Below are 144,179 nucleotides of genomic sequence, written 5' to 3'. Positions count from 1 at the left end.
AGCCTGACGTGTAGAGGAGAGCCTCTCGTACCACACCGGCTTGTGGGTCGCTGGAGGTGAGACAGCAACCACAGATTGACAGTGACGTAGGAGTGCCTGAGATCAGTCCAGTAGGTAGTATAGCTGGTTTTCCGTGGCCGGATGTGCAGCAGGCTGGCAGGTGGTGGTTAGGCAAACCAGAGTCGTGGCAGGCTGGAATCGCAGCAGGAGCAGGAAGCTATGCGATTGGCAGAGCTGAGCCATAGCAGGCTGGATGAGCAGGTGCAGGGTCAGGCAGGCCAGGTCGGTATTGTTCAGGCAGATAAGCAGAGCAGCAGGCAGAAGAGAAGTCCAAAACAAGCCAGGGTCAGGGTATCAAGCAGACAGCGTTATGCCCTGTACACATGATCGGACATTGATCGGACATTCCGACAACAAAATCCTAGGATTTTTTCCGACGGATGTTGGCTCAAACTTGTCTTGCATACACACGGTCGCACAAAGTTGTCGGAATTTCCGATCGCCAAGAACGCAGTGACGTACACCACGTACGACGAGACTAGAAAAGGGCAGTTCTGAACCAAGCGCGGCACCCTTTGGGCTCCTTTTACTAATCTCGTGTTAGTAAAAGTTTGGTGAGAGACGATTTGCGCTTTTTCAGACTCATGGTTTTCAGATCGCTTTCTGCTGTTCAGTTTGTGCTTGTGGGTTTGTATCTATTCTTCAATGCGTGCAGTCAGTTTGTATTGGATTATTCAGTGCGTTCTTGTCTGCTCGTTGCTGTTTTTCAAGTCGCTCTTCACAGGCCTTGCTGTTCTTCAGTGCGTTCTGTTACTTCGTTCTGAGCAGCCGACCGTTTTCTAGCCATGTTGCCTATACGTACTCCTCGTAGAGTTCATGCTGCGTGGGGGCTTGGTGTTGGGGTCCTTACCTTGACACAAGTCCAGTCCATGAACAGGGTGGGGAGGAGTTCATGGACCAAGAATTGGTTGCTCCAGCTTGACCAGTTCTGTCATATGCCTTTGCTCTGTGAGATCCATGAGAATAATCCTGATGATTTCAGGAACTTTCTCCAGATGACGGACCCCGTATTTCACCGTTTGTTGGCTTTGCTAACCCCTTATATTAGCAGGCAGGCCATCACTCCGGAGCAGAGGCTGGTCGCCACCCTGCGGTACTTGGCGACGGGGAGAAGCCTGCAGTACTTCAAGTTCTCGACAGGCATCTCCCCCCAGGCTCTGGGGATCATTATCCCAGAGACCTGTTCTGCCATCATTCAGGTCCTGCAGAAGGACTATATTAAGGTAAGATTTTTATCCTTTTATATCACATTTTATTGTATTTAATGTTTGATAAGACATTTTATTTCTTTCCTCATTCCCTAATTACCATGATTGTAATATGCTGTGAATGTTCCCTTTGTCCTCATGCATGCTGGATTTTTATGTACTTTTTTTTTTTTTGTCCTTCATGCATATTTACCTTCACTTACCTCCCCAGCATGCTCTCCTGGGTCTATATTCACCTCATGTAGTCACTTAACAATGTATTTTGTCAGCTCCATAGTAGTGCTTTACCCTAAAACCCCCCTAAAATGTTAAAAAATGTGATTTGTGCTTTAAATTCAGGCAGAGTGCCAGAGGCTTTTTTTTGGGTCCCCAAATCATTTGGAACCCTCCCTTCCCCCAACTGCTAAGTCAGCTGATACCAATTTTCTATCTATCCTCAATCATCCCTCTGCTGACTTTGCCAAACTCATACACACTATACCCATCTCTTTTGTGGTCATATTTATGGATGAATTCCCCAAAGCATGTAGTGCAAGGGCCTGCCCGTATACTTTCAAATGGTACTGTTTAAAGTTTTTGTATACTATTATTATCTTGATAGGTAATAGCAGAATGTCCAAATGTGCTAACATGTGTACAATGTGTATTTATATCTTTGTATTATGACACTTCTTACCTGTCCAGTGGGCTGTCAATAGTGTAAGTAAGGAGAGGCTGGCCAAAGTAATACACATTATTTAGGCATTCATCTCTCAATGAAGTGGAGAGGGTTACCTGTCCAAAAGATCTCCCCCCCCTAAAATGTTAGAAATGGCCCATGAGGGGGGAATCTGATAGGTGGACCTTATACCTTGGTCTTGGTCTTTCAAAACTCCCTAAAATAAATGTTATACTGATGTTGGCCAAGAATGTTTGTGTCTAATCTGCTTTCCCTGTTTAGGTGCAAAATGATTTTTTTTTTTTTCTTGTTTGACTCCACAATTTCCTTCCAACCCACAGGAATGGCAGACTGTGGCCTCCCACTTTGCCCAGCGGTGGGACTTTCCTAACTACGGAGGGTCATACTATTACAACTACAAGGGGTTCAATAGTATTGTGATGTTGGCGGTGGTGTCGGCTACTTATGAGTTCCTGTATGTGGACGTGGGGAAGAATGGCCGGATGTCCGATGGTGGAGTCATCGCCCAGACGGAGTTCTACAGGCGTCGCCAGAATGACAGCTTGGACTTGTCACCTCCAGAAGACAATGTGGAAGGACTCCCATTTGTCTTCGTTGTGGATGAAGTGTTTGCGCTGGGGGACCATCTTGTGCGGCCATTCCCTATGAGGACCCTCACCCCGGACCAGAGGGTTTTTAATTACCGGCTGGCCAGAGCCAGAAGAGTGGTGGAGAACACATTTGGAATCATGGCCAGCTGGTTACGCCTATTTCTTACACCCATACACATGGCGAAGTACAAACTGAATCATATCATCCTGGCGTGCTGTGATCTACACAACTTTTTAAAGCAAAATTCTGCCAACTATGCTGCCTCAGTTGGGCCTGAGGCCGGAATTCATAATGAACCAACCCTTACGGCGCTTGAAAGTGGCCGCCCTGGCTTGCCCCCCCTGAGTGCCCGTGAGGTCCGTCTTAGATACCTTGATTACTTTGCGGGTAGGGGGGCCATCAATATGCCAGACAATGTCTGAAACATTTTTAAAATAAAAAAATCATTTTAACTACTAAAATCTTTGGTGCCATTTACTGCTTGCGTTTCTTTTAACTGACCCTGACAGAAATGTGGTGAGTCCTGAAAATGGCGTGATTGTGTAACATTACAAAGCACTGTTGGGAGTTATTTACTAAAGGCAAAGACACTTTGCACTACAAGTGCACTTGAAACTGCACTGAAACTGCACTTGTAGTGCAAAGTGGATTTTCCCTTAGGAAATAACCCCCATTGTCACAGAAAACACCAATTTGAGCACAACAAAAGTTTGGGAGTGTTGAAACAATAATCCACACATTCTTGATTATCAATCTTTTTAATACCAGCAAAATCACATGTGCATTTATCAAAGATTTTTTAAAACAAACCAACATGTTTGTTGTATAACAATTTTTTGGGTCACATTACTAAAAGTAGAAATGTCCATTTAAGGTAAAACAGGCATGTTTAAAACCAACAAGAAAGACACAAATCTGGAACTTATAAAGTTCAACTTTTAACGAAATTGAAGGCAATATCAGACCTGAGTATTTATAAACTGTGTTTGATATTGCGTTCAGATGGGGTGAAGTCACCCCTGGAAAAGCCAAATTTTGAAGATGCAAACAAATTGCCGAATGTCAACATATGCTAGCTGCCATCACGGGGGATCAAGGAACGTGTTTTGGGGGTGCAACCCCTTCCTCACAGCTACTTTATTATTGAGGAAGGGGTTGCACCCCCAAAACGCATACATTGATCTCCCGTGATGGCAGATAGCACATGTTGATACACTGTGTGCATCTTCAAAATTTGGCTTTTCGAGAATATGTAAAAAAATGTGAGAAATTTTTAGTACAAAAAAGGGAAGGGATTTGGAGGTGTTTCAAACTCGCCCTTAAACATCAGTGATGTTCTTCATTTTTTTTGGAACATCATTGAAGTTTTTCTGGATGTTTTCCAAGTCCCTATTACACCCCATGATCTCCCCAATCAGGATCTGTGCACTTTCAGAGGTGAAATGACCTGGATCCATAACATCACGATCACCTAAAAAGATAGAAACAAAAACACACCATGTATTATAAATATGTCGGCATCTCTTACCTGAGCCTGTGGTCGCAGACACTCACATGTTGTGATGATAATTTCCACCACATCTACTTCCTCCTCCTCCTCCTGTTGTCTTTGGTGGGTCTCCTCTTCTTCCTGAGGTGGGGGGTCTGTGGTCACCTCGGATGAGGGGTGTCCTCCGAGTCTTTTCTCCCCTATGTAAAAAAAAAATAGGTATACTTAGCACACAGATATTTCATGGCAGAAATAGGAATATGAAACATTGCTTGGAAGTGGGGTACAATTGTCTATTTGGGCAGAGTTCCAAGATGAAGAAATATTTTTTCCCTTTGTCAAGCTTGAATACTTACCTGTTTTGTACAAGCTTCTCAGATGGAGACACCCCTATAGTATACACTGGAGCACCTGTGTGGGACCCCCTAATAAAAAGGGTGTTCTTGTGTCCCACACTAGTGCTCCAGTGTCCAGATGTAAAAATTGCTGCTGAGTGTCCTCTCCTTACACAGAATCTAGTTTGCATTACATTCTACTTACAAACCCATCTAGACAACAAAATGATTTGAATAGAAGTAGGGCTGAAAAAATGTATTCAAATGCATATGGCCAAAACAATGGTGTTTTCTAGGCCGAACAAACAATGTTTCATACGAATGAACAATGTGCCCATGAACATGAAATTTGCCATTTTAAACTGTACAACAGTAAAGAAAAGCACATGGAGCAGCATGAACGTAATAAAAATAATGAATAGGAACACAGGACATCTACTTACTTTTTTGCAGCACTCTCCTGATCCTTCTGTACTGCTCGTGCTCCCTTAATTTCAGGTCCGACCACTGCTTCCTGAGCTGATCCTTGGATTGTCGTACCCCAAAATTCCGGTGCAGACTCTTGACTACTTTCGCCATGATCTTGGCCTTTCTGACATTGGGGTTGGTGTAAGGTCCATACTTCCCGTCATAGTCGGCCTTCTTCAGGATGTCCACCACCTCCAACATCTCCCCAAAGGACATATTTGATGCCTTAAATCGTCTCTTTCTGGATCCAGACATTTCAGGCTCCGAGCTTTCCTCCTCCTCCTCCGGGGAATAGACTAGAAAGAACATCAGGGGCAGGCGGAGTTTCACGCATGCGCAGTGTATATAAAGCGTAACACGCGTGTGAGGAAGGAGTGTCAGAGGCGCCGATCGTGATAACGAAGGTAAGATTTAAAATTGGGCCTATACTGCTTCTAGATTGAGGCCTGTATTTGGACAAGTTTAGAAGACTTTAGGCTGACATTAGGGTTTGTCTCTTGTTGTGTCTTGCAGTTAAAATGGATATCTTGAAGGATCATGACTTTATGCCAATCTTCATAGATATGTTCAGGGAGCTGCCCTGTCTGTGGCAGATAAACCACCCTGATTATAAGAACCAAACAAAGAGGAAGGCAGCGCTGGATAATTTGCTGCAATTTGTGAAGTCGGTGATCCCCACAGCAGACATCACCTATTTGAAAATCCTAACTGGTGGCCTGAGGAGCACTTATCCCAGAGATCAGGAGCTGAAGATGACATTTATCTCCCCAGGCTGAGGTACTATGACAGGCTGCATTTTCTGTCAGACCAGAGTGAACCCAGGCCAGCACTCTCCACTCTTCCTTCCCCCTCAGCTGAGGCTTCTGATGCCCAACCTGGGCCTTCCAGGCAGCAACATGTGGAGGAGCCCAGCTTGAGTCAGCTATAGCATTCTTCGAAATATTTCTGGTTGTCCAATCAATGATGTTAAATATATGTTAGTTTGGAGTACTAATTTATGATTGTGATTGGTGAAGCAAAAACTAAAACGATGTTCCTTTTTCATACACAGGAAAGTCTCAACCAGGAGGTGGCCGGGCCAAGCAGGCTGCCCGATACCCAGGTCCCTCCCCTCCGCCTTCCAAGAAAAAGTGGCAGGAAGAGGAGTAACCTGGAGGAGGCTGCCATAGGCCTATTTTGGAAGGTTACTGAGGCCCTCAGAACACCCCACAGTGTGGAGGAGGACTTTGCTGCCATAACTGCATGCAAAATGATGCAGCTGGAGGAGCTCCAACGACGCTTATGTGAGTTTTTAATTTTGGAAGCTCTAAATAAGGGGTTGAGGGGCCAAATCACATGTGCAACCCACATTTGTCAGCTCACCCATAGTCCTCCTCCTCCTCCAGGTCCTCTTCCTCCTACTCCTCCTCCAGGTCCTACTCCTCCTCCTGCCACACCTCCAACACCAGAGCCACAGCCGGGAAGGAAGCGTGGAAGGAAGACCAGAGAGTGATGGCCCTGGGTTCAGTGTGGTCTGGCAAAAGATGCAGGCTCTTGTATGACCACAGCCTGGGAACATAGATGTCATCTGCTGCTTTCATGATCTCTTGGACTTCTGGACCAGACTGCACTCCCTTAGATAAGGACTCCTCAGACCACCAATTTTGTTGTAAAATAATTGATGTGTGCCCTGGGGGTCAAAGGCTTCGCCAACTTATGATGTTTATCCAGCATTGCCTCCCTCTTTGTTTGGTTCTGAGCCCTTAATAAAGGAATTTTTGTTTCAATTATACTCGCCTATGTGTGTTTTCCTTCAAAAAGGACAGTTTGTTTGTGAGGAGGCAGGTACATTTCAAAAATACAATGTGAAATTAACAAGAGACACCAACACCAAGCAACCACCTTGAGATTAAATAATACAAGATAATAATGGTGTTGTGGTAACTTGACACACAAAACACACACAAAAATATTCTGGAGTAAAAAAAAAAATTAAAAACCAAAAAAAATCCGCCTTGAAAAAAAGACAAACCAAAAAAATAATAATATATATATTTTTTGTCAGATGTGACAAATCAAAATATATTGAGGGAATCAGGATAAATAATAAAGAAAGAAGTTTGTGAGAAGTCTGTGTGAATATGAGAAGCAAAACTACTTCATTCTTCTCACATTATAACGAAGAAGAGAGTGCGCTGTATTAAACTATTTTAAACATTGCAGCCTGATGAAAGTGCTCTATCCATTCCGAATGCTAATTTTACCAGACCGTGCTGTTCCGTCTCGGAATTTTTTCTGAGCATGCGTGGCACTTTGTGCGTCGGAACTGGCCACACGCGGTCGGAATTGACGCGATCGGATTTTGTTGTCGGAAAATTTTATAGCCTGCTCTCAAACTTTGTGTGTCGGAAATGTCCGATGGAGCTCACACACGGCGGAATTTCCGTCAACAAGCTCCAATCGCACATTTTCCATTGGAAAGTCTGACCGTGTGTACAGGGCATTAGAGGGAACAAGCCAGATCAAAATCAGAGGTCAGCACAGGTAACAGGTCAGAACAAACAGAAGCTGCAGACCAAACAGCAAAGAGTCCTTGGTGTACTCAGCTTAAATAGCCCCTTTGGCACCAGTGTTAGTGACAGGTGCATGTGCATGCGCATCGGTGCGCAAGGGTGTCTGTCGTGCAATTCCTGCTGCACGGACATGCCTTTCCTGACAGCTGCATTCATGGCAATGATATAACACGCCCACGCTCATCTCTTCACCACACACAGCCACAAAGGCAAGAGAATTCTTGTTGGGCAGTGTATTAGTGTTTGTACACACGATCGGACATTCCAACAACAAAACCGTGGATTTTTTTTCCGACGGATGTTGGCTCAAACTTATCTTGTATACACACAGTCGCACAAATGTTGTTGGAAATGATGACCGTCAAGAACGCGGTGACGTACAAAACGTGCAACGAGCCCAGAAAAATGAAGTCCAATTGCCAGTGCGGCTCTTCTGCTTGATTCCGAGCATGCGTGGCACTTTTGTGCGTCGGAATTGTGCACACATGCTTGGAATTTCCAACAACAAGTTTTGTTGTCGGAAAATTTGAGAACCAGCTCTCAAACATTTGTTGTCAGAAATTCCAGCAGCAAATGTCCGATGGAGCATACACGTGGTCGGACTTTCTGACAACAGGCTCACATTGAATATTTGTTGTCGGAATAGCCTATCGTGTGTACAGGGCATTAGACCGAATTTTAATGGTTCAAAGAATGTCAGGCAAAATGGTTGGCCCTCACACATGTTCACCTCATCAAATCTGGCCCTCTTTGAAAAAAGTTTGGACACCCCTGGGCTAGAGCTTTTCAAATTCAATGAATTTTGTCCAGGTCCAGGATCTAAAACTGTAAAATATTTCCTTTTACCATTCACATCCCTTTAACTAGCTCCATCCCTGTTTTAAATCCTTTAAACAAACCTGCATTTATTGTTGTTTGAAGAGCCTTTCAACAACACAGCATATATCATGCTCCTCGCTGGGACGAGAAAACCCTTTCTTCTTTCATAAATAACAAAGGCGCTGGGATCCGTCACTCTGTAACAAATGGCGATCATTTGTAGCGGATTAGCAGGGAGAAGGCCCATTACAGAAGTGTTGCCGACTTGTAAAAACGTTGGGCTGAATTGATGCCGCCTGTCAGCTCGCCATTGATTGTTCAGCAGCGTTAGATAAATACGGATTGGTATTCGCTGCTGAATGTGTTTATGATTGCCCAGCGTTCTTATCCTCTGGGGTAACGGAAAAGTGATACTGTGTACATTAACATCATTAAATTAGTCCTCGTCTCCGTATAATTCTGCGAGAAACAAAAATTCCATGGAATGTAAAACAATTTTGCAATACTAAGCAGGAATCCACTATTTTTTTAATATTTGCCTTTCAATACACATAGCACTCTATTTATGTTTAAAGGAGCACTGTACTAAAATAAAGCTTGCATGGAATGGGAAAATCAGGGGCTCTGATGAATATATATATATATTTTTAATTGCCTTAAAATGTTACTAAACCCACAACAGTAAAATCAGCGTGTATATGCAGTAAAGCATGCTTGTTAAGCTCACCGTGGAACCTAAGGAGTTAATCTTCTGCATTGTGTAAAAAGGCTGTTTGATCCTGTCTTTTCTGATCCTCCCCTTCTTCCACTCTCCCCAATCCATCTCCTGAAAGAGCAAAGCCTTGGGGACACTCTGCACATGCTCAGTTTGGTGTGTATTGCTAGACATACCTCCCAACATTTTAAGATGAAAATGAGGGACACCTACTAGCAAACGCACAGGACACGCCCCCCTGCCACACCCACTTAAAGGAGAATTAGCAAAAAAGAAAGGTTAATTACATCCACAAAGGCTTTTTTTTTTTTTTACCACTACTATTCCTTTATATTGGCTTTTAAAATTTACAAATGCCGCAATTTAGAATTTGGATGAAAGGTTTAGCACTGGGAAACACTTTTTGAAAGATAAAAAGTGCATTCCATGTACAACTATAGAGATCAGACCAAAATAAGGGGAAAAATGAAGGGGAAAGAGGGACAGAGGGACATTGCTCCATATCAGGGACAGTCCCTTGAAATCAGGGACAGTTGGGAGCTATGTTGCTAGAGAGTTTTTTTTTTTTTCTTAGAAGGGTGCATGTGATCAGCACAGGGCCAATCAGCACTGTCCAGACAGAGGGTCAGGGGTCCTGCAGCCTCATAGGACAATCAGGGGAGAATGAAAACTCCTCCTACAAGCTTTAAGCAATGTTCGGCCAGAAACTGATAGAAGTCAAAAGACTGGCATATACCGCTGATGAGAAAAGGTATTTAGCAGTTTATATTTAATAAAATTATTCCATTTCCATGCTCTGTGTACTGTGGGAGACCAGATATAGTGAGTGCAGGTTCTGGGTTTAGTAACACTTTAAAGCTCATAAAATACATATACTTAAGTTGTTTACCTGCAAATGATTTGTATTTCCGTTCATCCGGCCCTATAATCTACACAGCAAGACCCTGTCTGGTGGAGCACGAGATCAGATTTTTCTCTTCTGCAGTTCAGGAACACTTACAGGTCTTAAACCTCCCCCAGACTGACTGTACAGTGATGGAGAAGCAGCAGATGAGTTCTTCTCTCTTTCACTCTTCTCTCTTCTATCGTATTCATTGTTATCACATGCACGTAACTGATTGGCTCCTTGTGATGTTTCTCCCTTTATCAGTCTGAGCTCTGCTGTACAAGGACAGCATGAGGCTGATGTATGAATGCATACAAATCTGTATAAAGCCGTGTCATTAACCTACCTAAAATTCAGTTTTAGCAATTACAGCAATAAATGCAATGGGGACACCTGCTTGTTCTGGTGACAACTGTCTATGGGTCACCACATTACAATCTGACCAGAAATCTTTGCACAATTAAAGGGGTTGTAAAGGTTTGCAGTTTTTCACCTTAATGCATCCTATGCATTAAGATGAAAAAACATCCGACAATACCAGCCCCCCCCCCGTTTTACTTACCTGAGCCCCTAAACCTGCTGCACTCGCCCCGGATTTCCTCTTCATCGCTCAGCCTGGCCATTGATTGGCTAGAGTGGATGGATTGAAGGCACCGCAGCCATTGGCTTGCACTGCTGTCAATCACATCCAATGACGCGGCGCGCCGGGGGGCTGGGCTGAGTGATACAGTGAGAAGCTATAGCCGCTGGCTGTATCACGGGAGCGCGCCCGCAAGAACTAACCACCAGAGCTCGCATGAAGGTGTTTAGTTCTTGCGGGGAGGAGCTAAGACAGTCGCCGCGGGACCCCAGAAGAGCAGGTTCGGGGCCACTCTGTGCAAAACGAGCTGCACAGTGGAGGTAAGTATAACAATATTTGTTATTTAAAAAAAAAAACATTCCTTTACAACCCCTTTAAGATTAGATTTACTGAAACTGTGTAACATGAGGGCCTCTGATCTATCCAATCAGGCAGGCCCGTGCAGTACAAAGTTGGTAGATCTAAAGGAGATGGTACAGTCAGGATATAATGTACAGTATATAATGACCTTTAGGCCCCTTTCATACTTGTGCAACTTGTCCTGCGACTTGGGACTGCAAAGTCGCATGACAAGTCATACCCCATGATTTCCAATGAGTACTATTCATATCTGTGCGACTTCCCTGTACTACTTTGGTCTGACTTTGATGTGATTAGTTTACACAGGCATTCCCTGAAATCGCTGCAAAATTGCGTTGATTTCAGGGAATGTCTGAGGTTTATGGACCTCAACTCGCATCAAAGTCGGACCAAAGTAGTACGGAAACTACTGTGAAGTCGGTTCGACTTGAAGTCGCACAGATATGAATGATACTCACTGGAAAACATGGGGAACGAATCGTCATGTGACTTTAGTCCCAAGTCCCTACAGTCCCAAGTTGCAGGATAAGTCACACTCTGTTCACACCTAGGCATTTCGTTTTCAGGTAGAAAGTCACACGATTTTTGCCACAATTGTGTCGCGATTTTGTACAGGTCAATAGGTCACCAATGTAAAAAGCAGAAAACGCCTGTTATCTGCCAAAATAGAAGCTCCTGTACTTTATTGAGCTTTAGGCGTTTTGCTTCAGATGACAAAACGCTCAGATGTGAACAGGGGCCATTGAAATGAATGGGTTTGGTCTTGTTGGGCGTTTTTAGAGCTGAGGCTTACAGTAGAAATAGGTGTCCCTCGTTCCAACCCTAAAAAGTTGGGAGGTATGCATAAAAAGCACCCTTGCAGTGGGCCCTCCTCACACTGCAAGGTTTGAACGCTAAGCCGTTGCCATATTACCTACCTTCTCCTCGCTCCAGCAGGTTCTCTTGATCCATGTGACTGCATAGCTCCCAACTTTCTCTGATTTTGAGGGACTGTCCCTGATGTGGAGCAATGTCCCTCTGTCCCTCTGTCCCTCTTTCCTCCTCATTTGTCCCTCATTTTGGTTTGAGCAACATAATTGTATATAAAATGCACTTATTTATCTTTTAACCGCTTGCCGACCGGCTCATGCCGATATACGTCGGCAGAAGGGCACGTACAGGCAGATTAACGTACCTGTACGTTGCCCTTTGAGAAGCGGTTTGCGAGCACCCATCGCGACCTCCGTGAGTGTGATCGCGGGTCCCGCGGACCCAATGTCTGCGAGGATACCCGTGATTATCTCACGGAGAGGAAGGTGGAAAGTCTAAACAATGTAAACAAGCATTTCCCCGTTCTGCCTAGTGACAGGACACTGATCACCGCTCCCTGTAATTGGGAGCGGTGATCAGTGTCGTGTCAAACATAGCCCCTCCGCCGCACAGTTAGAATCACTCCCTAGGACACACTTAACCCCTTCACTGGCCCCTAGTGGTTAACCCCTTCACTGCCAGTCACATTTACACAGTAATCAATGCATTTTTAATTGCACTGATCGCTGTATAAATGTGAATGGTCCCAAAATCGCGCCAAAAGTGTCCGATCTGTCTGCCATAATGTCGCAGTCATGATAAAAATCATTGATCGCCACCATTACTAATAAAAAAAAAATTATTAATAAAAATGCCATAAAACTATCCACTATTTTGTGGACGCTATAACTTTTGCAAAAACCAATCAATAAACGCTTATTGCAATTTTTTTTTACCAAAAATATGTAGAAGAATACGTATCGGCCTGAACTGTGGGAAAAAAATGTTTTTTTATATATTTTTTGGGGATATTTATTATAGCAAAAAGTTAAAAATAATGTGTTTTTTTTCAAAATTGTTGCTATTTTTTTGTTTATAGCGCAAAAAATAAAAACCGCAGAGGTGATCAAATACCACCAATAGAAAGCTCTATTAGTGGGGAAAAAAAGGATGTCAATTTTTTTTGGGAGCCACGTCGCACGACCGCACAATTGTCAGTTAAAACGACGCAGTGCCGAATCGCAAAAAGTGCTCTGGTCTTTGGGTAGCCAAATGGTCCGGGGCTTAATTGGTTAAAAAGTGTTTTTCAGTACTAAACCTTTCATCCAATTTTTAAATTGCTGCAATTGTAAATTTCAACAGCCAGTATAAAGGAATAGTAGCGGTAAAAAAAAAGCAAACCAATCCTTTTTTTTGTATAATGCTCCTTTAACCACTTCAGCCCAGGAAGGATTTACCCCCTGATGACCATTTTTTGCGATACGGCACTGCGTCGTTTTAACGGAAAAGTGCGCGATCGCGCGATGCTGTACTCAAACAAAATTGATGTCCTTTTTTTTCCACAAATAGAGCTTTCTTTTGGTGGCCTTTGATCACCTCTGTGGTTTTTATTTTTTGCGCTATAAACAAAAAAAGAGCGACAATTTAAAAAAAAATGCTATAATATATATCCAAAAAATATATATATAAAAAACTAATTTATTCATCAGTTTAGGCCAATATGTGTTCTGCTACAAATTTCTAGTAAAAAAAAATTGCAATAAGCGTATATTGATTTGCGCAAAAGTTATAGTATCTACAAAATAGGGGATATATTATGGACTTTTATTTATTTTTTTATGTTTTTACTGGTAAGGGTGGTAATCTGCGATTTTTAGCGAGACTGTGAGATTAGGGCGGACAAATCTGACCCCTAGTGACACTTATCAGTGACATTATTACAGTGATCAGTGCTAAAAAAAATGCCTATTCCACTGGCTCCTTGTCCACAGTCACTCCTTCCATAGCCCAACCATCATGCAAGGAGGAGTCCCCCGAACTACTCGACCACAGTGTCGGGTACATGCTGCTGGAGGATGCGTAGCGTTTTGAAGGATCCGATGTTGGTTCCCAGGTTGAGGAAGGGTGTAACGTCAGCCTAGAGAGAGGGAATGCCCAAGAAGGACAAGAAACTGGCAGTCATGTTCCCCCAGCTGCAGCATAGTGCCAAGTTTGCTCCAGTGATGAGGAGGGAGTGGATGATGAGGTCACTGACTCTACTTGGGTGCCTGATAGAATAGAGGAGGAGGAGGAGGCACAACAAGGCAGGATGTCCTCTAGGGGGCAGCTTAAGGGCAGCCACCCTACTGCATCACACCTCAGAGCTCCGCAGGTGCAGGGCACTGCTGACTCCCCGTGACTTGCTGTGGGCCTTTTTGGACACGTGTGCAGCAGATCACACCATTGCTGTTTGCAACCTATGTCTGAAGCGGATCAAGCATGGCCACAACAGCAGCCACTTGGGAACCACATGCTTGACCAGACATATGACGACCTCCCATGCAGTCTTTTTCCCATATACTATATTCATGGCTTTTTTTCTCAGAAAATAGGTGCAGGAACTCACCCTCCCATCCCAAATCCCCGCCCACAACCACGCCCAAACCCTACCCCAATTCACGCCCAAACTCCACCCCCAGACACACCTTCCTTTGAGGAGAGAAGTACAGTGGCATCAAATAACTGTAATAAGTGAGGCCTTAGAGCTGCGTATCACACATGGTTCAGGAATGTGTAACACACAAAGTACACAACTCAGGACTTTATAACCCATAGGGCTCAGGAGTGTGTATTGTGCAATTGTAAGCAGTGCATATCACACAGGGTGCAGAAAAAAAAATACAGCAAACAGGATAGTACTTACATTCAACATGAAGCGTCCCTTGTTCTCAGAAATATGGAGCATATAGCCCTGTGTACAGAGTGCAGGGGTCAGGAATATGTAAAATAGAGCCCAGCACACAGAGAACAGTGGTAAAGTATATAATATGCAGTCCAGCATACAGAGTGCAGGGCTCGGGGGTATGTAATGCAAAACCCATTGTACAGAGTACAGCATTCAGGAGTACCATACCTAGGCCTTAGATATGTAACATACAGCACGCATATCAGAGAGTATATCGGTTCTTCTGAGTATGCAATGTACAAGGTGTTACAAAATTCACACCACTGGACCCTGCACGCTGTGCCATATATTACATACTCTTGTTCACTAATTCTGTATGCTTTAGACCCCTTTCACATTGAGGCACTTTACATGCGTTGTTGCTCTAAAAATAGCACCTGTAAACTGCCTCTTCTGCAGCCCCAGTGTGAAAGCCTGAGTGCTCTCACACTGGGGCGGTGTGCTTCCAGGACAGGAAAAAAAAAGTCCTGCAAGCAGCATCTTAGGGGCGGTGGGGGAGGGGTGTATACACCCCTCCCCCACCGCCCCTGCCATTGAAATGAATGGGCACCACTTTCAAAGTGCCTTAAAAGCGTTTTGAAAGCAGTGCTAAGTGGTTAATTTTAACTCCTTTTTAACCCCTTCTTGGGGGTTAAAAGCGCCCCGCTAGTGGTGCCAAAGCGCTGCTATAACAGCAGTAAAGCGCCGCTAGTTTTAGCATTTTACATCTAACACCCGCACCGCCCCAGTGTGAAAGGGGTCTTAATGTTCCCCAGCAAATTTCCCTGGTCTTCCCCCTCAAGTATCCCCCCAAAAGTAACCATCAAATTCTCACTTCTGCTTATCTCTTTGCTTACCTCTGTGTCCCCCATCCTCTGCAACCCTCATCCACAGCTCACCTCTTCTTTCCCAGTCCACAGCTCCACTCTGCACCCCTACCCGCTACTCACCCCCCCCCCCATCACACGTCTGCACCCCTCTAACTACAGCTTACACCCCCGGTCCACAACTCACCTCTGCACCTCCATCCATATTATCTCTTCTTCCCTTCCGCACCCCCATCTAAATCTCACCCCAATCCACAGCTCTCACCTTTGCCACCCAACTCTGCACCCCCAGCTTCCCCTACAGCTCTCACCTCTACACAACCTCCCCCACCCTCTACAGCTCTGCCCTGCAGCTCTTACCTTTGTGCAAAACTCCCTTCCCAGTTCTCCTCTCTGGACAAATCCCCCCCCCCCCCCTCCTCACTGCACAATCACCCCCCCCTTCCCTTCTTTCACAGTTATCCTCTCACTGTGAATTCAGTCTCTGGAGGGCTCTCTCCCTCCCCCCTCCCCTCCCCTCCATTTTTCATCTCACCTTTTCAACTGCTGTTCCAGTGCTCCAGTCCATGTTTTATATGCAGGCTTTTCAGACGATTGAGAACTGTAGTTGGGGCGGAGTTTCCGGGCTTCTCTGCTCCCTGCTCCAGTGTGAGAAGAGGCGGGGACAGAAGCTGCTGCTTGAATCAACACAGGCAGCTGTATGTTGCCGTGCTGGGACCCGAAAATCTCAAAAGGCAGCAGCCCCGTGTGCGCAGCGCTAGTGTGAGAGATAGGTCAGAGCAGTTCCGGCCTGTCAGAGGTGCCGGAACTGAGTTCCGCCGAGTTCTGGCAGAAAAAAAGCCCTGACTATATTTGAGATTTAATATCTCTCAGATATGATTTGGGTTAAATGAGAGTTCTTTGACCATGAGTGAAAGCTTTAACACAATAACAACATTTATTGGTGAGTAGTTGAAAGTCTATCTAATACACAACCATCTATCTATAGTCTACACCAAGGAAGAAAATATTAGGTTAAAATAAGAGAATTACATGAAGGAATGCAGAGTATATTCCTGAAAACATTAATCTGCAAACATATTTAGTTACAATTAAAATGCAGACCTTTCCCATAATTACCTTTTGCACCAAGGTTCCATTCTGATGGTTACTCTCCCATAAAAGTGTGTGTTTCCCTCCTATATAGTCTGTGTATATCATTACATGCTGATGCCTCATTGGTTGGCATAGCGTGGCTCTGATTGGTGAGCTTCCCTGTTCCTGGTTAAGGTCTGGCTACATCTCCTATCACTATACTTTGCATAAGTCAGCCCCCTTTCATGCAAATCCTTGTGACTATTCTGAGCAGGAGCTTAAATTGAATTTTCCCGGGACGTTGAGTATTAATTACGGGTTGGCCTCCCTTCATTGCATATCCCAGCATGGGATCCTTTGAAGTGAGTATGTGTAAAACAATGAGGTTTGGATCCCATTGTTTGTTTACACAAGCCTAGGCACCGACTTGTCTGGTCTACCAGAGATTTCTGTGAAGATAATATGTTCCGCCCTACATAGATAAAAGCTAAATTAAATATATCAATTAAATATAAATAAATTAAATATAAATTAAATATATTCATATTTCCAATATTTTACATCTATTAATGGAGATTTCACATAAACTCATAAGGCAACAAGTCCGTAGACCCACATCAACGAAAAAGGCGGACTTCTCCTTGCTCCTCATCTGGGATCTCCAACCCTACTCCATTCCTCTCGAAAACCTGCACTGAGAGGAATAAAGGTATAGCAATAGGTGTCCCAAGTACTTGCAGCCAATCTGCTAGCAGTACACCACCATCTGATTTTAGCAGGCAAATTTCCCTACCCTAGTTACTAAACCTTTAAAAGAAATTTGGTCCCAGCCATCCACATGCTCACAGTCTTAATGCTAGCTTGAATGTCAGCTTGGCCAAATTGCTAGAACTGCAACTACTGCCTTTTCAGCTGGTAGCCTCTGCCCCCTTTCGTGAATTTGTGGAATGTGCTGTACCTCAGTTGCAGGTTCCAAAACGCCATTTTTGTCTTGTTGGACAGGGCAGTCAGCAGTAAGGTGTATATTACCGCAGACTCACGGTCTAGCAGGCATGGGCAGGGATGTTATCTTTCCTTCACGGCGCACTGGGTAACTGCTGGCAGCTGGGAAGGATGCAGGACAGGGTTCAGTATTGTTGGAGCTTGTTCCGCCACCACGCCTCCAAAATGCTAGCGGTGATTCTGCCACAGCTCTCTCCTCCACCCCCTCCTCTTCTTCTTCCTCTATGGCCTCTTCTGCAGATTTGTTCTTTGAACCAGTGGTGCTCTGTAAGCGTTCAAGGGGCTACGCAAGCACTCAGGCAAAAATAGGCCATGCGGTGCATGAGTTACATAGTTACAACCTATGTGTGTGATTATATGTCAGTATTACATTGTATATATGTTGCGGTCATTCAGGTGCTTATCTAATAGTCTCTTGAAACTATCGACCGCCTGTGGAAGGGAATTCCACATCCTTGCTGCTCTTACAATAAAGAACTCTCTACGTAGTTTAAGGTTAAACCACTGCTTAGGGGACAGGAGCCACACTGGGGCAGAGATTCTGTCAGCTCTGCAGGGGCAGGCTCAGAGGTGGTTGACGCCATGCTAGCTTCAGCCAGGAATGGTTGTATGTGACAATGGCACTAACCTTCTCTCCGCCCTCCGACAGGGACACTTGACCCGTGTTTCATGTTTGGCACACATCCTGAATTTGGTGGTGCAGCGGTTATTGAGCAGGTACCCAGGCTTACAAGATCTCCTCTGGCAGGCCAGAAAAGTCTGTGGTCATTTCCAATGGTCATACAATGCCAGTACTTGGCTGGCTGACATTCAAAGGAAATGCAACCTGCCCACCAACCGCCTCATTTGTGACATGTCCACCAGCTAGAAGTCAACATTGGCAATGCTGCAGCTGTACACGCAGCAGAGGGCCATCAATGAGTACCTGTGTGAGTATAGCACCAGGACAGGGTCAGGGGAGCTTAGCTTCTTTTCGCCACGCCAGTGGTTACTGATCAAGGATGCATGCACTGTCCTGTCACCATATGATGAGGCCATGAGGATGGTGAGCAGCGACAATGCATGCATTAGTGATAATGTCCCTCTTGTCTTCCTGTCAGAGCACACGCTTCATGGAATAATGGACAGGGCACTTGAGGCAGAACAGTGTGAGGAAGAGGAGGACTTCCTTACCTCTCAAGGCCCCCTTTATCCAGATATTATTCCTGCAGGCCCGCCAAACACACAGGAAGAAGAGGAGGAAGAGGAAGAGGAGGATTGTGTCAGCATGGACGTGGAGGATAACACTCAGCAGCAGTCTTCAAGGGATGGTTTTCATTCCCCAGAAACCCAAGGAGTTGTACGTGGCTGGGAGGAGGTTGTTATGGATCATGTGATCCTTAGTGACTCAGAGGACTCAGAATCAAATGCCTCTGCAAACTTTGGCAGGCTTTGTAGAATCAGGGAGGACATGCAGCGTAAGGACCCAAGGATTCGTGGTATCAAAGAGAAGGAATCATTACTGGCTGGCAACCCTTCTTGATCCACGTTACAAGGGTAAGGTTGCAGAACTCATCCTGCCTTCACAGAGGGAGCAGAGGATGAAACATCTTCAGGAGGCCTTGAAGAAAAATTTGTGCAATGCATTTCCAGACCCTGTGAGGTTACAATTTCCTGGTGCTGGAGGCTTCTGTCAGGTCACTTGAGGCCAGGTGACACATGCACACCGTGGGGGTCAGGAGTGCACAGCAAAGGTAATGGACCCTACGGCTGACTGCTGCGCATGGGAGTCTAGGTGGTTAGGGAAGGCAGGTCCGCCGGAACACTAACACGGATCCCACAGGGGCTAGAGCATAAGATTCCCCAGGGCACGGAGTCTAAGAGCCAGCAGGTGTTCACCAGAGCCTCTAGTGGTGAGGATGGACTGGGCTGCAACTGGCTCCAGGTCGCGACCCCCAGGGTCTCCCAGCTCATGCCCACAGTAGGACAGAGATAGTAAGGGAATAAGCCAAAGTTCGGGGCGACTAGCAGACAAGGATAAACATAGACCACGCCAAAGGTCAGTGTCACAAGCAGGCAGGGATAGTCCAGAACAAGCCAAAATCGGTAAATGGAATCAGACGTAGAAGACACAGCAAGATGCACACGGAAGTTAAACACACAAAGGTTGATCAGCAAGGCAGGCTTGCAGTGCACAGGTTAATATAGAGTTCCCTGATAGTGGCTGGGGTGGAGCCATGCTTTGAGGAGAGATTATTTAAGTAGCCAGGTGAGAGTGGCTGGCCTCTAAAGGTGAACCCATGAAGGAGAGGTAAGCTGACAGACAAAGATTACTGCATAACCATGACAGCTTCGTTCAGTCAGAGGAAGAGCAGTGGAGAAGGTGGCCGGCTGACCAATGCCTTTAGACAATTTTTCAGTCCTCGGCGCCAAGGTCTGATCGGTTCAAGCAACCATCACCAGCGTCTGCATTACATGGTGCAGGAATATCTAGGGGCAAGAGCAGACTTGGAGACATTTCCAACAGAGCATCCACTGGGTTACTGGGTCTTGAGGATGGACCACTGGCCAGAACTTGCTCAATATGCAATTGATCTACTGGCCTGTCCTGCATCCAGCGTTCTTTCTGAATGCACATTCAGTGCTGCTGGAGGGTTTGTAACGGATCATAGAGTGCGCCTGTCCACAGACTCCCTTGATAGGCTCACATTCATAAAAATGAATCAGTCTTGGATCAGCAGCAGCTATGAAGCACCTGATGCTGATGTAACTGATTGATTTTTCTATGGATGTGGGATCCCTTGAAGACTGCCTATGCTGAGTGACTATTCTATTCCTCCTCAATCTTGATGATGCTACAGTAGCTTCCAACAATATTTTTGGTTTAGGGCACCACCACCACTACCTAAGGTCCAATTTTTCTGTCCCTGTTTAAGAGGGGCATGTAATTACAATTTCTGATCTAATATTCCACAGCAGGGCCCGTTCCTGCGCCCAACAAGAGTATCTGTGAGGGGTTACAGTGTTCTGTCACCACCACCACCAAAGGTCCAATTTTTCGGCCTCTGTCCCAGCAGCAGAAAAAAAAGGCAAGTGTGCCACCTGCAGAAGTTGCACCACGTCCTTGACCAGCACTGTGGACTGTAGACACAGAGCCTGCTTGCCCTCTTTTAGTGGTCTGTGAGCGTCTGCCTCTCCTTGGTGTCCTTCTGGACATGATGGGGATTTTGTTTTGCAACACCACACTACACTGTATTGTGTATTGTGTACACCACCAGAAAAGTAGTAGCAACTGCACTTTGGGTGCATAGTATTTTGTACACCACCAGAAGTCTAATAGCAACTATGGGTGCACTGTATGTACTGTGTACACCACCAGAAAAGTAGTAGCAACTGCACTATGGGTGCACGGTACTGTGTACACCAACAGAGGTGTAATAACAACTATGGGTGTACTGTATTGTGTACACCACCAGAAAAGTAGTAGCAACTGCACTATGGGTGCACGGTATTGTGTACACCACCAGAAGTCTAATAGCAACTATGGGTGCACTGTATGTATTGTTTACTGTGAACACCACCAGAAAAGTAGTAGCAACTGCACTATGGTTGTACAGTACTGTGTACGCCAACAGAAGTGTAATAACAACTATGGGTGTACTGCATTGTTTACACCACCAGAAAAGTAGTAGCAACTGCACTATGGGTGCACGGTATTGTGTACACCACCAGAAGTCTAATAGTCTAATGCAGTGGATATATATATATATATGGATATATATATCTATAGATATATATAGATTATATCTATAGATATATATATCTATATATATATATATTACACTGCAGCTAACTGAATCGCCTGCCAGAAGTATATTAGAAAGAGCACACCAGGAACCGCCTGCACAGTGAGATATAGCCAAACTGTGTGCAGTGGATATATATATCTAGATCTATATAGATATAGATCTAGATATATATATATATATATCTATATATACGAAACTATCTGTATATATATATTAAATACACTGCAGCTAACTGAATCACCTGCCTGCCTGAAGTATATTAGAAAGAGTACACCAGGAACGGACTGCAGTCAGATCTAGCTAAACTGGATACAGTGGATATATATATATATATATATATATATATATACGAGTCTGACTGCCTTTGGCCAATTATAACTCTCTTAGCTGAGGGCGCTGTGATTGGTGCATGCATGGTGCATGCTCTGGCCAATCATCATACAGCAATGCACTGTGCTCCCGCAGTGCATTATGGGCCATTACGCGCCACTCAAATTTGGCGCGAATGGCCCATAAAGTTCGGTTTTCGACGAACGGGCGAACAGCCAATGTTCGAGTCGAACTCATGTTCGACCCAAACAGAAAGCTCATCCCTACTGCCCACCGAATGTGACAGCAGAGATCATTTTTGCTGCGCAGCCCCGCTTAAGGGGAGCGGTTTGGGAGTGGGGGTGGAGTAAAAATTAGTCTCAAACACTTATTTCTTTACACCCCCAACTGAAAGTGTAAATACACCCTAAGACCCCTTTCACACTGGGGCCACGGCCGGGTTAGCACTAAAGCGCTGCTCAATTTAGCCGCGCTGTTTAAGCAGCCCTTTTCGGCTGCTAGTGGGGGGGGTTAAACCCAAAGAAGGGGTTAAAAACTCCTGTGTTGTGGCGCTTCCGAATCGCTTTTCAGGCACTTCGGAAGCGCTGTTCATTCATTGCAGTGGGCAGGGGAGTTTTGAGAGCGTTTGGCATTGTATACAGCGCTCCCAAACCGCCCCAAAGATGCTGCTTGCCGACTTTTCCAAACGTCCCGCACTGCCCGGGTGTGAAAGCACCCATTGTAATGAATGGGAGGCAATTTTCAGGCGCTATTTCTAGCGCTAAAATGCCTGAAAACTTCTCAGTGTGAAAGGGGTCTTAGGGTTGTTTTTTTTTTTTGTTGTACCCGAAGTTGGGCTTTAAAAGTGTCAGTTATGGCCGATCTTTCCTTCTTTCCTCAAGACCATACTTATTACATTTTTATTAGTTTGTATAATGCTTGCAAATCATAATGCTTGCCGTTAAATTAAAAATATTAAAAAAAATAAAATCTGATCTCTATTTATTACTTGTTACCATGGTAAATGTAAGAACATAATTACAAAATTCCTTCCATCGTTATCCAGCCCTCCGATCTCTGTATCTTTTTTATTAGCTATTCTCTGTAAGGGATGAGAGACACTATAGGGGTATATTTACCATCTGTTCTTCTATAAGAGGTTGATGTCACGCACACAGCCATATGCCAAGCCATAGGAGAGATGGAACTATTCAATGTTTACACCACACATTTAGGTAAATAAGACATGCCGGGTCTGTGGTGGAAGGCGAAGGAAATGTGGTATTTTGATTGTTTGGAGATCAGTTAAGAGCTGAATTCCAGTAAGAGATGACGATAAGATGACTTAAAAAACCATTCCAATGAAACCAATCACTCACCTCCCAAGACTATCAAGCAAACACCACAGCTGTGTCTAAATGGAAGTTCCTTTCAAAGAATATGTACCACCCCTCTTGTAGGATCCTTTTTAGTCTGTTAACTATACCATTGAAGACTTTTTTTCATTCAATAAGTGCAAACAACACCTGTTGATCCTTTCAGAGCTTCTTACTTCTTGTGCTCTCTCTGTGCTGCATTCTTATGGGGATTACAGAACCCCTGTAGCCTACATTATGTATATAAGGAGAGGGTGTTTTGTAGTCTTTGAACACTTTCTGCCCTACGGTGATAATACTGCATCTTCATTGATACAGTAGAGTGAGCATTGCCACCCTAGGACAAAAAATGTATTACTAGCAGGATCATCAGGTAAAAAGAAAGACAAAGTATATGTGGCTAAATATAAACCTATTATTAGCAGTCCTGGACAATTATGCTCCCCTTTTTTTTGCATTTTTTTCATCTCTGCTAAATATTGACCAACCTAAATAGCTGTAGCCAGCTGTTGGCGTTGAAAAGTACCTCTATCCTTCGCAGCTAGGAACCACCATCTTGACATCAATGGCCCCAACATCCACAAATATAAAGTGAAGTGATGGTTCATAGGAATCTTGTGCATGCACAGTGCAATTCAGGCCAAATGAGATTTCAAGACAGGTTAAGACCACAGAAAGAGAGAGGGAGAACCTTTTATGCCATTAGAACCTTCTGTGCCATCAGCATAGACAGCTGTACCATTGAAAATCACTGATATGAGTCCTACTTAAAAACTTATACCATGCCATAATGCCAATTTTCCTTTATGGCAGTGAATTATGGGGCCCTATCACCCTCCCAGACCAACCCGAATGGAACACTAACCCAACAAAAATGTTGGGCAAGTTCCCTTTGGTACTCTTTTACCATACTTGGACTACCCATAAGATAGCAGTCCATACCACCATAAAGCCCGGCACCTAGACCAACAATGACTGGGCCAAACAATGCATCCTGCAACAACCCATCAGCAGTCACTTTGTCCATCCATAACTCCCAACAGTGCAGCCTAGCAACATCCTAAATAAAGGACATAATGGACAATTCCAACAAGATATAATCAGTGAATGGAGAAATGATATGAGGAGCTCCAAAAAAACTAACTACTTACCAGCCACTAAAGAGAGACTGCAAATTGGCCCCATACCTAGAGATGCTACAAGACCCCAAAGACAGACACTGACCCTGTACAGTCTGAGTGCTCACAGCCTTAAAATTGAATCAGGATGGCACAGGCGACCTACAAGCTCAAGTAGAGTTGGCTGTGTCAGTGGAAAAAAAAAGCAATAAAAACAATGAGTGTACACCCAGGGAGCTTAATCAAGACATGTGAAAAAATAACACATATGTGATAAACAATCAACATGCCATGTAGTACATAACATGTACTGAGTAGACTAACATGACTTAAACTCGGGGGAGGGAAAAGGGGGGGGGAGGTAAATCAGTGCAGCTGGACTAACCGTAACTGATAGATACAGATATAAAACAAAAAACAAAAAATATTCAGTGCTCTGAATGTCACACAGACAAATAGCAGCAGTCCAAAGTAAAAGTTGGGAGATTTAATAAATGTATATAGTAAAAGCAATTGGTAAACAATGTATAAAAATAGTCCCATATAGATAGCACTATATTGCACTTGAATAAAAAGTATATAACAGGCAGAAAGTCCAATCAGCAACAGGCAGACTAAAACGGGAGATCCATCCAAAAAACCTAACCCCAGGCTGTAAACAAATTGAAGGGGGTTGGAGGGGAAATTGAAGCCTCAGCCCACAGACCCAGGAGACACACACTTAGCCCACTGGCTATGGGATTCAGAGGGGATGGCTCACCAGTTCCAGGGGACAATTCCGTAGATGTAACATGAGGACAGGCTGTGATTCCGCCGAGAGGAGAAAAGCCTCACAGAAGCTCCGTCCTGAGGGGCGATGACATCAGCCCAGCTGGAGGAGGAGGGTGCGGCTTCACACAGGGGAACCGCCGGAGAGTCAGCTGATAGCGCTAAGCAGCTGAAATGCCGGTCTGCGTCCCCTCTGGGTAAAAAGCCTCAGTGAGAGGCAGTGGCACTCAGTGAAGCCAGAGGAAATGTAATAAAGCCATCAAGGGGTGACATGGTCAACAGGGAAGCCGCCAGAAAGTGAGCTGGGGACATGGAACTGATAGCATACCGGTCTGTGTCCCCTCTGGGTGGAAAAAAGCCTCAAGGAAGAGTGGTGTCACTCAGGAAATCCGATGGTAAACATGAGCCGCCAGCCAGGAAGGAATAGATAGAGCCAGCAGGTTAGTTGGAGAGCACTGCTGTGGACAATGTGAAGCTCCCAAGGGTGGGTGGATGGATGGATGGGTATTCACCGTGGCATGGTACTGAGTGGGACCTCTGTCAAAGGTTGCCTTGACGACGCGTTTCGCGTTTTTGCGCTTTTTCATAGTCAAGGAAAGAGGCAACTTGCAAAGTTTAAATACAAAATATTAAGTGGGGAAAAGGGAGGGGGGAAAAAAAACACAGGGGGAGGGGAAGAGGGGGAGGGGCAATGCAAAGGGAGGGAATTGAAAGTCAGAATTAAAATAAGGGCGGGAGTAGTTAACCCATTGCGAGAACGGGGGGGGGAAGGAGGGGGGGTGATTCTATCTCCAGTCCAAATCCCCTGTTGCTCAAAAGACACAATGGCAAACATAAATAACATAATAAAACATACATTGGTACTTGCATCAATGAAACAAGAAAAAAAACGCTTCCATTGACACCAAACTCTACACAAAACTGCATGTCTCCAGTTCCTCATTTAACCTCATGGGGGCAAGTGAGTCGAACATATATATCCAAAATACCTCACGTTGCAAAGTAAAGAGAATCTCTTGTTGCTGGTTAGTGTGCCTTTGGGAATCGTTTCAATCATGTAAACTTCTAAAAGTCTAATATCCTTGTTGTGGAAGTGTAGAAAGTGTCGAGGGACACTATGTTCATCGCTTCCCTTGGAAATAAGTCTACGGTGGTTGCCCACCCTGGCCCGTAGGGCCCTGATGGTCCGACCAACGTAGAAAAGCCCACAAGGACACCGCAAAACATAGATTACGAAGTCTGTCGAGCAAGTGATGAATTGGCTGATCTCGTATGTTTTGCCTAAATTAGTCGTGATAGTCTTGGTGCCCTGGGCAATAAATTGGCATGTGAGGCATCCCCTTTTCTTACACTGAAAAATCCCCTTTCGGTCGTCAAAATATGACCTGATGTCGAGTGGAGATTTAGATGTTTGATTGGTTACTTTACTGGGTGCTAATAGGTTCTTAATGGTACGAGCCTTGCGAAATGTCACATAGTTACATATAGTTACATAGTAGGGGAGGTTGAAAAAAGACACAAGTCCATCAAGTCCAACCTATGTGTGTGATTATGTGTCAGTATTACATTACATATCCCTGTATATTGCGGTCATTCAGGTGATTATCTAATAGTTTCTTGAAGCTATCAATGCTCCCCGCTGAGACCAACGCCTGTGGAAGGGAATTCCACATCCTTGCCGCTCTTACAGTAAAGAACCCTCTACGTAGTTTAAGGTTAAACCTCTTTTCTTCTAATTGTAATGAGTGGCCACGAGTCTTATTAAACTCTCTTCTGCGAAAAAGTTTTATCCCTATTGTGGGGTCACCAGTACAGTATTTGTAAATTGAAATCATATCCCCTCTCAAGCGTCTCTTCTCCAGAGAGAATAAGTTCAGTGCTCGCAACCTTTCCTCATAACTAAGATCCTCCAGACCCTTTATTAGCTTTGTTGCCCTTCTTTGTACTCGCTCCATTTCCAGTACGTCCCTCCTGAGGACTGGTGCCCAGAACTGGACAGCATACTCCAGGTGCGGCCGGACCAGAGTCTTGTAGAGCGGGAGAATTATCGTTTTATCTCTGCAGTTGATCCCCCTTTTAATGCATGCCAATATTCTGTTTGCTTTATTAGCAGCAGCTTGGCATTGCATGCCATTGCTGAGCCTATCATCCACTAGGACCCCCAAGTCCTTTTCCATCCTAGATTCCCCCAGAGGTTCTCCCCCCAGTGTATAGATTGCGTTCATATTTTTGCCACCCAAATGCATTATTTTACATTTTTCTACATTGAACCTCATTTGCCATGTAGTCGCCCACCCCATTAATTTGTTCAGGTCTTTTTGCAAGATTTCCACATCCTGCGGAGAAGTTATTGCCCTGCTTAGCTTAGTATCGTCTGCAAATACAGAGATGGAACTGTTTATCCCATCCTCCAGGTCGTTTATGAACAAATTAAATAGGATTGGTCCCAGCACAGACCCCTGGGGAACCCCACTACCCACCCCTGACCATTCTGAGTACTCCCCATTTATCACCACCCTCTGAACACACCCTTGTAGCCAGTTTTCAATCCATGTACTCACCCTATGGTCCATGCCAACGCACCTTATTTTGTACAGTAAACGTTTATGGGGAACTGTGTCAAATGCTTTTGCAAAATCCAGATACACCACGTCTACGGGCCTTCCTTTATCTAGATGGCAACTCACCTCCTCATAGAAGGTTAATAGATTGGTTTGGCAAGAACGATTCTTCATGAATCCATGCTGATTACTGCTAATGATATCATTCTTATTACTAAAATCTTGTATATAGTCCCTTATCATCCCCTCCAAGAGTTTACATACTATTGATGTTAGGCTAACTGGTCTGTAATTCCCAGGGATGTTTTTTGGGCCCTTTTTAAATATTGGTGCTACATTGGCTTTTCTCCAATCAGCTGGTACCATTCCAGTCAATAGACTGTCTGTAAAAATTAGGAACAACGGTCTGGCAATCACCTGACTGAGTTCCCTAAGTACCCTCGGATGCAAGCCATCTGGTCCCGGTGATTTATTAATGTTAAGTTTCTCAAGTCTAATTTTAATTCCGTCCTCTGTTAACCATGTAGGTGCTTCCTTTGTTGTGTCATGAGGATAAACACTGCAGTTTTGGTTACTGAAGCCCCCCGATTCACTCATGAAGACTGAGGAGAAGAATAAATTCAATACCTCTGCCATCTCCCCATCCTTTGTAACCAGATGTCCTTCCTCATTCTTTATGGGGCCAATATGGTCTGTCCTCCCTTTTTTACTGTTTACATACTTAAAGAATTTCTTGGGATTTTTTTTGCTCTCCTCCGCTATGTGTCTTTCATGTTCTATCTTAGCCATCCTAATTGCACCCTTACATTTCTTATTGCATTCTTTATAAATTCTGAATGCTGTGGATGATCCCTCAACCTTGTATTTTTTGAAGGCCTTCTCCTTTGCTTTTATATGCATTTTTACATTGGAGTTAAGCCATCCAGGATGTTTGTTCGCTCTTTTAAATTTATTACCCAATGGGATACATTGGCTAATGCCCTTATTTAATATGCTCTTAAAGCAAACCCATCTCTCCTCCGTATTCTTTGTTCCTAATATTTTATCCCAATTTATGCCTTTTAGCAAGGTTTGTAGTTTAGGGAAGTTGGCTCTTTTGAAATTCAGTGTCTTTGTGTTCCCTTCATGTCTCCTATTTGTGTGATTTATACTGAAACTAATTGACCTGTGATCGCTGTTACCTAAATTGCCCCTTATTTCCACATCTGTTATCAGGTCTGTATTGTTGGAAATCAGTAGATCTAGTAATGTTTTATTTCTAGTTGGTGCGTCTACCATCTGACCCATAAAATTGTCCTGCAAGACATTAAGGAACTGGCGAGCCTTAAATGAATGCGCGGTTCCCTCCGCCCAGTCTATGTCTGGATAATTAAAATCCCCCATTATGATAACACTTCCCATCCTTGCTGCTAATCCAATTTGTGATAGGAGATCCGTCTCCACTTCCTCCCTCAGGTTAGGGGGCCTATAGCATACTCCCAGTATTATTTTCCCCTTAGCTTCATCCCTTTGGAGCTCTACCCATAAAGATTCCACCTCCTCCCTAGCCCCCTCAGTGATGTCATCTCTCACATTCCTTGTACATTATTCTTGATATATAGGCATACCCCTCCCCCTTTTTTACCCTCTCTATCCTTGCGGTATAGGGTATACCCTTGAATGTTTGCCAGCCAATCATGAGAGCTGTTGAACCAGGTCTCTGAAATTCCCACAAAATCCAAATCCTCCTTGTACAACAGTATCTCTAGTTCACCCATCTTGTCCGCCAGGCTCCTGGCATTGGTGAACATGCCACATAGTTTAGACCGGTCGCATATTGTCCTCGTATTGGGTGTTTCAAGATTGCAACTTGGACTTGCTACTATACTCACCTTGTGTTTTTGTGCTTTGGTTAACCTACCACTAATGCCCCCAATACTACCCTCTGGAATATCTTCCGCGCTGGCTATCACTGTCTCTGGACCCTCCCCCCCATCGCCTAGTTTAAAAACCCCTCTAACTTTTTGGCCATCTTCATTCCCAGCAGATCTGCACCCTCCTCATTTAGGTGCAGTCCGTCCCTTCTATAGTACCGGTTACCGACTGAGAAGTCGGCCCAGTCCTCCAGGAACCCAAACCCCTCCTTACTACACCAGCTCTTCAACCACTTGTTTACTTCCCTAATCTCCCTCTGCCTCTCTGGTGTGGCTCGATGTACCGGTAGTATTCCTGAGAACACTACCTTGGAGGTCCTTTTCCTCAATTTAGCTCCTAAGTCCCTAAAATCGTTCTTTAGGACACTCCATCTGCCTCTGACTTTGTCATTGGTGCCAACGTGCACCATGACAGCCGGGTCTTCCCCAGCCCCTCCCAGTAATCTGTCCACAAGATCCGTGATGTGCCGAACCCGAGCGCCCGGTAGACAACATACTGTTCGGCGCTTCAGGTCTTGGTTACAGAGTGCCCTCTCTGTCCTTCTAAGAATTGAGTCCCCTACCACCAGAATCTGTCTTTCCTTTCCCTTTGCTGCCCCCCCACTCTCACTGGAGGAGTTCTTCCCCTGGCAGCTAGGAGAGTCCCTCATCTCCAGCAGTGCTGGTCCCTGACTGGTAACACCAATGTCACTCAATGGAGCGTACTTATTGGGATGCTCCAGTCCTGGATCGGCCTCCCTGGCACTTCCCCCTCTACCCCTCCTGACTGTCACCCATCTACTCTTTGCTAGTGCCTGCACCTCTTTGTCTCCACCCGCCTCTGTGCTGGCCCCTGCCGGCACCTGCCGTGTACGTTCCTGGCTCTCCTTTAGTATGGAGGGACTTCTCAGTGCTGACAGTTGCTTTCCCAGATTCAGAACCTGGGCTTCCAGGGAAGCAATGTGCTTACATTTTGCACAGCAGTATTCGCCCTCGATCGGATGATCAAGGAACGCGTACATGCAGCAAGATGTACAAAGAGTCGCCTCTCCACACCCGCCGGGCATCGTACCTATTAAATTTAGTGAGGATTTGGGGATTTTACCCTGTCCAAATTACCTAACAACTAGCTTCCTGGCACTTATACTCAAGACAATACACAGGTACACAATACACAAGTACTAACGATCCACACACACTACTCAGACAACACTCAGATACTCACACTACACAGGTACTATGACCCCTGTTATAACCTCCTGTTTTAAACTCTTGTTTTTAACTCCCACTTAATCCAGCTCCACTTACACCAAGCTCCACCGCTTCAAACTGAGCACGCTCAGACTGAGTCCTACAACAAGTTAAATAGGCACCTGGGCACCTGTGAGCAATTAACCACACCCCTTAATTGATAGACTGATGAAACAGAAAAAAAAAAAAAAAAGTTATTTAAAAAGTGACAGCAAAAGGCAAATTAAAAACTAAAAGGAAAAGTCCCCAAAATGCAACCCAGCAAACACCAACAGACAGCAGCAATACACACACCAACAGACAGCAGCAATACACACACCAACAGACAGCAGCAATACACACACCAACAGACAGCAGCAATACACACACCAACAGACAGCAAGACTTGTATACTCTAACACTTGTTTTTAACTCCCACTTAATCCAGCTCCACTTACACCAAGCTCCACCGCTTCAAACTGAGCACGCTCAGACTGAGTCCTACAACAAGTTAAATAGGCACCTGGGCACCTGTGAGCAATTAACCACACCCCTTAATTGATAGACTGATGAAACAGAAAAAAAAAAAAAGCTATTTAAAAAGTGACAGCAAAAGGCAAATTAAAAACTAAAAGGAAAAGTCCCCAAAATGTGGAACATCAGGTAAAACCGGAGCTAGACGTTGGTCCAATAGTAAAATATTGTAGTGTTTCTTAATGATTCTGGATATGGATTTAAAACTGTCGTTAAAAGTAGAAATAAACCTAACTGTCTGGTTAGTTCCTAAATCTTCTTTAGGGGCCTTAACCTTAGGAAGAGGATTCATGTGGGACAAAAAAACTTTGATAGGTCACATGGGTAGCCCTTCTCTTGGAATTTCATTTTCATCGTGGCCCCTTGTTCGACATAATCCTCCACTCTGGAGCAATTGCGTCTCAATCTATTGAATTGGCCACTTGGGATGTTACATTTCCATGAAGGATGATGGCAGCTTCTGAAATGAAGGTAGGAGTTGCCACTGGTTGGCTTGACATGGTTTTTTGAAAAAATCCTATGTTGATCGTGAGGCAATACAAGATCCAGGAATACGAGTTCGTGAGGGTCTATTACATGGGTAAAAGACAACCCCAGAGGATTGGAATTACAATGGGCCACAATGTTTTTTTCCCCCCTCCCTTTTCCCCACTTAATATTTTGTATTTAAACTTTGCAAGTTGCCTCTTGCCTTGACTATGAAAAAGCGCAAATGCGCGAAACGCATCGTCAAGGCAACCTTTGACAGAGGTCCCACTCAGTACCATGCCACGGTGAATACCCATCCATCCATCCACCCACCCTTGGGAGCTTTACATTGTCCACAGCAGTGCTCTCCAACCAACCTGCTGGCTCTATCTATTCCTTCCTGGCTGGTGGCTCATGTTTACCATCGGATTTCCTGAGTGACACCACTCTTCCTTGAGGCTTTTTTCCACCCAGAGGGGACACAGACCGGTATGCTATCAGTTCCATGTCCCCAGCTCACTTTCTGGCGGCTTCCCTGTTGACCATGTCACCCCTTGATGGCTTTATTACATTTCCACTGGCTTCACTGAGTGCCACTGCCTCTCACTGAGGCTTTTTACCCAGAGGGGACACAGACCGGCATTTCAGCTGCTTAGCGCTATCAGCTGACTCTCCGGCGGTTCCCCTGTGTGAAGCCGCGCCCTCCTCCTCCAGCTGGGCTGACGTCATCGATCCTCGGCACGGAGCCTCTGTGAGACTTTTCTCCTCTCGGTGGAATCACAGCCTGTCCTCATGTTACATCTACGGAACTGTCTCCTGGAACCGGTGAGCCATCCCCTCTGGATCCCATAGCCAGTGGGCTAAGTGTGTGTCTCCTGGGTCTGTGGGCTGGGGCTTCCATTACCCCTCCAACCCCCTTCAGTTTTTTTACAGCCTGGGGTTAGGTTTTTTGGATGGATCACCCATTTTAGTCTGCCTGTTGCTGATTGGACTTTCTGCCTGTTATATACTTTTTATTCAAGTGCAATATAGTGCTATCTATATGGGACTATTTTTATACATTGTTTACCAATTGCTTTTACTATATACATTTATTAAATCTCTCAACTTTTACTTTGGACTGCTGCTATTTGTCTGTGTGACATTCAGAGCGCCAGTGGTGTGACCAAGGGGTCCTGGAGGATGAAGCCTAATTCATGCTATGGTGTCCTAGGTACTTAGCAGAGAGTGACACTTCCTTCCATGGAGAATCACTGCTCTCGTCCCAGACTTCACTTCTGTAGAAGAGAGGAGGAAACTTCATAAGGCAGAACCAATAAATAATAAAAAGTTATACACACATTTACAAATGTATTATTGGTTTATAAATAACCTAATAATTACAATTATTAAGATAACCATAAACTATCATAATTAATTACATTTTGAGTAACCATAAACCTAGCTCAGCCATCACAGCTTAAGTCAAGCCAACCAATGTAACCATTAAAAAAGCTCACGTCAACCAATGTAACCATTACCAAAAATAAAAGAAATGTCCCCTTAATACTGGAAGGATCCAACCACATAATTGGAGCTGTGACAAGGAAGGGAAGAATGCTCCTGTAGCTGATCCTTGTAACTAACTTGATAACATAGCACCGAACTGGCACGTGAGAAGACAATTACACCAGTTCCCCTCCTGGCTAACGCCATTAGCTTCAAGTGAAATTTAAAAGCAAGCAACTCACCTTAAAGCGGGGTTCCACCCAAATTTTGAACAATATCTGTATGTATTCTCTTCCTTGCCTAGATGCTGACATGCCGTTTAAAAAAATTTAAATCGCCGTAATTACCTTTTATTTTTCTATTCTTCTTTGCACTTCCTGGTTCTCCTCCCGTGGGAGTAGGCGTGTTTCTAGCTTCTCCCAGACTCCTGGGAGCTAGTCTCAGGCTTCCCAGGATGCCACTGAGCATGTGTGGGAATGAGCGGTGAATGCTGAGAGCACAGCATTCACCACATCCAGGAAATAAATGCTTGTGGGCTTCAAATGCCCACAATGAAGATGGAAACCGCCTGCAGTGAATAATATAAGTTATTCTTTCCAACGAAATCTGACACAGGCGGACATATTACACACAATATGTGAGTATGTAATGCTGAGAAGAAAAGTTTGTGAATGAACTAAAAAAAAAAAAAAACGATAGATAGGTGGACCCCCGCTTTAAGGCCTTAATTAGGTCTGCCATGGTGCCATGAGATGGGGTGATACAAATGTATTTACTCTTTGACCTTACATTCTATAGGGAGAAGAGGAGCTGATGGTGAAAATAACTGCACAATATGTTATAGTATGTCACAGACTGGAAGGGACATTAGAAATAGTGGTCTTAAAGCACAAATAAATCCACTGATTTAATGATTTCTCAAAATATTGAACCGCTTGCCATGAATGATAACTGTCACATTTGCTTGCACTCTTAATCAAACTGTCAAGCCATCAAATAGCTGGTGTCATAACTGATCACATGTGAAGCACTATGGCAACTGCAGACCAAACAGGGGTCAAGGTGGCAGCTTCTTTGGCTTAAAAGGACAGAGGGGTTTAGATCCACCCCCTACCTAGACTAACCCCCTACACTCCTTATTTATTATACCTTCCGGACTACTTCCTTTTATACTGTCCTTTACCCCTAATATTGTCCTAGGAGTCTTTACTTCCACTCCCACCCCTATTCAACCCTTACTAACTCCTTAGGCTTCATGTACACGGGATGTTGTTTAACCTCTCCTGAATGATTTAACTTGACAGCTAGAAACCAGCTATTAAAAACATCAGTTTAGCCGCGTTTACATGCCGCGTTTAATCGTTTGCATCTAGAAGCATTTGTAAAATGAAAAATGTCTGTAAACAAAACACTGCTAAATGCGAGTTACCGCGTTTAGCAGTGTTTACAAGCTGTTACAGGCATTTGGCATTTCAAATGCCTCTGAACATCCATCTGAACCCATATTTTTTGCGTTAAAAAAAGGCTTCTGAACTCAACTACCTAGAAACGGCTAGAAACGACCCTGTGTACATGTACTGATAAGATAACATAGGGTAGAGTTCAGGGGCAGCTGAAAAAAATGCCCAACTGCTCCTAAACGTTTGTTTACCAGCAGCTTTGTACATGAGGCCTTAAAGTAGAATTTCACTTTCCCAATCAACATAGAATTAGTGAACATATAGGAAAGTATATCCTATTTACTTGTTTTTTTTTTTTTTAAATATTTATATTTCTTTAGTTACTTTCTGGTTTCTTTCCTTTTCCAGTAGTCTTCAGGAGGGGAGGAGAGGAGGAGGGGTTTTCTTAACTAAGCAAACTCTCCTGCATGCATGCTTGAGCTAAGGGCAGATGGATTCCAGGGAGTAAATGTTACATGAATCATTTGTTTGCCCTTACTCAAGATGGCCATGGCCAGAAAGTTAGGGGGTTGTTTTTTAAAGCTTTTTCTCAACAAAACAAAGCATGGAGTCATGGATGGGGAGTTTTGCTATAGATATTAAAAATGAATCAAATAGTTTTTGGTTTGTGGTGCTCAGATGCAGTGAATGAAGATCTGCTTTAAAGCAGAACTTATTGCCCAAAAGGGAGTTAGTTCCACTTTACATTCCCTCCTCTCTAAGCAGAAATGAAGGAAATTTTTCTATATTTTTAATTTATTTTTATTTTTTTGGCCATACTCCCTATTGCCATTCCGGCCTAAGCCAGAATGATGTATACCTGGTTCTGCAGCCTCCTGGGGTACTTTCATTACATCTTCAAGGAGGCCGCAGAATGGATATGAAATCAGAGTTGGTTGCCTGTTTGTGTTTTAAAAGAAAACCCAGGAATACAGGTAAGTGGGGGAAAAAAAATACGGGGGGGGGGGGGCTGTTGAGTACATTTGGCAATGCTAAAATGAATTTGGTACTGACAATCAAGCTTATTTGAATTTATATTACAGAGAGAAAAAGAGTAGTGTCATAGTGGAGGACAATCCGATACTCCCGGAAGTGTCGATTTCAGCATCAATGAATGTTTTAGCTGTAAAAATAGATACACTTTTGTGAAAGTAAAGGCATGGTTTGTGGGTATATTTATTTCACACTTCTCCCTGTTGTAATAAGCTGAAAACATCAGAGGCTGTGACAGGGTCTCCCGAAAAAAAAAAAATTCCCCATAATGCCGTACTCTTCTTCCCATGGTGTAAGGCTCACTTCAATAACCTGTCTTCCATGTTGTATTTGACCAAAGAGCAAAAAAACAAACAGAGTGTAATTTCCAATTAAGCCTCCTAATCTGCCAACATCAACGCAGATCTACCCGGCAGCTGCTTCTGTCGCCTTACACGGCGTTTATCTTTGTTTAGCAAACTCCACAGGTTGATGTGCTCACGGCTATCTCATCTGATGCGGCTGGGAAATCGATGTCCGCAATCTCCAGACTGACTCTTGTCAAATCTCACATGATCCCTCTACAGCTGTACAGATGGGGTGTCACAGGCCTGACGATGGGGGATTTATTATTTTATTGTACGGTGTGAAATTCGCTCAGCCATTCCCGTTCTGGCAAGTGAAGAACATTTTGCACCGCACAGCAGCCCGTCAAGCAGTTCTGAGGATGATCGATGACAACGCTTTGTAGAACTGTTTGGGCACTTTGCCTGCTTCATATAAGGACGAGGACAGATTGAAAAACTGCTACATATATCTTGCAATTAAAAAGGCAACACAGAGAATTTAAAAGGATAACTGCACTTATCTTTTTTTCCACTACCCCTGACCTAACCTAACCACCCTTCCACAGAAGCATACGTACCTCAATCCAGCAGTCACGGATCTGCTGTCTGCATGTGCAAAGATGTTATTATTATTATTATTATTATTATATCATTATGTAGCCAAGTCCCGGGCCTCTCCAGGCCTAATGGTGACCTCCAGAGTTAGGAACAGCTTACATCCTTCTGTGTAGAGTGGGGCAAGGTAGAATAATGGGCGCCAGACACTTCTTGAATGCAAGCAGATTTATTGTCTCTTAAACAGAACTGCGGGAGAGAGGGTTGGGGCCAGGACACCCTTTAGTAGTTGCAATGTTATTTTAACAGACTCAGAGACTTCTATAGGTAGACAGCCATGCAGGGAAAGGCATCCAGCAAGACGCCACATCTGCATGAGTAGGACCGCTTTCTCCTATGGCAACAATCCTAAAACAGTTTCTAACAAAGGTTATAATTAACTTCTTCACTTCTTGGCCATGGCTTAACACACAATGTTGCTCTGCAAGCGTCACCTCCACTGGCCGGGTCCCTGGTTTGACATCTGCTGAAGTTTTCCAATTCTTGGCCTAGCAGCCCAGGGCAGCACAACACACGTCCACCCAGACAGCCATCCAGGTGGCACAGAACCCCAATCACCTGACTTCACCCAAATAAATAGGCTCTCCCAGCAGGCCAAGGGATCTAAGGAATTCTCTGCCCATTGGCTGAGACACCCTATTCATTTCTAATCTGCCCTTGCAATGCCCTTGTCTTATCTAATGCCACCAGATACCTGGACATCTCATGGCAGAAGAGAGAAGTGCAGCAATTCCAGAATTAGGGTAAAAATCAATTGACCTCCTATCAATTGGCCAAGGCACTATCACTTGGCAATAAATTTACTAGCAACCCTGCCTAAACATCAGGGTGCTACATCCTCCCCCTGCCTATGAAAACTACTTCTCAGAGTTTGCAAAAAAATAATTTGAGCTCTTAAGCCTGAGATCGAATGTCCTGGCAAAACTGGGATTAGTCTGGAAACAGGAAAGGAATAATAATAACAAACAATAAACGTGGCGTACCACATGGAGTACACATGTATAACATATACATGTGTGAATGGCAGTTCACACAAGGCAGATAAATATCAGACCTTATATGCAATTTACGTGTGTCGTAACACCCAGGCTGTTGAGGGAAAAAATTTAAACAATGGCCTTATATCCTAACTATCTTTCTAATATATACAGTAATAAAGGGCATGAATATTTAGCATTATTATCCATGTCCGGTCACTGTCTCTCCTTGAAATGCATCATATCCCTATGATAATACAGTGTAATATATACATAAGTGAACCTTAAGAAGTTGTTAATTGCCCTCAGTCGAGAACAGCATAGCAGTGTAAATACACCCTATAACATGTCTAAACCATACACATATGAATGAAAGTGAGCCCCATTCTCATCTGAGAATGCCACCCCGTTTCACAATTATCCTACAAACTTTTTTCACCTATAGGTGAACACATAATGTAGAAGAGAGCTCACTCAGGCTGGCACTTCTCACACCACCTGGTGGCCAATATGCGACACTGGCCAGTCCATTATTCAGTGTACATGGTAAAAACTTTTACCCCCTTTCTTACCATGGCCTATTCTATCTAGCTAACTAACACCCCAGTGTCTTTGAATCTCCCAGAGTCCATCAATATTATCACTTGGGTGAAACACATTTCCCAACAGTTTCCCTTCTTCTTAGGGATAACTACGGGGACCAGTGACACAGCTGCAATTAGGCAACAAGCTGCCAGGTCATGGTGCAAGGGACCACACTTCTGAACACAGGTCCCCTTGCAATGGAAGTCTCAGTCTGTCCGCATGACAGCCGGGGACTGAGAAAGATCTCCTCATCAATTAAAAGAACAACCTGCTGAACATCACAGGTCATTTTTCAGAGGGAACTACACTGGCATTTCCACAGTACTGGCCAGTGCGACTCAAATGGGCACTGCCCGTATCTGCCGGCAGCATTCAGTCCAGCACAATCTCAGCAGTACAGCCAACAGGAATGTTCTCCACTAGCAATAACTTCTGTGCAAGGGTGAAGTGGCTTCCAGCATAGCTTCCTTAACTCCACAGAGCACACATTTGTTATCCACAAGATTTGGTGAACAGATATAGTTCCATAGCATTTACCAGTAATACCTGTTATCCGGCAACTGGAGGGTTTCCCCTCTTGCATTAACAGTGGTAATGTGTTGGTGGATGTCCTTTTTGTTTGGCTGGCTGATAACCACACAATCTGGGTTAATTTTGAGACCATGACCCCAGATTTTCAGCACCAAAGTATACCTCTCAGCTACCTTAGGTGACGACTTCTGAAGGTCCAAGCACACAAGGATCTGCAGGAAACTCCGGACGGCCTCATCCACCCACTGTGTTTCTTTATCCTGAATTTCTTCCTCTAAGTGAGCTGGTATATATGGTTATAGGTAACCATACTCTTCAGCCACTTTTCTGATAATTATACACTGTACTTTAGACAGCCTGGGCAGTGTTTTAGGGTCTCCATACCCGGTTAGGACTCGGGCATCAGATGCACGCTGAACTTGATACCCAGCAACAACATCTGGCTTGAAATCAGACTTAGTTACAGGTGCTGGCTTGACAAACTTTAGGGACCCATCGGGCCCAACGATCCTATTCAAAAGATCTAGTAATGCATACCAATGGAGCTGCATTGGCAGACAGCTCAATTTTGACGCTAGCGGCAGTAGCAGGAACTTCATCCTCCTCCATGTCACACACTTGCTCCTCATCACTGTCACTCCACTTTCCCTTCCAAGATAAAGTGTCCGAAAACAGTTCAGATAATCCATCGGAGGGGATGTCTGAATTGGTTATCATGGAGTATTCTTTGGCCAGGAGGTAGTTGCGCTTGGCACTGGCTTTAACTGGCACAGCTGTGTTGTCTCCCTTTATGGCCACAGGTATTGCCTCCCCCACTGGCACACTGCTTTCATCCTTAGCAGGCTTACCCGACTCCGGTACCCTTTTCCTGGGCAACTCCGACATCAAAGTGAGCAGGTGGGCCCGCCTGCGGCCTCGAGCAGCGACCGAAGCCCATTCACCTGACCTCACCCAAATAAATAGGCTCTCCCAGCAGGCCAAGGGATCTAAGGAAATCTCTGCCCAATGGTTGAGACACCCTATTTATTCCTAATCTGTTCTTGCAATGCCCTTGTCTTATATAATGCCACCAGATACCCGGACATCTAGTGGCAAAAGAGAGAAGTGCAGCAATTCCAGAATTAGGGTGAAATCAATTAACCTCCTATCAATTGGCCAAGGCAACTATCACTTGGCAAATACATTTACTAGCAACCCTGTCTAAACATCAGGGTACTACATCTATAATACAGATTTATATAGCACCAACAGTTTACATTGGCCTTTATAATATAAAGGGAGACATTACAGCAACAATACAAGAGAGTTGGGAGGCCCTGCTCCTGCGAGCTTACAATCTAATAGGGAGGGACTGGTGAAACAAAAGGTAGAAGCTGTGAGCTGTGATGTACTGATGAGGAAGGTAGAAGATTCGGTTGTGGGGGGCGTGGCCTAGCACCGGAGGAAGATGGCAGCATAGACTGAGAGCTCTGACATCTAGAGCTTCTATTTTGCCTCTCATCAGCGGGACAAACCTTACACTAACGTGTGAAGATGACTGGGAGAAGCTTGTCAGTCACCCGGTCCCAGCAGGACCCTTCCACGCAGCTTAGCCAGAATAGACCAGCGATGTTCTGCACCCAATGCGCTGATCCACAGGCTACGTCTCAGGCCTTGGACTAGAGTGCGGCGAGCTACGCCACCACCGCTGACTCCCCTGGCACCTCTGCTGCAGGTACGCTTACCTCGCATCCTCTCCCCTATTGTGCTTAGCCGATCTCCAACAGGACATCAAAAACACCTTGTCCGCGGCTATCTCTGACCTTAAAACGGACATTAGAGCAGTGGCCTCCAGGTTGGAACATGTGGAATCAGCGGCCATGACACATGAGGCAAGTCCAAAGAGCCACCAGCGTTCATGCTCAGCACCTGATGGACATGCACCGACACATGGAGGACCTAGACAATAGGGTCCGCAGGCGTAACCTGCGAGTTAGAGGCATACCAGAGTCAGTGGAAGGGCCCCAATTACAATCTGTTGTTTGGACCATGTTTAATACTCTGCTGGGTAGGCCGCCTGATGCCCCTGTTGAAATGGAAAGGTGCCACAGAGCTCTCAGACTGAGGGGTAGAGACACTGATCGCCCCAGAGATGCGGTGTGCTGTCTGGTTAGTTTTACCCAGAAGGAAGAAATACGGCGACTAGCCCGCAACCATGATTATTTGGAACATGAGGGTGCACGCATTCACTTATTTCAGGATCTTTCGGCCATTACCCTTCAACACAGGGGAGACTTACGTCCGCATCTACATGCTTTACGTGACAGGCGCATTACTTATCTGTGGAAATTCCCCTTCTGCCTGCAAGCAGCTACTGGTAATCGCACGGCGCAGCTGAGAACACCAGCCAATCTGCAGCCTTTTTGTGACACCCTAGGCATCCCGGTGGTATATGTTCTGGATTGGTACAGTACATTACTGAAACCAGATCCCTGGATCCCCACTCAGCCTGATGCCACTCACTGTGTCGCAAAGACACAGACAAAGGCGTCGTACACCGTCAATCAACTCCTCATCGAGGATTCGTTGAGACATGGAGACGGATAAGAGCCCACGAGTTTCTCCATCTTCCGTCCGATGCAGAACAGACCATTGACTGTACAACCGATGGTTGGGTGAGCTGACCTGCACCACTTCTATTTTTTTTGCCTCTAGTCCCAGGACTCTATACTTGTTATCAATGACCACGTTGCTACCATGAAACCTTAGCCCATAGACAGCTTCCAGAACATGGGTGCCAGGACGTCATGGCCACATCTAAGGCTTGCCCTACATGGCCTTGTGACTCACATCCTCTCATACCTGGGAACCCAGGTAATCCTCCAGAGCCTGGAGGAAGGTTTTTGTTGTCTTTTTTTTGTTTTGTTGACCTGACACTACATGGGAACTCGGTGAGCTGACAGGTTTCCTGGATGCAGGGCTTTGTGCCAACAAAGAGTGGAGGCACACTTCCTCTCTCAGGGCTTCCAAAAATCTGTGTGCTATACAGTAGGTACTGTTTTGGTTATGCTGTAAAGGAGAATGCAATCATCAAAGCAACAGTTGAACATTTGGGAGTTGCGTGTGCTCCCACACTCGGCCCTCTGAGACACCTGAAGGCCGCTGGTCATGTGAATTTACATACAGTACTTTTGCCTGTTCTCTACTCTGCCTTCTACTATGCAAGAGTCACTGATCTCTCACGCAAGCAGTAGAGTACAGTGGCGGCTGGTGCTCAAAATTTTTGGGGGGGCTCAAACAAACTGAAAAGTTCTGAAAAAAAACCCATCAATTGCAGCCTCACTGTACCATCAAACGCAGCCACTGTGCCCATCAATTGCCACCACTGTGCCATCAAACGCAGCCACTGTACCATCAAACGCAGCCACTGTGCCATCAAATGCAGCCACTGTGTCCATCAATTGCCTCCACTGTACCATCAAACACAGCCACTGTGCCATCAAACGCAGCCACTGTGCCCATCAAACGCAGCCACTGTGCCATCAAACGCAGCCACTGTGCCATCAAACGCAGCCACTGTGCCCATCAATTGCCGCCACTGTGCCATCAAACGCAGCCACTGTGCCTATCAATTGCTGCCACTGTGCCATCAAATGCAGATACTGTGCCCATCAATTGCCGCCACTGTGCCATCAAACGCAGCCACTGTGCCCATCAATTGCAGCCACTGTGCCCATCAAACGCAGCCACTGTGCCCATCAAACACAGCCACTGTGTCATATCAAATGCTCCCACTGTGCCATCAAATGCTGCCACTGTGCCCCATCAAATGCTTCCACTGTGCCCCATCAAATGCTCCCACTGTGCCATATCAAATGCTGCCAGTGTGCCATATCAAATGCTGCCAGTGTGCCCCCCGCCCGCCATCTGCACTTACCCTGTCTCGGTGGGACAGCTCCTCAATGTCTTCTCCCATCCTCTCTTCCCGTCCTCTGCTATGATTGGATGCCTGATAGGCGTCAAATCATAGCGCCTGTCGTTACAGCCATCAGGTGACGGGTAACAGATCCAAGTACCTGGATTGGCAGAGAGGCGGTTTAGGGTTAGGAAAGCGCATATTAATTCGCTTTTCTAAGACAGCAGAGTGACCTAAGAGCGCCCAGCATGACGCTCGCAGGTCATCTTTTTTTGACACCTATTAGAGCCTATGGCTCTAATCTGGTGCTTGAAAAACACCCCCCGAAGAGGGGTCGGGTGCCTGAATAGGGGGTGGCAGCGGCGGCCATAGATAGATTCATGCAATGCATGAATCTATCTATTGGTGCTAGATGGTGTGGCAGGAGGGAGGGAGCGGCACCCGTGCGCCCTTATGGACACACCGCCACTGGTGGAGTATATAACGTTCTTGATAGCCATTACAGCACTGGTACTTTTTTTTTGGCGGTTTTGTTATTATGTTTATAGTTTATCTTCTTCTTCCCATTGTTGGGCCTCTGGGGTTCTTATTAGTTCTTTTAGAACCCGTGAGACTCAAGTCTAATATTACAGTAAGATAGGATGTACCCTGGAATTGATGTTAATGTTTGTCATGCTTATGCTCACATGTACTGTGGAGGGAGGATGTTCCATCTCCTGCTATAGAAATGGGATTGATCCTTAGTTGCTTTTGGGGCCCTGTACCCCTGAGCTCTCAATACTTCAGACCCGAGGTCTATAGTACGTAATGTGGGGTATGTTACCTTTTTAGAGTGACATTGTCCCTTTGTTTATAAGAGTTTGGGGTGTCCACAGTAGAGCAAGGTTGCGTACTGGGGCTTTTGCACCCTGGGCCCATGCCTATTGGGTGGGGTCCTAGGGGCGGTGGCCCGGGCGTGCAGCACGGTACAAACAATAATGGTTACACTGGCTCCGTGGCTGATCTGACACATGCCAATTTTGCCTTCTCTTAGATCCTGGATGTTCAGCGGGGGGGGGGGGGGCTATGGTTACCCAACCTTAGGTTGGCTCTACCTGAAACTCTGGTACATATGGCTGAGGTTTGTCCCATACTGTGTGAGCTTAAGCTCAGAAGTCTCTGAGTGGTAGTTGCATATGTATCTACCTTGGTGTTAGATTTCTTCCCCACCTCAAGGAGGCAGGTTCCCCTTTGAAATTAACCGGAATAGTTTTTTCCCTATCCGCATACCCCATAGTTTTCCCAATTAGGTGGGCCAGCAGGGCTGCACCCACCTCTGGTATATATATCACGCTCTACCCATGTTAAGGGTGTTCACCACATACAGGTAGGGTCTTCCATTCAATCCTGGAAAGCACCTGCTATGCATACATAGGCTAGAGGTATCTCCTAACCCTCTCTCTTTCTTAATCCCTCTACTTACTTTCTCTACCCCTACTTTTCCTCCTCCTGTGAACCCTCTCCATCTACGACTTATGGGTGCCATCCACGTCCACTAACAGTGTATAACCATGTCTTCTACAGTGCATTCTTCAGCTCCTCTAAAGTGTATTCCTTAAATGCTAAAGGCCTCAATGTCCCGGAAAAGAGTAGCATTGTTTTGGCAGAAGCTCACCGACATAGAGCCCAAAATGTCTTCCTGCAAGAGACCCACTTTAAGGTAGGCTCCTTTCCTGAGGTCTACCATGCGACTTGTGCTGACTCCAAAACTAAAGGGGTTTCCATTTTACTGGCTAAGTCATTTATGTTTCCCCTTACTGACCAAATGCTGGACGCCGAGGGTAGATTTCTCTTCTTAAAAGGAACCTAGAAAGATAGACCAGTGACTCTGGCAAATGTATACTGTCCCAACTCCAAACGGGTAACCTTTCTGAAACATACTCTTTTGAAACTTGCTTCATTTCAGACAGGGCCTTTTAATCCTGGGAGGGGACATTAACATGGCTCTAGACCCGCTTCTGGATACATCCACTGGCACCTCCTCATTTCCCTTCTCTGCCTCGTGTGAAACTTCAACTGGCTTTCCTTACATTACATAACACCTGGCGCACTCTTAACCCTTGAGAGAAGGATTATACATTTTTGTCATTGCCGCATAATCGCTACTCGAGGCTGGACTATCTTTTTATACACCAGGCAGACCTGTCTTACCTTTCTGACGCTATCATTGAAAACATGGTGCTCTCTGACCATCACCTGATTACGTTGAGATTATGTTGACCTTATGATTCCCACAGAGGGAGGGGTCCACTAAGATGCGGAGGTTGCCTGCTTCCATTCTTGCTGATCCTGGGGATTCGGAGACCATTAGACAGACACTTAGGGATTATTTTCACCATAATGACACGCCAGATGTGGGATGCACATCAGTCTGTTATACGGGGACACCTGCTTGCTATAGTGGTCGAGGAAAAAAAAGGAACATCAAGCTCTGATATTGACCCTTTCTGGAAGCTTAGCATAAATGCTCCCAGGCTATCCAGATAGCAGAAGAATTAGCAGACACACGATCACTGTTAGTAGAGGAACTCTTTAAAAGGGCACGAAGACGTCATGTACTATCACAAAAACTGTTTTATGAGCAAGGCAACAAGCCAGGAAAGCTATTAGCCAGGTTTATGCAAAAACACACCCTTGCCTCCACAGTCCATCATGTGATTGATCCGTCTGGGACAATCCAGTCCAAAAATTAGGACATTGCGCAACAGTTCCTTCACTTCTACAGCAAACTTTATCATCTTAATGAGACAAACCATAGTCCTGTCACAGACGGGACCCGCTCGGAATTGATACGGGACTTTCTTAGCAAATGTAGCCCTAGTGCTTTGTCTGAAAGTGACTGGACCGCTTTGGAAGCCCCATTGTCCTCTGAGGAATGGGAAGATGCCCTGAAGGCCACAAAGCCTGGCAAAAGCCTGGGGCCAGACGGCTTCTCGTTGCAATACTATAAATGCTTTGTGGAACTTCTGGCTTCACATTTCCTTAAACCTTTAACACGCTATCTTCTACTCCTTGCCCCTCGGGAACCTTACTAGAAGCTTACATTTCGGTGATCCCCAAGGAGAATAAAGATCCCACTAATGTGGCCAATTATCGGCCGATTTCACTTTATGAATGTGGACATAAAACTTTTCTCTAAAATTCTTATCATGTGCCCGCCCAGGTAGGCCTGGACCAGGTAGGTTTTGTCCCCGGCAGGGAAGCCAGGGACAATACCATTAAAGCCCTGAATTTACATCATTGTCTCACCTCACCCAACGGGAAGGATTTTTTCTGGCAATGGATGCGGAGAAGGCGTTCGATCGAGTGGCCTGGGACTATATGGAATGCGGTTTTAGAAGCTCTTGGACTGGGGAACTGTATGCGTACCTTCATCAGATCCCTTTATGTTAATCCAAGAGCTAGAGTTAAAGTCATTGGCTGCTTATCAGACGCCTTCCCCATCCATAATGGCACCAGGCAGGGGTGTCCTCTTTCACCTTCACTTTATATCCTCACACTGAAACCTCTTCTACGTTGCATCTGGGCCAATCCGAATTTAAAAGGTATTGAGGTACATCAAAGGGAATACAAGATTGCGACCTTTGCGGATGACATCTTGCTCTTTCTTTCATCACTGCTGACGTCCCTACCCAACCTTATGCCAGTTTTAGAACAATTTAATCGTATTTCGAATCTAAAAATCAACTACTCTAAATCATTTGCACTGAATATCTTTTTACCATCCAATCTCATACAGCAATGCCAAACAAATTTTCCTTTCAGATGGAAAACAGACGCCATCAGCTATCTGGGTATCCAACTCCCTGGTAAACTAGGAGTATTGTATGATAAAAAACTTTTTATCAGAACTGAAAGTTATACAACAGGATCTTCAAAGGTGGGATGTGCCCACCCTCTGTTGTTTTGGACGGGCCTCTATCCTAAAGATGACGGTTCTACCCCGCCTATTGTACAAAATGCAGACTATCCCGATCCGCTTACTGCCCTCTTTGTTTTCGACCTACAAGAAGATGTGTAGGTCTTTCTTGTGGGGATAAAAATAGTTTTGCATTAGGTGGGTGAAGCTAGTACTACCAAAATCTAAGGGCAGACTTGGCCTCCCTGACCTACAGCGATATTTTTGGGCAGTCTACATGACTAGAATTGTAGATTGGAGGATTCATACCTGTTACAAAGGCTGTGTTAATCTTGAGCAACTGATTTTGGAATCTGAGCTTTGCTCAAATCCCTGGTTCTCCAAAAAGCACGTACTACCTACCCTTCACATGCATCCCCTTATTGCGGCAACTCTTCATGTCTTTGACAGGGTCTGTAAAGTCCATGTGCTCTTGGCCACAGAATGCTCAATTACCCCCATTAGAGGTAATCCAGACTTTCCTCCAAGGCTGGCTAAAACTTACCTATCAAAGGACTGGCCATACGCGGAGATGCATGCAAAACACTTCTTTCGCAGGGGCAAGTTTATATGACAGCAAGAGCTTGCAGCGTTGTCTAACACTCTAACAAGTCTTTCCCTATATTCAACTAAAACACTATCTAGACAATCCAGCAAAAAGAGAAAGATACACGAAACTCCTACGGTATTCGAAGCACTGTGTTAGAGCTCCTCTCCCCAAAGTCATGTGATCTCAGCGCTATACGCCTCCATGTTTGGGGAGCCGTACTCTTCTGTGCGTTTGGAACATGCATTCTGGGAATCCGTGTTGGACACAGAGATAGAGGACACTAGCTGGGACCGCATTCACTTGTTTATGCACAAAGATTCTCCGAATGTGAACACAGGAAAATGGGTATAAGCTTAAAACAAGACGGTATAACACTCCAGAGTTGCTTCACAAGATTTTTCCGACGGTACCAAACCACTGTTGCGATGTGAAAAGGAAATAGGCACTTTTCTCCACATTTGGTGGTTGTGCCCACCGATCCAGCCTGTTTTGCTTGTGTCTATCTAGCAAGGTTACTCTGTGGTATAAGCAAGGAAGCTGAGATTTCTGCAGTGTGTAAATGTGTCAGGCTGTTTACCATAGTTACCAAACAACAAAAAACCTACCTGTTTACTGTAGCTGTGTAGACAATGGACTGTTGAAAACTGTATCTACGTACCCATTGTCTAATCGAGCCAACACCTGACAGTAATCTAACAGTCATTATTTCAGTTTGAGAGCTGAAAGAACATCAAATAAGTAAATCTCTTACTTGTGTACTGTAGCTATAGAGACAATAGCCTGTTCAAACTGTAATACAACAATGGTATCTAACCCCATTGTATGAAACTGCATTTGTTTGAGAAATCTACTCAAGCCAAAAAAATGACAATATTTCTATGACCAACCACTATTGTAATGTTATGTCCCATGTATCTTATGTCTGATTAATAAAAAAAATCATATTGTAACAAACGCAACACATTCCGCCCTAGATTTTTTTTTCCTTTCAGACTCCATACAGAAAATCACTTCATTACTAAGAAAACTTATTTTAAACATTAATTTTCCTTGAATGCAACATCTCCCATATTTCTGTCATTGAGAAGGTGTTTCAGTCTTTAAAAGTTCATTAGAAAGTCCATTCTAATGTTCTTTAGATACAAGTCCAGGCTTGTAATACATCAAAGGCCTTGCTCTCCACAGCTCTTGCGATCTTCCGTCATTCTTTCCATAATGTCCTATGGATCAAATTTGAGTCAGCCTGCGGAGTGGAAAACAAAGCGGATTATCTGTTCCATCTAATAATACATAAACAGTAGATCCAGGAACTTCAGCTAAAATCTCTCTAAGTGGCTTCTTGCCTGGATATCTGACTAACACTTTGCCCCCTGCCTGTACCCACTTCTGACCCTCCCAAAGAACATCAATAGGGAGGAGAGGAAATATACTGATATTTCCCAGAAGATCACTGCTGTTTATTTTGGAAGGTTTGCTGTTATGTAGCCTCACTTTCCACTCATCTGTCAATGCAAATGTAACTTCAAACCTTCCTGCCAGATTCCCTCTCATTCCTAGATAGGCTTCAGCTTCAGATACGTCACTCTTGGTTTCTATGTCATGGGAAGCAGTAACATGGTATCTGTTAAGCCCTGTTCTTTCAGGAACCTTACATAAATACTGAACTCTGCACTCCAGTTGTGGAATCTGTGCCCCAGCCCCTACCATCCTCTCATATGGTGTGCTTTTGGCTATTGGCCTAAATTTAACAACATGACTGCCTGTGTGAGGACCCGATCCCACCCCCTTAGTGTATGTTTGGGTGTAAGTTTGCGTATCTGGTCCTTCAATAACCCATTGTATCTTTCAATCAAACCAGCTGCCTGTGGATGGTATGGAATGTTGCACAACCAGTACACTCCAGAATCTTTGGCCTACTGCTGTACTGTTGATCTGGTGAAGTGTGAGCCGTTATCACTTTGGACTTGTTTGGGACAACCATAAGCAATGACAAGTTTCTGGTCAGGTCAGTAGGACTAGCGTATACTCGGACTATTCCATCTCTCACGAGGTCTAACAGTGAAAAATTTACGCTAAACTCTCGGGCTTTTCGCATTGCCTGACACAATTATGGATTATGGGTTAACACTCCTATAGTCACTGCTTCCTTACCTGACAAAACAACACTGTCTGCCCCTTCATCCCATAAGCGTAGGAGTCAGGTCAATAGGGGCTCCCCAGACCTTTGTTTGTATTGTCTTGCCAGCTCATGGAGTTCAGTTTGCGTAAACTCCTGTACTTCTTCAAATTCAACATCTCTGGGGTTGCGATAATGCACCTCCCCATCTGCCATATGCTCTCTATCATGTTGCCGTTTCCTATGCTTATTAATGAGAGTTCTGGCATACTTTTTCTTTCGCACTAGCAGATCATCATGCGAAATATCAAACTCTATCTCCTCATCCTCTCTATCATTTGAGGAGAGCACATCCTCACAATCCCAATTTTGGGATGTGACAATGGCATGTACCCTGGCTTTACTAACAGGTTTATGGCCCTTCCTTTTACTTAAGGCATTAATTGATTTGGTCATGAGGGCTGCACATCGCTCTTGTAAATCATCAGCCCAACTATCATTTGAACGCACACACTCTGAAGCAACTGCTAGCTGGTCTTTTAATACCTTAACTTCTGCTTCTGCCTTCTCCCTTCACTGTGAATAAATCCAAACCCTTAAGGCTAAAATCTACAAAATGATCTGAGACTTTATCACCCCAAGTCAGCTTCAAGGGAGAAGCATACTTCATAAATTCTTTAGCAAGAGGCTCCCACTCATTGTCTATGGACCAGATAGGTAAGCTGCACACTTCCTTCTGGCCACCAGAACCCTCTGCAGCCTTGCTTTTCCTAAACAGCTTATGCAGCATTTTACCTAGCACAAGATACACAACACACTACAGAAAAAACAGGTCTGCTTCAATTGAACTATAGCACAGATCACGGACGAGCCCCCAAATGTTTTCTTTGCGTCTATCTAGCAAGGTTACTCTGTGGTAAAAGCAAGGAAGCTGAGATTTCTGCAGTGTGTGAATGTGCTTTTACTATACAAAGATGCGGTACATACAAAACTATTAAAATATTAGCAATACAATACAAGATTGACAGATATCTATAACAAGCAAAATGCCTAGCAAACTGAACAGCCTATGGTCTATAATAGTACAAATACACTTAAAGGTTACTTATCTTCTGTTACTGTATGTTTGTGATCTCCATTGGCAACGATTTTTCGGGAGCATCAGGCACTGTTCTTCTATCATGGGTGGCTTCTGATGTTACAGCATGATGGTGTGTGTGTGTCAGTCTCTACTCACCCCTTTTATGTGTCAGGCTGTTTACCAAAGTTACCAAACAACAGAAAACATACCTGTTTACTGTAGCTGTGTAGACCAGTGTTTCTCAACTCCAGTCCTCAAGGCGCCCCAACAGGTCATGTTTTCAAGATTTCCCTCAGATGAAACTGCTGTGGTAATTACTAAGGCAGTGAAATTGATCAAATCACCTGGGCAAAATAATGGAAATCCTGAAAACATGACCTGTTGGGGCGCCTTGAGGACTGGAGTTGAGAAACACTGGTGTAGACAATGGACTGTTGAAAACTGTATCTACGTACCTATTGTCTAATCTAGCCAACACCTGACAGTAATCTAACAGTCATTCTTTCAGTTTGAGAGCTGAAAGAACCTCAAATAAGTAAATCTCTTACTTGTGTACTGTAGCTATAGAGACAATAGCCTGTTCAAACTGTAATACAACAATGGCATCTAACCCCATTGTATGAAACCGCATTTGTTTGAGAAATCTACTCAAGCCAAAAAACTGACAATATCTCTATAACCAACCACTATTGTAATGTTATGTCCCATGTATCTTATGTCTGATTAATAAAAAAAAATCATATTGTAACAAACGCAACACACAGCCATATTGGAGTAAGGTACATGAAGTGATGACGGCCATCTCTTCGCTCCCATTGGAGTTCTCACCAGCACAATACCTCCTCCATCTCTCTAAAATACCACAAAAAAGATACTATAAGTCGGTAGCTATGCATATTATAAACGCTGCTAGGCTTTGTATACCGGTGCATTGGAGGTCCACATTGCCTCCTTCACTCAAACAATGGGCACTACATATCGACCGCATAGTGACGATGGAGGAGCTGATATACACTTCGCAAGATAGAATCTCCAGCTTCTCAGCTACTTGGGAGGTGTGGACCACTTATAGAAATTCTCAGCTGTATCAAGAATTGATACGAAACAGCGGGTGACCTATCATCAAGATGCATTGTTCTTTCTGACGATACATCTGGTGATCATGGTGGACCCCGTATGGCATACTATTTCACCGGCAGTAGATGGAGGGGGTAGCTGGTGGGGCCCCCACCCCCTCTCCGTCTGTTCTCTTCTGTGTGTGTTCCCTCTCCCCCCTCTTTTCTCTTTTTTCTTCCTCTCTCTTTTCTTTCTTTACCTGAGTCCTACTACATAGTGGTTGTGGAGCTGGGGGCTAACTGGAGTAGTCAGCTCTGACCTCCGGACCATCATTGACTTACTGAATGATTAGGATATGAATAGCTCTTAAGACCCAACCTACAGTTGGTTCTGATAGATTTCTAGACTGGTAGGTTACCAGTATGGAGAATGGAATCGGGTACGAAATTAATAGAGGCCACTATACTCTTCAATTTTGAACACTGTTGTCCAATATTCCACATTGGTTTTTTTCCTTTTACTTTTTATATATGTAATCTGTGTACAACTGTATGATGTGCTGCAAATTGAACCTTTTTCCTATTTGGCTATAATACACTGTATGTTTCTTGAAAACCTATGATAAATCTTTATGCAACAAAAAAAAGATTTGGTTGTTAGCATGAAGGCAGGATAGGCCTCCCTGAAGAGATGTGGTTTCAGGGATCGCCTAAAAGTGAACAGAGTAGGAGATAACCAGACAGATTGGAGCAGTGAGTTCCAGAGGATGGGAGAGGCTCTAGAGAAGTTCTAGAGACAAGACTGGTGATGTAGCTCGGGGCAGAGTTGTAAATGGCTTTGTATGTTATTGTTAGTGTTTTGAATTTTATTCGTTGGGCAATGGGAAGCCAGTGGAGGGATTGGCAGAGAGAAGTGGCAGACACTGAAGGGTTGGTAAGGTGGATGAGTCTGGCAGCAGTATTCATGATGGACTGGATAGGGGATAGCTTGCAGAGATGTTGGCCAATGAGGAGGGAGTCACAATATTCAAGGTGAGAAATAACAAGGGAGTGAATAAGTTGCTTAGTGGTTTCAATGGTTAAAAAGAAGGGTATTTTGGAGATGTTACAGATGTTACAGAGATGAATATTAACCTGGGTGCGCTCACCCCAAACAAGTACAATCCAGTGTATACTACATGGAGGTGTTGCACAACATCAGCTCAATGGGTATGCGGCGCCTCCATATAGTATACCTGTTAGGCTGCTGGGATGAGCATTTTAGATGTCAGCACCCCCTTCGGTTGTGGATCGTTTGAGCAGCATTTCTTGGCATTTAGAGTGGTACTCTAAAAAAGTTCTTGCAAGTAAAATCAGTGGTTTACAGGCACTCCCATAGTATTAAAATTAACCTCTATTTCTCTGATAGTAATATAGGGAGCCCAGGGGGATCACCAACCATCTTTTGTAAAAGGCTGGTTTATTGTACACTCAAAAAAATTAGCAAACAAAACAGCTCTCTTCAACAACCAAAAAACAGCCAATGACTTTGGTATCGTGGAAAAATAACATGTTGGCTCACCGCAAGTATACCAATTCAACACCAGGGTTTAGGGTTCCCCATCTGCTTCAGGATAAAGCAAAGGCCGCAGGAGCTCAGCAACCAGTGTCTCAGTTTCCAGATAGCTAACACTTGCTCATAGCTGTGAACCAATCCACTCTGCATCACAGACACCTGCTGACTGTCTCCTGCTCCTTTTCCGTCTGCTGCAGAGTAGTTAACCCTTTTGGGCCCAAAGTCCCTGTAATTAGAGTTGGAAGGCTCTTTCCCACAAAAGGTCTCTCTGAGACTCTGAATTTCGGGGCCAAATGAGGACTTACCAATCCAGAGAGTGCTGCAAATCAGTCCTCTCTGACCGGACTACACCAGAACTTCTGACCTTGCATGGGTGAGAATTCTCCCATAACCCCATAGTGGCATAGCACCTAACTGTCCCTGATTTTGAGGTAGCAGAAGATGACAAAAGAAGACGACACCTATGGACCCTCAAGGGAGGCAAAGTAAAATACACTTACAAGATGAAGGTATAAAAAAAAAGCCCATCAGATGTATGGTGAAGCCACTAGGATCCGTCCTTTGGACACTGCATCTTGCCAGGGAACCACTGCAGATAGAGGAGTAGTGTGGAGCGTTCTATGGCCACTATTAAGTCCGGGTAAAACAGTGTATAACGCATGCCGGAAGTGACATCATCACAGGCAGGGAGAGGCCGGATGGAATCGGCTATGCGCACGGAGCTTCAGCTCCTTCTATTTGCCAAATAATTTGGTGGAGGGGGATTATGGTGTGGGGTTGGGCTTGGCCCCTTAATTCCAGTGAAGGGAACTCTTAAGGCGTCAGCATACCAAGACATTTTGGACAATTTCATGCTCCCAACTTTGTGGGAACAGTTTGGGGAGGACCCCTTCCTGTTCCAACATGACTGTGCACCAGTGCACAAAGCAAGGTCCATAAAGACATGGATGAGCGAGTTTGGGGTGGAGGAACTTGACTGGCCTGCAGAGTCCTGACATGAACCCGATAGAACCCCTTTGGGATGAATTAGAGTGGAGACTGCGAGCCAGGCATTCTCGTCCAACATCAGTGCCTGACCTCACAAATGCGCTTCTGGAAGAATGGTCAAATATTCCCATAGACACACTCCTAAACCTTGTGAACAGCCTTTCCAGAAGAGTTGAAGTTGTTATAGCTGCAAAGGGTGGGCCAACTCAATATTGAACCCTATGGACTAAGACTGGGATGCCATTAAAGTTCACGTGTGTGTAAAGGCAGGCATCCTAGTACTTTTAGTAATATAGCGCATATGGCCACCATAACAGCATGAGGACACAGGCTGTAGTGGAAATCTCCTCCTACCTGAACACTCAGCACTTGGGCAGACCCTGCAGTTTATTATGTGACCATGGTATACAGATCAGCCAAAAGGTACATAGTGGCAGTATTTGAATGTAAAAAGAAGATTTATAAGCTGTGGGCAATGTGGGGGGGGTGAACTATTTTCATATTACTGGGTTTAGTAACACTTTAACTGTATAAAAACTGTGCTTAGCTACGTCTTGAAAATACTACCCTCCTGGACCTTATTCACACCCTTTATGTATTTAAAGTCCAACTCTGGGCACAACAAAAAAACACCCTTGCAGTGGGTCCTCCCCACATGAAAGGTTTAAATGCTGGGAGGTTACTGTATTACTTACCTTCTCCTTGGTCCAGCAGGATCTCTTGAACCATGTGACTGGTCCGAGGGAACCTTCCCTGTAAGCTGACTCCAAGCCACGGTCTCACTTCAACCTCCACCATGTACAATGGGGAGGTCCACTGTAAGGGCTAGTTTATGATTGCGTTGGCCCTCCTAAGAACTACCTGTTAAAAGACCAATCCACTGTCTGTGCCTTAACCATGCGCATTGCATGTGATTGTGGGGCTGTTGCAGCATGGCCGCATTCACTTGATTGGGTTGCTTTAAGCTGGGGGCACAGCCCATTGAATTGGACAGTGTGGATAATCTTTACTGGTAGGCAATGCAAAGCATTGTGTCTGTGGCATGTGCTTAGCCCCATACAGCTGCCCTCGCAGCTTAAGGCCCCTTTCACACGATCGGACAGTTCAGGTCCGCCTGTCAGTTTTGACGGCGGACCTGAACGGGCGATCCATGTTAGCCTATGGAGCGTCGGATGTCAGCGGAGACATGTCCGCTGACATCCGACCCCATCCGATCCGCTAAAAGCAGACGGATGGCTCTACGTCCAGATCCGTCGCTGGCGGATCGGATCGGGTGAGATCTGACGAAAACGGACACGCTGTCCGTTTTCGTCCGATCCCTCCATAGGCGGCAGCGGCGCCTGACAAGCCCCTCCCCGCTCAGTGAGCAGAGAGGGACCTGTCATCCGCCGGCTCAGCGGAGATCAACGGACAGGTCTCCCGCTGAGCCGGCGGACCGAGGCGGGCTCCGTAGAAACGGAGTCCGCCTCATGTGAAAGGGGCCATAGAGGAGTGGTTTGGGAGGATGGTAAAAATGCGGCTGTGTGTGTAATGTGCGTGTAAAGGGAGGCATCCCAATACTTTTGGTAATATAGTGTATATTCATATATATATATATATATATATATATATATATATATATATATATATATATATATATACTGTATATATATATATATATATATATATATATACATACACTTATCTAAATATATATATATATATTCTTATTGTTATTGTTTTTTTCTGGCATTACTTGCTCTTTCAGTCAATGAGAGCATTTGCCATTTGAATGTACTGCCATTTTGGTTCTGTCAACTGCCTGTATGCAGCAGCTTCTGAGAAAAGTGGGTGTGGCCAAAAGCAGGAGTAGGAGAAAAAACGAATTCTTTCATTATCAGGCAGTGGTTTTATTGTGTCTGTGGTTGTGAGGTCATGTACCAGGAGAAATACACTACTTGATAACTATAAAAAAATCTACTTTGGGCTTTTAGAAGGAGAGCGACTTATTCTTGTCTTTAAAGTTAAAAATGGCAGCGAGTCATGGACCATGTGGAACCAGTACCCATTGGTCAGTGAAGCAGCGGTTGGAGAACCTTGAGTGGTATGTCTGCGGAATGTATAATCCAAGACAACAAGGACAGCACCTCTGATCCCGTTGACGTCACATCTCAATGGGCGAGGCCAACAGGTGGTGTCATCTGTCAAACCCTGCAGCCCAAGTTAAAACTGCTGCAGCCATAAAGGAAAACATGTAGGAGGGGGCAGGAGGCGGAGCCTAGCAGAGCAGACATGCATTGTTAGAGCTCCACACTGCTAAGGAGAGAAGAGAAGGACAAAGCGGAGCCTGCAGGCTCAAAAGGTATCCATTTGAACCTTTTTGCCCAAGGGAACAAACTGTGAAAGTTTGGGCAGGAAATATGGTACTGGGAGGAAACCGTGGCAGAAATAAAAATCACCTCACAAAGAGCTCACAGGCCCTCACTGCAGCTGAAGCAGCTCCAGTCACCTCACAAGATACAGCATCAGGGCGCTCTCACAGACAGAAAATGTCACAGCAAGACTCTCCATTTGAGTCAGATACAGAACAAATCCTCTCACAAACTTCTCCACAAGCCTCCTCAGTATCCCCAGTAATATTATTACAATTTGAAAAGATGCTTCATAAGGCTTTAAAACAAACCTCAGACCAAATAACAAAAAGCCTAACCAAAGAAATAAGAGAGCTGGGAAACCGCACCGCAGCCTTAGAAATAAAAATGGATGAAATTGAAATTACAACCCAAGAAAATATAACAGAATTGGAACAATTAAAAAAAGAGAATTTAATACTTCAAACTAAGCTCGAAGATTACGAAAATAGAGCCAGACGTTCAAACTTGCGCATAAGGGGAATACCTGAAACTGTGACAGACCTGCAATCTACTATTACTGCTCTATTACAAGAACTAAAGCCAGATATCCCTATTGAACGTTTAGAACTGGACAGAGTACACAGAGCCCTCACAGCCAAAAAGAAAGATGGACCCCCACGTGATATAATCACAAAATTTCATTATTACAGAACGAAAGAACAAATACTAATTGCTGCAAGAGAAAAAAAGGAACTTAATTTTCAAGGACACAATTATCACATTTTTGCTGACCTATCCCAACTTACTATTACTAAAAGACGATCCATGAAACCCCAACTAATGGAACTGCAACGCCACAACATTATGTATCATGGGGCTTCCCCTTTTTAGTCAGATTTAACTACCAAGGTACAATTTACAGAAGCAGATCAGCAGATGAGCTACAACAAACCCTTTTAAAATTAAATCTGACAGAACCCACAAGCAGCAACACTCCCACACGCAGAAGAATGGCATTATCTTCACCTTCAGGCAGCACCCAGAAAATTTCAGAACAAAATGGGAATCATCATTCTCACAAAAGAGGCCGTTATGCCACATCATCCATGGACCAAGAAGATTCAATGGACTGACATCCTAATTCCTGATATCTCTTCATTTATTATACTAAGAGATGGTTCTCTATAAAAAACCTATATTTATAACTGAATGTAACTGCATTCTGATAGTCCCACACTGTGTGGGATCATGTTACATTCCAGTTATATTTCTTATTACTTCTGATTCATATAGCCTTAGAATATATAAGTGAAATAAGGAAATTCTTGTTCAGTTATATATTATCAGGTAATAACAATAGATTTATTACTTTTTAGGACAAATATGTTCAATAATCCAGAAGTAATGGAAGCTTTTTCTTTCTTTTCTTAAAACAAATATATTATTACCTAACTAGTTCCTAGAATTATGTTTTTGTTTATTCTAATCTGAAGCAATACAACCTCAATTTTATGAGTTAACATATCTAAACAGTTACATATGAATAAAATATGTAATTGTTTACTCTAAAAGGGTTAAAATCCCAAAATAATTCAAACTATCTTCATCAATACCAAAGTTATTAACAGTACCTTTCTAACTGAATTATTTAGCCTAGGGCAAGACTAACCATATACAACCACCCTGGAATAAATAATTTCAACAAAAACTATATTCTGCACTCCAATTAATGAAACATCATTTTGATGTCTTTTGACATAGCACTTCTCTCCTGTAATCGGAAGATCCGTGTACCCCCATTAGCCCTCCTCATTCTCCCAACCATATTATGTGGGAGTGTGACAAAGGCACTTATTCCCCTGAGAGAGATATTTATTCTCTTTCACGGGTAAATTGTGATTACTTGCAAAAAATAATTTATACAATGTATCATCTAATCTCATATGTTTTTTGTTTACTCTTTACTCCAGAATTCACTGGTTTCTTTTCTATCTATTCATCTCTTCAGTCCACACAGGTTGATCTGCGCAGTCAGCTCTGCATAACAAAAAGTAAGTCAAAACTATTTGATCTGTTGCCATGGCACCACTGAATATACTTTCCCTGAATGATCAGGGAATAAATGTCCCTCAAAAAAGGACCAAAGCCTTCCGTACTTTCCATAACAAGAAGGCTCACATAGTATGCCTCCAAGAAACACACTTCACCAAAGATTCTACTCCAAAATATATTTCTCCTTTTTATCAACAAATTTACACGGCTTCTGCCTGTACCAAGCAAAGGGGAACTCTAATTGCATTTCACCGATCCACACCATTCACCTTATCATCAGAAATTAAAGACCCAGAAGGTAGATACCTGATACTCATGGGTTATATAATGGATACAGCAATCACGGTGATTTCCTACTACGCTCCTAACAAACAACCTACACCATTCCTTTCACATATATTACAAGTGATTAATACACACAAAATAGGAACAGTGATAATGTGTGGGGATTCGAACCAGGTCCTCCTCCCATTTCTAGATAAATCACCTTTTACACCATCCAAAATAACCTCTAGATTACCTTTTTCTCAACTTCTTTCCAAATACAATCTGGTAGATTCATGGAGAGAAAGTAACCCAATGAAAAAGAAATTCACTTATTTTTCGCACCCTCATCAAACCTTCACCAGAATAGATCATATTTTTCTAACAATAGGAATGATACCAGAAATTATTGCATCAGATATAATTCCGATTCCGTGGTCTGACCATAATGCAGTATACACTACTATAGCCTCAGCCATACCAAAAGCGCATGACCCAACGTGGTACTTACCGGACATAATGCTCAAACACCCACTACATCAGATGGCCATTGAACAAGCTTTAAAGGAATACATATCAATTAATAACACAACAGACATCTCCCCAATAACACTGTGGGAAGCTCATAAGCCTGTCTTGCGTGGTACAATACAAAGACAAATGGCACTATTTAAACGGGAACGCAAAAATCTAGCAAAAAAACTAGAACTCAATTTTAATGCAGCCTACATATCATTTCAAGATAATCCATCTCAGAGTACAAAATCTCATCTGGAAAAATCTAGATTGGAATACGATCTATTTCTCACTGAGTCAGTTGATAAATCCCTCAAACGCTCCAAACACAATTTCTACATGAATACAAACAAACCAGGTACATATTTGGCTCGGGCATTAAATTCAACTAACAAATCTTTCAAACCAATACGTTTGAAATTATCAAAAAATGTTTACACTTGTAATCCAGTTAAAATAGTCCATAAATTTCACTCACATCTCGCAACTTTATACAAGACAAACAATGAATTTAATCCTACAGAAGCTGAATCCTTCTTCTCAAAAATAACCTTACCTGAGTTATCTCAGAATCAAAAAAGCAGTTTGGATGAGCCTATAACTATAGATGAAGTTGCTAACGCCATAAAAGACCTAAAACTTAACAAAAGACCAGGCCCAGACGGCTACTCGGCTTTATACTATAAAACATTCTCAGAAATACTCTCTCCCATTCTCACTGAAACTTTTAACAAACTTCTAGATGGACATTCTTTTCAGCAAGAAACACTAATGGCAATTGTTTGTATGATCCCAAAACCCCTTTCTGATGATACTTCCTGTGTGAATTATCGGCCTATCTCTCTGTTAAACCTCGATATTAAATTATTAGCAAAAATAATAGCAAAACGCCTCAATAGCATTATAGGAAAATTAATACATAGAGATCAAGTAGGCTTCATGCCAAATAGACAGGCAGGCGATAATATACGCAGGGCAGTGTTATTGGCACATATTGCTAAAAAACGGAAAATCCCTTTATGTTTTCTATCTCTCGATATTAAGAGGGCATTTGACACAGTATCCTGGCAATATATGCAATATTCATTACAAAAATGGGGTTTTGGACCCCACTTTTTAACATGGATCAAAGCATTATATAATAAACCCAAAGCCTATATAAAATATGCTGGATACAAATCTGAAGCCTTTAATATTGAAAGAGGTACCCGACAGGGTTGCCCATTATCTCCCTTATTATTTGCCCTTATACTCGAACCCATGGCCCAATACATCAGAACAAACCAAACTATAACTGGCATTGAAGTAGGAGGTATTACACACAAATTATGTATATTTTCAGACGATATATTACTTTTTCTATCATCACCACAGGTCTCTGGTCCTAACTTAATACCAGCTCTTGATGGATTTGCAGCCCTATCTGGCCTTATGATTAATCCTAAGAAATGCCTAGTGCTTAATATTTCACTCACAAACATGGAATTGATCCCGGCTAGGGCTGCACTCCCATTCACATGGGCAGAAAAATCAATCCCATATCTTGGAATTCATTTAACAGCATCTCATTCTGACTTATTCTCAACCAATTATCCTCCTGTATTAAGACAGATCACAAATCTAATAAAACAATGGTCGCAACTTCCTTTATCCTGGATAGGGAAGATTAATGCAATCAAAATGACTATTCTACCCAAATTGCTTTATCTATTCAGAGTCCTCCCTGTTCCAATTCCTTCCTATTTTTTGAGAATAGTACAAAAAAGAGCAACTTCGTTTATATGGGGCTCTTCTAAACCACGTATACCTATACACACACTACATCTTCCCAAAAATAAAGGAGGCCTGGGATACCCTAATTTTACTAACTACTACAGAGCAGCACATTTGGCCAGTCTGTCCAAATACCATGCAAAACAGGAAATCCCATTATGGGTATTTATAGAGGCTTCAGAAAATGACCCTCTATTAATATCAAATTTATTATGGCTTGATCCTAAAGACCGCTTTAAAATTCATAATCCCATAACTAAACACTTCTTATCTCTCTGGGATAAACTAAAAACCAAATATCAGTTACAATCTCCACACAATCCTCTCCTTTCTTTTATCAGAAATCCGGCCTTTTATCCGGCATGGATCTACCCAAATTCTTTTAAAGCTTGGACAACATCAGGCATTCAGACACTAAGTGACTTCATAGCATCTAAATCATTCCTTTCATTCCCATCGCTTAGAGAAAAATACGATCTACCAAACTCTGAGATATTTAGATATCTCCAAATCAAAAATTTCTATACACCATTCCTAAAGGGGGATACACCATTATCCCAATTATCCATTTTTGAATCAATCTGTACAAAAGATCCATTTGCTAAAGGTACAATTTCATCACTTTATAATCAATTATATGGAGTAGCAAATCTTAATAGACCCTCTTACGTTCAGAGGTGGGAGGAGGACCTGGGACGAACTTTAGAAGACACGGACTGGTCTAATATATGGCTCACATCTAAGTCATCTTCACCCAACATCTTAGCACTGGAGACAAATTATAAAGTCCTAACTCGCTGGTACCTTGTACCCGCTAGAGTGGCAAAATATTCACCTAATACCTCAGCTCTTTGTTTTCGAGGATGCCTAGAAATAGGCACATATTTACACATATGGTGGACGTGCCCAGTAATCCAAACCTTCTGGAAGGAAGTCTTCGTGATTGCATCTAAAATATTTAAAAAAATAATACAACCAGATCCATATTTAATTTTACTTAATCTAAAACCGGAATGGTTAACACTTTCTCAATTCAAACTTATGATCCAACTAATAACAGCTGCAAAACAAACAGTGGCCAAGGCATGGAAATCTCCTACATTGGTACTAGCAGAAACAATTCACAGAATGAATAATACAATGTCCCATGCTAAGATGGTAGCCATCGATCAAAATCAAATTCCAAAATTTGAAAAACTTTGGCATCCTTGGATAAAACAACAGTTCCTGTCAAATTTCAATGACTCTGTCCTGTTGCCATGGTAACAGATTAAATGACTTACAGAGACACCCATTCTAAGGCTTCAAAGAGAACTAAAAAGAATAATAAACTGACGAGCGGGACAACCTTGTGGACCATACCTCTACCTTTCAACCCTTTTTCTTCTTTGTCTTTCCTTTTCTCCACCTTACGATTAAAGCTCATTATCAGAATTTATTTGACCTATATACACTCTACTTGTAAACAATATGTATAGTAGGTATAAATCATTTAAATACCTACAAAAGTAACTAAGGAAATGATATATATCTTTAATTTAGGTTTACGTGAACCCAATGTTTAATATTTGAAATTTCATGATATTTACCTATATAAACCCTACTGTAAAACAATGAGCTTACTTTATAGATCCTTGTAAACTTACTTTATGTATCTTTATGTATCTTTATAACATTGTATACTCAATAAACTTCTTTTGACAAGGAAAACATGTAATGTTAGAATCCTCAGCCAAGGAGTGGTAAAACCGCAGCTCAGCTGCTTGTTTTTACTGCCTCCCCCTGGCCGGTATTGTGAAAGAGTCCTTCCTGTGTGGTCACTAAGGCAGGAAGTGAGAATAGATCTCTTCAATGGGGACACAAGCAGCAATAAATTCCTTGTAATATTCCAACCTTTTCCTATCAGTATTCAAAAGAAAAAAAGGAAAAGTTCTGGTTGAACTTTCACTTTAATGATTTACTCACTTCAAACATAGTTTACGGATATTGTGCAGCTCCCGGAAGGTTTATTTATCTGTATTTGTGTTTTTTATTCCTCCAAATCTTCTGTACTAAACCGTTCCTGTCTTGTTTGAGAAACTAGTGCGCCAGGCCAGTAATTATACTCCGCACTAAGCCTGTATTTATTGTTTTCTCCTCTATCGCTGTACTACATTCACAGTTATTGCTGTAAAATAATAATAAAAAAAAAACAACTCAGTGTTTTATTAAATAATTCATAATCCCTGTACAGCACCAGCCAAGAAGATTTTCAGATGGAAAGATTTCCTCTGCAATAATAATTTAGGTTGAAAGGGGTCAGCGTAGAAATGTCTTGTGTATCGAAGTGTAGATATATTGATATAAGAATAAGGAACTCTCCATCCACTACCATGTTGCCAGATTTCACCAAAATGGGTGTCAGTGTCTACTCGTTGGGGGTGTCACAGCGTCTGCTGTGCCGAGAGTGTCACAGTGTCCAGCATTCTTGGGGTGCCACAGTGCCCGCTTTGTTGGGGGTGCACATTTTTTTCAGTTGGATTGAGTAGGGAAAGATAAGAACATCTATTATTTTGTATTGTTATCTGTGTCCCCGCTGAGCTAAAAAATGATGGAAAGTTAAAAAAAAATTGAGTTGTCAACAGAACAAAATAAAGGTGAATCTTCCAATAGGGATATTTGCTCTGTTGACGACTGTCTAATGGTCACCATTAGATATGGGCTGAACACCCCCAGTTTGGTTTGCGCCAGAACTCTCGAACATCGCAAAAAGTTTGGAGCCGAATAATGAACCCCATTTAAGTCTATAGGACCTGAACTGGAAAATCAACAGTGTCCATTTTGAGAGCTTAGATGCAAGTTATTGGGCATACAAGTGGCACATTTGTACCGTGTATAGAACCTGCTGCAGCAAAAATTACATTTATAAAGGCCAAAAAATGACATTTTCCCTGCAAGCTTTCTTTATTTTATAAACAACGGCTTGGGGAGCCAGTCTATATGATGATGCCACAATTTAGTGCACTCAGAACAAGATTAGAGATTTTTTTGGATAGCTTCTGATGTCTGTTTTGCAGACTTTGGATAGAAGAAACAGGTGCGGAAAAATTGGGCTTTGGGTGCTGGTGGTGCCTTCACACTGTAAACCTATATAGGTACTCTTGATGAAAGCAAGAATAGGTCTTGCTGTAAAAAATTTAAATTATATGCACCTGTCAAAGAGGTACGAAAAAATTGGTCCTTGGGTGGTAATTGTGCCCATGAAACTTATACCAAACATTTTTTTCCAGATAAAATCAACACACACAAAGCTAGGAAGTGTAGACCATCTTGTAGAGATTTCAGATCCAGAAAACACTTAATCTGCAACATCAGCATCAGGGGCTTTATAGTTGCTGCTAATCCCGGACTGATTTACTTTGATAAATGTCAACCGGTCAACAGAGTCTGTGTACAGACACGCTCTTTTATTTGTCCCAAAACCTCCGGGAGCACTGAATGCCTATTCAGAAAGCACGCTGGATGCAGGGCAGCCCAGCAGCTCAGTTGCATACTGATCCATTTTCATGACCCAGTAACCCAGTCGACCGTTAACTGAAAAGCTGTTCATGTCTGTTTTCACCCCTAGATAATCTCCCACCATATGATGCAGATGCTGCCGATGGGATGTGGAAGCTGACAGCCCTGGGTGCCGAGGACTACATTTTTTTTTAAATCCATCACCTCTTCTCCACTACTCTGGGAAGGCATTACATAAACTCCTCTTTAAGGTGTCCTCAAGATATTTCATCCTCTGCTCCCTCTGTGAGGACGGGATGAGTTTTGAGATCTTCCCCTTGTAACAGTGGTCAAGGAGGGTTGCCAACCAATAGTGATCCTTATCCTTGATGCCACAAATTCTCAGGTCCTTTCGCAGGCTTTGAAGAATGAGGGAGCCCATGCACCACAATTTTGCAGAGGCATGAGAAACAGAGTCCTCTGGGTCACTGAGAATTACAGTATCTGGAACTGCCTCCTCTCAGCCACGTACTACTCCCATGGCTTCTGGGTACGGAAAACCATCTCTTAAGGTTTGACATACAGTATGTCTTCCTCTGCTTCAATGCCTCCAAAACTGCCAGAATCCTCCTCCCTCTCCTCTGTGTGTTCTGTTACATTGCAAGAATGGTGTTTGCATAAAACGTGCCTTGAGAGGAAAGGAAGTCCTCCTCTTTCTCCTGCTGCTCTGCCGCAAGTGCCCTGTTCATAATGCCACACAGAGTCTGCTCCAGCAGGAACACAACAGGGATTGAGTCACTGATGCAAGCATTGTCACGGCTCACCATCCTTGTCGCCTCCTCAAATGTTGATAGAACAGTCCATGCATCCTTTATCAGCAGCCATTGGCATGGGAAAAAAAAGCAGAGCCGGCCTAAACCTGTCGTTGTGCCATACTCACACAGGTTGAGGGCACTCTGCTGCATGTGCAGCCACTGCAGCATTGTCAAACTTGAGTTCCTCCTGGTGGGCATGTCAAACATCAGGTGGGGCAGGTGGAATTCCTGCTGAATTTTAGCCAACCGAGCACTGGCTGTGCATGACTGCCTGAAATGGCTACAGACCCTTCTGGCCTGCTTTAGTAGATCTTCCAACCCTGGGTACCTGTTTAAGAAACGCTTCACCACCAAATGCCTGGCACATGTGTCACCTTTCCCTGTCTAAGGGCGGACAGGGGGTTTGTGCCATTATTGCACACCACCATTCCTGGCTCCAGCTGGCATGGCGTGAACCACCTCTGGGCCTGCCCTTGCAGAGCTGAACCAGGACTTGTAATATGAATACTTACTTTATGAGGACTCTGGAAAAAGAACTTTGGACACTGTACTCTGGATACAGGAATCAGGATATTGGAAACAGCACACCAGTGGTCTAAGGACACTACACTGGGTAGCAGTAGATTCCGGACATTTAACTCTGGACACAGGACTCAGAATATTGGAAACAGGACTCAGGACACGGGATATGGACTAAAGTGGACTATGGACACTGGATAGCAGTAGATTCTGGACACAGGACTCTGGACACTGAACTTTGCACACCAGTGGACTCTGGGAACTGAACTCTGGACACAGGACTCTGGACACCAGTGGTCTCTGTACACAGGATTCTGGACACCAGTGGTCTCTGTACACAGGATTCTGAACACCAGTGGAGTGTGGACACAGGACTCTGGACACCGAACTCTGGACACCAGTGGACTATGGACACTGAACTCTGGACACAGGACTCTGGACACCAGTGGGCTGTGGACACAGGACTCTGGACACCAGTGGGCTGTGGACACAGGACTCTGGAGACTGAACTCTGGACACCAGAGGACTCTGGACACCAGTAGACTCTGGACACTGAACTCTGGTCACAGGTCTCTGGACATCAGTCAACTCTGGACACAAGACTCTAGCCACCAGTGGACTCTGGACACTGAACTCTTGACACCAGTGGACTCTGGACACAGGAATCAGGGCACTGGACACAGGACTCGTGGTACATGACACATGATTCAGAATACTGGAAACAAGACTCAGGACACTGGGCACCAGTGGATTCTGGACACTGGATACCAGTAGACTCTGGACACAGGACTCTGGACACTGAACTCTGGACACAGGACTCTGGACACCAGTGGTCTCTGGACACAAGACTCTGGACACCAGTGGTCTCTGGACACAGGACTCTGGACACCAGAGGACTCCGGACACAGGACTCTGGACACCAGTGGACTCTCGACACAGGAATTGGGGCACTGGACACAGGATTTGTGATACATGACACATGACCCAGAATATTGGACACAGGACTCAGGACACTGGGCACCAGTGGACTCTGGATACCAGTAGACTCTGGACACAGGACTCTGGACATGGGACTCTAGACACTGAACTCTGCAAACAGGACTCTGGACACAGGACAGCAGTGGACTCTGGAAACAGTGCTCTGGACACCAGTGGACCCTGGACACCAGTGGTCTCTGGACACAGGACCCGTGATATGTGACACATGATTCAGAATATTGGACACAGGACTTAGGACACTGGGCACCAGTGGACTCTGGACACTGGATACCAACAGACTTTGGACACGGGACTCTGGACATTGAACTCTGGAAAGAGGACTCTGGACACAGGATACCCAGTGGACTCTGGACACAGTGCTCTGGACACAGGACTCTGGACACTAGTGGACTCTGGACACAGGAATCAGGGCACTGGACACAGGATACTGGACACAGGACTAAGGACACTGGACACAGGAATCAAGGCACGGGATACTGGACATAGGACTCCGAATATTAGACACAAGACTCAGAATATTGGACAAAGGACTCAGGATACTGGACACCAGTGGACTATGGACACTGGATAGCAGTAGATTCTGGACACAGGACTCTGGACACTGAACTCTGGACACCAGTGGTCTCTGGACACAGGACTCTGGACACTGAACTCTGGACACTAGTAGACTCTGGACACTGAACTCTGGACACTAGTAGACTCTGGACACTGAACTCTGGTCACAGGTCTCTGGACACCAGTCAACTCTGGACACAAGACTATGGCCACCAGTGTACTCTGGACACTGAACTCTGGACACCAGTGGACTCTGGACACAGGAATCATGGCACTGGTCACAGGACTTGTGGTACATGACACATGATTCAGAATACTGGAAACAGGACTCAGGACACTGGGTATTAGTGGATTCTGGACGCTGGATACCAGTAGACTCTGGACACAGGACACCAGTGGACTCTGGACACAGAACTCTGAACACTAGTGGACTCTGGACACAGGAATCAGGGCACTGGACATAGGATACAATCGAAAAATAGACCCCTGTATGACTACCGGGATCAAGAAAGTGGCTACTTAAGCAACAACAAGTCAACACCAGGGTATGTATATAAAATATCAATATATTTATTTCTCAATTAAAAATCTGCTTCAACACGCATAAAATGCATCAATATGCAAAGCATTAGCTAATGCACATTATGTGCATCTCCAGGTGCTCCAAATGGACACTACCTTGGTGGGCACAGCAATTTGTGAACACATACCATATTCACAAATTTCTGTGCCCACCAAGGTAGTGTCCATTTGGAGCACCTGGAGGTGCACATAATGTGCATTAGCTAATGCTTTGCATATTGATGCATTTTATGCGTGTTGAAGCAGATTTTTAATTGAGAAATAAATATATTGATATTTTATATACATACCCTGGTGTTGACTTGCTGTTGCTTAAGTAGCCACTTTCCTGATCCTGGTAGTCATACAGGGGTCTATTTTTCTATTGTATGCTTTGGTCTTTGGCTATAGCAACATTACCAGACTTCGGTAAGGGTTAATAGGGTATATATTATTTTTCCCTACCACCAGGCTGTGTATACAGTAGGATCTGGTTTTACCTTCTTCTTTGTTCACACTGGACATAGGATACTGGACACAGGACTCAGAATATTGGACACAGGACTCAGGACACTGGACACCAGTGGACTCTGGACACAGGAATCAAGGCAAAGGATACAGGACACATGATTCAGAATATTGGACAAGGACTTAGGACACTGGGCACCAGTGGACTCTGGACACTGGATACCAGCAAACTCTGAACACAGGACTCTGGACACTGGACTCTGGACAGGGGACTCTGGACACTGAACTCTGGAAACAGGACTCTGGACACTAGTGGACTCTGGACACAGGAATCAGGGCACTGGACATGGGATACTGGACACAAGACTCAGAATATTGGACACAGGACTCAGGATACTGGACACCAGTGGACTATGGACACTGGATAGCAGTAGATTCTGGACACAGGACTCTGGACACTAAACTCTGCACACCAGTGGACTCTGGAAACTGAACTCTGGACACAGGACTCTGGACACCAGTGGTCTCTGGACACAGGACTCTGGACACTGAACTCTGGACACTAGTAGACTCTGGACACTGAACTCTGGTCACAGGTCTCTGGACACCAGCCAACTCTGAACACAAGACTATGGCCACCAGTGTACTCTGGACACTGAACTCTGGACACCAGTGGACTCTAGACACAGGAATCATGGCACTGGACACAGGACTTGTGGTACATGACACATGATTCAGAATACTGGAAACAGGACTCAGGACACTGGGCATTAGTGGATTCTGGACGCTGGATACCAGTAGACTCTGGACACAGGACACCAGTGGACTCTGGATACAGAACTCTGAACATTAGTGGACTCTGGACACAGGAATCAGGGCACTGGACATAGGATACTGGACACAGGACTCAGAATATTGGACACAGGACTCAGGACACTGGACACCAGTGGACTCTGGACAAAGGAATCAAGGCAAAGGATATTGGATACATGATTCAGAATATTGGACAAGGACTTAGGACACTGGGCACCAGTGGACTCTGGACACTGGATACCAGCAGACTCTGAACACAGGACTCTGGACACTGGACTCTGGACATGGGACTCTGGACACTGAACTCTGGAAACAGGACTCTGGACACAGGATACCCAGTGGACTCTGGACACAGTGCTCTGGACACAGGACTCTGCACACTAGTGGACTCTGGACACAGGAATCAGGGCACTGGACATAGGATACTGGACACAGGACTCAGAATATTGGACACAGGACTCAGGACACTGGACACCAGTGGACTCTGGACACCAGTGGACTCTGGACACAGGAATCAAGGCACGGGATACTGGACATAGGACTCAGAATATTGGACACAGGACTCAGGACACTGGACACCAGTGGACTATGGACACTGGATAGCAGTAGATTCTGGACACATGATTCTGGACACTTAACTCTGCACACCAGTGGACTCTGGAAACTGAACTCTGGACACAGGACTCTGGACACCAGTGGACTCTGGACACAGGACTCTGGACACTGGACACCAGTGGTCTCTGGTCACAGGACTCTGTACACCAGTGGGCTGTGGACACAGGACTCTGGACACCAGAGGACTCTGGACAATGAACTCTTGACACCAGTAGACGTTGGACACTGATCTCTGGTCACAGGTCTCTGGACACCATTCAACTCTGGACACAAGACTCTGACCACCAGTGGACTCTGGACACTGAACTCTGGACACCAGTGGACTGTGGACACAGGACTCTGGACACTGAACTCTGGACACAGGACTCTGGACACCAGTGGGCTGTGGACACAGGACTCTGGACACTGAATTCTGGACACCAGAGGACTCTAGACACTGATCTCTGGTCACAGGTCTCTGGACACCAGTCAACTCTGGACACAAGACTCTGACCACCAGTGGACTCTGAACACTGAACTCTGGACACCAGTGGACTCTGGACACAGGAATCAGGGTACTGGACACAGGATTCGTGGTACATGACACATGTGATTCAGAATACTGGAAACAGGACTCAGGACACTGGGCACCAGTGGATTCTGGACACTGGATACCAGTAGACTCTGGACACAGGACTCTGGACACAGGACTCTGAACTCTGGACACTGAACTCTGGACACAGGACACCAGTGGACTCTGGACACTAGTGGACTCTGGACACAGGAATCAGGGCACTGGACATAGGATACTGGACACAGGACTCAAGAATATTGGACACAGGACTCAGGACACTGGACTCCAGTGGACTATGGACACTGGATAGCAGTAGATTCTGGACATAGGACTCTGGACACCAGTGGACTGTGGACACAGGACTCTGGACACTGAACTTTGGACACAGGACTCTGGACACCAGTGGTCTTTGGACACAGGACTCTGGACACCAGTGGACTCTGGACACAGGAATCAGAGCACTGGACACAGGACTCGTGATACGTGACACATGATTCCTGAGGACACAAATTTGATTGCGAAATGCATAGAGGCTGCTGGGAAACTACATCATCACTTCCTGCCAGTACCTAAGTGAGAGTGAGGCTTGGACCGCACGCCACCACAGGGGAACACTTGTTGGGACATCAGCTCCATTACACTCATAGAAAGGCTTGGTGCCAGCTTATGGGCACTGAAAATTGTAAGTGCAATAGTTTTTAACTTTTTTTAATAAAGTAGCAGACATACTGCACAATGATGGCTATTCGTTTCTCCATGAGCTTCTGATAATAACATAGCAGAAGCCAATTGCTGACATGCTGATACGCTGTCTGGGGAAGGCTTCAGGCTGATTCTTGAGAGGGGAGTGGTTATCCCATAGATGAACCAAAGGCGTACATATAGTTTACTTCTGGTGAGTGGCCAACTTATAAGGTGGTGGTGCCGTCACAAATTGGTGGAACACAGATGTGCTGAGTCACGGATGAATGGTCGATTTCACAAATCTACAGTTCAACTGCACTGAAGAGATTCACTGGGACTATAATATATAATATATTTAAACCTATCTCTTTTGAATCTTGGACTCTTTCCACATTATTTGTTGTTTTTTTGTTGTGTTTTTTTGATCTGCTCTGTGATTTATTGGGACACATGCTGTGTTTGGTATTGTATCACTGAACAAGCACATAGGGAACAATTTGATGGTAGTTGTTTTAAGGGTATTAACATTTAAAGTTGCACATTTATCATTTAATAATTGCACATTTATTGCTGAATTAGTGATGTTTAATATATATGAAAGTTAGCGCAGTTATCACTTTTTCTCTGTTTTTTAATTACCCCACTGTAGGATGGGATATATATTTAACTGCAGCAAACATAATTTATGAGTGACACTATTAAGTTTTGTTAGCGCCGGTGATACATATTTGATATACTTGACTCCTCACTGCCTTTTTCTACCAATAGTAAAAAAAAACTTAAGTACCGCTAATTCTGATGCCCCTTACTCTCCATAATCTTTTTCTGACTGCAAAAATTATATTGCATACTTCCAAAAATACTGCCGCATACCCCAGGCTGGGAACCACTACCCTACAATACTAAAAAAAAAAAAAAAAAAAAAATCTCTCGGATGCAGACCCAGATAGCATTAAAAACCTGCCAGGGTTTATAACCCTTCTCCACGCTCTCAAGAACCAAAAAGAAAACATATTGGCAGGACCTACACTTTAAATACATACACAGTTGTGCTCATAAGTTTACATACCCTGGCAGAATTTACGATTTCTTGGCCATTTTTCAGAGAATATGAATGATAGCACAAAAACTTTTCTTTCACTCATGGTTAGTGTTTGGCTGAAGCCATTTTTTATCCATCAAATGTGTTTACTCTTTTTAAATCATAATGACAGCAGAAACAACCCAAATGTCCCTGATCAAAAGTTTACATACCCCAGTTCTTAATACCAGGTATTGCCCCCTTTACCATCAATGACAGCTTGAAGTCTTTTGTGGTATTTGTCGATGAGGCTCTTTATCTTCTCAGGTGGTAAAGCTGCCCATTCCTTTTGGCAAAAAGCCTCCAGTTCCTGTAAATTCTTGGGCTGTCTTGCATGACCTGCACGTTTGAGATCTCCCCAGAGTGGCTCAATGATATTGAGGTCAGGAGACTGAGATGGCCACTCCAGAACCTTCACTTTATTCTGCTGTAGCCAATGACAGGTCGATTTGGCCTTGTGTTTTGAATCATTGTCACGTTGAAATGTCCAAGTACGCCCCATGCGCAGCTTCCTGGCTGATGAATGCAAATGTTCCTCCAGTATTTTTTTAACATACTGCATTCATCTTGCCATCAATTTTGACCAAAAATTCCTGTGCCTTTGTAGCTCACACATCCCCAAAACATCAGCGATCCGCCTCCATGTTTCACGGTAGGAATGGTGTACCTTTCAGCACAAGCCTTGTTGACTCCTCTCCAAATGTAGCATTTATGGTTGTGACCAAAAAGCTCAATTTTGGTCCCATCACTCCAAATGACTTTGTGCCAGAAGGTTTGAGGCTTGTCTCTGTGCTGTTTGGTGTAGTGTAAGCGGGATACTTTGTGGCATTTGCTAAGTAATGGCTTTCTGGCGACTCGACCATGCAGCCCATCTTTCTACAAGTGCCTCCTTAATGTTGCATCTCGAAACAGCCACACCACATGTTTTCAGAGAGTCCTGTATTTCATCTGAAGTTATTTGTGGGTTTTTCTTTGCATCCCGAACAATTTTCCTGGCAGTTGTGGCAGAAATTTTAGTTGGTCTACCTGACCATGGTTTGGTTTCAACAGAACCCCGCATTTTCCATGTCTTGATGAGAGCTTGAACACTGCTAATTGGCATTCCCAATTCCTTGGATATCTTTTTATAACCCTTTCCTGTTTTATACAGTTCAACTACCTTTTCCCATAGATCCTTTGACAATTAATTTGCTTTCCTCATGACTCAGAATTCAGAAACGTCAGTGCAGCACTGGATGAAAGATGCAAGGATCTGTCAGGAGTCCAGAAACTCATTGACCTTTTATACACACACACTAATTACAAACAAACAGATCACAGGTGAGGATGGTTACCTTTTAATAGCCATTCAAACCCCTTTGTGCCAACTTGTGAGCATGTTATCAGGCCAAAATGTAAACTTTTGATGAGGGTCATTTGGGTAGTTTCTGTTGTCATTATGATTTAAAAAGAGTAAGCACAGTTGATTGAGAATAAATGGCTTCAGCCAAACACTAACCATGAGTGAAAGAAAAGTTTTTGTCTTATCATTTATATTCTCTGAAAAATGGCCAAGAAATCATAAATTCTGCCAGGGTGTGTAAACTTATGAGCACAACTGTATATCACCAGGTATTATTTAAATGAAAGTTGCCAATTTAAAGTGAAATTCCAGTTATTTATTTATTTTCATTTTCACCCCCCCGCCCCTTCTGTATTAAAAAAAAAGGATTTCCACATTTCCCTTTTTTATGCTCCAGCATCCAGCACCGCCCTGGGCTTCCTCCTTGGTCCAGCACCAGCAGTCCTCTTCAGGCAGAACAACAGTCATGTCATTGTGCCCATTTCCCGTGAGCCTGGCCTGTCATTTACATGTCTCCTTAGAGGGCACGTCATCACGCAGACTGTGCTCTCAGCGCCACCAAGTCAATTTGTGATCATCCTGCAACTCCACTTAAAAAAAAAGAAAACTTCTTTATAAACAACATTAGCCTGTTAAAGATTAAATGAAGTTTAAGTTGTTGGGTTTACATCTACTTCAATGATAAAAGATGTGCTGAAACGCTTAACCTTTCTCACAGAGACCGCCACCCTGGACTCCCTTTGGTGATTGTTTATCCATGGTAATCAGTACATTTTATTGCAGGTAGGACCTTCCTTGATTGTCCTACATCACCTGCTGAGGAACTTTATTTTAGCATTTTGTTTTGTGTTTCTTTTAAGTATATAATGATTGCAAATCTTCAGAAATAAATCAGCCTACTTTTGTCAAGTTCTGATTCGTAATGCTCTGCTTTGCATTTTTTGTTTGGCTGATTAGGAAATTTAAACCATGAAACGTCACTTGAGGAGGGGACCCCAAACTTCATAAACAAGGGGTCAGTTTACTGTCCTTCAGACTTTAAGGGGTCAGACTGTGGCCAGTGGGAGTACAGTAGTGGCCACATTTTTTGAGAATGACACAAATATTGATTTTTACAAAGTCTGCTGCCTCATTTTTTTATGATGGCAAAGCCTCTCTTTGCCATGAAAATTAACTTAATTCCATAAAAAATATTTCCACTGCATTTGTGGAAAAGGCTTCAGACCACACAAGAAAGTCCAGAAAGTCCCAGGACCATCTCCTACAGTTTATTCAGCTGTGGAATCGGGGGACCACCAGTGCAGAGCTTGCTCAGGAATGGCAGCAGGCAGGTGTGAGTGCATCTGCACCCTGTGAGGCTAAGACTTTTAGAGGATGGCCTGGCGTCACAATGGGCAGCAAAGAAGCCACTTCTCTACAGGAAAAACATCAGGGGAGTGAGCTCAAACACAGCCATAAATAAAGAATAGTACAAAAACATCAACCGAGAGCAATTTCTTCCAACCATCCAAGAACAGCATGATGGTGCACCTTAAGGCAAAAGTGATAGCAAAGTGGCTTGGGAAATAAAAGATTGAAATTTTGGGTCCATGGCCAGGAAACTCCCCAGACCTTAAATCCATTGAGAACTTGTGCTCAATCCTCAAGATGAACAAAAAAAACCCCACAAATTCTGACAAACTCCAAGCATTGATAATGCAAAAATGGGCTGCCATCAGCCAGGATGTGGCCCAGAAGTTGATTGACAGCATTCCAGGGAGCATTGCAGAGGTCTTGAAAAAGAAGGGTCAACACTGCAAATATTGACTCTTTGCATAAACTTAAAGCGGAACTTCAGTCATTTTTTCAACTTTCAATCTAAAATCTTCTGTCCTTGTTGTTTTAACTTTGGATAGCAAAACATTTTTTTTCTGCCAGTAAATACCTTATACAGCTCACTTCCTGTTTCTTGTCTGGTAAAAAGCCTAGGCTGATGACATCGTGCACTGCTCTCTCTCTCTCACTCTCATGAAAGTTTGCCAGGATGGGGGGTGGATGAGTCATAAGAGGGCCAATGAGAGCTGCAGAGATAGAGGTGTGCCTCTGTGTGTCTGTGTAAATCCAGGAAGTGAACATGCAGCAGCTTCAGCTGCCCACAGTTAAAATGGATGCAGCCAGACTCAGTTGAGGGAGATTTCTGCAGCATATTTGGCAAGTACAGAATTACAGTATATATAAAATAATATGCAACGTGGTTTGAGGGAAGCTTCAGAATGGCAAAGATGTTTTTATTACAAATTATGTGAGCAGACTGCATTTTCTCTTTAATGTTATTGTCAATAAAAGCTTTTGACAATTATGAAATGCTTGTAATTATACTTCAGTATAGTAACATCTGACAAAAATATCCAAAAACACTGGCAGGAGACAGGCAGCAGACTTTGTGAAAATTAATATTTGTGTCATTCTCAAAACTTTTGGCCACGGCTGTAGAAAATGTCCTGGTGTCAATGGGGGTAAACAATGCCAAATCTTTAGTAGGAGGAACAATGCCCCATCATTGGTGTGAGTGGGAGGAATAGTACTCCATAATTGGTGTCATTGAAAGAAACAGTACTCCATTATTGGTGTAAGTGGGTGGAAGGGTGCCCATCATTGGTATCAGTGGAATAGTGCTCCATTATTGGTGTCAGTGGCAAGAATTATGCCCCCATTTTGGTATCAGTAGAAGGAATAGTGCCCCAAGGGCTGGATAAAGGCAATCAAAGGGCAGCATCTGGCCCCCGGGCTGCAGTTTTGAGACTAATGCTCTTAAGGATCAAAGGAGTTTCCACATCTTGTTTTGGCACATTTTAACGTTCTTGTTTTTTTTTTAAACCTTCTCAGCAGGGACCAGAATAATTTTGATCATTGTGGAGGCTCCTCTGCTTAAAGCGGGGGTCCACCTATCTATCGTTTTTTTTTTTTTGAGTTAATTCACAAACTTTTCTTCTCAGCATCACATACTCACATATTGTGTGTAATATGTCCGCCTGTTTCGTCGGAAAGAATAACTTATATTATTCACTGCAGGCGGTTTCCATCTTCATTGTGGGCATTTGAAGCCCACAAGCATTTATTTCCTGGATGTGGTGAATGCTATGCTCCCAGCATTCACCGCTTATTCCCGCACATGCTCAGTGGCATCCTGGGAAGCCTGAGACTAGCTCCCAGGAGTCTGGGAGAGGCTAGAAACACGCCTACTCCCATGGGAGGAGAACCAGGAAGTGCAAAGAAGAATAGAAAAATAAAAGGTAATTACGGTGATTTAAATTTTTTTAAACGGCATGTCAGCATCTAGGCAAGGAAGAGAATAGATACAGATATTGTTCAAAATTTGGGTGGAACCCCGCTTTAACAAAAGCCAATTGTTTAACTTCTTTCAAAGGGACATGTTGGAAAATTCTGCCACTCAGTGGCTTTAGTCAATCAGCTGCAGCCACTCATCAGTGTATTCTGAGAGCGGCCAATGGCACTGGGGATTCCTCCATCCTTATTTACAGTGCTGCCCTCGGAAAAGAGCATTTGACTACCTGTTTTAGTTCCTAAATGCATGCACTATTATACTGCGAATTGAACGGATCACATTCAGCAGGTGGTAGGTGATGAGGCGACTGTGTGATTGGGAGGCTCTTTGATGGGGTGATTGTGGGGGCTCTATAATTTTATTTATTTATCAGGAGTACTTATATAGCGTCGTCAATTTCCACAGTGCTTTACATATATATTGTACATTCACATCAGTCCCTGCCCTCAAGGAGCTTACAATCTAAGGTCACTAACTCACATTCATACATACACATACTAGGGCCAATGTAGACAGGAGCCAATTAACCTATCAGCATTACTTTGGAGTGTGGGAGGAAACCGGAGTATCCAGAGGAAACAGGCAGGCACAGGGAGGACATGCAAACTCCATGGTTGAGATTCAAACCGATGATCCTAGTGCTTCTAGGAAGTGCTAACCACTTAGCCACGGTGATGGGGTTTCTGATGTAATGGGGAGATACTGATGTGATGGGGAGGCTCTGATGTGGTGGGGGATCCCCTGATGATGTGGTGGGCCTTGGATGTGATAATGTGATGTGATGGAGTGACGCATGTATAGGGGAACGTTGATGTATAGGAGTGACTCTGATGAGAAGGGTTGACTCTGATGTGAAGGGGGAACTCTGATGAGAAAGGGTGACTCTGATGAGAACGGGGGACCTCTGATAAGAAGGAGGACCTCTGATGTATATGGATGACTATGATGTGATGGGAGGCCTCTGCCATGAAGGGGTGCCTCTGATGTTAATGGAGAACTCTGACGTGAAGAGGTGACTCTAATGAGAAGGAGGGTCCTCTGCTGTACTGGGGGAACCCCTGATGTGAAGAAAGATCTCTGAAGTGCAGAGAAAGCTCTGATATGATGGGGACCTCCCATGTGATGGGGGAGCCCTCATGCGAAGAGGAGGCTCTGATATGATGGGGACCTCTCGTTTGATGGGGGACCACGGATGTTAAGGGAAACCCTGATGTGAAGGGGAGGCTCTGATGTTCTGATGTGATGGGGACCTCTGGTTTGATGGGGGACCTCTGATGTGAAGAGGAGGCTCTGATATCATGGGTACCTCTCATGTGATGGAGGACCGCTGATGTGAAGGGGAACGCCTGATGTGAAGGGGAGGCTCTGATATAATGGGAACCATTATAGGATGGGGGCTTCTGATGTTCTTCAAGGCAGTTTTGTACCTTGTCCCAGACTCAGGTTTCCCATTAATAAGTAATATTTATGCTTTTTATGATTTAGACTGGAGTTCTTTCAGATTTTGCATACTTTTAAAAGGTGCTGTGCCAGAAAAATAGTTAGTTTCCTGACAATAGTATCCTGGCAAGGAATGAGTCTAGACCCCCGAGGATTTAGGGGTCTGGTTGAGGAGGTTTGGTGAAACATTGTGTCCCCTAAAAAAGATTGAGGATGATAGAGGAATCTGGACAGGTGGGTGGTCAGTGTCAGAGGTTGAGTGTGCGTGGAAATGTAGTCCAGCATTTGCCCTCCTCTGCCTTTATTGGTAGAGATAGGATTACTGTCTTCTATCCTGGTCAACCTAAGCTGTGCCATAAATGTGGAGTCAAGGGACATTTCTCCTCTAAATGTCCAGAACAGAAGTGTTCTTTGTGTCAGGAACTGGGGCATCTGGCGAGGGACTGTAACATCATTAAATGTAACCTATCTGATAAGGTTGGTCACCCTTATAGCCGGTGCCCTGAGGCTTTGCACAATAAGCCAGAGTTAGTGGAGGAATTTTTCTGTCTGGATAGAGAAGAGTTTGGGTTGGCGGAGGTTGTACCAGGGGATCCTAGTGTCTCTGTCCCATCAGAATATGTGTCTGTGATGCAGTCTGTGGTGTCAGTGTCCCCCCAGTCTGTGGTTCCCCAGTCAGTGTCAGAAAGTGTGGTTGTCAAGTCTGTGTCTGCACCTATTGTTTCTCCTAGTGTAGTGAAGGCAGCGGAGGGTGCTGGACCAGAGTGTATGGTGGTGCCAACCCCTCCTCGGTGTAGCAGAAGTGTGGGTGGAGTGAGGGATGGATTGGATGATGGTGGAGGGGGAGGTGGGAAGGGCATGAGGGTGGCTGGTGCAGAATGCAAGGTGAATGATGTGGAAGTTGGGGTGAATGATGTGGGGGGAGGGGTTAATGGGGGGGTTTTGGAATCGCATCCTGATGGCGATTAAACCTCAAAAGGTTTCTCAGCCTGTATTGTGTTTAAGTTGAGGTTCGGGGTTTGTAGTTGTCATTAAAATATGTTTCTTTCTATGTTATCTTGTCAGGAAACGGTTTTCTTTATTTGCTGATGTAAGCACACTTGTTTTTGTTTAGTTGTTGTTTATTTTTGTGTAAATATGTTTTTATTAATGAACTGTATGTTTGTATGATTTTTTAATTAAAAAAATTTACTAATATGGAAGCTGATGGTTTGTATCATTTTGGTAATTATTTGCACAACATCTGTAACAAGTAAACATCTCTATCATAGGGAACATCCTGTTATAAATATGTATTTGTTAAACAAAGATTTGGTACAAATTGTTACAAAACTGATGTAAGCCATGACACTCAGTTTGAAAGGCATGGATCTCTATTAGGGAACCCCAGGACTGCCTCCAGGCTTGTTAAAGTGATATTAAACTCTCAGTTTTTAAAGATTGATGTAATCACTTACTGAGTGTGCAGCTTCTTTATATTTAAATCCTTGCCTATGGTCCTCTTTAAGCTGGTGCCCTGACTGCTGCCCAAGGTTTCCCTATTGCAAGCAAGCTCCTTCTCTTACAGCCTCCTATGGAGTCACCCTTGTATGCAGGGACTAGGTTTCTGTCTCCCTTCACTGTGTGCACCAATAAAAACACACAGCCCCATGGCCTAGGATGGCAAGGCACTCCCCTGTTCCTCTCTCTCTTCTCCAAGCGAAAAGACTGACTCCAGACTGCATTGTCCACTGTTAATCATTTCTTAAGAAGTTCAGGGAAGCAGCACTGAAAGAGCAGGAGACAGAAATATTGAACGTTGTTAGCTGCAAGTGCCGGATACGAATTCTATGAAAGTAGTGTACTGGGAATGTTTATTTTATTGTGCTCAATGTAGGCTGCAAAAACACTGGGGGATTAATATTACTTTAAGTATGCTCTTTGCCAAATTTTGTGTTTTCTTCCAAGTCTCATTTATAATACATAAATTCTGCACAAAGCCGAACTTCCAGATAATAAGAACTCACTATTAAATTTAGTTCCGTTCATTAAACTGACACTAAATGATATCCTTATTTTCTCACTCTTTAATAGCCCTGTAATCAGTTTTTTATTTGGGAGCTTGCGTCTTTCTGCCTCCTTGTAACATTCTCTGTAAACTCCTGAACCTTTCCTTTTCCCCTAATTTCAGTCTGTTTGTGTAGCACCCTCCTAGTTTAGAGTAGGCTGCCATGTAAATTTAAATTATAATAATTATTGCGCCACCAAGAAAATAAAAAAGCTGCTGACACTGCAATTAGACAAATTGTGTACAGATAAAATAAAGATAAAGTGCAGCGCTGTATAGAAATGAATGTGCAAAAGTGCCAACAGATAAAGTGTTGGTGCAACACAATTCCTATGTCAGATATACAGAAATAATGGTTTACACCTGTATAAACTTCAAAACTTGAATGCATCCATAATAAAGTGCAAATGTGCCAACAGATGAAAAAATCTCAATGTCCACCAATCTCAATTCAAAAGTGAATACATAAAATGGATCCACGGTAAGTCCATATAAATAAATGTAACTTCTAGATAGAGGACAGTTCAGAGATGGTAAAAATATATATAGTCTTCATCTTCATCCGTGAGGAGAAAGCACCATGGAAAGAATTCACCATCCACTTTGCAGCCACTACCAAACAAGATAATTGGGTACTGTGCCCCATCAAATGCAGCCACTGTGCCCATCAAATGCAGCCACTGTACCGATCAAATGCAGCCTCTGTTCCCCATAAAATGCAGCCACTGTGCTCATAAAATACAGCCACTGTGCCCATCAAATGCAGCCACTGTTCCCCATAAAATGCAGCCACTGTGCTCATAAAATACAGCCACTGTGCCCATCAAATGCAGCCACTGTACCGATCAAATGCAGCCACTGTTCCCCATCAAATGCAGCCACTGTGCCCATCAAATGCAGCCACTGTACCGATCAAATGCAGCCACTGTACCGATCAAATGCAGCCACTGTTCCCCATCAAATGCAGCCACTGTGCCCATCAAATGCAGCCACTGTTCCCCATCAAATGCAGCCACTGTACCGATCAAATGCAGCCACTGTTCCCCATCAAATGCAGCCACTGTTCCCCCATCAAATGCAGCCACTGTGCCCATCAAATGCAGCCACTGCACCCATCATATTTAGCGCCTGTGCCCATCATATGCAGCCTCTGTGTCCATCATATGTAGCCTGTGCCCATCATATGCAACTAAACAAAAAAAAAATAAACAACTGAAATTATAAAAAAGATAAAAAAAAAAACATAATGAAGGTTTCATTCTCACAGGTAGCATGAATGAATGGTTTGATCAAGCGTGTGAAGCCACCTGTTAGGTATGGTTCACTGTTCCTGTCAGCTAGGCTGTACGGGGCCCCATGATTTCTAAATGCAGCCCTGAACATAGCCACCCTCTAACAATACTTTTTTTCATCACACACCACCGCAATGCAATAGTGACACCATAGGAAACAAGGCAAATTTCCCTGTCTTTGCATTGGGACTGTGCTGAGCAATGCAAATAGTGTGAATTGGTCCTCATTGTATGTAGACTGAAAGAGATGCAGGTCCTTCCTCCTGCACTACATATTGATAAAAGGCCCCTGAAAGCCTTTTTAGCTAAAAATATGAGTAATCACAACAAAGCATTTAAATATTTTAAGGCGCCCTTGTCACACCTATTCAGGAGTCCGAAGCAGCAAGCGGTTTTTAGCCCCGGGTGTTTATGAGCCACGCTGTTCAGCTGTCAGCATGTATTCAGGGTAAACATTTTCCACTTTTCCAGAGTAAACACATTTCTACAGATCCTAAGCAACATTTTATAGCGCCTTTGTTGGCTCTGACAGTTGTGTAGCAGGCTGGATGGTTATTAATTCAGCATTGGGTAATGCACAGAGCAGAGAAATAAGGCCGAAGGCGGAACATGCCGCCAGAACCTGAAAAAACCTGAAGGTGCTGACATCTTACTGAAGTTGACGGAATCAGCTGTCAGGTCCCGACCAGGGGCGGACTGACCATTAGGGCTCTCGGGCACTGCCCGAGGGCCCGGGGCCAGCAGGGAGCCCCATGAGAGTACCTCCATCCCAATCTCTGCTTATCCCAGAGCCCAGTGCTTTAACAAGTCCCAGCACTGAGCTCCGGTAACTAGGCTGACAGGGGCTCGCTAGTGTCGCGCACTCAGGAGTCAGGATATTATCTGTGCCCGTGCTCTCTCCCGCAGTGATTCACCTCTGTGGCAGCCGACATCTCTCCCACCTGAGCCTGCAGCACATCACACAGACTCACTGAGGATCCTCTTCCTCGGCTCCGATGTACACAGACAGAAGGGGGAGGAAACGGGGAAGAGAGATCTTACACAGCAGGAGCCACGCTGATGCTGAGGTCTGTGTATAGTAGGGGGTCGGTGGTATGGGGGGATTTTCCAATCCGACCCCCCCTTCCCCAAAGCAAAGAGTTGCCACCTGTCCCTCTCTGCTCCCATCCCAGGGCTCCTCTGTGTCCCCATCCCAGGGGCCCCTCTGTTCCCCCATTGCAGGGGTTCCTCATTACCCCCATCCCAGGGATCCCTCATTGCCCCCATCCCAGGAATCCCTAATTGCCCCCATCCCAGGGGTCCCTCTGTGCCCCCATCCTAGGGATCCCTCATCGACCCCATCCCAGGGCCCCCCCTGTGCCCCCATCCCAGGGATCCCTCTCTGCACCCCATCCCAGGGATCCCCTTTCTGTCACCCATGCCAGGGATCCCCTCTCTGCTCCCATTCCAGGGATCCCCTCTCTGCTCTCATCCCAGGGGCCCCTCTCTGTCCTCATACCAGGGTCCCCCTCTGTCCTTATTTCAGGGATCCTTCTCTGTTCTCATCCCAGGGGTCCCCTAAAAACCAAATGTGATAGGGAGCTCAGAACACTAAGGGCTTGCGTACATCCACAGTTTAGGGGTGGTAAAACCTCATAGTCTGTTTTTACCCCCACCCCAACCACATCCCCTTTAACTGCAGTAGCCAGGGGTGTACACATGTTGCAGCCTCAACAGGAATTATACACCCTGTCGTGCTTGGCATGGGGCTGCTCTGCAAAGGCCTTGCAACCTTGTGCAGTACAGCAACCAAGTGGTTAAAGCAGGTGATAAGGTGGCATTGTATTGCCTCATCACATCACCTGCTTTAACCCCTTGGATCCCACACTAGTATCCTGCTACTGCGTGCATTACACATGGTTGCAGGTGTTTGCAGAGTGGTCCTATTCACTTAACTGGGTCACGATCACCCACCAAAAGCAAAAGGGGTATAATTCCTGCCGCAGCATGTGTACAGCCCCATGAGTTGTCAGTCCTCCCCTGGTCCGGACGCTTCACCCAGCCACCAGGTAATGTACACTTCAAAAACTAGGAAGGATGTCACTTAGCACAAGACTATAAAAACTAGTTAAAGTAGACTAAAGATTACATGTTAAAGAGGAGATCCGCACACCGCTGAAAAAATTAAAAGCCAGCAGCTACAGGCTTTTAATAATAGGACACTTACCTGTCCTGGAGTCCAGTGATGTCGGCACCGCAGCTGATGTTTACATCAGCTGTCGGGTGCATGCCGCCGCCATTGCGGGTAAGGGAACCCAGCAGTGTAGCCTTACGGCTTCACGCCGGAAACCCTACTGCACATGCGCGAGGCTCTGCTCCTCTCTTCTACTGGTCCAGCGATATGGAAGGAGGAGGGAGCCGAGCGGTCAGCCGAGTGGTGACGTCAATATCCACGGCTGCGGCTCCGGGAATTGGGAACAGGATACCTGTCCCCCCCCCCCCCCCAAAAGGTGCCAATTGTTTTCACCGGGGGGGGGGTGGGAACAAATCAGCGGAAGTTCGACTTTTGGGTTGACCTCTACTTTAAAGAATTTCCAAAGCCAAAACTACCCCTTTAACCCTTTAATGTCCTAAGGTGTATATATATATATATATATATATATATATATATATATATATACACACACAATACCAAGGTGGGACACCTCTGCCGTGTGGTTGATTTCCTTAAAAAGGATTACATCTGATATGGCGCTCCTTTCTTCCATTTCATATATTTCATGTATCAAAAAAGCAAGGTCCATAAAGACATGGATAAGCAAGTTTGGGGTTAAGGAACTTGTCTGGCCTGCACAGAGTCCTGACCTCAACCCGATAGAACACCTTTGGGATGAATTATAGCGGAGACTGCGAGCCAGGCCTTCTCCTCCAACATCAGTGCCTGACATCACAAATGCAAACATTCCCATAGACACACTCCTAAACCTTGTGGACAGCCTTCCCAGAGGAGCTGAAGCTGTTAGAGCTGCAAAGGGTGGGCCAACTCAATATTGAACCCTACAGACTTTTGAGTTGGCCCACCCTTTGCAGCTCTAAAGCCTCATATACACGATCGGATTTTTGTCTGAAGGGCGTCAGACTTTAGTCCGAAGGGCATGTGCCGGGAACTTGTCCTTACATACAAAACGGTACACAATTGTCGGCCAACAAACACAAACGTAGTAACGTACTACGTGGAATTTCAGCTCTTAAGCGCCACCCTTTGGGCACCTTCTGCTAATGTCGTGTTTGGTGAGCATTGATTCCGAGTATGTGTGTTTGTACTTTGGACTTTTTTGTGACGGACTTGTGTACACATGATAGGAGAATCTGACAACAGACCGTTGTCCGCCTGCCAACCAACATTTGTTGGGGGAAAGTTGGCCAACAATTCTCTGATGGAGCGTACTAACAGTCGGATTTTAGGCCAACAGTCTGTCATCACACAATTCCCTGCCGAAAATCTGATTGTGTGTACGAGGCTTAAGACTGGGATGCCATTAAAGTTCATGTGCATGTAAAGGCAGGTGTCCCAATACTTTGGGTAAAGTTGTGTATGTGATAATATCCATACCTGGAGTTCTGTTTTACTGGAGCCTGCTTCCCATCTTTGACCTGGGGCATATAATCTTACTTTGTACCTCTAAAAGAGATGTTAAACTTGAAAAAATAAATACTGCCTTTAACATAGCCCTGCAAGGGCACAGCATTGTCACCAGACAGACTCTTCCCCCTTGCCTACAGAACACATATGACGCAGCTCCCTTCACATGTGTCCCTCCTGATCCTCTGTACGTTCTATATGATTGTAATAATAATACTATTATCTCTCTGGCTTTGTCTCCCATGCCAGGGTGTTTGGAGACTGATAACACAGCATTACATATGGATATTCAAACCGTACACAATGAAGGAGATGAGCGGGGCAACGCACAAGGACCTTGTTAAACAGAACATATACAAGACGGGGGCTGGGGGCCATTAAGAGATTATCTAGTTGGAATTATCTGTGTTGCAGAGAACAACATGTCTTATTAAAAAGCTGAGTCAATATCACACAGCACCAGATCAGCGGAGATTTTCTGTAAACAGGCTGGAGGCACACGGCGGCCGTGTCACGTATTCCCATCTGTTGGCGGTGTCGGCGGAGACACTTGTCACACTTGTCATCTACTTCCTCTCTATGGAAGCTGCACTGTGAGGTCTTCTGACTGCCAGACTGTTCATGTCAAGAGCTCCTAAAGATCTGTGAATGATAAGCTGTGTATAGATTCGAATGAAAGGGGTGATAGACGCATTATGTGTAACAGGGTATCAATTCCCTTTCCATTCCTGGCTGCGGAGAGGTGATAGTACATTACATTGCAGTTCTACCACTGCTGTCCCCTCTACAGTTCAAGCTTTTAGAAAAAAATGAAAAGGTAAACTAACACCCAAAGGCTTAACTAGGACCTTCAGGGTGCAAGAAACCACAAAAGGTTCTCCTGACTGCCGAGGCCCTTTCTATTGGTCCTTGGGCATTTTCTATCAGTCCCGGAGCCCTTCTTTTCAAGGCTGTCTTAATGCATTGGCCAATGGCCAGGGGGCACAGGTGCATGGGAGCCCCATGATAATCTTGCATTACATCATACAGTACTTGCCAAATGTCTCAGATTTACCGGGAAAGTCACAAAGCTGTACCGGGATGGCCATGTCTTGAGCAGCGTCCCAGAAGCTGTATTGTGCTCTTCTGATCCCAGTATTGTGCCTTCCTGACTCCCACCCCCTTCCATATGTTGTGTTGATTAGTCTTTGATTTATGGAAAGTTTCTTATTGTTTAAAATCAATTTTATTGAAAGTACTAATAAATATATGTTTAAAGTGATTGTAAAAGTCACGTTTTTTTTTTTCTATAAAAATAATAAACATGTTATACTTACCTGCTTTGTTGCAGTAGATTTGCACAGAGCAGCCCGGATCCTCCTCTTCTCGGGTCTCTCTTCTCTGCTCCTGGCTCCTCCCTCCTGTTGATTGCCCCCACAGCAAGCAGCTTGCTATGGGGGCACCCAAGCCGAGCTGCAGCTCCGTGTGTCTATTCAGACACGGAGCTGCGGTTCGGCCCAGCCCCCTCTCAAATATGATTGGCTAACTGACTTTGATTGACAGCAGCGGGAGCCAATGGCACCGCTTCTAGGCCTCAGCCAATCAAGAGGGAGACTCCTGGATTGCTGGGACAGAGAAGGGCTCGGGTAAGTATTAGGGGGGTGAGAGGGGCTGCTGCACACAGAAGGTTTTTTATCATTAAGACAAATAAACCTTCTGACTTTACAACCCCTAATTCTATCAACTATTTATACTTTAAAGTGGTTGTGCACTCTGTACAACCACTTTTACCTACAGGTAAGCCTATATTAAGGCTTACCTGTAGGTGCTGGAAATATCTCCTAAACCTCCACGGTTTAGGAGATATTTACGAAAAGCCGACGTGCGCTGATGTCATTGGCACATGTGCACTTTAGAAAGGGGACATCGTGCCGTTTCTAATAGGGGTCTTGGCGTGACTGGCGGCTCCCGCGCGCATGACGTCATATGAATCTGGTCAGTCACAGAGCTGGAGTTCGCGGACCCAGAAGGAAGAGGGGCGAAGATGGACGCTCCCTGCTAGTGGGGACAACGGAGACATTGCAGGCTTCGGTTTCAGGTAAGTGACACATAATGGGCTACTATGCGATGCATAGAAGCCCATTATGCTTTACCTTTGCAGGGTTTACTTTCTCTTTAATTCTTGAGAGTAATGCCGCGTACACACGAGCGGACTTTACGGCATACTTGGTCCGGCGGACCAGAGTCCGCCAAAAATCCGACCGTGTATAGGCTCCTGCGGACTTTTTCCCAAAAGCCCGCCGGACCTAGATTTGAAACATGTTTTAAATCTTTCCGTCAGACTCAGTTTCTGGCGGAAAGCCCGCTCGTCTGTATGCTGGTCCAACGGACCAGATACGACGCAAGGGCGGGGCATTGCATTTCGCGCTTGCTGCAATAGGAAAAACAAATTTTCCTATTGCGGCGAGTGCGGGGCATACCAGGCCCTTAGATCTGGTATGGATTATAAAGGGAAACCCTACGCCGAAAAAGCGGCATGGGGTCCTCCCTAAAATCCATACCAGACCCCGATCCGAGCACGCAGCCCGGCCGGTCAGGAAAGGGGGTGGAGACGAGAGAGCGCACCCCCTCCTGAACCATACCAGGCTGCATACCCTCAACATGGGGGGTGGGTGCTTTGGGGGAGGGGGCGCCCTGCGGGCGCCCCAAAGCACCTTGTTCCCATGTTGATGAGGACAAGGGCCTCTTCCCGACAACCCTGGCCGTTGGTTGTCGGGGTCTGCGGGCGGGGGGCTTATCGGAATCCGGGAGCCCCCTATAATAAGAGGGCCCCCAGATCCCGGCCCCCCCCACCCTATGTGAATGAGTAAAACACACTACACAGGTTTTTAAAATAATTTATTAAACAGCTCCGGGGGGGGGTCTTCCTCCGGCTTCGGGGGTCTTCTTCCAGCTTCGGGGGTCCCTCCGGTTCCTCTTCTCCCGGCGTCCGGTTGGTTCTTCTCCGCTCTCTCCGGCCTCTTCTCCCGGTGTTCCAGTTCTTCGGCCGGCTCCTCCGCTGTTTTCAGGCCGCTCTTTTGCCAGCGGAGGTCCGGACTTCTGGGCTTCTTGGCTTCTTGTCTTCTTCCCTCTTCTCTTCTCCAGATGTTGACACGACGCTCTCTCTGGCTGGACTGCTCTCTGAGGGCTCCGTTGTGACTTATATAGGCGGAGACCCCGCCCCCTTATGATGTCACAGTCCCTGGGCATGCCGGGCGTGGTCAACATCACCCAGTAACCACGCCCCCTAAAACGTCACAGTCCCAGCATGCCCAGGGACTGTGACATCATAAGGGGGCGGAGTCTCCGCCTATATAAGTCACAACGGATCCCTCAGAGAGCAGTCCAGCCGGAGACGCCAAGAAGCCAAGAAGCCAAGAAGACAAGAAGCCCAGAAGTCCAGAAGTCCGGACCTCCGTGGCAAAAGAGCGGCCTGAAGACAGCGGAGGAGCCGGCCGAAGAACTGGAACACCGGGAGAAGAGGCCGGAGAGAGCGGAGAAGAACCAACCGGACGCTGGGAGAAGAGGAACCGGAGGGACCCCCGAAGCCGGAAGAAGACCCCCGAAGACGGAGGAAGACCACCGAAGCCGGAGGAAGACCCCCCCCCCGGAGCTGTTTATTAAATTATTTTAAAAACCTGTGTAGTGTGTTTTATTATTGACACTTTTTCCCTAGGTGAATGGGTAGGGGTACCATGTATCCCATACTCATTCACATAGGGTGGGGGGCCGGGATCTGGGGGCCCTCTTATTATAGGGGGCTCTCGGATTCCGATAAGCCCCCCCGCCCGCAGACCCCGACAACCAACGGCTAGGGTTGTCGGGAAGAGGCCCTTGTCCTCATCAACATGGGGACAAGGTGCTTTGGGGTGGGGGGGCCCCGCAGGGCGCCCCATCCCCCAAAGCACCCACCCCCCATGTTGAGGGCATGCGGCCTGGAATGGTTCGGGGGGGGGGCGCTCGGTCATCCCCACCCCCTTTCCTGACCGGCCGGGCTGCGTGCTCGGATCCCACGCCATTTTTTCGACATAGGGGCTTCCCTTTATAATCCATACTAGACCTAAGGGCCTGGTATGACCCGCGACGGGGCTCGCAAGGTGTCAATCTCGCCGATAAAAGCGGCAAGATTGACTTCCTTTTCTAGTCCCGTCATACCTGAGTCACGTTCAAAATGAACGGACTTGTCCATGTGTGGGCAAGTCCGTTCATTCTGAAAGTCCGCCGTAACTCCAGCGAAAGTCCGTTGCAAAGACGGGCAGACTTAGCCCGCCGGAAAGTCCGGTCGTGTGTGGGCAAGTCCGTCCGTTTTAAAGTCCGGCGCACCTGGCGGACAAAGTCCGTCAGAAAGTGTGCCGGACCAAGTATGCTAGAAAGTCCGATCGTGTGTACGCGGCATTAGTGCATAAATTGGGGCAGGCTGGTAGGGGCCCCAGTGCATTACTTTGCCCATGATGCTATTAAGATGTCCCTGCTTCTCTCTGAGACTGGGGCCCTCTACTCCCATTGTGGGGCCCTTCATAAGCCCTGGTTCACAGTGCTGGGACTTATCATGCAACTTGCATGACATAAAGTTGCATCACAAGTTAAAACACATTACTTTTAATGGGTGTCGTTTTAATCAATGTGGCTCAAGTCGCATTGACAAAAAAAGGTTCCTGCACTACTTTTGGGCAACTTTGGTGCCATAGACTGCATTGTTAGATCACAAAAGTCGCAAGCAAGTTGCAAGGAAATTGCAAGCAAGTCGTACAACTTTGGGGTAGCAGCAGTATGAACTGACCCATACGGTCCCACAACAGGTTCCTTTCACATGTTCTGCAGTGGTCCCCTTCCTGCAGTTTTGGGGCCCCCCACGGTGGCGGAATGCCAGGGCCTGGTTGTTCCGCCACTGCTAACACCCTACGAAGCTCCCTTTCCTCTCCCCCCTAGCCCACTCTGTACTTACCTCCGTGGGTGATGAGCCCAAGCAACCAATGTAGTGAATTTGAAATCTTTGTTTTCTGCCCCTTCTTTCTGTATGGCTTCCAGACAGATCAGAGAGATTCCAATTGGTCAAAATGGTCATGTGCCCACGGTGATCAATCAGAATCACTTTGATCTGTCCTGGAAGCCCTATAGAAAGAAGAAGAGCAAGAGCAAGGATTTCAAATCTCTAGACCTCTACACTGGCTACGTGGGCACTGACAGCTCATCACCCACGGAGGTAGGTACAGTGAGGACTGGGGGTATGGTGGTGAAGGTGTACAGTGTTCACCTATTTTTTTTTTCCTTAAAAGGTGAACTTCCACTTTAATTGATTCCCGACCGCCACATGCAGAATGCGCAAAAAGGCGCGCCCGTACGACTCTTCGTAATCCCAGGCTGGCGCGCGCGCGCCGCGAGCGCCGGGGCCCATGGACTCGATGTCCGCCGGTGGTCCTCAATCGCAAGTGAATAGGACCACTCTGCAAATGCCTATGTAAACAAGGAGTTTCCCTGATCTGCCTAATGACATGACAGGGATCTACTGCTCCCTGTCATTGGGAGCGGTGATCTCTCTCATGTCCTAGAGCCCATCCCCCCTACAGTTAGAACATGCTAAGGGAACACACTTAACCCTTTGATCGCCCCCTAGTGTTTAACCCCTTCCCTGCCAGTGACATTTATACAGTAATCAGTGGCTATTTTTAGCTTTGATCGCTGTGTAAATGTCAATGGTCCCAAAATAGTGTCAAAAGTGTCCGATCTGATCACCGCAATGTCGCAGTCCCGATAAAAATCGCAGATCACCGCCCGTACTAATGAAAAAAATTAATTATAAAAATGCCATAAATCTATCCCTTATTTTGTAGACGCTATAACTTTTGCATAAACCAATCAATATATGCTTTTTGCGATTTTTTTTTTTACCGAAAATATGTACAAGAATACATATCGGCCTAAACTGAGAAAGAAATTTGTTTTTTTTATATATTTTTTGGGGATATTTATTATAGCAAAAAGTAAAAAAATATTGCTTTTTTTTCAAAATTGTCAGTCTTTTTTTGTTTATAGTGCAAAAAATAAAAACCGCAGAGTTGATCAAATACCACCAAAATATCAAAAAAATCTCTATTTGTGGGAAAAAAAGAATGTAAATTTTGTTTGGGTACAATGTCGCACAACCGCGCAATTGTCAGTTAAAGCGACGCAGTGCCGAATCGCAAAAAATGCTCTGGTATTTAAGGGGGTAAAATCTTGCGGGGCTGAAGTGGTTAATGAGGAACTTTACCCAAAATGACTCTCCCAAAAAAATAAAAACCCTCAACACTTGTCCTGGTCTCTCTCTCACTCTCACTCTCTCACTCTCACTCTCACTCTCTCACTCTCACTCTCACTCTCACTCTCTCACTCTCACTCTCTCACTCTCACTCTCACTCTCACTCTCACTCTCTCACTCTCACTCTCACTCTCTCACTCTCACTCTCTCACTCTCACTCTCACTCTCACTCTCTCACTCTCACTCTCACTCTCTCACTCTCACTCTCACTCTCACTCTCACTCTCTCACTCTCTCTCTCTCTCACTCTCTCTCTCTCTCTCTCTCTCTCGATTGAAGCAGAAGTTCTCTCCTAGGTCTCTTTCACACAGGCAGTGGTAAAAACAGGAGATTGAGACATGGTTTTATTACTCCCCCACCACCGACCAAAGGCCTACCATACATCCAGAGGGGACTGTTCACATGCTACGGCCGTAATGCATTTAACAAGGCATGTCAAGCTGATTGGTGGCACCTGAAAAAATCCCACGCACTCGAGTGTGGATGCAAATTCGATGCTTTTCGAGGGACAAACCCTCTTCCTCATGGCCTCAGTTTATAAAGATTCACCTCACATAGACTTCATTAGGATACGCTTCTAAGTTTGGGCTAATAAAAGTCAATGGACACTTGGCAAATCAAAATTGGGCAGATTCGCCCATCACTGTTGCATAGTTGCCAACATTGCAAAAAAAAAAAAAAGTGGGACACTTTTTTGGTTGTAGGCGGGGGGCATGCGTTTGTAGGCGTGGCTTAGCAATAAAAATAAAACTGCGGCGAAAGAAGCGTGTTGCGGCAAAAAATGGGCGTGGTTTACGCGGAATAGTGGGCGTGGCTTAAATGAGCGTGGCTCAAAGAGGGTGTGGTTAGAGTCTGAGATGAATAAGGGATGGAGAGGGAAAGGGGGAGAGAGGAATGAAGGGACAGCAGCCCTAGATCCTACACAACAATAGAAATGTGTGTATTCTAGAAAGTTTAACAATCAGCAGATAAAGATACTCCAAACACCTGGTGTTAGCGCTTCAATCATCCCGGCACCATGATTGTTATGATGTCAGGGTGATTGAAGCGCATTATTTCTACTATTACTATTGTAATATAAAATGAAATCATTCAACTCACCATAACGCCGAATCAGTGGGATCCCTGATCGTGCCACTAGCCACGTCGCCTGCCACCAGCAGAGTCCTTCCTTGTATCAGGTGCCCCCAGCAGAGTCTGTCCTTGCATCAGGTGTCCCCAGCACAGTCCGTCCTTGCATCAGGTGTCCCAGCAGAGTCTGTCCTCGTATCAGGTGCCCCCTGCAGAGTCAGTCTTTACACCAGTGTTCCCAGCCTCAGTCCTTAAATCAGTGTCCCACGCAGAGCCATAGTTACCAGGGGGGTACATAGTTACCCCCTCCCCCTGTACATAGTTTCCCCTCTCCCCCTAGTTACCCCCCTGTACATAATTACCCCCCTGTGCATAGTTACCCCCCCTGTACATAGTATCCCCCCTGTACATAGTTCCCCCCTGTACATAGTAACCCCTCCTGTACATAGTTAACCCCCCCTCCTGTAAATAGTTAACCCCCCTCCTGTATATAGTTAACCCTTCCCTCTCCTATACATAGTTAACCCTCCCCCCTCCTGTATATAGTTTACCCTCCCTCTCCTGTATATAGTTAACCCTCCCCCTCCTGTATATAGTTAACCCTCCCCCTCCTGTATAGTTAACCCTCCCCCTCCTGTATATAGTTAACCCCACTCCTCCTGTATATAGCTAACCCCCCCTCCTCCTGTATATAGCTAACCCCCCTCCTGTATATACGTAACCCCCCTCCTCCTGTATATAGTTACCCCCCCCATACATTAAAGTTAAATTGCTGCAGAGACAAGAGCCAGTGGCGTCACTACAGCTGGTGTCACCCGGTGCATAAAAAAATTGGTGTCACCCCCCCTCCACCAACTATGGTCCCCCTTCAGTACAGACACCCCTCCCTCAGTAAAGACCCCCCCCCCACTAAGTACAGACCTCTCCTCCAGCAGTATAGATCCTCCTCCCTCAGTACAGACCCCCCCACTAAGTACAGACCCCCTCCATCAGTTTAGACCCCCCCTCAGTATAGACCCCCCTCATCAGTATAGACCCACTCAGTACAGACCCCTCTCCCTCAATACAGACCCCCCTTAGTGCGGTCACCCCATCTATCAGTATAGACCCCCTCAGTGCAGACCCCCCTCCATCAGTGCAGACCCCCTCAGTGCAGATCCCCCTCAGTGCAGATCCCCCTCCATCAGTGCAGACCCCCTCAGTGCAGATCCCCCTCCATCAGTGCAGACCCCCCTCAGTGAAGATCCCCTCAGTGCAGACCCCCTCAGTTCAGACCCCCCTTCATCAGTGCAGACCCCCTCAGTTCAGACCCCCTCTCTATCAGTGCCAGTGCAAACCCTCCCCTCCCATAACGCCCCCCCAGCACATGTCCATTAAAGCAGAATGGAGCACTATGTGATAATGCAGCGGGACTGACTGGTAGCATTATGGCCCCTGGGAGGAACTTGTACATTTTCTTTTGTAGCCGTGCTGCAGATACTCGCTCTGCCCGTCCACCTCCATGGCGGCATTTCCTCTCTCTTGACGGGCTTTTCGGGAGCCGTCATTGTGTTTGTGGCTGTGTGCTGTGTCTGGCCGCTGGCGCTGTGTGTTCAGTGGAAAGGGGAGCTAAAGAAGCCAATTCATTGGCTGCACGGATCGAGCCCCCTTCCTCTCTCCTCTGAACACTAGGGGTGGCCATTTTGCTGGAGCCAGCTGCTCAGAAAATAAAATAAAAAACAAACCTTCCCGATTTTCCCGAAAATCCCGATTCGGGACAGCCTCCGATCGGGACGAGGGTCCAAAAATCAGGATTGTCCCGGGAAAATCGGGACTGTTGGCAACTATGCTGTTGTAATGTAACGTTTAGGACCCATTCACATCTGCACATTCCAGAAACATGCACAGAACCGCTGGTTTCTGAGTGTGTTCCTAGAGCATGTGAAAAATGTGCTGCAAACACGTGTTGCAGTGCAGGTAATGGCACTCCAAATGTGGCTAGCAGCCGTGCCACATCCCTGCCACATTAGTGCTCATCCGTGCCACATCCATGCCACCTCAGTTCTCATTCGTGCCACATCAGTGCTCATCCGTGCCACATCAGTTAAACATTTTTGGCGCACGTTCTTATGAAGTGCTTATAGATGAGTCAGGGGTTGAAGCGAAGGTCTCAAGGGCACTTTGGAGTATGTTACAAAAACGCATTGCAAAAAAAAAAATCAGGTGGTAGCTCATGTTCTTACTATGCCTAGCGTGAATGGAACCAAACGGTTCACCCTGGCTCAATGGAGCAGCCTTGTGTCTTGTCCATAACATACTCCAAAGTGCCCTTGAGACCTTCGCTTCAACCCCTGACTCATCTATAAGCACTTCATAAGAACGTGCGCCAAAAATGTTTAATATCAGCACAAAGTGATGGATTTGGCCTGTTTGTGTTGATGCTGCATAGTAAATTTAGAAAGCTTTTCCCTTTTGTTTATCCTGGACGTGCTGTAAATCTTTTTAGAATTCCTTGACGGTGAGCTGGATTCCAGTTCTGGTACAGAGGCTCTTTCCTCTCTTCTGCTCAGATGGGGTCATTTATCTTCCATTGCTAGCCCAGTGACAGAGTATGTATTTTTTTTTTAAACAGGAGCTCCAGTGATAAAAGGATAAAAACCCATTTAGTAATCAATAAAACATCTTTTTGTTCTGTGCCGCTCCCCGCCCTTGTCTCTGTACCCCATGACCCATGGCTATTTTACACTGAAGCTTGACTTCCCGCCCTTGATTTTCTGAGCTTGTTTTGCCTTCTGACACTGAACTAAAACTTAAAACAGTCTATTCATGAAAAAAAAAAAATGCATAGCCATTCATGCAGTAAATCTGCATGTACATATTTTCTTTTCTGAACAAATGTTCTTTTACAATGGGCAGTAGTAAAATAATGCATTATGGCCACTAGATGGGGCTGAGGAGCATGGGGAGAACATAGAGAATGCTAGAGGGAATCAGCAAATAAATACAACCTTTTATTTACTAATTCCCTTTAGAATTGATACATTGTACCTTTTTGTTACCAAGATGTATAAAAACATGGAAGGAGTGACAGCAGAAAAAAGAGCAAGTGGTCCATTAAGTCTGCTCCATTTTTCTTTAACCACTTACCCACTGGGCACTTAAACCCCCTTCCTAACCAGACCAATTTTCAGCTTTCAGTGCTCTCACATTTTGAATGACAATTACTCAGTCATGCAACATTGTACCGGTATGAAATTTTTATCCTTTTTTTCACACAAATAGAGATTTCTTTGGGTGGTATTTAATCACCGCTGGGTTTTTTATTAATTGGGCTATAAATGAAAAAATACCAAAAATTTTAGTTAAAAAAAATGCATTTTTCTTCATTTCTGCTATAAAAGTTTGCAAATTAGTACATTTTTTTAAACTGTAAAAATAACTCAAATAAGTGCATATTATTTGGTCTTTGTGAAAGTTATATAGTCTACAAGCTATGATGCCAATCATTGAAAATTTATCACACCTGATGTACTGATGGCCTATCTCATTTCATGAGACCCAAAAGTACAAATACCCCCCAAATGACAACTTTTTAGAAAGTAGACATTCCAAGGTATTTAGTAGGAGGCATGTAATTTTTTCCCACAATTCCTTGCAAAATTAAGATTTTTTTTCCCACAAAATTGTCATAATAACAAGTTATTTTTCACACACAGCATATGCATAAAACAAATTACACCCTAAAATACATTCTACTACTCCTCCTAAGTAAGACGATACCACATGTGTGAGACTTTTACACAGCCTGGCCACATACAGAGGCCCAACATGCAGGGAGCACCATCAAATGTTCTAGGGACATACATTTTAAATCTAATTTGACTACCTATTACAATTTTGTGAGGCACTGATGGGCACTGTAGTGGCATGGATGTGGCACGGATGAGCACTTATGTGGCACAGAAGAGAACTGATGTGGCACGGATGAGAACTGATGTGGCACGGATGAGCACTGATGTGGCATGAATGAGAACTGACGTGGCATGGATGTGGCATGGATGAGCACTAATGTGGCAGGGATGTGGCACGGCTGAGTACTGATGTGGCATGGATGTGGCACGAATGAGCACTGATGTGGCACGGATGATCACTGATGTGGCATGGAATATGGCACAGATGATCACTGATGTGGCATGGATGTGGCACGGATAATCACTGATGTGGCATGAATGTGGCACGGATGATCACTGATGTGGCAAGAATGAGCCATGGATGGGGATGGATGAGCATGGATGAACCACGGATGGAGCATGGATGAGCGTGAATGAGGATGGATGAGCCAGGGATGGAGCATGGATGAGCATAAATGTGGATGGATGAGCCAGCGATGGCACATGAATGTGGATGGATGAGCCAGGGATAAGGCATGAATGAGCATGAATGTGGATGGATGAGCCAGGGATGGCGCATGAATGTGGATGGATGAGCCAGGGATGGCGCATGAATGTGGATGGATGAGCCACGGATGGGGCATGGATGAGAATCAATGTGGATGGATGAGCCAGGGATGGAGCATGAATGAGGATGGATGATCCAGGCATGGAGCATGGATGAAGATGGATGAGCCAGGGATGGAGCATGGATGAGCATGAATGTGGATGGATGAGCCAGGGATGGGGCATGGATGAGAATCAATGTGGATGGATGAGCCAGGGATGGAGCATGAATGAGGATGGATGATCCAGGCATGGAGCATGGATGAGGATGGATGAGCCAGGGATGGAGCATGGATGAGCATGAATGTGGATGGATGAGCAAGGGATGGAACATGGATATAGATGGATGAGCTAGGGATGGATGGATGAGCCAGGGATGGAGCATGAATGAGGAAGGATGAGCCAGGGATGGAGTATAGTTGAGCATGAATGTGGATGGATGAGCCAGGGATGGTGCATGGATGTGGATGGATGAGCCAGGGATGGAGCATGGCTGAGCATAAATGTGAATGGATGAACCAGAGATGGATGAGCCAGGGATGGGCACAGATAAGCCCTGTGGGCACTTCAGATCCAGCCCACAGCACTGCTGCACCTGGCTCCCACCTCTCCTCACACACTGTACTGATCGGAGGAGAGGGGAGGAGCCAAACCGCAAATGCTCCGGTTTGTTTACAAGTGATCACGTGGCTCCCTGGTATCTGTGGTACCTAACACTGTCATTGGCTCTTTACTCCGATCCGTGACATGCTGGGTCTGGGAGACTCGACGGCCACAGAGCGCGATTCTGGGAGGACGTTATAGTACGCCCTCCCAAAATTATCTGACCGCGCTGTAGCCGTATTTCGGCTATGGCCCAGTAGGCAAGCGGTTCATTATGCAATATATATATATATATATATATATATATATATATATATATATATATATATATATATATACACTACCGTTCAAAAGTTTGGGGTCACATTGAAATGTCCTTATTTTTGAAGGAAAAGCACTGTACTTTTAAATGAAGCTAACTTTAAACTAGTCCTAACTTTAAACAAATATACTCTATACATTGCTAATGTGGTAAATGACTATTCTAACTGCAAATGTCTAGTTTTTGGTGCAATATCTACATAGGTGTATAGAGGCCCATTTCCAGCAACTATCACTCCAGTGTTCTAATGGTACAATGTGTTTGCTCATTGGCTCAGAAGGCTAATTGATGATTAGCAAACCCTTGTGCAATCATGTTCACACATCTAAAAACAGTCTAGCTCCTTCCAGAAGCTACAAAACTGACCTTCCTGTGAGCAGATTGAGTTTCTGGAGCATCACATTTGTGGGGTCAATTAAACGCTCAAAATGGCCAGAAAAAGAAAACTTTCATCTGAAACTCGACAGTCTATTCTTGTTCTTAGAAATGAAGGCTATTCCATGCGAGAAATTGCAAAGAAATTGAAGATTTCCTACAACGGTGTGTACTACTCCCTTCAGAGGACAGCACAAACAGGCTCTAACCCATCGGTTCTCAACCTGGGGGTCGCGACCCCCTGGGGGGTCGATTGCTGATTCTCCAGGGGGTCGCGGATGCTGGCCGAGATGCTGCCTGAGATGCTGGCCGAGACGGACCCGAAGTTACTGCCGGAGTCCGTCCGTCTCGGCCAGCGAGATGTCACTTCCTGCACAGGAGAGACTGCACGGAAGTGACGTTCCGTCGCCGCCATCTTGGTACTCTCGTCCACAGTAATGCTTAGACTTAGAAGTCGGCAAGCGGACATCTTGTTACACCCACCGAAGTCCGCTTGCTGTGGATGAGTGTACCAAGAGGGAGGCAACGACACACCTGAAGAAGAACACCTGTGTCACTGTGACATCTGGTAAGTCAGACACACAGGAGAAGCTGACAAGATAACATTTTTTTCATTATGTTACTTAACATTTATATATATATAAACGTATATATATATATATATATATATATATATATATATATATATATATATATTATATATATATATAAATGTCCCAGTTGGTTCCTCAAAAGTGTTTATTCCGTGCCAGTGCTAGATACATGTTTGGGTGCTATACACTTTGTGTATCTAGCACTGGCACAGAATAACCACTTTTGAGGAACCAACCGGGACGTTTATATATAAATAAGTGGTGGGGGCGCAAACAAACTGAAAAAATCTGAAAATAAAAACCCCCATTAAAACGCTGCAACTGTGCCTTTAAATGCAGCCACTGTGCCCATCAATTGTCGCCACTGTGCCATCAAACGCAGCCACTGTGCCCTTTAATTGTTGCCACTGTGCCAAACACAGCCACTGTGCCCATCAATTGTCGCCACTGTGCCAGCAAACGTCGCCACTGTGCAGCCACTGTGCCCATTGTCGCCACTGTGCCATCAATTGTCACCACTGTGCCAGCAAACATCGCCACTGTGCAGCCACTGTGCCCATCAATTGTCGCCACTGTGCCCATCAATTGTCGCCACTGTGCCAGCAAACGCCGCCACTGTGCCATCAAATGCAGCCACTGTACTCATCAATTGTCGCCACTGTGCCAGCAAACGCAGCCACTGTGCCCATCAATTGTCGCCACTGTGCCCATCAATTGTCGCCACTGTGCCAGCAAACGCCGCCACTGTGCCATCAAATGCAGCCACTGTGCCCATCAATTGTCGCTACTGTGCCAGCAAACGTCGCCACTGTGCAGCCACTGTGCCCATCAATTGTCGCCACTGGGCCCATCAATTGTCGCCACTCTGCCAGCAAACGCCGCCACTGTGCCATCAAATGCAGCCACTGTGCTCATCAATTGTCGCCACTGTGCCATTAAACGCAGGAACTGTGCCCTTTAATTGTTGCCACTGTGCCAAACGCAGCCACTGTGCCCATCAATTGTCGCCACTGTGCCAGCAAACGTTGCCGCTGTGCAGCCACTGTGCCCATCAATTGTCGCCACTGTGCCATCAAACACAGCCACTGTGCCCATCAATTGTCACCACTGCCAGCAACACCGCCACTGTGCCATCAAATGCAGCCATTGTGCCCATCAATTGTCACCACTGCCAGCAACACCGCCACTGTGCCATCAAATGCAGCCATTGTGCCCATCAATTGTCACCACTGTGCCAGCAAACGCCGCCACTGTGCCATCAAATGCAGCCACTGTGCTCGTCAATTGTCACCACTGTGCCATCAAACGCAGCCACTGTGCCATCAAACGCAGCCACTGTGCCATCAAATGCAGCCACTGTGCCCTTTAATTGTTGCCACTGTGCCAAACGCAACCACTGTGCCCATAAATTGTCGCCACTGTGCCAGCAAACGTCGCCACCTGTGCCAGCAAACGCAGCCACTGTGCCCTTTAATTGTTGCCACTGTGCCAAACGCAGCCACTGTGCCCATCAATTGTCGCCACTGTGCCAGCAAACGTCCCACTGTGCAGCCACTGTGCCCATCAATTGTCAGCACTGTGCCAGCAAACGCCGCCACTGTGCCAGCAAACGCGACCAACGAAAATAATTTTACTGTTAGGGGTCCCCACAACTTGGGAAATTTTATCAAGGGGTCACGGCACTAGAAAGGTTGAGAACCACTGCTCTAACCAGAGTAGAAAAAGAAGTGGGAGGCCGCGTTGCACAACTAAGCAAGAAGATAAGCACATTAGAGTCTCTAGTTTGAGAAACAGACGCCTCACAGGTCCCCAACTGGCATCTTCATTAAATAGTACCCGCAAAACACCAGTGTCAACATCTACAGTGAAGAGGCAGCTGCGGGATTTTGGGCTTCAGGGCAGAGTGGCAAAGAAAAAGCCATATCTGAGACTGGCCAATAAAAGAAAAAGATTAAGATGGGCAAAAGAACACAGACATTGGACAGAGGAAGACTGGAAAAAAGTGTTGTGGACGGATGCCAAAGGTGTGCAATGCTGTAATTGCTGCAAAAGGAGGATTCTTTGATGAAAGCAAAGTTTGATGTAAAAACAATGTTATTTCAAATACAAATCATTATTTCTAACCTTGTCAATGTCTTGACTCTATTTTCTATTCATTTCACAACGTATGGTGGTGAATAAGTGTGACTTTTCATGGAAAACACAAAATTGTTTGGGTGACCCCAAACTTTTGAACGGTAGTGTATATACAGTGAGGAAAAAAAGTATTTGATCCCCTGCTGATTTTGTACATTTGCTCACTGACAAAGAAATAATCAGTCTATAATAGACTGGAAGGTTTATTTTAACAGTGAGAGACAGAATGACAACAAAAAAACCCTGAAAAACGCATTTCAAAAAAGTTATAAATTGATTTGCATTTTAATGAGTGAAATAATAATAATTTGATCCCCTATTAATCAGCAAGATTTCTGGCTCCCAGGTGTCTTCTATACAAGTAATGAGCTGAGATTAGGGGCACTCTCTTAAAGGGAGTGCTCCTTATCTCAGCTTGTTACCTGTCTAAAAAACACCTGTCCACAGAAGCAATCAATCAGATTCTAATCTCTCCACCATGACCAAGACCAAAGAGCTGTCCAAGGATGTCAGGGACAAGATTGTAGACCTACACAAGGCTGGAATGGGCTACAAGACCATCGCCAAGCAGTTTGATGAGAGGGTGACAGTTGGGGCGATTATTCGCAAATAGAAGAAACACAAAATGTCAATCTTTCTCAGTCTGGGGCTCCATGCAAAATCTCACCTCGTGGAGTTTCAATGATCATGAGAACGGTGAGGAATCAGCCCAGAATTACACGGGAGAATCTTGTCAATGATCTCAAGGCAGCTGGGACCATAGTTACCAAGAAAACAATTGGTAACACACTACGTTGTGAAGTCCTGCAGCACCCGCAAGGTCTCCCTGCTCAAAAAAGCACATGTACAGGCCCATCTGAAGTTTGCTAATGAACATCTGAATGATTCAGAGGAGAACTTGGTGAAAGTGTTGTGGCCAGATGAGACCATCAAACTCTTTGGCATCAACTCAACTTGCCGTGTTTGTAGAAGGAGGAATGCTGCCCATGACCCCAAGAACACCTTCCCCACTGTCAAACATGGTGGTGGAAACATTATGCTTTGGGGGTGTTTTTCTGCAAAGGGGACAGGACAACTTCACCGCATCAAAGGGAAGATGGATGGGGCCATGTACCGTCAAATCTTAGGTGAGAACCTCCTTTCCTCAACCAGGGCATTGAAAATGGGTCGTGGATGGGTATTCCAGCATGACAATGACCCAAAACAGACGGCCAAGGCAGAAAAGGAGCAGTCAAGAAGAAGCACATTAAGGTCCGGGAGTGGCCTAGCCAGTCTCCAGACCTTAATCCCGTAGAAAATATGTGGAGGGAGCTGAAGGTTCAAGTTACCAAACGTCAGCCTCGAAACCTTAATGACTTGGAGAGGATCTGCAAAGAGGAGTGGGACAAAATCCCTCCTGAGATGTGTGCAAACCTGGTGGGCAACTACAAGAGACGTCTGACCTCTGTGATTGCCAACAAGGGTTTTGCCACCAAGTACTAAGTCATGTTTTGCAAAGGGGTCAAATACTTTTTTCACTCGTTAAAATGCAAAGTAATTTATAACTTTTTTTAAATGCATTTTTCTGGATTTTTTTGTTGTTATTCTGTCTCTCACTGTTAAAATAAACCGACCATTAAAATTATAGACTGATCATCTCTTTGTCAGTGGGCAAACATACAAAATCAGCAGGGGATCAAACATTTTTTTTCTCTCACTGTATATATAGAGTTCAATATTGAGTTGGCCCACCCTTTGCAGCTATAACAGCTTCAACTCTTCTGGGAAGGCTGTTCACAAGGTTTAGTAGTATGTCTATTATGTTTGACAATTCTTCCAGAAGTGCATTTGTGAGGTCAGGCACTGATGTTGCACAAGAAGGCCTGGGTCGCAGTCTCTGCTCTAATTCATTACAAAGGTGTTCTATCGGGTTGAGGTCAGGACTCTGTGCAGGCCAGTCAAGTTCCTGTACCCCAAAATCGCTCATCCGTGTCTTTATGGACCTTGCTTTGTGCACTGGTGCGCAGTCATGTTGGAACAGGAAGGGGCTATCCCCAAACTGTTCCCCCAAAAGTTGGGAGCATAAAATTGTCCAAAATGTCTTGTTATGCTGACGCCTTAAGAGCTCCCTTCACTGTAACTAAGGGGCCAAGCCCAACACCTGAACCCCACACCATAATCCTGTGAACAGCCAGCTTCTTTAGAAATGACCTTTTGTGACTTACCCTCCTTGTGGAGGGTGTCAATGACTGTCTTCTGGACAACTGTCAAGTCAGTAGTCTTCCCCATGATCAGTGGCGTAGCGTGGGGGGTGCAGGGGGTGCCGTGGCCCCGGGCGCGACATTTAGGGGGGCGCCAGTATGTGTCACTGGCTGCCTCCTCCTAATTTTAAATTCCTGTGTCCCCGGGCTCCGGCCGCCATGTTAAGTGCCCGGCGCCCTGTGATTGGGCGTATGGGGGTCATGTGAGGCGTTGGGCTGGCCTGTCCTTGATCGCTCCTGAAGTTCCGCCTCTGCACATGACCACCCATACGCCCAATCACAGGGCGCTGGACACTGAACATGGCAGCAAGCAGAGCGCAGAGGAGAGAAGAAACAACGTGAGCCGCCGCTGTGTTCTCCTCCTCATCCGGATCGATGCAGCCAGGACAAGAATGTGAGTGAGAGTCTTGTTACTGGCTGGGGGGGCGAGAGAGAGAGACTGTAGGCAGGACAGTATAGTGGTCAGTATAGTGTAGTATAGTGGTTAGTGTAGTATAGTATAGTGGTTAGTATAGTGGTCATTATAGTGTAGTTTAGTATGGAGGTCAGTGTAGTATAGTGGTCAGTATGGGGGGCAGTGTAGTGGTCAGTATAGTGGTCAGTATAGTGGTCAGTGTAGTATAGTGGTCATTATAGTGTAGTATAGTGGTCAGTATAGTGTAGTGGTCAGTGTGGTGTAGTATAGTGGACAGTGTAGTATAGTGGTCAGTATGGTGGTTAGTATAGTATAGTGGTTAGCATAGTGGTCAGTGTAGTGTAGTATAGTGGTCAGTGTAGTGTAGTATAGTGGTCAGTATAGTGGACAGTGTAGTATAGTGGTCAGTATAGTGCACAGTATAGTGGTCATTATAGTGTAGTTTAGTATAGAGGTCAGTGTAGTGGTCAGTATGGGGGGCAGTGTAGTGGACAGTATAGCATAGTGGTCAGTATAGTGTGGTATAGTGGTTAGCATAGTGGTCAGTATAGTGTAGTTTAGTATGGAGGTCAGTGTAGTGTAGTATAGTGGTCAGTATGGTGGTTAGTGTAGTGGTCAGTGTAGTATAGTGTAGTATAGTGTGGTGGTCAGTGTAGTATAGTGTGGTGGTCAGTGTAGTGTAGTATAGTGGTCAGTGTAGTGTAGTATAGTGTACAGTGTAGTGGTCAGTGTAGTGTAGTATGGTGGTCAGTGTAGTGTAGTATGGTGGACAGTGTAGTGTAGTATGGTGGACAGTGTAGTGTAGTATGGTGGTCAGTGTAGTGTAGTATAGTGGACAGTGTAGTGTAGTATGGTGGACAGTGTAGTGTAGTATAGTGTCGTGTAGTATAGTGGTCAGTATAGTGGTTAGTGTAGTATAGTATAGTGGTTAGTATAGTGGTCAGTATAGTGTAGTTTAGTATGGAGGTCAGTGTAGTATAGTGGTCAGTATAGTGGTTAGTGTAGTATAGTATAGTGATTAGTATAGTGGTCAGTATAGTGTAGTTTAGTATGGAGGTCAGTGTAGTATAGTGGTCAGTGTAGTATATTGGACAGTGTAGTATGGTGGCCAGTGTATAATGTGGTGTAGTGGACAGTGTAGTATAGTGGTCACTGTAGTGTAGTGGTCAGTGTAGTGGACAGTATAGTGGTCAGTATAGTGGACAGTGTAGTATAGTGGTCAGTGTAGTGTAGTATAGTGGTCAGTGTAGTGTAGTATAGTGATTAGTGTAGTATAGTATAGTGGTCAGTATAGTGTAGTTTAGTATGGAGGTCAGTGTAGTATAGTGGACAGTGTAATGTAGTATGGTGGTCAGTGTAGTGTAGTATGGTGGTCAGTATAGTGTAGTATAGTGGTCAATATAGTGGTTAGTGTAGTATAGTATAGTGGTCAGTGTAGTATAGTGGTCAGTATAGTGGTTAGTGTAGTATAGTATAGTGGTCAGTATAGTGTAGTTTTGTATGGAGGTCAGTGTAGTATAGTGGTCAGTGTAATGTAGTATAGTGGTCAGTGTACTATGGTAGTCAGTATAGTGTAGTATGGTGGTCATTGTAGTGTACGCCAACAGAGAGCTGAAGTTTGGGGATACCATTTGTGCAATTTGGCAGGAGTGGCATACCATTGTGTGAGTAATTTGTATGTCGTTTCTTGCATTCTGGTGCTTAAAGAACATTTGTGTGCAAATATGCATGCTCTTTGCCATTGCTTGTCAGTCAATGTGATATCGAGATCTTTCTCTGAATCTGTCTCCGGTTGGTTGATTTGAATAGTGGTCAGTATAGTGGTTAGTGTAGTATAGTATAGTGGACAGTGTAGTATAGTGGTTAGTCTAGTATAGTATAGTGGACAGTGTAGTATAGTGGTTAGTGTAGTATAGTATAGTGGTCAGTATAGTGTAGTTTAGTATGGAGGTCAGTGTAGTATAGTGGACAGTGTAATGTAGTATGGTGGTCAGTATAGTGTAGTATAGTGGTCAGTGTAGTGTAGTATGGTGGTCAGTATAGTGTAGTATAGTGGTCAGTATAGTGGTTAGTGTAGTATAGTATAGTGGACAGTGTAGTGTAGTATAGTGGTTAGTGTAGTATAGTATAGTGGTCAGTATAGTGTAGTTTAGTAAGGAGGTCAGTGTAGTATAGTGGTCAGTGTAGTATGGTGGTCAGTGTAGTGTAGTATAGTGGTCAGTGTAGTGTAGTATAGTGGTCAGCGTAGTTTAGTATAATCATCAGTGTAGTGTAATATAGTGGACAGTATAATATAGTGGTCAGTATAGTGGTCAGTGTAGTATAGTGGACAGTATAGTATAGTGGTCAGTGTAGTATAGTGGACAGTATAGTGGTCAGTGTAGTGGACAGTGTAGTTCTCAGTGTAGTGGACAGTGTAGTGGTCAGTACTATTGTATTTGAAGGGACTCAGGGAGTGCTAAAAGTCCGCAGGTTGGGGGGCGCAAATTACTTGCCTTGCCCCGGGTGCTGACAACCCACGCTACACCACTGCCCATGATTGTGTAACCTACTGAACCAGACCGAGAGACCATTTAAAGGCTCAGGAAACCTTTACAGGTGTTTTGAGTTAGTTAGCTGATTAGCGTGTGACACCATGAGTCTACAATATTGAACTTTTTCACAATATTCCAATTTTCTGAGATACAGAATTATGTTTGTTCACTAGCTGTAAGCCATAATCATCAAAATGAAAAGAAAGAAATGCTGGAAATATATCACCGTGTGTAATGAATCTATATAATATATGAGTTTCACTTTTTGAATTGAATTACTGAAATAAATAATAAAATAATAAAATAATACTGAAATATCCTAATTTTTTGAGATGCATCTGTATATATATACATATATATATATATATATATATATATATATATACAGTATATATATATGTAATGTGTATACACACACACAATACACACACAAATCAAGCCACTTTTTAATTTCAATTTTAGATTTTGCTTGCACAGTTTATTCTGTAAATTTCCACCAACGTTTTATGTTCATAATTCCTCTGTCGACACGTCTGTAAGCTAACACGGCTGTTGAGCAATGATACAGGCTGTAATTAATCCTACAGAATCCTCCTTGTAGTGTTTTATTTAGCTAAGCACCTCTTGTAAAGATATACATATTAGTGTAGTATTTAATTACAAGAACAGCCGTAAAAGTGTACATGCAATAATTTGTGTTTATTTATTGTAGTGTTTGCAGTGCTTGTGTAAGTGCCAAACGTTTGGCTTATAACAGCCTCTACATATAAAGATGGGATTTATGTAGATGTCAAACTAAACTGGATGACAATTATATTGCTAAAACACTGTGCCATAAAAAATTGCCCTCTTTTTTGCCCTTTTTGAAAAATAAGATTTTTGTACTCACCACAAAATCCCTTTCTCTGCGTTAATTAATATACACAGCAGAGATCTTAAACTCTGACCATTATATTATAGCACCGCCTTCAGGAGTAGGACACTAGGCAAAACACAAAAGCACAGCACAAAAGCACCCCTGATGGTGACCAGGTACACTCCCCCCCATCTGGTAGAGGCAGCTCAGGTAGTCACAAAAAATATTGGTCACAGAAAAAACAACCAGAGGAGAGGGTGCTGTGACCTTCAACGAATTCACAGGAACGCATTTATGATGATTACAAACAACCTATTTTCTCTTGAAGGACACAGAGGAGATCTTGATCTCCATTCCAATGTCCCAAAGCCTTCCGAGGGGTGGGAATACTGACAACTTCACCAAGACAAGTTATTGCTGCATGTAAGATGCATGAGATGTGGAATATGGTGATATAAGAGGTCCCCTGATGGAGAAACATGAAATTACCAGATCCATTATTATAAATGGCTCTTTGAGCCCAGATGACTCTTAGCGACCTCAGATAGAGAGACTCATGGAAGTAGTAGCTACAACAAAGTAAACCCACACAGTACAAACTAATCTAACCAGTGAAGAGCAAATCCCCTCCCGTGGCATTGAAGCCAGACAAAGAGGCAAGGGAACAAAATCCTGGTTGATTTGGGATCCAAAACCTGGTTAGGAAGGGAGGAGAACAAACAAGGCCAAGGATAAATCCAAGGGAAAAACCAAGCTTAACTCACCGACCAGCTATATGCTGGGTGTTCAGTGTGCCCCTGTACCTTTAAGAAGGGGTGGCTCCCCTTCAGTCCACCTGCTCTTACCTATCCATCAGAATGCATATGCCTCCACTGTAGGGACACTTACGAGTTAGTGTTAGGTACCACAGATACCAGGGTGCCTTGAGGAGGCTCTGTGGCTTACGCAGGCATTTGCAAATGTGTGCAGACTAAACCCCTGCTTTTAACGCATACTGTTAGACAGGTTATTTGGTTGTCTGTGGGCTGGTCGGTAAGTTAAGTTTGGTTTTTCCCTTGAATTTATCCTTGGCCTTGTTTGTACCTGTTGTTAGCCTTCCAATGCTTCTTACAACGATAGCCAGCTATAGAGATGGGAGCAAGTGGTGCCTTTTTTGTATCAAGGAAGGGAGGAGACTCTGGGTCCTAACACCTCTTAATCCCCATGTAGGGCCAGAGAGGGTTCTTACGGGACAAAGCTGCTAGCTAAAATGAGCAAAGGAAGCTTGAGGCACCAGGAGAACAATACTCAATGCTACAAAGTCACAGAAGTTCATATTTTAGAAACTACATAGGTCACACCTATAGAGTCCTACAAGGAATGGAAGACTAGCAGTCCTGGAAAATATTGCAATGCTGGGATGTATCCCTGATGGCACATAGATGCAAATACTGATACAGAGCTGACTGTAAATGGCACAATGTTCCTCCTAAGCAGCAATTCCTGTGGTGAAAATCCCTTTCTCTACAATAGACAAAGAATTCTTCTATGCTCGATGGTAGACCTGAAAAGTAGACTTCTTAACGTTCACAATGTAGAAATAGGCACATCGTAGAAAACCCTGTCTTCTAGAACCTGGGCTTCAAGTTAAGTCAAAAAGAGATCATGAAACAGGAATGGAAATCAATCAATGGAAAAAAGAATCTAGGCCACCTGGATAGACTACGGCGCAGCCCGCTCGTAGTCTGGCAGGTCGCAGTACAAGTTGCCTGCCCAGTCCAAAAATAGGAGGATCACCACATTGCTCTCCATCTCGATCCCGCATTCCAGATGAGAAAAAAGTTGGAGAAGAGGAAGGGCATAGATCAGGCTGTGCTGTTCCCATGGAGCTACCAGAGCATTTGCTGCTCCAACAAAGGATTCTGCACCTGGAGGCCAACCTGTTCTCTGTGGTAGTGGAATATAGGGACCAGAAGTTCCATGACTTCCCCACTTGTGAAACAATTCCTGGAACACCAGAAGAAGACTGCCAGCCAATTCTTCACCTTGGGATGTATATGGCAGGCAAGATCGGAGTGCAAAGTTCTGCCCAAGATTCCGATATTTCATTAGTATTTTAGAGACCACCAAGTCTCTTAGAGCTCCAGTATGTTATGTGGAAGATGGGATTCCTCCTAAGACCAGGCCCTCTGCATTAACAAAGGTCTATGACCCCTCCACAGCCAGGCAAAGCTGGCATTTTTCTAGAGGATCCCCAAAATATCAGGAGAAAGGTTGAGAGAAAACATGCAGGGCCTCTAAAACCAGGATGGGGCAGGTGCCCCCCTTTTTGCTTAGGTCCAGGAAATTGAGCAACAACTTCTCAACCTGTGGTTCCACAGGAGTGGCCTGGAGATCAGCTTGTTCAGTGCAAAGAGACAGGTAGAAAGGAGAGAAAGGGGAAAGGATAGAAATGGGAACTCTAGATAGATAGCAGCCCCAAGAAAACAGATCCCGCACCCAGGCATCTGAAAGACTTTCAGATGAAACAAAAGCCAAGAAGAACTTTAATCAACAAGGACTTATTTGCAGTCTAGAAGATTTTAGAGATAACACTCAATGTGTAGTGGTCAACCACTATGACGAATGTAATAGAAACACTCCATAAGTACTGAGATTTTAAAGATTTGTAATGAAAATAAACACATTTTGTTGCTTAAGGTTCTTTATACAGTCTGTAAAACTTTATTGGTAATTGTTAGATATTCTATACTGCATTTAGCAAGTTCTTTGAAATAGTTTGGATATTGCATCTGTGTGGCATTCTACATGTAGCCATACAGGAGAGTGAAAAGAACAATGACTTAAGCTACTCTGTCGTTGATGCTCTGTGTTGTTATAGTACATAACAGCTGTATCTGTAAGGACTGAGCTGCTGAAAAGCAAGAATTCCATAGACTAAGGCTAGGTTCACATTAGTGCAAATTGGATGCAGATTTCCCTGTATCCAATTCGCATGACCGGAGCTTGTGGGAGCCGGTTCACACATCTCCGTGTCGGCTGCGCAGTGGCTTGTACAGGAGTCCTGTGCACCTTTGCCTCTGTTTCAGGGATAACTTCAGGCACAAATTCAGCTGCGATTTGTCCTTGAAATGGTGAACGGGGACGCACTGGACCCCTGCTCTGCAAGCAGTGTGAACCCAGCCTAAGTCACACAGATACAACTGTTAAGCAGGTCACCAATGTAGGGCAGCAGCTATAGAGAACAGCTGCCATTGTTTCTACCATTGTTTCTCCAATCTTCATTCTTAGCCAAGCACATTCATACAGAAATAATACTGTATTCTGTGCAGTTGCATTTCGGGAATATTTCCTATTGCACCACATGTTTGGAGTGGAAGTCCATGAAAAATCTGGAATCCCTGCATCTGTGGACACCAGGGATCGAACACTGGCCTCTCTGTCCCTGTAAAGAAAAAATGAATATACGTACCTTTTTTGGAGGCCGTTCTGACCTGCTCTGACCCGATCTCCGCAGCAGAAGCTTTGCAGAAGACACAGACGACAACTGCTGTGAAATGAATGGGAAGTGACGTCACCCAGAGAGGTACTATGGGACTTCTGTTGTCGTCTGTCTCCTCTGCACCCATCTACACAGAGAAGCCACGGCTGACAGTTCAGTGTGGGATCTGGTTGGAGTGGGTCAGATAGGCTTCCAGGGGGGTGTGTATGCTTGTCTTTTCTTTGCAGAGATGGATAGGATGGTGTTCGGTTCCTGGTGTCTGTGGATGCAGGGATTTGGGATTTTGCATGGACTTCCACTTTAATGCAAATCATGTACTTTTTGGGTCCTGAGATCATTTTTTTTTGTACTCAGGGACATGTTAGATTTCAATTTCCGGCTGCCTGTATCAAACAGTGTGAAGATAAAAGCACTTGGGGAAAATGTTATAGCAATTTTCACTACTACTGTCTGTGATAGCTGCTATTATTTTTCTGTAGCTGGTAAATACAGTTTATTTTGTTTTTCTCATAATTTAAGTTGAGATTTTGGCACTGTATCTGCCTTGTGAAAGTCTTTGTTATTATTTATTTTGCACTTTATTATTGCCCTGTGAGGTGTTATTACCTTAATCTGAAATGTTTTTTCATTTATGACAATTTTGACAATGTTTGTTAAAAATTAAAATGGACAAAATAAATAAAATATTTTTCAAATAAAAAAAAAAAAAGAAGATTTTAGAGGCCTGAGGTTTGTGTTGAAGTTAACCCCAGGTTTGGGCTGGTCTTAGAGAATTAAAAATGGGAGAAAATAACAGACTCTTTTCTGAGCCTCATAAAAGGAGGTGGGGGCTGTCTTCCCAGCAGGATGTCCAGGTTTCTTGTTAGGGTAGAAGAGTACTTTTTTACATTGTAAATGGAGGTGTCCAAGGTAGCTCCAACAAGATGTTGTTCAATGAAATACATGCACAAAAACACATTTGCACATGCCTGCTCCACAGTTCAACACTGTAAACCAAGGGTACTCGGCATGTGCGCTGACAAACCCTTACTTAAACCCTTACTCCGGAAGTAGGAAAAAGATATCAACCTCCCATCCATGCAATAGTGTAGGAGAGTTGGCATGTGCTCCAGGCATGCCACATAGTATCTAAGTGGAGGAAAGCTGGATCCTCACTTATAAGGTTAGTCCATCTGTTAATATTTGACAGATTAGCCTCACAGCCGTCACAGGTTGCAAGGCAGGGCCTACCAGAGAAAACAAGGTTTTGGAATTAATCTCCAGTGATAATTGGGAATCCATAAATACTAGTGAAGCATGGGCTTGGTAGATGAGCTGGGGGGACTACTAAGATCTATGGTATCCAGCCTGTAACCCAGCTTAGCAGTTGACTGAAGGTTTTGAATACTGAACAAAAAAAAAATCAATAAAAGGAAAAAATACCTGCAAGAATAAAGGGAACTAAGATTTCCTGAATGAGAGCAATCTTAATGCATATGTCTAATGTTAGTCTTTCTCTTTCGAAAGAAAATGAGCTTTAACTAAAGTTGGGTTTTAACTTTCCAAAAACTCCAATATGAGATTTGTGTTGCCCTTCTTCCATAGCTGCCAGGACACCTTTCCAAAAGTGTTTAAAAAAAATATAACTGTCTATAAAACTAGCAAAAGTAAAAGAGACATTCTTTCAATGTATTATGAAACAGATCTATAACCCCAAAATCTCAGTAAACTGTCAGTAAATGCCCCAACCGCCAGAATACCAATTCAAGGCCGATGGGGAGAAAAGCTATCCGTAACGCTTCTCCAAAAACAAAAAAAAGGCACGTCTAAAATGTATAATAAATACCAGTACAGGCTTATAACAAAATACATCTCTGCCTATAAAATACTCTCCAGCCTCTCTAATATTTCCCTTCACAGTAATGTTGCACACCAATTAAAGCTCCTTTCTCCAAGTGACACGGCGGAAATAGTTTTACCCAGAAGCTCCCATCACCCGCTTATATAAATAGAGCTTCGAAAAAATAAATAAAGAAATAGAGCTTCAAGTGCTTGTCAGTATCCAAGCTTTTAAATGGATGTTTTATGTATAATAGATGCTTCATAAGTAACACCTCATCACAGTAATGACATTAAATCCTAATGAATACACAGCGGAGGGATTAAAAACCTCGGCTAATTATACTTTATTTACCATCAGATGGTTCTGGCGGCTATTGCTGTACACAGTTCTCTGAATCCTAACTGGCATTTCAATGTGCCTTTAACCCTTGCTGAGTTTGGGTGCAAGGAAGCCGCAATGAAACTCCCTGTGATCATTTTAAAACAAATTTATTGCCTTCTGAAGGTGCATTACATTGTTTTTTTGAACTCCCCGAGCCTATGGTGCTAAGCATAAAATATTAGCTAATTTAATACTACGGTTATAAAAAATTCTCCCTTTCATTAGCAGTTAGGGCTCATTCACCCTGCAGAGAGTGCGTTATGATGCGTGGTTTGAACGTTTCAAACACAATGTTTGGTTTTTTTCTACAGTGTGTAACATGTTGATGCTCATTGGAATTCATTTTTGTGCACGGTACTGCAAATAAAATGCAGCATGTCTACATTTTTCCCCAGTTCCATCCAACACAAGGCATTTAACTGGACACATAGCAGCAATAGTGTTTGCTATGTCCTTGCTTTGATCTGGATTGGTCAACGCAGCTCAACGCACTAGATGTGAGCGAGCCCTTAGTCTAAGTCAGGAGTCTCCAAACTGCAGCCCAGGGGCCAGATGTGGCGCTTTGCTTGCCTTTATCCAGCCCTTGGGGCACTATTCCTCCCACTGACACTGATGGGGCACCATTCCTCCCACTGACACCCATGATAGGGCACTATTCCTCCAACTTACACCAATGATGGGGCACTATTTCTCTCACTGATACCAATGATGGGGCACTATTCCTCCCACTGACACCAATGATGGGGCACTATTCCTCCCACTGACACCAATGATGGGGCACTATTTCTTCCACTGACACAAATGTTTACCCCCACTGATTCCAGGACATTTTCTACTCCCACTGGCCACACTCCCCCCCTAAATTCTCAAGAACAGTAAACTGGCCCTCTGTTTGGGAAGTTTGGAGACCCCTGGTTTAGGTGATGCCCACACAACTCTTGCATCCCATATCTGTGGACATTACTTTTAGTTATGGAGAGTAAATAATTCTGTTGAGGTTTTCATTACTGTCGGAGACCCTGACGGGAAGAATCTGGCTCAATTCCTGTCCCTGTGAAACTAGAATAAGTAATGAGGGAAGTAGTTGCCCCTGGGACAGAAAGAGACAGGCATATAACCCACCATAAGCTCCAGTTTTTTCCCATTTTTACTGAAAGAAATTGTTCACTTGTGCTCTGTGTCCTCATAGCCAGAAGGAACTAATGAAAATAGAAGTTTTCACTTCCTCAAAATTTGGGTGAAAATAAGGACATTTCAGCTAAATTCTGCCTTTTGATAAAATGCAGTGGATTCAACGGTGAAGGTAAATTTTTGGCAGATTTAGGTTTAAAGTGGTCTCTGGGGGTTAAGGAAGGTCCTTTATCTATCCTAGATCTTTAATGCCCTGTACACACGGTTGGACATTGATCGGACATTCGGACAACAAAATCCATGGATTTTTTCCGACGAATGTTGGCTCAAACTTGTCTTGCATACACACGGTCACACAAAGTTGTTAGAAAATCAGATCGTTTTAAATGTGGTGACGTAAAACACGTCGGGACTATAAACGGAGCAGTAGCCAACAGTTTTCGTCTCTTAATTTATTCTGAGCATGCGTGGCACTTTGTGCGTCGGATTTGTGTACACATGATCGAAATTTCCGACAACGGATTTTGTTGTTGGAAAATTTTATAGCAAGCTCTCAAACTTTGTGTGTCGGAAATTCTGATGGAAAATGTGTGATGGAGCCCACACACGGTCGGAATTTCCGACAACAAGGTCCTATCACACATTTTCTGTCGGAAAATCCGACCGTGTGTACAGGGCATTACTGTGCCAAAATGGGACTTCAATAACCTTATTATTCTTCTTTTCTCTTCCCTTTCCTTCCCTTCTCCTTTTTGTACAGAAAGGCTTTAAGGCCTGGTTCACACCTATGTATATTATAATCCATTTTCAGTTTTTGCAGAAACACACTACAGTTTAACATGGTTTCCTATGGGTCATGCTCACATCTGTGCATTTAATGGAAAGGGCTAGGGACCAGCAGGTTGTGTTTTAGATTTCAATGGATCAAAAACGTGTATTGAAAAACACAAAATGCACCTGGAATATGAATCAACTGCAACCTTAGTTATTTGATTGTGAAACGTTGATCGTTCTTTGGCTTTTCCGATCAGAGAATTAAGGTTAATGTTAAGTGTAATGCTTCATACACATGATCGGACTTTCCGCCAACAAAACCGTGGATTTTTTTCCGAAGGATGTTGGCTCAAACTTGTCTTGCATACACACGGTCACACAAATGTTGGCCCAAAATTCCGAACGTGGGAACGTGGTGATGTACAAGACGTACGACGAGCCGAGAAAAAGGAAGTTCAATAGCCAGTGCGGCTCCTTCTACTTGATTCAGAGCATGCGTGAACTTTTGTGCGACGGACTTGTGTACACACGATCAGACTTTCTCACAAGTTTTGTTGGCTGAAAATTTGAGAACCTGCTCTCAAACATTTGTTGGCGCAAATTCCCACAGCAAATGTTTGATGGAGCATACACACAGTCGGACATTCCGACAACAAGCTCACATCCAACATTTCCTGTCTGAAAATCCGACCCTGTGTACGCGGCATAAGGGTTAACACTGAAGTTAGGTTTAGCATGGGGGTTAAGCAGGGACCGGCTGAGTTTCAATCCATTTATGAGCACTGCGGTTGTACAGAAGTTGATTTACTGATTGACTTCTGTACAACCACCCTTTTGAATTTTCCCCACTTGATCAGTGTCTTAGGCTGGCCATGCATTATTCAATTTTATTGTATAATTTTCATTTAGATTTACCAAAATCATAAAATATGAGATCAAACCTAAATACTTTCAATTTGTCTATTATCAGGCAGGCCCTTGCACATAATTAAAGGTAAATCTAAAGGAAACTGGATAAAAAATCTGTATACTGTATGGCCAGGCTATAGCCGGCAGCGCTGATCAGTGTATTCTTACAGCAGGAAGGCTTCCCTGCTGGTCAAAGACAATAACTCAGCTGAAGGATTTCCCCCATCCACATCGAGTGTGTGGATGAGGGAAGCAATTTAGTTTTTTTTTGTTCAACCCACTGGTTGAAAAAAAAACTGTATGGGCTGCCTTAGTGTTAGGTTTGGAGCTATGGTTAGCGTGAAATTATGTCTGTTTTTGATGGTTTGACGTGCAATGGACTATAAATGGCTCCTGAGGGTTGTGGTAGCTTCTTTAACCACTTCAATACCGGGTACTTTACCCCCTTCCTGCCCAGGACAATTTTCAGCTTTGAGTGCTGTCGCACTTTGAATAACAATTGCCCGGTTATACAACATTGTACCCAAACTAAAATTTTTATAATTTTCTTCCCACAAATAGAGCTTTCTTTTGGTGGTATTTGATCACCTCTGCGGTTTTTATTTTTTGCTAAACAGACTAAAAAAACTGGACATTTTGAAAAAAAAAAACGTTTTTCTTTGTTTCTGTTATAAAATTTTGTTTTCTCCTTCACTGATGGGCACTGATGAGGCTGCACTAATGGGCACTGATGAGGCGGCACTGATGAGCACTGATGAGGAGGCACTGATATGTAGAATTGATGGGACCTGATAGGCGGTACTGATATGCAGCACTAATGGGCACTGATAGGCTACACTGATATGCTGCACTGATGGGCACTGACAGGCGGCACTGATGGGCATTAATAGGTGGCACTGATAGACGGCAGTGATAGGTGGCACTGATGGGCACTGATAGATGGCACTGTATAGGCAGCACTGATGAGGAGCTACTGACAGGCATTACTAATTGGCATCTGAAGGGCACTGACAGGCATTACTGATGGGGCACTGATTGGCACATTTATGGGCACTAATTGGCACTTTGATGGGCATGGACAGGCGTTACTGATGGGGCACAGACTGGCAGCTGATGGGCACTGATTGGCAGCTGATGGGCACCTCTCATGGGGGCTGCGCTGCTAATCAATGTCCTGATTATCAGCGCAGACCCCTCCTCTGACAGGGAGAGCTGCCGATCGGCTCTCCCTGTCAGCGCAAACCGAGGAAAGACGTTTACCAGCACTTCCTGGTTCACGCTGTGATCAGCTGTGATTGGTCACAGCTGATCAGGTGGTAAGGAGCCTCCGTCAGAGGCTCCTTACCACGATCAGAGATGCGGTATGTCAGAGTGACACACAGCACCATCGATCGCTATGCTGAGCGCCCCTGCGGGCGAATGCCGGCTTGTTATCCTTAAAGACGTCATATGACGTCCAGTCAGGATAACAGAACCACCACCCAGCCGTCATTCTGCTATAGGCCAGGCGGGAAGTGGTTAATCTATCCTGAACCTGTTGTTGCGCCAACAATAGTATTATCATTGTTTGATATTTTTCCTTTTTTACAGAAAGGCTTTTAGGGTTAAGGAACATCCTTTCAACTATCTTCGCATTACTCTTGTGTTCACAGTGTGGTAATAATAATTTTTTTTTTTGGCTTTGCTAATCAAAAAAGTAGAGTATAAATTTTAGGGTCATGGTTAGCATTGGGGAAAGAGTTAGGTTTAGGGATAGCAATAGGCTTAAAGCTAGGTTTAGGGTTAGGGTTATGGTTAGCCTTAGGTTAGCCTTAGGTTTAGGGTTCAATTAGGTATAGAGTTAAAGTTTGAGTTATGGTTAACATTAAGTTTAGAGTTAGCATTAGAGTTAGAGTTAGTGTTAGCATTAGGTATAGGATTATCTTCTTAAATTTACTATAACATGTAGGCAGAAATGGGAGTTGCCGCCCATCCTTGCCGCTCTTACAGTAAAGAACCCTCTACGTAGTTTAAGGTTAAACCTCTTTTCTTCTAATTGTAATGAGTGGCCACGAGTCTTATTAAACTCTCTTCTGCAAAAAAGTTTTATCCCTATTGTGGGGTCACCAGTACAGTATTTGTAAATTGAAATCATATCCCCTCTCAAGTGTCTCTTCTCCAGAGAGAATAAGTTCAGTGCTCGCAACCTTTCCTCATAACTAATATCCTCCAGACCCTTTATTAGCTTTGTTGCCCTTCTTTGTACTCGCTCCATTTCCAGTATATCCTTCCTGAGGACTGGTGCCCAGAACTGGACAGAATACTCCAGAATACTCCGGACCAGAGCCTTGTAGAGTGGGAGAATTATCGTTTTATCTCTTGTGTTGATCCCCCTTTTAATGCATGCCAATATTCTGTTTGCTTTGTTAGCAGCAGCTTGGCATTGCATGCCATTGCTGAGCATATCATCTACTAGGACCCCCAGGTCCTTTTCCATCGAGGTTCTCCCCCCAGTGTATAGATTGCATTCATATTTTTGCCACCCAAATGCATTATTTTACATTTTTCTACATTGAACCTCATTTGCCATGTAGTCGCCCACCCCATTAATTTGTTCAGGTCTTTTTGCAAGGTTTCCACATCCTGCGGAGAAGTTATTGCCCTGCTTAGCTTAGTATCGTCTGCAAATACAGAGATTGAACTGTTTATCCCATCCTCCAGGTCATTTATGAACAAATTAAATAGGATTGGTCCCAGCACAGAACCCTGGGGAACCCCACTACCCACCCCTGACCATTCTGAGTACTCCCCATTTATCACCACCCTCTGAACTCGCCCTTGTAGCCAGTTTTCAATCCATGTACTCACCCTATGGTCCATGCCAATGGACCTTATTTTGTACAGTAAACGTTTATGGGGAACTGTGTCAAATGCTTTTGCAAAATTCAGATACACCACGTCTACGGGCCTTCCTTTATCTAGATGGCAACTCACCTCCTCATAGAAGGTTAATAGATTGGTTTGGCAAGAACGATTCTTCATGAATCCATGCTGATTACTGTTAATGATACCGTTCTTATTACTAAAATCTTGTATACAGTCCCTTATCATCCCCTCCAAGAGTTTACATACTATTGATGTTAGGCTAACTGGTCTGTAATTCCCAGAGATTAGGGATGAGCTTCGTGTTCGAGTCGAACCCATGTTCGACTCGAACATCGGCTGTTCGATCGTTCGCCGAATTGCGAACGTTATGGGCCGTTCGCGCTAAATTCGTGTGGCGCGTCACGGCCCATAATTCACTGCGGCATCGCAGTGCATTGCTGGCTGATGATTGGCCAAGCATGCACTATGACCCGCATGCTTGGCCAATCACAGCGCTGTCAGTAGAGAGAGCTGTAATTGGCCAAAGCCAGGGTGGCTTTGGCCAATTACGGCTCAGGGCATTTAGTACACACCCCACACTATATAAGGCCGCCTGCACGGCGGCCCTGTGTAGTGTGTGTTCCGGTGTGCTGAGAGATAGAGAGAGAGAGAGACAGTGTCATTTGATTTGAGTTAGATAGATTAGGCAGAACAGTCAGTCAGTTAGCTGCACTTACAGTGTATTGTGTATATATATGCATCCCAGGTGTTGCATATATATATATACACTGTATTCAGTTTAGCTAGATCCGTTCCTGTTATCTTCTATCTAGACTATTTACATTTAATGCAGTGCGTCCTGCTCACAGTGTTCAGCTAGATCCGTTCCTGTTATCTTCTAGACTATTTACATTTAGTGCAGTGCGTCCTGCTCACAGTGTTCAGCTAGATCCGTTCCTGCTATTTACATTTAGTGCAGTGCGTCCTGCTCACAGTGTTCAGCTAGATCCGTTCCTGTTAAATTCCTACTGACCGGCAGGCTTGTCTGGTTACAGTATATAAAGCTACCTGAAGAAAATTACAGGTGTTCTATTTGATCCTATTAGTACCACGGTCAGGCAGCTAGACTATTTACATTTAGTACAGTGTGTCCTGCTCACAGTGTTCAGCTAGATCCGTTCCTGTTAAATTCCTACTGACCGGCAGGCTTGTCTGGTTACAGTATATAAAGCTACCTGAAGAAAATTACAGGTGTTCTATTTGATCCTATTAGTACCACGGTCAGGCAGCTAGACTATTTACATTTAGTACAGTGTGTCCTGCTCACAGTGTTCAGCTAGATCCGTTCCTGTTATCTTCCTACTGACAGGCAGGCTTGTCTGGTTACAGTATATAAAGCTACCTGAAGAAAATTACAGGTGTTCTATTTGATCCTATTAGTACCACGGTCAGGCAGCTAGACTATTTACATTTAGTACAGTGTGTCCTGCTCACAGTGTTCAGCTAGATCCGTTCCTGTTAAATTCCTACTGACCGGCAGGCTTGTCTGGTTACAGTATATAAAGCTACCTGAAGAAAATTACAGGTGTTCTATTTGATCCTATTAGTACCACGGTCAGGCAGCTAGACTATTTACATTTAGTACAGTGTGTCCTGCTCACAGTGTTCAGCTAGATCCGTTCCTGTTATCTTCCTACTGACAGGCAGGCTTGTCTGGTTACAGTATATAAAGCTACCTGAAGAAAATTACAGGTGTTCTATTTGATCCTATTAGTACCACGGTCAGGCAGCTAGACTATTTACATTTAGTACAGTGCGTCCTGCTCACAGTGTACAGCTAGATCCGTTCCTGTTATCTTCCTACTGACAGGCAGGCTTGTCTGGTTACAGTATATAAAGCTACCTGAAGAAAATTACAGGTGTTCTATTTGATCCTATTAGTACCACGGTCAGGCAGCTAGACTATTTACATTTAGTACAGTGCGTCCTGCTCACAGTGTTCAGCTAGATCCGTTCCTGTTATCTTCCTACTGACAGGCAGGCTTGTCTGGTTACAGTATATAAAGCTACTTGAAGAAAATTACAGGTGTTCTATCCCAGCTTAGTGCAGCTACAGGCCATTAGTATGTCTGGAAGGCCAAGAAGGAGAGGCAGACAGTCACAAGCCAATAAGAGAGGGCAAGCAGGCTCTGTGTCTAGTGCTGGTCGTGGAGACGGTGCATCCTCATCAGCACGTGGCCATGGGACACGCTTGGCCTTTTTTTCGGCAGCTGGCCATGTTGAGCCGCAACATGCGGAAGACTTGGTCGAGTGGATGACCAAGCCGTCCTCATCCTCCTCATCCTCTCTCACCCATGCCCAGGGTGCTTTGTCTGGCAAAGCAGCGGCCTCTTCCCTCAGCTCAATGTCATCAGTGACTCCTTCCCTAGCTCCACCATGTCCTCATGAGGATTCCCTCGAACTGTTTGACCACAGTGTTGGGTACATGCTCCAGGAGGATGCCCAGCGTTTGGAAGGCTCTGATGACGATACTGAGCTCGATGAAGGCAGTAACATGAGCGCGGACAGAGGGGGTGCCCAAGAAGGACAGCAATCTGGCAGTCATGCTCCCCCTGCTGCAGCATACTGCCAGGTTTGCTCCAGTGATGAGGAGGGAGGGGATGATGAGGTCACTGACTCAACGTGGGTGCCTGATAGGAGAGAGGAGGAGGAGGAGGAGGAGGAGGAGGAGGAGGAGGAGGAGGAGGAGGAGGCGGCAGCACATCACCAACGAGGCAGGATGCCCTCCAGGGGCCAGCCTAAGGGCAGCACATTGACTGCATCACACCCCAAAGCTCCACATGTGCAGGGCGCTGCAGTCTCTGCGCGTTATTCAAAAAGTTCTTTGGTGTGGGCCTTTTTTGAGACGAGTGCATCAGATCGCACCGCTGCTATTTGCAACATATGTCTCAAGCGTATCTCGCGTGGCCAAAATATCTCCCGCTTGGGTACCACATGCTTGACCAGACATATGTTGACCTGCCATGCAGTTCGTTGGCAAGCGTATCTAAAAGACCCACACCAAAGAACAAAGAGGATCTCTCCTTGCTCCTCATCAGCTGAGATTTCCAACCCCACTAGACCTTCAGTCCTCTCTGAGACCTACAGTGAGAGGAATGAAGGTGTAGAATTAGGTGTGTCACAGCCAAGTACTTGTGGGCAATCTGCTTTTGGTACACCGACGTCAGATTGTACCAGGCAAATTTCCCTGCCCCAGCTGCTGCACCGCCGAAAGAAGTTTGCTCCCAGCCATCCACATGCCCAGCGGTTGAATGCTAGCTTGGCAAAATTGCTAGCACTTCAACTGCTGCCTTTTCAGTTGGTAGACTCTGCCCCCTTCCGTGAGTTTGTGGAATGTGCGGTTCCTCAGTGGCAGGTACCCAAACTCCACTTTTTCTCACGGAAGGCGATTCCGGCTCTCTACCGGCATGTGGAAGGCAATGTCCATGCCTCGCTGGACAGGGCGGTCAGCGGTAAGGTGCATATTACCGCTGACTCATGGTCCAGCAGGCATGGACAGGGACGTTACCTAAGTTTCACGGCGCATTGGGTGACTCTGCTGGCAGCTGGGAAGGATGCAGGACAAGGTGCAGTAGTGTTGGAGGTTGTTCCGCCACCACGCCTCCAAAATGCTGATTGTGACACACCTCTCTCCTCCACCCCCTCCTCTTCTTCTTCCTCCATGGCCTCTTCCTCGGAACCAGCGGTGCTCCGTAGGCGTTCAAGGGGCTACGCAAGTACGCAGGCCAAAAGATGCCATGCGGTGCTTGAGCTGGTGTGCTTGGGGGACAGGAGCCACACTGGGGCAGAGGTTCTGTCAGCTCTGCAGGGGCAGGTTCAGAGGTGGTTGACGCCACGCCAACTTAAGGCAGGAATGGTGGTTTGCGACAATGGCACCAACCTCCTCTCTGCCCTCCGACAGGGACAAATGACCCATGTGCCCTGTTTGGCTCACGTCCTTAACTTGGTGGTGCAGCGGTTCTTGGGCAGGTACCCGGGCTTACAGGATGTCCTGAGGCAGGCCAGGAAAGTCTGTGTGCATTTCCGCCGGTCATATAATGCCAGTGCTCGGCTGACGGACCTCCAAAAGGAGTTTAACCTGCCCAAGAACCGCCTAATCTGTGACATGCCCACCAGGTGGAACTCAACGTTGGCCATGCTGCAGCGGCTGCACACGCAGCAGAGGGCCATCAATGAGTACCTGTGCGACTATGGCACCAGGACAGGGTCAGGGGAGCTTGGTTTTTTTTCCCCACGCCAGTGGGCCATGATCAGGGATGCATGCACTGTCCTGTCACCATTCGAGGAGGCCACGAGGATGGTGAGCAGTGACAGTGCATGCATCAGTGACACTGTCCCCCTTGTCCACCTGTTGGAGCACACGCTGCGTGGAATAATGGACAGGGCACTTGAGGCAGAACAGAGGCAGGAAGAGGAGGACTTCCTTAGCTCTCAAGGCCCCCTTTATCCAGACAGTGTTCCTGCGTGCCCGCCGATCACACAGGAAGAGGACGAGGAGGAAGAGGAGGAGGAGGAAGATTGTGTCAGTATGGAGGTGGAGCCTGGCACTCAGCATCAGCAGCAGTCTTTAAGGGATCAGTCCCAAGAAACACATGGACTTGTACGTGGCTGGGAGGAGGTGGCTGCGGACCATGTCGTTCTTAGTGACCCAGAGGACTCCGGACCGAATGCCTCAGCAAACCTACGCTGCATGGCCTCCCTGATCCTGCAAAGCCTGCGTAAGGATCCTCGTATTCGTGGTATCAAGGAGAAGGACCAATACTGGCTGGCAACCCTCCTTGATCCACGTTACAAGGGTAAGGTTGCGGACCTTATCTTGCCATCGCAGAGGGAGCAGAGGATGAAACATCTTCGGGAGGCCTTGCAGAAAGGTCTGTGCAACGCGTTCCCAGAGACTGGGAGGTTACAAACTCCTGTTTCTGGACAACGTGTTGCTGAGGCTTCGGTCAGTCAAAGAAGGAGCGGTGGAGAAGGTGGCCGTCTGACCGATGCGTTCAGACAATTTTTTGGTCCGCAGCCCCAAGGTATGATCGGTTCCAGCAACCATCGCCAGCGTCTGTTTTACATGGTGCAGGAATACCTAGGGGCAAGATCAGACTTGGACACCTTTCCCACCGAAAATCCTCTGGGTTACTGGGTCTTGAGGATGGATCACTGGCCAGAGCTTGCACAGTATGCAATTGAGCTACTGGCCTGTCCTGCATCCAGCGTTCTTTCGGAACGCACATTCAGTGCTGCTGGAGGCGTGGTAACCGATCACAGGGTGCGTCTGTCCACCGACTCGGTCGATCGGCTGACCTTCATAAAAATGAATGAGTCTTGGATCACCACCAGCTACCAAGCACCTGATGCTGATGTAACCGAATAATTTTTTTTGAAATCTCAGATCCCTTCAAAGACTGCCTATGCTGATGCTGAGTGACTATCCCTGAGTAATTATCCTCTTCCTCCTCAATCATCACGCTGATAGCTTGTAAGAACATTTTTGGTTCTGGGCGCCACCACCAGTGCCTAAGGCACAATTTTTCAGCCCCTGTTTAACAGGGGCGTGTAATTACAATTTTTGATGTAATACTTTGCAGCAGGGCTCGTTCCTGCATTCCAACTAGAGTGTCTGTGAGGGGTTGCAGTGTTGTGGCACCAGCACCAGTGCCTAGGGCCCAATTTTTCTGCCCCTGTCTAACAGGGGCGTGTAATTACAATTTTTGATGCAATACTTTGCAGCAGGGCTCATTCCTGCGTTCCAACTAGAGTGTCTGTGAGGGGTTGCAGTGTTGTGGCACCAGCACCAGTGCCTAAGGCCCAATTTTTCTGCCCCTGTCTAACAGGGGCGTGTAATTACAATTTTTGATGCAATACTTTGCAGTAGGGCTCGTTCCTGCGTTCCAACTAGAGTGTCTGTGAGGGGTTGCAGTGTTGTGGCACCAGCACCAGTGCCTAAGGCCCAATTTTTCTGCCCCTGTCTAACAGGGGCGTGTAATTACAATTTTTGAAGCAATCATTTGCAGCAGGGCTCGTTCCTGCGTTCCAACTAGAGTGTCTGTGAGGGGTTGCAGTGTTGTGGCACCAGCACCAGTGCCTAAGGCCCAATTTTTCTGCCCCTGTCTAACAGGGGCGTGTAATTACAATTTTTGAAGCAATAATTTGCAGCAGGGCTCGTTCCTGCGTTCCAACTAGAGTGTCTGTGAGGGGTTGCAGTGTTGTGGCACCAGCACCAGTGCCTAAGGCCTAATTTTTCAGCTGCTGTTCAACAGGGGCATGTAATTACAATTCTTGATCTAATATTTCACAGCAGGGCCCTGTGAGGGCTTACAGTGTTGTGGCCACAGCAACACCTAAGGCCCAAATTTCTGCTGAGTATATAGGGCAGGACCCTACTTTCAAACATCTAACTTACAAACGACTCCTACTTGCAAACGGAAGGAGACAACAGGAAGTGAGATGAAATCTACCCCTAGGAAGGGAAATTCTCTCCTGTAAGAGTTAATATGGGAAAACAAGTTCTCCTTTCCACTGATGCTTTCCAATCCTTGTTCCACAAAAAAACCCAAATTTTCAAAAAACATTTTTCATTGGGACAAAAAAGTGAGGTGAAATCTTCTGAAGAGGAGGAAAGACAGCAAAACAAATGTCACAGGGGTGATAACCCTTCCCTATGTTTTCCAAAAAGCTTAGAAAAGATTTTTTGGCTGGAGCTAAACACGTTAAAAATGTTCAAAATTACAAACAGATTCTACTTAACAACAAACCTACAGTCCCTGTCTTGTTTGCACCGCCTGTATACTGCTGTTCAGAGTATATAGGGCCTGGTGGCCCCACACCTTTCCTTATTTTAATTTGGGTGCGGGGTTCCCCTTAATATCCATACAAGACCCAAAGGGACTGGTAATGGACTGGGGGGTACCCATGCCGTTTGTCTCACTGATTTTCATCCATATTGCCATGACCCGACATGACATTAAACCCGCAAGCAGTTTTAAATGAGATTTTTTCCTTTAAAAATGACATTTGGTGCAGGGACTGTTCTAAACATGGGAAACACGCGTCACTTTACAGGCATACTATAGACACCCCCCAGGTACGATATTTAAAGGAATATTTCACTTTTTTTTTTTTACTTTAAGCATCATTAAAATCACTGCTCCCGAAAAAACGGCCGTTTTTAAAAGTTTTTTTTGCATTGATACATGTCCCCTGGGGTAGGACCCGGGTCCCCAAACCCTTTTTAGGACAATACCATGCAAATTAGCCTTTAAAATGAGCACTTTTGATTTCGAACGTTCGAGTCCCATAGACGTCAATGGGGTTCTAACGTTCGTGCGAACTTTCGGTCCGTTCGCGGGTTCTGGTGCGAACCGAACCGGGGGGTGTTCGGCTCATCCCTACCAGAGATGTATTTTGGGCCCTTTTTAAATATTGGTGCTATACATTGGCTTTTCTCCAATCAGCTGGTACCATTCTAGTCAGTAGACTATCTGTAAAAATTAGGAACAACGGTCTGGCAATCACTTGATTGAGTTCCCTAAGTACCCTCGGATGCAAGCCATCTGGTCCCGGTGATCCACGGTGGACGGTCGGAATTTGGTGTGACCGTGTGTATGCAAGACAGCTTGAGCGGAATTCCGTCGGAACTCCATCGGAAAAACCTTCAGAGTTTATTCCGAAGGGAAAACCGGTTGTGTGTACAGTGCATTATTTCCAGATCCTGTTCTATGCCTATTAGGGTATATAAATCCCAACAATCTGGAACATAAGGTAGTGGCCATTATATGATCACTTTTTATGACCGTAAGTTGATAGTCTTCCTTAGGTCTCGCCAAAATTACACCGGTATTGGCAGGATGTTACAGAATGTAACAGTGTTTATAACACTGCTTTAATTCTAGATCTCTTTCTATGCCTATTAGGGTATATCATTCCCAACAATTTGGAAAATGATCACTTTTTATGGCCTGTAAGTTAATAGCCTCTCATTGGGTCTTGCCCAACCCTCCTACCCTGGAAATGGGAAATTAATAAACATGGTATGTTTGAATAACACACCTATGTTCAACAAACGCATCCTTGAAGTTTGAAAAAATATGGGAAAAATTGATAGATGCTCCATGCTCCAGCCTAAATGCATAATAAAGAGAGGTAGTGTTGGAAGAGCAGGTCTGCCTGTCTTACTTTACTTTTTATACAGTGTATCGGTTGCCTAATGCCCCGTACAAACTTGTCTTACATACACACGCCACACAAATGTTGTCCCAAAATTCCAAACGTGAGAAGACGTACGACGAGCCGAGAAAAAGGAAGTTCAATAGCCTGTGCGGCTCCTTCTACTTGATTCAGAGCATGCGTGAACTTTTGTGCGCCGGACTTGTGTACACACGATCGGAATTTCCAACAACAAAGTGAAGCTGGCGGAAAATTTGAGAACCTGCTCTAAAATATTTGTGGGTGCAAATTCCGACAGCAAATGTTCGATGGAGCATACACACGGTCGGACTTTCCGACAACGAGCTCACATCGAACATTTCCTGTCGGAAAGTCTGATCGTGTGTACGTGGCATTGGAGTATTTCTGGAATTTTTGGTATACTTGATAATAATGAAATAAATGTGTTGTTGTTAAAGTTTTATCAGCTTAACTGAGGAAAGGAGAGAGGATAGGAAGGGAAAAGGGGGAAAGGGAATTTCTTCTGGGTTTTTTGTTTTTTTTGTTCTGTTTTTTATCGGTTGTTTTGTTTATTCGTATATGTTTGTTATGTAGAAGGAAGAAAAAATTCAAAAATAAAATTTGATTTAAGAAAAAGATATAGGATTATCGATAAGCAGGGTCGAAACTAGAGGGGTGCAGGGGGGCACTTGCCCCAGGTGACACATCTAGGGGGGAACCGCCAGGGGTGCCATCCCCACTTGCACTGGGTGTTACTGCCGCCTGATCAAGTGTAATGGACAGGCAGCGCCCGCTGCATAGTTTGTCAAATACCGTTGAATCACTCTGCTCCTCCCGCCCGCGCTATAGAAAGGCATTCCAGAGTGACGCTTCAGCTACTGTTGCTATGTTGCTAAGCAATACTAGTTGCAGCATTGTTCTGCAATGCTTTTCTATAGGACGGCCAGGCGGGAGGAGCAGAGTGATTCAACACTAGTGCGCCTGTGTGGCCTCTCTCCTATTTGGTTCTTCAGTATTTGGAAAGCTATGCAGAGGAGGTGCTGTAGTGAAGGGTACACAGGAAGCCCTGGACTAGGAGGGGAGTACACAGGAGACCCTGGACTAGGAGGGGAGTACACAGGAGGCCCTGGGTTGGGGAAAGATCGCAAACCATATGGTTGGGATCCGCTCACATGCCTGAACCAACACCCAGCTCAGCCTCTCAGCGAGCCAGTGAGAGCCTGATCTGGCCACTCCCGCCCCCTCCACAGCCCAGTGTTTTAGTGAGCACTTTTTTTTTTTTTTTTATTAAAATGAGTATACTGAGGTTTGTACTGTCTGCTACATACTCGCTTGTGACACATTAAAGCATATTGCCCTTTAAGTCCCTCCCACTGTTGATACAATATTGCCGCGGCGCCGCTATATTGCCACATACCATTTTTCTGGGGGGGGGGGGCAAAAAACTGACCAGCCCCGGGTGCCAGATGTGCTAGTTACATCACTGTCAATGAGGCTAGAATTAGGGTGATGTTAGGGTTATGGTTTGCATTAGTGTTTTTGTTAGCTTTAGCTTTAGAGTTAGCATTAAGGTTGAATTAGGGTTAGCCTTAGGTTTAATGTTATGGTTGGCATTCGGTTTAGGGTTAGAATTGATTTTAGGGTTACATAGTTACATCTTACAGCCAGTTAATCTGGTTGAAAAAAGACACTAGTCCATCCAGTTCAACCAGTATTTAGAGATTAATTCTCTTTGACCCCACTAGACAAAGAGGATTGGGAGGAATGTCTCGAAGAGGGCCCCAAGCTAGTTATCTCTTTCTGGGATAAACAAATTCAGGTAAAATTCCCACACAGAATCTACTATACCCCCCCAAGAACTCCATCACATCTTTCCGGATAAAGACCCCACATGCTCAAGATGTAAAACACATAGTGGATCATTTCTCCATATGTTCTGGGATTGCCCAATTATTTCAACTAATTGGTCGGCAGTATTTTCAGAGATCAACCTTAGATTACAATTATCCCTTCTGGTATCACCAGAGTTGGCCTTATTAGGAGTTCATGATGATGCCCAACGCTCTCACCATTCTAAGTTGCTGATCTCCTATCTTCTGTTATACGCTAAAAAGGAGATCCTCATGAAGTGGGTCTCATCATCCCCCCAGCTCCTGGTATGATATGATAGATGCAGCCCTGCCCATTTATAAGATCACCTATATGCATAGAGGGGGTGTGTGAAAATACAATAAGGTATGGTCACCTTGGACTTTCACCTGAGACTACTAATTGGAACTACACAATAATGCACCGAGTACAATATTCAGAATATTAAGATGGACATCCTGGCCCTTACTCCCCCCACTCTTCTTCCCTCCTCCTCCCCCCTCTCCTTCCTCCTCCTTCTCTTGCCCTTTTGCCCACCCCCCCACCCCTTTTTTTTTTCCTTCATGCCCGGAATTGTTCTACTGACTTAAACATCCTTCATGTTAAACGTACCTTGAGCATAAATATAGGCTTCACTTGCAAATGTACAGCTTTTTTGTTTAAAATACTGTAAGATACATCAAGCATTGTACCATGTCATTATGTTACATAGTTTCATAGTTAGTCAAGTTGAAAAAAGACACAAGTCCATCTAGTTAAAAATAAATAAAAATACAATCCCATATACACAATCCTTCACCCACAATTGATCCAGAGGAAGGCGAAAAACCCCAGCAAAGCATGCTCCAATTTTCTACAGCAGGGGAAAAAATTCCTTCCTGATCTCCCGAGAGATATTTCCTGGATCAACTTTACCTATAAATGTTAATACCCAGTTATATTATGTACATTTTAGGAAAGAATCCAGGCCTTTTTTAATGCAATCTACTGAGCTGGCCAGAACCACCTCTGGAGGTGGTTCTTACTGTGAAGAAACCTTTCCGTATTTTGAGATGAAATCTCTTTTCCTCTAGGCATAAAGAGTGTCCCGTTGTCCTCTGTGATGACCTCAAAGTGAATAACTCAACATCAAGTTCACTTTATGGACCACTTATGTATTTGTACATGTTTATCATATCCCCCCCTTAAAGCGGAGGTCCGCCAATTTTTTTTTTTTTAAAGTCAGCAGCTACAAATACTGCAGCTGTTGACTTTTAAAATAAGGACACTTACCTATCCAGGGCACCCGCGATGTCGGCACCCGAGGCTGACGCGTCCCTCGGTCCTCGGATGCTGCCGTCATCTTCAGTAAGGGAACCAGGAAGTGAAGCCTTGCAGCTTCACTTCCTGGTTCCCTACTGCGCATACGCGAGACGCGCTGCACAATCCAAATGGTCCCTGCTGTCTCTGGGACCCGTGTGTCTCCCAGCAGACAGCAGGGGGAGGGGTGGGAAGTGGCGTAGACCCACGGGGGGGTCTATGCCAGGAAGTGGGTGCAAATACCTGTATTATACAGGTATCTGCATCCCCTCCCCCCTGAAAGGTGCCAAATGTGACACCGGAGGGGGGGAGGGTTCCAAAAAGCGGAAGTTCCATTTTTGTGTGGACCTCCGCTTTAATCTCCTCTTCTCAAGAGGGAATATATTCAGCTCCTCTAATCTATCCTCATAGCTGAGCCTCTTATCAGTTTGGTTGCCCTTCTCTGCACCTTCTCCAGTTCCCCAATATAATTTTTGAGAACTGGCGCCCAAAACTGAACTGCATATTCCAAATGAGGTCTTACTAATGATTTATACAGGGGCAAAATGATATCTTTCTCTCTGCAGTCCATACCTCTCTTAATATAAGAAAGGACTTTGCTCGATTTGGAATCTGCAGCTTGGCATTGCATGCTATTATTGAGCTTATGATCTACCAAAACAACCAGATCCTTCTCCACCATTGATTCCCCCAGTTGTACTCCCCCAGTATGTATGATGCATGCATATTCTTAGCCCCCAAGTACATAACTTTACATTTATCAACAATAAACCTCATTTGCCACTTAGTTGCCCAATTAGACAGGGCATTGAGGTTGGCTTGTAAATTGGCGACCTCCAGTAAGGACGTTACTCCACTGCATATCTTAGTGTCATCTGCAAAGACAGAAATGGTACTTTTAATCCCAGACCCTATATCATTTATAAAGGAATTAAAAAGTAAGGGTCCCAGCACTGAACCTTGGGGGTACACCACTGATAACCTTAGACCATTCAGAGTAAGAGTCATTAACCACCACTCTCTGAATTCTGTCTTTTACCTAGTTTTCTATCCATTTACAAATTGATCTTTCCAAGCCTGTAGACTTTACCTTACACATGAGCCGTGTGTGGGGAACTGTGTCAAACGCTTTTGCAAAATCCAAGTATACCACGTCCACAGCCACCTCTCTGTCCAAGGTTTTACTTACCTCCTCATAAAAAGAAATCAGGTTTGTTTGACAACTGCTGTCTTTCATGAATCCATGATAACTGTTGCTTAAAATATTTTTTCCCAGCAAGACATCTGTGTGGTCTTTTATTAAACTCTCCAGTATCTTCGCGACTATAGAAGTTAAACTAATAGGTCTATAATTACTTGGTAAAGACTTTGGTCCCTTTTTAAATATGGGCACCACATTGGCCCTGCGCCAATCCAGTGGTACCATTCCAGTAATTAGTGAGTCCAAAAAAATTAGAAACAATGGCCTTGAAATGACAGGGCTCAATTCTTTTAGGATCAGTGGGTGGATGTCATCTGGCCCAGGTACTTTATCCACCTTTATTTTGTCTAAATATTTCTGGACCATATCACTTTTGAGCCATTGTGGATCATTTGGGACTGTGTCATTACCAACCCCACTATGGACATGAGTTCCCCCATGCTCCTTTGTATACACAGAGCTGAAAAAAGTATTTATTAAATTTGCCTTCTCTTTGTTCCCAGTCACCCACTCTAGATTATTTTGTAAAGGGCCTACATGCTCAGACCTGACCTTTTTGCTATTAATATATTTGAAGAATTTTTTGGGGTTTGTCCTACTATCTTTTGCAATCTGTCGCTCCTTTTGAATTTTTGCATCCTTGATTTCCTTTTTACATATTCTGTTATATTCTTTGTAACATTTAAATGATGATAGAGTTCCTTCATTTTTATATTTTTTAAAAGCTCTTTTTTTTATTATTTATAGCCAACTTTAACTTTGGCCGTGAGCGACATGTTTTATTTTTAGCCTTTTAAACTTATTGCCCATGGGAATATACTTTGCAGTGAGTTTACATACAGTCACTTTGAAGAGTTCCCATTTCTGTTCTGTGTCCATTGATGCCAATATTCCCTCCCAGTCTAAGTCCTGGAGAGCAGCCCTCATCCTTGGAAACTTTGCTCTTTTAAAGTTAAGTGCTTTTATCTTACCCGTATGTGCTTGTTGCTTACAGCTAACATTAAATGGAAACTTCACTTTCATGGGGAAAAAAATAGCAAATAAATAAAAAATAATATAGTGCATATGATGGTGACACTAATCATTTTGTAATTGAATGTAAAAAATACCTTTCCTTTTCAATCTGCAGCCAATGTAATTTTCTGAAAATAGATTGCAATATGGCTACCTGGAGTTTTCTATACACAGAGTGTGTACTGAGCATTCCCCAGAAACATAATTTCTTGCTTGTGTGATTGGTCACCAATTTTCCCAGAAGTCTGCCTAAGATACAAGTCAGATTTCAGGCATTCCTTGCAACAAAAATGTCATTTTTTGAGAGATGCTTTCAATAGGAGCTCGTCTAAAGGGAGGCAAGCCTAGCAGATTTCCTCATTAGTGCCTTAAAGCTCCACACCTGACAGTTAATTATTAAACAACTCCCATAGACCTACTCAGAACAGAGGCACACATGAATTTCTTTAGAATAACATAAGGTAGGAATCTGCAACAAAGTTTGTTATAATCCTTGCAAACGTACATTGTTCACCCAGAGGGGAATGTTTTTTTCTCAACAAAAGTAGCGTTACCCTTTAAATGAAATCATGTTATGGTCACTGCCACCCAGATGTTGTTTTATATGAATATTGGTAATAAACTCAGCATGGTTTGAGATTACCAGGTATTATCCTATTGTAATACCAATAAAGCACTTTTGTTTTGTTAAAAAAAAATCTCTTTGACCCTATGGATTGCATTAGGGTTATGGTCATCATCATTAGGTTTAAAGTTAACATTAAAGTTAGGGTTAGCATTACTGTTAAGGATAACATTATATTTAGGGTTAGCATTGGGGTTAAGATTATCGTTAGCATTAATGTTAGGGTTATAATTAGCATTAGGGTTAGGGTCAGCTTTAGGGTTAGCATTAAGGTTCAGTTGATCTTGCAGTCACTCAGCTCTTCATCTTGCATAGTTCCTATCGAACCCCAGAACTGCTGCATAGGATAGGTAGGAGGGATAATCCTGAATGTTCAAGATGTGCCCAATCTTCTGGCTCTTTCTTTTTTCACTTTTTTGGAGATGTCCAAACTACACCAGTCTAAGCAGGATGTACAGTAATAGATGTTATAAACTCTGTTTATAACACTGCGTTAATTCCAGATCCTGTTCTATTAGAGTATATAAATCCCAACAATCTGGAACATGGTCAGGTAGTGGCCATTATAAGATCACTTCTTATGATCCGTAAGTTGTTAGCCTTCCGTAGGTCTTGCCCCACCCTCCTACCCTGGGGGGCTGGACCCGGTAAATGGATAAACATATGTTATGTTTGAAAAAGAGTTCGAAAAAATGTGGAAAAATGAATAGATGCTCCAGCCTAAACACATAATAGAGAGCTAGAGTTTGAAGAGCAGGTCAGCCTGTTTTACTTAACTTTTTATACAGTGTATCGGTTGCATATTTGATAATAATTGATAATAATTCCAAAAGGAGAGAAAAATTCGATCCTGACCCCTAAAGAGGCAATCAGATATTCCCTGGATCTAGTTTACCTATAAATATTAGTAACCAGTTATATTATGTGCATTTAGGAAAGAATACAGGTCTTTTTTAAAACAATCTACTGAGCTGGCCAGAACTAGCCTATTCCACATTTTTACAGCTATTACCGTGAAGAAGCCTTTCTGTATTTAGAGATTAAGGCTGGGTTCACACTTATGCAAATGGGATGCAGGTTTCCCCGCATCCCATTCGCATAGCAGGAGATTGTGACCGGCTCTCTGTGCCCAGGAGCCCTGTGCTCATGCTGTGAGTCGCTGCGTGTTCCAGTGTGAACCCAGCCTAAATCTCTTTGACCCTATGGTTTGCATTAGATTTATGGTCAGCATTAGATTTAAAGTTAACATTAAAGTTAGAGTTAGGGTTAGCATTGGTGTAAGGATTAGCATTACGGTTAAAGCGTTTGTTAACCCAAAAAAAAAAATACAGATCCTGTTCCGTTAAAGCATGTTATACAGCAAACTGCTCGTGCTGTGTCATTTGGACCCCCGTATCACGTGAAATACCTGGCTGATCCTGCCTAGCCATGCCCTCCCCTCTGCAAACAGACCACAATAATCATGGCTGCTGAGCCCCTGATACCGTGGTCTATTTGCGTGATTCTGTCATCCGCAGCCTGCTCTTCTATGTCTGCCTCCTGTGTCCTTCTCCCCCCTCCTCCTCCCTCCTCTCTCTGCTCGGACAATGTGCCTGCCCCCGCTCCTGCTGCTCTACGTGCTCTCATATCTACTATTACATAATCCCATCCTCTCTGTACCATTATCAGAACTTTCCCTGTGCCTGCGTTCTGTAAAAATACTGCATGATTCTACCTGTATGAGCTCCACTCCCGCCGCTCAGCTGATTGTAGGCGGCTCGGCGCTCTGTGTCTCCTCTCTTCATCTCCTCCCCAGCTGATGCCAGCGGGAGGGCTCGGCCCCACCCACTGAAGCTATGAGCCAGAGACAGAACAGGGGAGAGGAATCAGCTGAGCGCCCAGAGCGGGGCTCATACAGGTAGAATCGTGCAGTTTTTGTCTTTTTTACTATTTTTACACTTTTTGTTTGTGAATTGGCAGGGGTACAATGTACCGGTTACGAATTCACATGGGGGGGTGGAATCTGAGGGTCCCCTTGTTAAAAGGGGCTTCCAGATTCCGATAAGCCCCTCGCCCACAGACCCCCACAACCACCGGGAAAAGGGTTGTGGGGATGAGGCCCTTGTCCCCATCAACATGGGGACAAGGTGTTTTGGGGACCCCAAAGCACCCTCCCCATGTTAAGGGCATGTGGCCTGGTACGTTTCAGGAGGGGGGGCTCTCTCATCCCCCCTCTTTTCCTGCAGCCTGCCAGGCTGCGTGCTCGGATAAGGGTCTGGTATGGATTTTTGGGGGGCCCTACGCCATTTTTTTTTATTTTGGCGCAGGGTTCCCCTTAATATCCATACTAGACCCAGGTCTGGTATGGATTTTGGTGGGACTCCCAACGCCAATTTTTTTTTAGTTTTGGTTCGGGGTTCCCCTTAATATTCATACCAGACTCGAAGGGCCTGGTAATGGACTGGGGGCGGCGGGACCCATGCCGTTTTTTTCAATGAGTTTTATCTATATTGCCGGGATCCAACAATTCATTTCAGCCACGATCAGTTTTAAATGACTTTCCTTCCTTTAAAGAAATGTAATTTTGCTGTGGTACTGTTCTAAACACGGGAAAACTGCGCCACTTTACAGGCATACTATGGACACCCCCCAGGCACGATATTTAAAGGAATACTTCATTTTTATTGTTTCACTTTAAGCATTATTTAAATCCCTGCTTCTGAAAAAAAACATAAAAAAAACGGCCATTTTTAAAACTTTTTTTTGTATTGATACATGTCCCCTGGGGCAGGACCCAGGTCCCCAAACACTTTTTATGGCAATAATATGCATATAAGCATTTAAAATAACTTTTGGTTTTTCATGGTTTTCATGAATGACCGCAATATACAGGGATATGTAATGTAATACTGACACATAATCACACACATAGGTTGGACTTGATGGACTTGTGTCTTTTTTCAACCTCACCTACTATGTAACTATATATGTAACTATATGTTAGTGTCCCATAGACTTTAATGGTGTTCTGCGGCTTTTTGAATTTGCTGCAAACACCACATAATGTTCGCTGTTCGGCGAATAGGCGAACACCCAATGTTCGACTCAAACATTTGGCTCATCCCTATTCAATTCTTTATCTGAACTAAACACCTAATTGTCATCTTGAAGAAACACATTTTCCTGCACAAAGCTTTCTTCTCTTCCACAAGGTGATTGAAAGAAATTGCTGCCGGCCAAATTGGGTGAGAAAGAATTCTTTCATATCGATGTTGAGTAGCTTCGTTTGCCCTTTAATAGTATAGATTGCACATGGAAGGAAGTGAATAAGTCCACCATTTCAAAGGCAAATGCAGCTTCGGAGTCAGCAGTGACCTTCTGTCAATGACAAGAGGATTAAATGAGTCTCAATTTTTTTATTTTTTTGGGAGCGATAAGATCTCAGAAATAAGGAACCAGGATAAACCTGAGTCAAGTGTAAAACAATAGCCCAGCTGGTGTGCGGTCACTGTGTGCAGCAAGAACAGTTTGGATGCAATTTGCTAAGTGAGTAATTCTTACAGCATACACGGAAAAGGAAATGTTTAAGAAAATCTTGGCGCGTGTAAGCAATTACGAAACTCTAGCCAGAATTTAAAGAAAGATATCTATGTCTTTTACTAAATAGCTGAAACCTGCGTATCAAATGTCACAATTAGAGTAATCTGCAGTTTAATCCTTTTGCTGCCGAAGCTATCTTTGCATTTTTTCCCACAAATGCCCATTTTAGAGTTTAGAAATGTATTTTTAACAGGTAGGATTAATTGAAATAATTCACATATGAAATACAGGGAGACAAAAGCCTGCACAATTCAGATTTGATATAAAAGAGTTAACAGTGAGATACACAACACATCATAGGAACAATCCCAGAAGTTATTTAAAGCAGACAATTGAGTCTCCTATTCGGTCAAGTCCTTCTCCACAGCATTATAATGCTATTTTTTTATACACTACTTAACTCCTCTTAGGAAAAAAAAAGAGGGGGGGGGGGGGTCATGGGAGGGGGGACAAGTAGGAGGAGGGTGAGAGGACCAAAAAAAAAAGGAAAGAGGAAATGGAGAAAAATACAATAACTCGTCCTCAGATTCAATGCCAAGGAGGAGAAAAGAATTTACCCATTCAGAGATTCAGCTGGACCGTGAGCATCAATCCAGGTAGACCAGACCTTGTCAAACTTCTTAGGACAGTTTCTGCTCTCATAAGCTAATTTGTATAATGGTAGAAATGCATTAACCACAGACACCTAACTAGGGAGTGTCAGCAGATTGGGCTACTTTCATTTAAGGAGAATCTCCCTACGTGCATAGTAAAGTGTAAAGACTAAATATAACTTCTTGTGTCTAGAGCAGGGGTCCTCAAACTTTTTAAATAGGGGGCCAGTCCACTGTCCCTCAGATTGTTGGGGGGCCGAATCAATTCAGCCTGACCAGTGCCCAACAATGCAGCCTGACCAGTGCCCAACAATGCAGCCTGACCAGTGCCCAACAATGCAGCCTGACCAGTGTCCAACAATGCAGCCTGACCAGTGCCCAGCAGCGCAGCCAGCCTGACCAGTGCCCAGCAGCGCAGCCAGCCTGACCAGTGCCCAGCAGCGCAGCCAGCCTGACCAGTGCCCAGCAGCGCAGCCAGCCTCTCCAGTGCCCAGCAAGGCAGCCAGCCTATCCAGTGCCCAGCAAGGCAGCCATCCTCTCCAGTGCCCAGCAAGGCAGCCAGCCTCTCCAGTGCCCAGCAAGGCAGCCTGACTTGTGCCCAGTAATGCAGCCTGACCTGTGCCCAGTAAGGCAGCCTGACCGGTGCCCAGCAAGGCAGCCTGACCAGTGCCCAGCAAGGCAGCATTACCAGTGCCCAGCAAGGCAGCCTGATCTGTGCCCAGCAAGGCAGCCTGATCTGTGCCCAGCAAGGCAGCCTGATCTGTGCCCAGCAATGTAGCCTAACCTATGCCCAGTAATGCAGCCTGTCCTGTACCCAATAATGCAGCCAGCCTCTCCATTGTCCAGTAATGCAGCCTGACCTGCGCCCAGTAATGCAACTTGACCTGCACCCAGTAATGCAGCCAGCCTCTCCATTGTCCAGTTATGCAGCCTGACCTGCGCCCAGTAATGCAGCCAGCCTCTCCATTGTCCAGTTATGCAGCCTGACCTGCGCCCAGTAATGCAGCCAGCCTCTCCATTGCCCAGTTATGCAGCCTGACCTGTGCCTAGTTATGCAGCCTGACTTGTGCCCAGTTATGCAGCTTGATCTGTGCCCAGCAATGCAGCGTGATCTGTGCCCAGCAATGCAGCGTGATCTGTGCCCAGCAATGCAGCGTGATCTGTGCCCAGCAATGCAGCATGATCTGTGCCCAGCAATGCAGCCAGCCTGTCCAGTGCACGGGGATTAGTGAGAGGAGCACCGCGGGACTTACCGCTATGAACAGGCAGCCGCGAGGAGAATCCTTGTGAAGCTTTCCCGCGCTGGAGCGGGCTCTGTGTCTCCGCCCCCACTCTGGACAGTGCCTGAAATTGGTACCGTTTCCCCCTATGAAGCGGGGTCCGCAGGGAAAGCATCTCTCTGAGCGGACCATTGTGGGGGCTCCAGTGCCCGAAAGGCCGGGAGGGCCGGGTAAAAGACCTTGGCGGGCCGTATTCGGCCCGAGGGCCGTAGTTTGAGGACCCCTGGTCTAGAGGCTACAATATCCTCCATAATACCCAACAACGCCAGGCGTGGATCAAGCTGCAGAGACCAAACGCAAAGCTCATTCAGATCTGCAATCACAGATTCCCAAAACGAGCGGATAGCCGGGCATTGCCACACCATGTAAAAAAAGATTCCAGTAGAGGACAGACAACGTGTTCAGGTAGAACTAACCTGAGGGTAAATAACCGCCAACCTCTGAGGGATATAATATACCCTATGAAGGCATTTCAACTGAATGAAGCGGTCCCTAGCTGAAATCATCATCCCTATGTAAGAGTCTACACAGTCCTCCCAGTCATCAGTATTGAGCTCCGGTATATCCGCTTTCCACCTGTCAAAAGTCCTACTAGAGATGTGAGCACATGAGTCTGACAAATTAAGATATAAGGAGGATAGGGGTCTGTCCAAAAATCTTGATATCTGCAGCCTCTCAATCCGATCAGGCTCCAGAGTAATAGGTTCTTGGAATTGAGGCCGAAGAGCATGGCGTAACTGAAAATATCGGAAGGACATAGCTAGAGGCAGAGCAAATATGTCCCTGAGCTCAGCAAAGGAGGAGATTCTCCCCTCTTTTATAACATGTTTTAAGGTCACAATGCCCTTGGCCGCCCACAGCTGAGGCTCCAGGATCTGAGTGAGGTGTCGCAGCTGTGGATTACCCCATAGAGGGGTGTGAGGTGAGAAAGTGCCCTCTGACCTATAAATTCCCCTAGCCTGTAACCATACTCGAAGAGTAGAGCGCATAGGACCAGTGACCCGCTGGTGTGCCCTAGTTCCACGGTAGACTAGGTTAGTCAATGCTGCGTAGGAGCCTAGCAAGGCCGCCTCAAGTGTGACTGCCGGGTTTTGAGTAGACTGACTGAACCACCAGTGAACCGTAACCAGCACTGCAGCCCAGTAGTATAATTGCAGGAGAATCGCCAAGGGTTCAATGGCCAGAGAAAATAATCCTGGGAAAAGTGGGCACCCCTGTCTTGTTCCTCTAGAGAGGGGGAAAGGAGACAATAGCACCCCATCAACCCTCACTCTAGCCACTGGACTGTGGTACAAGTGCTTTACCCAACCAATAAACTTGGGCCCAAACCCAAAACACTCCAAAACTATCCAGAGGTATTCCCATTCAACAGAGTCGAATGCTTTTTCAGTGTCGAGAGAGGCCACCACTCCCGGAGAATCCTTTGTCGCCATATCAATATAAGTGAACAGCCATCTGATGTTTATGTTGGATTGATCGGAGTGTACCAGGGCGGTGATGACTGTGTTCAAACGTAGGGACAAAATTTTTGTAAGCAATTTGGCGTCCACATTTAATAATGAAATAGGACAATATGAGGCACACTGTTAGGCTTGAAGTTTAGAAAAACTCCCAAAATAGTATATATTTTCTGAAAGTAGAGACCCCGGAGAATAAAACGGTGGAAGGTGCATTTTAGTATGTCACACAATTTTAGTGCAACTGTTTATCAAACCCATGTTTACAGTAATAAACACAATCAAATTAATTTTAGTGTGTACATTTTTTGTTAATCCACATTTTGGGCTTGAAGATTAGTTAAAACCCCCAAACATTATATATTTTCTGAAAGCAGAGACTCTGGAGAATGAAATGGTGGTATCAGAGATCAGCAGGAGGGTTTGCCAGATCTGCAGGACTACATTTAGGAAACTGAGGCCAGACTATGTATATTAAAGTAAGTTTACTAAAGTGTTACTAAACCCAGGAACCTGCATTGACTATATCTGGTCTCCCACAGTACACAAAACATGGAAATGCAATTGTTTTAGTAAATATAAACTGCTAAATACCTTTTCTCATCAGTAGTATATAGCAGTCTTGTGACTGTGCTGGACAGTGCTGATTGGCCCTGTGCTGATCACATGCTCCCTTAAAAAAAAACTCTCTAGCAGTACACACCAAACTGAGCATATGCAGCGTGTCCCCAAGGCTCTCTACTATCAGGAGATTGATTGGGGACTGTGGAAGAAGGTGAGGATCAGAGAAGACAGGATCAAACAGCATTTTTACACAATGCAGAGGATTAACCCCTTAGGTTCCACTTAGGTGAGTATAACAAGCATGCATTACTGCATATACAGGCTAATTTTAATGTTGTGGGGTTTAGTAACACTTTAATAGTAAAAAAAAGACTACCAAACACCAGCAAATGGGACACACTACAGGAGGTGGACAGAGGCTGCGGACATACTACAGGAGGTGGACAGAGGCTGCGGACATACTACAGGAGGTGAACAGAGGCTGCGGACATACTACAGGAGAAGGACAGAGGCTGCGGACATGATACAGGAGGTGGACAGAGACTGCAGACATACTACAGGAGGTGGACAGAGGCTGCGGACATACTACAGGAGGTGGACAGAGGCTGCAGACATACTACAGGAGGTGGACAGAGGCTGAGGACATACTACAGGAGGTGGACAGAGGCTGCGGACATACTACAGGAGAAGGACAGAGGCTGAGGACATACTACAGGAGGTGGACAGAGGCTGCGGACATACTACAGGAGGTAGACAGAGGCTGCGGGTATATACTACAGGAGGTGGACAGAGGCTGCGGACATACTACAGGAGGTGGACAGAGACTGCAGACACACTACAGGAGGTGGACAGAGGCTGCGGAGATACTACAGCAGGTGGACAGAGGCTGCGGACATACTACAAGAGGTGGACAGAGACTGCGGACATACTACAGGAGGACAGAGGCTGCGGACATGATACAGGAGGTGGACAGAGGCTGCAGACATACAACAGGAGAAGGACAGAGGCTGCGGACATGATACAGGAGGTGGACAAAGACTGCGGACATACTACAGGAGGTGGACAGAGACTGCGGACATGATACATCCTCACAGTAGCCTCCTCCTCTGCCCACCATATTACTTCTCCACATTATCAGTGTGCTGTGTCCTCCTCCTGTACCCCTTTCACCTCTCCACAGGTCAGGGCAGCACAGTGCTGCCCTGACCTGTGGAGAGATGAAAGGGAAAGGGGGCACAAGGGGAGGACACAGCACACTGATGATGTGGACTGGAGAAGTAATATGATGGTGAATAGAGCACATCAGTCTCTGTCCCCTGCAACACTGCACAAAATACCTAACTGGCAGCCTAACTAAGTAACAGAAAGCCTAACTAACTATTTACAATATGTACAAAATGAGGAACCCAGAAAAACAGGTTACACTGGAGGTGCAAGGAATGGTCAGGAAGAGTATGTGTCGTGCAATTGTTATTTTCGTATGCAGGCAGACTCGAGCATCCGCTTTATGCTTGTATGTGCGTGCACATGGGGGTGGGGGCGGGACTTTAACAAGGCTTTTTTTTTTTATTAATTAAAGTAAAAATATTGATATAGTATAACATTCATTTTTAAACTTTTTTTATTTTTTTATTAACTTGTTATCAGTAATAAGGCGCAATGAAGTGTCTTTTTGCCTGGTCCCACATCTTGTACGATCTGAGGCCTTATCCTTGATGGAGTGTACCATAGCCTGAGGAATACAGCTACCAGGAGGTCTTATGGGTGTGGACAGTTGGAATTGATTACTACTAAGCGTTTCTGACTGCTTTTGGTTAAGTGGTCCATCATTTGTTGTAAGGGTCAATGTGTATCTCTGCTACTGGTGACGGATCTTTTTTAGCACCCTTCATGTGGAATTGCTTTCACTGGATCCTTATCCTTGAAATTTCCATTTCTCACTGATATGAAATGTTTTCATACTTAATATATAGAAGTTTGTTTGTGAAAAAATTTCCATCCTGCTCCTCTAATTTTCATGTCACTGCAGTAAAAAATGAACTTCGGTTTGACCTCAAAAACAGTTATGCCGCGTACACACGATCGGAAATGCTGCCAGCAAAACTCCGATGAAAGCTTTTGGTCAGAAAATGCGACCGTGTGTATGCTCCATCGGACTTTTGCTGGCAGAATTCCAGCCAGCAAAAGATTGGGAGCATGTTCTCTATTTTTCGGTCGGGAAAAGTTTCTATCCAAAAATGCGATTGTCTGTATGAAATTTGAACGCGCAAAAAATCACGCATGCTCGGAAACAATTCGACGCATGCTCAGAAGCATTGAACTTAATTTTCTCGGCTCGTCGTAGTGTTGTACGTCACCGCGTTCTTGACGGTCGAAAGTTCACTGAACTTTTGTGTGACTGTGTGTATGCAAGCCAAGCTTGAGTGGAAACCATCCAAGATTTTTCCGACAGAAATTTCGCTCGTGTGTACAGGGCATTAAAGGATAAAACAAACGTTCCTAAAATGAAAACATTTCTAATGAAATTCTACTAGTGTATTGGCAGCTCAAAAATGTTCTTGTTTTATCCATGTCCCCAGTGGAGAGATGACTGGACATGAAGGGGGAATCTCCCTAATGAGGATTTAACCCCTTGATTGTCCTCCTAATCACCCCCTGTCACAGAGCCAGTGCCATTAGTACAGTGTACAGTATTACAGTGGCTTGCAAAAGTATTCACCCCTCCTGGCATTTTTCGTGTTTTGTTGCCTCACAACTGGGAATTAACATGGATTGTTAGGATTTGCATCATTTAATTTACAGAACATGCCCACAACTTTGAAGATTTTTTTTTATTGTGGAGCAAACAACAAATAGGACAAAATAACAGAAAAAGTCAATGTGCATAACTATTCACCCCCCTAAAGTCAATACTTTGTAGAGCCACCTTTTGCGGCTATCACAGCTCCAAGTCACTTTGAATAAGTCTCTATGAGCTTACCACATCTTACCATTGGGATTTTTGCCCATTACTCCTTGCAAAACTGCTCCAGCTCCTTCAAGTTGGATGGTTTGTGCTTGTGAACAGCTTTAAGTCTGACCACAGATTTTCTATTGGTTTGAGGTCTGGGCTTTAGCAGTGTGTTTGGGGTCATTGTCCTGTTGGGAGGTGAACCTCCGTGCTAGCCTCAAATCACACACAGAGTGGTACAGGTTTTGCACAAGAATATCCCTTTATTTAGCACCATCCGTCTTTCCCTCAACTCCAACCAGTTTCCCAGTCCCAACTGCTGAAAAACATCCCCACAGCATGATGCTGCCACCACCATGTTTCACGGTGGGGATGGTGTTCTTTGGATGATGTGATGTGTTGGGTTTGCGCCAGGCATCGCGTTTTCTTTGATGGCCAAAAAGTTCAATTTTAGTCTCATCAGACCAGAGCACCTTCCTCCATACATTTTGGGAGTCTCCCACATGCCTTTTCGCAAACTCAAAACGTGCCATTTTGTTTTTTCCTGAAAGTAATGGCTTTCTTCTGGCCACTCTGCCATAAAGCCCAACTCTATGGAGTGTACGGCTTATTGTCGTCCTATGTAGAGATACTCCAGTCTCTGCTGTGGAACTCTGCAGCTCCTCCAGGGTTACTTTAGATCTCTGTGCTGCCTCTCTGATTAATGCCCTTCTTGTCCAGTCTGTGAGTTTTGGTGTGCGGCCGTCTCTTGGCAGGTTTGCTGTTGTGTCATGTTCTTTCCATTTGGCTATGATAGAGTTGATGGTGCTCCTAGGGATCATTAAAGATTTGGATATTTTTTTATAACCTAACCCTGACTTGTACTTCTCAACAACATTGTCCCTTACTTGTTTGGAGAGTTGCTTGGTCTTCATGGCAGTGTTTGGTTAGTGGTGCCTCTTGCTTAGGTGTTGCAGCCTCTGGGGCCTTTCAAAAAGTTGTGTATATGTAATGACAGATGACAGATCATGTGACACTTAGATTGCACACAGGTGGACATCATTTCACTAATTATGTGACTTCTGAAGGTAATTGGTTGCACCAGAGCTTTTTATAGGCTTCAGAACAAGGGGGGTGAATACATACACACATGCCAATTATCAGTTATTTATTTCTGAAAAATAGTTTTATGTATGTATTTTTCTAATTTTACTTCTCCAACTTAGACTATTGTGTTCTGATCCATCACATATAATCACATATAATTCAGATTAAACACATATTGAACTAAAGGCTGCAATGTAACAAAATAGGTAAAAAGCCAGGGGGGGGGGGGGGGTGAATACTTTTGCAAGGAACTCTGTTACTGTAACTTTTGATGTCAGTGTCAGTTAGTGACCCTCCCAGCAAGGGTCTGTTAGCACCAGATTAAAAATGTTTTAACCACTTACAGACCGGAAGATTTTCCCCCTTAATGACCAGGCCATTTTTGCGATACAGCACTGCGTCGCTTTAACTGACAATTGCGCAGTTGTACAACGTTGTACCCAAACAAAATTTACGTCCTTTTTTTCCCACAAATAGAGCTTTCTTTT

This window comes from Aquarana catesbeiana, linkage group LG08 (genome assembly GCF_042186555.1).
Source record: "Aquarana catesbeiana isolate 2022-GZ linkage group LG08, ASM4218655v1, whole genome shotgun sequence".
Lineage (NCBI taxonomy): Eukaryota > Metazoa > Chordata > Amphibia > Anura > Ranidae > Aquarana > Aquarana catesbeiana.
The sequence above is the reverse complement of the archived record's forward strand: the minus strand, read 5'-3'. Positions refer to the sequence as shown.